A 144179-nucleotide genomic window follows, 5' to 3' on the forward strand; every position below is an offset into this window, starting at 1 on the left:
ACACAAAAAAACCTAAACAATTTATAATTCTGCAAAGAGATGAATTTCAGTAAGGCCCCTTGATAGGTTTATACTTCCAAGTCTGCAAAATAAATGATGAAATTAATACACATAGCCAAATCCCAAAAAGGTGACATTCAAAAATATCTAAAGTTTGGCAGTCTCTCAAGAAGTTAAACATAGAATTACCATTACCCAACAATTCCATTTTTAGCTATGTACACAAAAGATTGAAAACAGGTATTTAAACAAAAACTTACATATGAGTGTCATAGCAGCACTCCTCACAAAAACCAAAAACCAAACAGTAGAAACACTCCAAATGTCCATCAACTGATGAATGGATAAGATAAAAGTGGTATATCCATACAATAGAATATTACTCAGCCACAAAGAGGAATGAAGTTTGACACATACTACAACATGGATGAACCTTGAAAACATTATCCTAAGTGAAAGGAGCAAGACACGAAAGGGCACATATTGTTTAATTTAATTAATATGAAATATCCAGTGTAGGTAAATCCATAGAGACAGAATGCAGATTAGTGGTTTCAGGGCTTGGGGGAAGAAGGAAACGGGGAGTGACTGCTTAATGGGTTCATAGTTTCTCTTTGGGATGATGAAAATGTTCCTGTACTAGATAATGGTGATGGTTGCTCAATATAGTGAATGTACCAAATTTTACACATTAGAATCATTAAAATGGTGAATTTTATGTTTTGTGAATTTTATAATTAAAAATATTAATCCAAAATTCACAGCTATAGTATAAATAATTATGCTTGTTTACTAATGACATTATTCAACTCTTTACAGAATACCAGAATTTGCATATCAATTTGCCTGTACTTAAAATAAATGATCCTTTACATACCCACAGATATTCTTTGTGATTTAACTTATAATGAAGCACAAGAACATAGTTTTCCACTAAAGAAGAATGGTCAATTATTTGATAGAATTTTATTTAATTGAGGAATAGTTGATACACATAAGAACTTTTTTTTAATTGAAGCATAGTTGATACACATTATTATGTTGGTTTTGAGTATATCACACCATGCTTCAACAGTTACACACATTTATTAAATCCTCACCACAACTAGTGTAGTTACTACCTGTCAACACAGAATGATGCTACAGACCTGCTGGCTGTATTCTCCATGCTGCACTTCCATCCCCATGAAAAAAATATACTATGATTAAGATTTCTGTGCCCTTTCCTACCTTTCCCACCCAATCCAAACCCTGCCCCAGGGTAACCACCAGTCACTTCTTAGTGTCTCTGAGTGTACTGCCATTCTGTTCATTTTGTTTTGTTTTTATATTTCACAAACAAGTGAAATCATACAGTATTTGTCTTTCTCTCCCTGGCTTACTTCACTGAGCATAATACCCCCTAGGTCCATCCATGTTGTTGCAAATAGCAGGGTTTCTTTCTTATGGCTGAATAATATTCGATTGTGTATAGTAACCACACCTCCTTTATCCATTTGTCTATAGATGGACACTTTGGTTGCTTCCATATCTTGGCTATTATAAATAATACAGCAATAAACATAGGGGTGCATATATCTTTTAAATTCAGGGATTTTGTTTTCTTCCAGTAAATTCCCAGAAGCAGAATATTGGATTGTATGGTTCTTTTTTAGTTTTTTGAGGAGCCTCCATATTGCTTTCTGTAGTAGCTGTGCCAATTTACATTCACATAAACAGTGTGGGAGAGTTCTCTTTTCTCTGCATCCTCGTCATCACTTGTTATTTCTGTGTTTTGGGTAGTGGAGAGAGGTGGTTTTGATTTGCATTTCCCTGATGATTAGCGATGTGGAGCATCTTTTCATTTGACTTTTGGCCATCTGTACTTCTTTGGAAAAAATATCTGTTGATGTCCTCTGCCCATTTTTTAATCAGGTTATTTGGGTTTTTTGGTGTTCAGTCATATGAGTTCTTTATGTATCTCAGAGTTAACCCCTTATTGGATAAATCATTTATGAAAATATTCTCCCATAGTCTAAGTTGCTTTTTTGTTCTATTGATGGTGTCCTTTGCTGTACAGAAGCTTTTTAGTTTGATATAGTCCCACTTGTTTACTTTTGTTTTTGTTTCCCTTGCCCGGGGAGACATATCCAGAAAAAAAAATGCTCAACACTTATGTTCAAGATATTTTTGCCTATGTTTCCTTCTAAAAGTTGTATGGTTTCATGTCTTATATTTAGGTCTTTCCAGTTTACTTTTGTATATGGGCTTAGACAGTAATCCAGTTTCATTCTCTTGCATATTGCTGTCCAGTTTCCCTAACACCAGTTATTGAAAAGACTCTTTTCCCATTGTATATTTATGGCTCCTTTATCATATATTAATTGATCATATAAGCATGGGTTTATTTCTGGGCTTTATGCTGTTCCATTGATCTAGGGGTCTGTTCTTGCACCAGAACCATACTATTTTGATTACTGTAGCTTTGTAGTTGAGCTTGAAGTAAAAAAGGAGCATAATACCCCAAGCTTGTTCTTCTTTCTCAAGATTGCTTTGGCCATTCAGGGCCTTCTGTGGTTCCATATGAATCTTAGGATTATTTGCTCTAGTTCACTGAAAAATGTCATCAATATTTTGATAGGGATTACACTGAATTTGTAAATTGCTTTGGGTAGGATATCCATTTTGATAATATTAGTTTTTCCTATCTATGTGCATAGGCTAGATTATCTCTTATTTGTGTCTTCTTTAATTTCTCTCATGAGTAGTTTATTGTTTTCAGAGTGTAGGCCTTCCATCTCCTTGGTTAGGTTTATTCTTAGGTATTTTATTCTTTTTGATGCAATTTTAACAGAACTGTTTTCCTGATTTCTCTTTCTGCTTGTTTGTTGTAGTTCATAGGAATGCAATAGACATCTGTGTATTAATTTTGTATCCTGCAAGTTTGCTGAATGATACAATATTGTAAGCATCTCAAAATGAAAAGTACAAAGACAATGGAACAATAGTTCAAATGTTGCTAATATAATGTTAATGCTGTTAGTGCCATAATATAATAACATCATAATATGGTAACTAAAAATGATGGGATATCACAGTTTAAATAACTATGACTGCTACTTTATCAAAATATGTATGTATGTAGACAGGGTAGAGGCATTAAGGCTAACAGTTTGTTCTGTTTTTCACATTTTTGGATTGTCACTGTTTTTAAACAAAGGTTTTCAGAGTCATTTCCCCATGTCTTTTCCTTATTCCTTATTATTGACTAAAAGGTGAAAAGAATAGACCCACAAGGGGAAAAAAATACCTTTACTTGTCATCTTCTTTTGATATATATGATTACTATTTACTAATAATAGGTAAACAATAATGTCATTTACCTCAAAACATTTCCATCAGACTGACTGCTATATTGGTCCCCAACATTTTTAGAATATTCAGCATATATACTATATAATTTAAGAACCTGTATTACAAAGACATACCTTTGTGTAAGGGTTGTGGCACCATTAAGATCTGGATGAGCAAGAGGGATGTAACGTCATGGTAAAGAATTGGAACCTCAGGCTGTTGTTCTTCATTTCCCTGCCTAAAAGAAAAATGCAGAACCACTTTAGATAGTATCGTACATATTTTCTAATTTCATTTTATATTTCACATACATGCCTATGGAACTGAAATGAAACTTCCATGAGCAACTGAGAACTCTCAAAAGAAAAAGTTAGGGGCTGCATTTTTTGCCTCAAAATATCATCTTTTGGACCCATTTATTTCTTTGATTCTCCCTAAAATAAAAAAACTACATAGAAAATGTATTAGGTCTTACTAAAGTAAACAACTGGAATATTTTAAATTGACTTGAGTCTTTCTGATCTCTTATATTACAGAAATCAAATGAAGCATTAAATGGAAGTTAAATTAGTTTCACCACAAATGGGGTGGCACATAAGATGCTTGCAATCATAAACTTCACACTAAGGAGTAAATTTCACATTTTAAGAAAAGAACAAGTACAATTCACCAAGAAGTTACACTGAAAAGTCTTGGTTAATATGTTGTTTAAAATTTGTTTCAACTTTATAATTAACATAAAGTTCAAATAAAATCTTTAACATTTATCTTCAAAGTTTCAAAAAAGATAATAATAACCAAAGCAGAACTTAAAATACATTATAAAAGACAAAGGATTAAACCTTAGGAATGTCATACTATGAAAAACATAGGATATAATGTAATGCAGCATATTTTGTTCTGAAATTTTTTAAACTTCTTTAGAAGGCTAAAGTTTTTGATCATAGGTTTAATTTTTAATGTCAGAGAACAAAAATAAATCTTAAGCTTCCAGAATTAGCTAAATTCTAAAGCTATCCTTCTGACTAGACTTGGGATGAACAAAAATTGCTCTTTTTATTAGGTCCATCATTCAACAAATACTTACAAATTACTTACTATATGTCAGGCACTGAATACACTGGTGAATAAACTAAAACCTGGTGTATGAAGTTTATAGCTGCCAGAGGAAGACAGCTCTCTGAATATCTCTATTTTCTACAAATATCCCGTTAATTTACTGTCTTCCTCTCTGAAGCCAACCTTCCATTAATGCTAATGGATCCTACTCTTTCTTGCCTTTCGAGTCTCTCTAGCATCTCTTCTTTGCAAGCACAAAAGTTTTTTTTTTAAAAAGAATCTGAATGGAGGGGCTCCACTTCTTCACCTATTATTCAGATCCCCACAGAAATGGTTTTCCACATGGTCAAAAATGACCCTATAATTGAAAATTTAGTGGAATTTTTCAATCCTTGTCTTACTGATCCTCAACTTTGGATATAGCTGAACACTCTTGTCTGGAAAATTCTCTTGGCTTTGTGAAACACTCTCTCAGCTTCCCTTCTACCTTTCTGTTTACTCCACTTTAATCTTCTTGATAGGTTCTTCTCCTCTGACCAGTAGAAATAGTGCTGTTCCCCAAGGCTCCAATTCTCACTCTAGTTTAGTATGAAGGACTCTTTTTGAAAGATCCCATAGCCCATGAATTCAATCACCAGCTGTATCCCAAGTCTGTATCTCTAGCCATGACTATCTTGAACACTCTATCTGAATATCCACTTGTACATTTGGCAGACAGCTTAACCTCAACATGCCTGAAACTGAACTCATCATCATTCCACTTTATCCACACATGCAATCCCATCCTAATCATAATCAATATGCTCTCCCTATTATAGTCTTAGTCTTGATGTGGCTTATTTATTATATATTTTAGTATTCAGCACATGCCTGAAATGTACTAAAAGTATAATGAATAAATAAGCTAGAAACTTGGGACATCCCAAACCCATCTCCTTTCACTCTGCCATATTTAATTGGCAGTAAGTCCTAATGACTCTGCCATCCCTATGGCTGTTTAAGTACTCAACCTCCCCTAATTTTATGTCCCTCCAATTCATCTTTAATGTTAGTACCTGGAAAAAAGCCTCCATAGGAACTGTATCTTGTTTGCTATTATGTCCTAGATGTCCAGATTAAAACAATTAATAAAAACTTGCTGAATAAACAAATCAATGAAAAATGGATGGATGGATGGATGGATGGATGGACAAAAGAACAAACAAGTGGCAAAAGAAACAAATACTAGACTAGCTTAGCTACACTAGAGCATAATGAGACTGACAAAATAAACCAAGGGAAGACACATCATAGTGAATTACAACCTTATTAGTATCAGGGCCCATAAGTCCTACACATTTTTGTATTTCAGTGGTTTTATCACAGTCCCTTTAACGAAATTAACTAAATGACTCGAAAGGAAATATGCAGAAAGGGTGAAACCAGACCCGAACAAAGGGGCAAAAAGAGTAAGAGGAAAGTAAAATTGAAAAACCCTTGCTGTAATATGGATAAAAAAGAAAATGGTAATAATAAACAGGTCCTTTAAAAACTACTTAGAATAAAAATGATTTTGGATTATCAAATCCTACATTACAAATTTAACAGCTGATTAAGACTCAGATTTATAAGGAACTGTATGGATCCATTTAAACCAGGCCAATCTCACCCTTATGCAAGGATCCACTTTACTGCACAAAAATCAAAGAGGCTTGAGAACTTCTTGCATCATAACCTAAAGACCAACAAATTACAGAGCTTTCAGATACAGAAAAGCATTCCCAAACAAGTAAATTAAATATAATTTCTTAAAATAGGGATATTACAAGCAACTGAAAAGCTTAAAGGACTAACAATTCTAGATTTTCATTTCTTATTATGTCAACAGTTTTTTATAATAGAATCAATCTTTCTCAAAATTGGAGGTGGATTATTTGCTTTTTATTATTATTGCAGTGTCTTTCCAATTTCATTTAAAATCATTCTAAATCTCCATATTCATGGAAACCTATACAAAAATTATATCTTGTTATGATTATTCTTACACTCCTTGTTAAAAATTTAGCAACTTTTATATTAAATACAATTAAGAATGTATAATTAACCAGTGTTTCAAACTACAATGACACCAAAAAATGAAAGAATGGGAAAGGTTTGAGTTGACTGTCTACTATAAAGGTAACTAATTTTTCCAGATTAATTTACGAGTTTAAAATACTTTCAATCAAAATCACAAGTGTTTAGAAAATGGTTCTAAAGTTCACCTGGAAAAATAAGTGAGAATAGCAAAGAAAAACTGGGAGATGAAGGAAAGAATGAGAGGAACCTAGCCCAACCAGAGGTATACACATATTTCCTCAGTAAGTAAACAGCATGGTTTTGTCACAGAAATAGGCTTGTAGGTTAACAGAACAAAGAGAAAAGTCTCTAATAAGAACTACAATAAACACACACTTAGTATATAAAAATGTAGGATATAAAATTGCTAAAAAATTAGCTATATATTTTTAAATAAATATTAAATCTTCACCCATTAGTACTGATGAAAATTAACTTTGAGTAGATTATGCATTAAAAAAAAATCATCCCAGAAGAAAATTCTACAAAGAATATATAGGTAGATATTGCAAGTCCTAAGATGGGAAACATTATACAACTGGTTACGAAGATAAACATCATTAACTTGGAAGGGATAGATAGGCATTTTAAGTATCAAAATAATTAGGAAAAACAAGAAATACAAGGTCTGATTGGTTTGCCTGCATGAAAATTTAGAACTTTAATGTCAAGAAAAATAACTATAAAATTAAAAAGCAAAACATATTTTTGGGAAAAAAATCTCAACACCTATGATAGTTTAATATTTTTAAGGTACAAAGAATCAATCTAATAAATTTTTAAAATAAAATGCCAAGAGTAAAATGGATAGATTTTCTGAATAGATCATTCGCGGAGCATATACAAATAGCTAATAAACATGAAATATTTGCATAAAATTAACTTCACCAGAAATTAAATAAATTTATTTTGCTATCCCATTTTACCTACCAAATTAGCCTCTAAAATTTTTTTTTAGGTGATAATATGCAGACTGACAAATGGAGACATTCCTACACTGCCTGTGAAAGTTTATGTATACCATATTTCTGGAAAGTATTGTAGCACTATGTAACACAGTACTTGACACTCAGTGAATATTTATCAAATTAATGACTGAAAATATAAAACATTTATATGCTTTCATGTTATTCTGTAAGTTCTGGGGTCACATCTGAATGTTAAGAACTGCTTAACACATCAACCGATATTATGCTGGAAAAGGAGAAGCAATTTAAGTCAATAAATAAGGACATCATTTAAAGGATTTTTAATGATGTAAGAATTTGGTTGATATGTGTGAATTTTAAAAAGCAGATTCTAAAACATATAGTATGATTCAAATAGTATTTTTAAATCCATAATATACACACAGAAAAGAAAAGGGACTGGACAGAAATTTATGAAAATATTAACAATATTAGGGGAATTCTGGAAAATATAGTTGATTCTTTTCTCTCATATTTGCTCTCACTTTTATGGTTCTTTAGTTTATTAAATTGTAATAAATTATATGTAACATGTAGGTTATAAGATCTTAGGGTATTTTACTTTGTTATTCAATATTTTTGTATATTCTAAACACTATACAATAAATATAATTTTTATTATCAGAGAAAAATTTACAAAAGCAGTAACCTAGAGCTTACTGGCTACTAAGATAAAAACAACCATTCTGAGGACACAGAAATGGATCTTTCTTGGCACATGATAGCCACATAATCGGAATAAATGAATGAATGGATATAACCCACTGTAGAGAAAAGAACCAAAGATTTTGACTGTGAGATTTAGTGCCATCATTGTGATACTATCCTTTAAAATGTTTAATATTTTAAAATATGAAATTGTTTATATCTCTTAAATCTTTTAGGTAATCTTAAAATCCAGACTCTAAAACCTGTAAACTAGTAAACTCTATGGATGATAAGAGGAAATGGACAGATTAGAGTTAATAGGCCTAATTTTACCATTACATTTTAAAAGAAAGTGATTATCAATACAGTTAAATTAAAAGGAAATAAGGAAATAATTTTCTTGAGGATTACTGGAAAAAGTACCCACTTTTTAATTCTGACATAAAAAGAGAGACAACTAGCCATTATGTGCCTCCATTTGAATGTTTTATCTGGATAAAAACCAATGGGATTCTTTAAAATTTTTTCTCACTTGATAGGAATTTTTAAGCAATTTTTACAAAAGGTATAATGGCCTTCAACTTTTATTAAATATTTCTGTGTTTACAAGGAAAATTCACACTTTTATAAAGAATTTCAATCTATTTTTACACTTATTTTTCAAAAACAGTTTTAATTTACTTAAATTTTTCAATAATACTGTGAATTCATGTCTTCTAGGAACTGTGTAAGCTTTCTCCAGGGATTATATTCAGAATCAATACTATAGAGCCGCATGTGCAAGGCTAATACATGGAACAGCTGATCTAAATAAATTGAAGAAAAGGTAAAATGCACACAATTCCTACAGAAAAAAAATCAGATACAATTTCCAGCTAATTCATGGGGAAATGTTTCCTATCTTTATAATTCATCAAGTTTAAGTACAAATTACTTCATGCTCTCTTTACAGTAAACTGATATATAGATCCAAATAATTCCTACTAGAATCTGAACTGTCCTTATGCTCAATCTTAACACAGGAATGTTTTTCTCATCTCCTGTCGAAGACCTACTTTTCCTTGGCTTTATGGTTCAGCTTTGACAACTTGCAAAAACTCTTACTATCATGGTCACCTCACAGCCAATATTACTATTATTTTCCATACCCTACCCTAAGTTATATGGACAATAACATCCATATAAATCACTGTTAGGTGAATTTCTCTTTTTACCTAATATTTTCTCTTAAATCCTCTTTAGACTGAATTGTGACTTCATCATCTTTTGATTCAACATAAAGAAAAAGTAATTGAAATAAAAGTATTTAGGGGGAGCCAACATGGCGGCGTGAGTAGGACAGTGGGAATCTCCTCCCAAAAACATATATACTTTTGAAAATACAACAAACACAACTAGCCCTAAAAGAGAGACCAGAAGACGCGGGACAGTGGCCAGACTGCAGCTACACCAGCGAGAACCCAGCGACTGGTGAAAGGGGTAAGATACAAGCCCTGGCCCTGCCGGACCCGAGCGCCCCTCCCCCCAGCTCCTGGCGGGAGAAGAATAGGCAGAGCAGGAGGGAGACAGAGCACAGGGCTACTGAACACCCAGCCCCAGCCATCCCCACCAGAGCACAGACACAGTGCGTGGGCGGAGGACAGTAAGACCTCTGAGCGGGTGCCGAAGCTGATGCCCCTGTGACAAAGAAAAGTGGAGGCTTTTTGAAAGTCTTAAAGGGACAGGGACTTAACAGCTTGACGGAAACAACCCAGGTCACAGTACAGCAGCTGGAAATTACAGGGAAAATCGGGTGCACTAACCCCCTGGGCAACAGCTCTGAGACACCTCACAGAGGTAAACAGTCAAGCAGCGCCCCCATCCATTACCCCACCGGGCGCTGCAAAAGCAGAGAAGCAGCCTGAGACAAATTCCGCCCACAGAAAGGGAAATTTCTCCCTTCCGGCCAGGCAAGACACAAAGACCCACTCTACACGCAATTACCCAACACAAGCCACTAGGGGTCGCAGTTGTCCCAGTAAAGAAAGGCCAGTAGCAAGTGAAAATTTTGGCCCTCCCAGCTGACAGTCAATAGCACCTGTCAACATGAAAAGGCAAAAAAATATGATCCAGACAAGACTAACCCAGACAGCTTCAGCATCTGCTACATCTTCCCCTGAGAAGGAATCTGCGGAGATAGATTTAGCCAGTCTTCCTGAAAAAGAATTCAAAACAAAAGTCATAACCATGCTGATGGACTTGCAGAGAAATATGCAAGAACTAAGGAAGGAGAATTCAGAAATAAAACAAGCTCTGGAAGGACTTCAAAACAGAATGGACGAGATGCAAGAGACCATTAATGGACTAGAAAACAGAGAACAGGAATGCAGAGAAGCTGATGCAGAGAGAGATAAAAGGATCTCCAGGAATGAAAGAATTTTAAGAGAGCTGAGTGACCAATCGAAAAGGAACAATATAAGAATTATAGGTATTCCAGAAGAAGTAGAGAGAGAAAAGGGGATAGAAAATGTCTTTGAAGAAATAACTGCTGAAAATTTCCCCAAACTAGGGGAAGAAATGGCCTCTCAGACCACAGAGGTACACAGAACTCCCATGACAAGGGATCCAAGGAGGGCAACACCAAGACACATAATAATTAAAACGGCAAAGATCAAAGACAAGGACAAAGTATTACAGGCAGCCAGAGAGAATAAAAAGGTTACCTAAAAAGGAAAACCCATCAGGCTATCATCAGACTTCTCAAAAGAAACCCTACAGGCCAGAAGAGAATGGCATGATATACTTAATGCAATGAAACAGAAGGGCCTCGAACCAAGACTACTGTATCCAGCACGAATATCATTTAAATATGAAGGAGAGATTAAACAATTCCCAGACAAGCAAAAGTTGAGGGAATTTGCCTCCCACAAACCACCTCTACAGGGCATCCTACAGGGACAGCTCTAGATGGGAGCACTCCTAAAAAGAGCACACAACAAAACACCCAACATATGAAGAATGGAGGAGGAGGAATAAGAAGGGAGAGAAATAAAGAATCATCAGACTGTGTTTATAATAGCTAAACAAACGAGTTAAGTCAGAGAGTAAGATAGTAAAGAAGCTAACCCTAAACCTTTGGTAACCACAAACTTAAAGCCTGCAATGGCAATAAATTCATATCTTTCAATAATCACCCTAAATGTAAATGGACTGAATGCACCAATCAAAAGACACAGAGTAATAGAATGGATAAAAAAGCAAGATCCATCCATATGTTGCTTACAAGAGACTCACCTCAAACCCAAAGATGAGCACAGACTTAAAGTCAAGGGATGGAAAAAGATATTTTAAGCAAACAACAGAGAGAAGAAAGCAGGTGTTGCAATTCTGGTATCAGACAAAACAGACTACAAAATAAAGAAAGTAACAAAAGACAAAGAAGGACATTAAATAATGATAAAGGGCTCAGTCCATCAAGAGGATATAACCATTATAAATATATATGCACCCAATACAGGAGCACCAACATACCTGAAACAAATATTAATAGAACAAAAGGAGGAAATAGAATGCAATGCATTCATTCTAGGAGACTTCAACACACCACTCACACCAAAGGACAGATCCACCAGACAGAAAATAAGTAAGGACACAGAGGCACTGAACAATACACTAGAACAGATGGACCTAATAGACATCTACAGAACTCTACATCCAAAAGCAACAGGATACACATTCTTCTCAAGTGCACATGGAACATTCTCCAGAATAGACCACATACTAGGACACAAAAAGAGCCTAAGTAAATTCCAAAAGATTGAAAACCTACCAACCAACTTTTCAGACCACAAAGGCATTAAACTAGAAATAAACTGGTCAAAGAAAGCAAAAAGGCTCACAAACACATGGAGGCTAAACAACACGCTCCTAAATAATCAATGGATCAATGACCAAATCAAAATGGAGATCCAGCAATATATGGAAACAAATAACAACAACAACACTAAGCCCCAACTTCTGTGGGACACAGCAAAAGCAGTCTTAAGAGGAAAGTATATAGCAATCCAAGCATGTTTAAAAAAGGAAGAGCAATCCCAAATGAATGGTCTAATGTCACAATTATCGAAATTGGAAAAAGAAGAACAAATGAGGCCTAAGGTCAGCAGAAGGAGGGACATAATAAAGATCAGAGAAGAAATAAATAAAATTGAGAAGAAAAAAACAATAGCAAAAATCAATGAAACCAAGAGCTGGTTCTTCGAGAAAATAAACAAAATAGATAAGCCTCTACCCAGACTTATTAAAAGGAAAAGAGAGTCAAGACAAATCAACAGTATCAGAAACGAGAAAGGAAAAATCACGATGGACCCCGCAGAAATACAAAGAATTATTAGAGTATACTATGAAAACCTATATGCTAACAAGCTGGGAAACCTAGGAGAAATGGACAACTTCCTAGAAAAATACAACCTTCCAAGACTGACCCAAAAAGAAACAGAAAATCTAAACAGACCAATTACCAGCAACGAAATTGAAGCGGTAATCAAAAAACTACCAAAGAACAAAACCCCCGGGCCAGATGGATTTACCTCAGAATTTTATCAGACATACAGGGAAAACATAATACCCATTCTCCTTAAAGTTTTCCAAGAAATAGAAGAGGAGGGGATACTCCCAAACCCATTCTATGGAGCTAACATGACACTAATACCAAAACCAGGCAAAGACAACACCAAAAAAGAAAACTACAGACCAATATCCCTGATGAACGTAGACGCAAAAATACTCAACAAAATATTAGCAAACCGAATTCAAAAATACATCAAAACCATCGTACACCATGACCAAGTGGGATTCATCCCAGGGATGCAAGGATGGTACAACATTCGAAAGTCCATCAACATCATCCACCACATCAACAAAAAGAAAGACAAAAACCACATGATCATCTCCATAGATGCTGAAAAAGCATTTGACAAAGTTCAACATCCATTCATGATAAAAACTCTCAGCAAAATGGGAATAGAGGGCAAGTAACTCAACATTATAAAGGCCATCTATGAAAAACCCACAGCCAACATTATATTGAACAGCGAGAAGCTGAAAGCATTTCCGCTGAGATCGGGAACTAGACAGGGATGCCCACTCTCCCCACTGTTATTTAACATAGTACTGGAGGCCCTAGCCACGGCAATCAGAAAAAACAAAAAAATACAAAGAATCAAGATTGGCAAAGAAGAAGTCAAACTGTAACTATTTGCAGATGAGGTGATACTGTACATAAAAAACCCTAAAGACTCCACCCCAGAACTACTAGAACTGATAACGGAATACAGAAAAGTTGCAGGATACAAAATCAGCACACAGAAATCTGTGGCTTTCCTATATACCAACAATGAACCAACAGAAAGAGAAATCAGGAAAACAACTCCATTCACAATTGCATCAAAAAAAATAAAATACCTAGGAATAAACCTAACCAAAGAAGTGAAAAACTTATATTCTGAAAACTACAAGTCACTCTTAAAAGAAATTACAGGGGACACTAACAGATGGAAAGGCATCCCATGCTCATGGCTAGGAAGAATTAATATCGTCAAAATGGCCATCCTGCCCAAAGCAATATACAGATTTGATGCAATCCCTATGAAACTACCAGCAACATTCTTCAATGAACTGGAACAAATAATTCCAAAATTCATATGGAAACACCAAAGACCCCGAATAGCCAAAGCAATCCTGAGAAAGAAGAATAAAGTAGGGGGGATCTCACTCCCCAACTTCAAGCTCTATTATAAAGCCATAGTAATCAAGACAATTTGGTACTGGCACAAGAGCAGAGCCACAGACCAATGGAACAGACTAGACAATCCACACATTAACCCAGACATATATGGTCAATTAATATTTGATAAAGGAGCCATGGACATACAATGGCAAAATGATAGTCTCTTCAACAGATGGTGCTGGCAAAACTGGACAGCTACATGTAGAAGAATGAAACTGGACCATTGTCTAACCCCATATACAAAAGTAAATTCAAAATGGATTAAAGACCTGAATGTAAGTCACGAAACCATTAAACTCTTGGAAGAAAACACAGGCACAAACCTCTTAGACATAAACATGAGTGACCTCTTCTTGAACATATCTCCACGGGCAAGGAAAACAACAGCAAAAATGAACAAGTGGGACTATATTAAGCTGAAAAGCTTCTGTACAGCAAAAGAAACCATCAATAAAACAAGAAGGAACCCTACAGTATGGGAGAATATATTTGAAAATGACACATCGGATAAAGGCTTGACGTCCAGAATATATAAAGAGCTCACACGCCTCAACAAACAAAAAACAAATAACCCAATTAAAAAATGGGCAAAGGAACTGAACAGAAGGTTCTGCAAAAAAGAAATACAGATGGCCAACAGACACATGAAAAGATGCTCCACATCGCTAATTATCAGAGAAATGCAAATTAAAACTACAATGAGGTATCACCTCACACCAGTAAGGATGGCTGCCATCCAAAAGACAAACAACAACAAATGTTGGCGAGGCTGTGGAGAAAGGGGAACCCTCCTACACTGCTGGTGGGAATGTAAACTTGTTCAACCATTGTGGAAAGCAGTATGGAGGTACATCAAAATGCTCAAAACAGACATACCATTTGACCCAGGAATTCCACTCCTAGGAATTTACCCTAAGAATGCAGCAATCAAGTATGATAAAGATCAGTGCACCCCTATGTTTATCGCAGCACTATTTACAATAGCCAAGAATTGGAAGCAACCTAAATGTCCATCAATAGATGAATGGATAAAGAAGATGTGGTACATATACACAATGGAATACTATTCAGCCATAAGAAAAGGGCAAATCCAACCATTTGCAGCAACATGGATGGAGCTGGAGGGTATTATGCTCAGTGAAACAAGCCAAGCGGAGAAAGAGAAATACCAAATGATTTCACTTATCTGTGGAATATAAGAACAAAGGAAAAACTGAAGGAACAAAACAGCAGCAGAATCACAGAACTCAAGAATAGACTAACAGGTACCAAAGGGAAAGGGACTGGGGAGGATGGGTTGGTAGGGAGGGATAAGGGGGGGCAGAAAAAGAGGGGTATTAAGATTAGCATCCATAGCGGGGTGGGAGAAAGGGGAGGGCTGTACAACACAGAGAAGACAAGTACTGATTCTACAACAGTTTGCTACGCTGATGGACAGAGACTGTAAAGGAGTATATAGGGGGGGACCTGGTATAGGGGAGAGCCTAGTAAACAAAGTATTCGTCATGTAAGTGTAGATTAATGATTAAAAAAAAAATGCAGTTCTAATGTGGTGACCTCTAATGAGTTCTACACAATGATATAAAGGGCATATAAAAGTGTAGGCAAAGGGTCTGTTTGTGTTTATACAGAGGATCAAAGCCTAATTTGTCTACCCCAAAAATGAACTAAGATACGATATGGAAAAGAAATTCCAACATCAGCACTCTCTGGAAGACTCATGACAGATGAACAGCAAAAAAAAAAACTCCAACAAAGATCCACGCACTGTCACAGGTGTAGATGCACTCATCCCACCGGTTCCTGGACTTGCCATGGGAATGATGAAGGAGATATCTAAGCTGGCCTGTGCATACAGTAAAACAAAAAATTGGACTGGATCTATACTGTTTTAACTCAACCAAGAATTAGGAGAAGTGCAAATTGTAGCACTCCAAAATCTTACAACCACAGACTATTTATCGTTAAAAGAACATATGGGATATGAACAGTCCCCAGGAATGGGTTGTTCTAGTTTATCTGAATTCTCTCAGACTGTTTAAGTTCAGTCGGACAATATCCACCATATCATAGATAAGTTTTCACAAATGCCTAAGGTGCCTAACTGGTTTTCTTGGTTTCACTGGAGATGGCTGGTAATTACAGGTATGCTTTGGTTAGGTAACTATATTCCTATTATGTTAATGTGTGTGCACAATTTAATTAGTAGTTTAAAACCTATCCATGCTGAAGTTACTCTACAAGAAGATATGTCAAAGAAATAATCAATCTTCCCAGGTTTTCTTCTGCCTGCTACTTCTATAGCTTTTCTTCTTCCGACCTAATCACAACCTTTAAATAGAACTCGTGCCACATGTCGAATTTACCGAGTATCATAATTCTTCCAAGTGGTAAAGACACCTCAAGACAAATGCTGGGCCTAGAAGCCACAGGGCATAAATATGCAAAGAAGTAAAAAGCTAACCTTTTCAAACAATAAAGCTTCTCTCTCACTTACGAACTTTACATTTCCCTGTATGGCCCCGGAAGATGACTGGTTAGCCAGAGACAGGTAAGATTCCTCAAGGGAGGAACAACCTAAGACAGGCACAGTCGCAGGGGGCCATCTGGTGAGAAAACGGGGAGCAGCAGAGGTGAGGCTTAGAACCTCACCCCTCATGTTCTGAGAGAAATCTTCTGCATACATGGATGTTTATTGCCCTCGTCTATCTCGGATTAACACATAGTCTACAGGCACACACCTGATCATCGACATTTGCTCTCTTACAACACTAAACTCTGTTTTCTACCTTTATCTCGTATCTACCTACCACTTCAGCATTTTACTAAAAATAATAATAATAGAGAAATGTGGTATCCACATATAAAGCAAGTTTAAAAATCAAATGAATATTCATATTTGAACTGTGTATAGTTCATAATGCATGAACAAAACCGAAAGCTTCTGTGATGACTGCCCTTGCACTGTTCACCATGTAACTTATTCACTATGTAAGAATTTGTTCGTTATGCATCAGAAGATTGGAGACTGACGAAAATTAGGCTTGGGGTGGATTAATGATTGTGCATTGAGTATTGACCCCCCTATACAGAAATTTATTGTGGTTAACAACTATTTGATCAATAAATATGAGAGATGCCCTCACAAAAAATATATATATATATAAACACTTCCAATTGTAAAATAAATTAGTAACCGGGATGTAATGTATAGCATAAGGAATACAGTCAAAATATTGTAACAACTTGGTATGGTGATAGCTGGTACCTAGAATTATCATGTATATAAATGTTGAATCACTGTGTTGTACACCTGAAACTAATGTAACGTAATACTGTTGTCAATTACCCTTCAATAAAAAATAAAAAATAAAAAAGTATTTAGGAGGACTTACTCTGGCTATTTTCATTTCTTCTATCTAAACCATGATAATGGACCTGTCTTAACTTTCAACAAAATTCTGCTCACACCATTTAGAAGAAAAAATTTTATTAAAAATATTTTAATTATTCAGGAAAAAAAATCCTGAATTTTCCTTTCATATCACATCTTTATTTTTGGTACAAAGGACAGGATGAATTAAATTATTTTACCACATATACTCAAAAATATTTCTGAATCAAAAGACATTTTCTAGAAAGTCAGATAACAAACAGTTCTTTTTTTTTTTTGGATGATTATTTTTTTATTGAATGGTAGTTGACACACGATATTACATTACATTAGTTTCAGGTGTAAAACATAGTGATTAAACATTTATATACATGACAATTCTACGTACCAGCTATCACCATACCACGCTGTTACAATATCTTGACTATATTCATTACATCCCGGTTACTTATTATTTTACCATTGGAAGTGTATACTTTTTTTTTTTTTGTGAGGGCATCTCTCATATTTATTGATCAAATGGTTGTTAACAACAATAAAATTCTGTATAGGGGAGTCAATGCTCAATGCACAATCATTAATCCACCCCAAGCCTAATTTTCATCAGTCTCCAATCTTCTGAGGCATAACAAACAAGTTCTTACATAGAGAACAAATTCTTACATAGTGAATAAGTTCTTACATGGTGAACAGTACAAGGGCAGCCATCACAGAAACCTTCGGTTTTGTTCATGCATTATGAACTATAAACAGTCAGTTCAAATATGAATACTCATTTGATTTTTATACTTGATTTATATGTGGATACCACATTTCTCTCTTTATTATTATTATTTTTAATAAAATGCTGAAGTGGTAGGTAGATACAAGATAAAGGTAGAAAACATAGTTTAGTGTTGTAAGAGAGCAAATGTAGATGATCAAGTGTGTGCCTGTAGACTATGTGTTAATCCAAGCTAGACAAGGGCAATAAAACATCCACATATGCAGAAGATTTCTCTCAGAATGGGGGGGTGAGGTTCTAAGCCTCACCACTGTTGATCCCCAATTTCTCACCTGATGACCCCCCTGCGACTGTGCCTGTCTTAGGTTGTTCCTCCCTTGAGGAATCTTACCCGTCTCTGGCTAACCAGTCATCTTCCGGGGCCATACAGGGAAATGTAAAGTTGGTAAGTGAGAGAGAAGCCTTATTGTTTGAAATGGTTGGCTTTTTATTTCTTTGCATATTTATGCCCTGTAGCTTCTATGCCCAGCAATTGTCTTGAGGTATCTTTACCACTTGGAAGAATTATGATACTCGGTAAATTTGATATGAGGCACGAATTCTATTTAAGGGTTGTAATTAGGAAGGAAGAAGAAAAGCTATAAAAGTAGCAGGCGGCAGAAAACATGGGAAGATTGATTATTTCTTTGACATATCTTCTTGTAGAGTAACTTCAGTATGTATAGGTTTTAAGCTACTACTTAAATTGCACACACACATTAACATAATAGGAGTATAGTTACATAACCAAAGCATACCTGTAATTACCAGCCATCTCCAGTGAAACCAAGAAAACCAGTTAGGCACCTTAGGCATTTGTGAAAACTTATCTATGATATGGTGGATATTGTCCAACTGAACTTGAACAGTCTGAGAGATCAGACAAATTAAAACAACCCATTCCTGGGGAATGTTCACATCCCTTATGTTTTTTTAACAGTAAATAGTCTGTAGTTGTAAGGTTTTGGAGCGCTACAATTTGCACTTCTCCTAATTCTTGATTGAGTTCCAACAGTATAGATCCAGTCAAATTTGTTGTTTTACTGTATGCACAGGCCATCTTAGATATCTCCTTCCTCATTCCCATGGCAAGTCCAGGAACTGGTGGGATGAGTGCATCTACAGCTGTACCAGTGCGTGGATCTTTGTTGGGGTTTATGATGATCATCTTCTGGCATGAGTCTTCCAGAGAGTGCTGATGTTGGAAGTTCTTTTTCATATCGTATCTTAGTTCATTTTCGGGGTAGCCCAATTAGGCTTTGATCCTCTGTATAAACACAAACAGACCCTTTGCCTACACTTTTATATGCCCTTTATACTCTTGTGTAGAACTCATTGGAGATTACCACACAGGAACTGCCCTTTTTTTTTTTTTGTATCACTAATCTACACTTAGGTGATGAATATTATGTTTACTACACTCTCCCCTATACCAGGTCCTCCCTATAAATCCCTTTACAGTCACTGTCCATCAGCACAGCAAAATGTTGTAGAATCCCTACTTGCCTTCTCTATGTTGTACAGCCCTCCCTTTTCTCCTACCCCCCCATGCATGCTAATCTTAATACCCCCCTACTTCTCCCCCCCTTATCCCTCCCTACCCACCCATCCTCCCCAGTCCCTTTCCCTTTGGTACCTGTTAGTCCATTCTTGAGTTCTGTGATTCTGCTGCTGTTTTGTTCCTTCAGTTTTTCCTTTGTTCTTATATTCCACAGATAAGTGAAATCATTTGGTATTTCTCTTTCTCCGCTTGGCTTGTTTCACTGAGCATAATACCCTCCAGCTCCATCCATGTTGCTGCAAATGGTTGGATTTGCCCTTTTCTTATGGCTGAATAGTATTCCATTGTGTATATGTACCACATCTTCTTTATCCATTCATCTATTGATGGACATTTAGGTTGCTTCCAATTCTTGGCTATTGTAAATAGTGCTGGAATAAACATAGGGGTGCATCTGTCTTTCTCAAACTTGATTGCTGCGTTCTTAGGGTAAATTCCTAGGAGTGGAATTCCTGGGTCAAATGGTAAGTCTGTTTTGAGCATTTTGATGTACCTCCATACTGCTTCCACAATGGTTGAACAAGTTTACATTCCCACCAGCAGTGTAGGAGGGTTCCCCTTTCTCCACAGCCTCGCCAACATTTGTTGTTGTTTGTCTTTTGGATGGCAGCCATCCTTACTGGTGTGAGGTGATACCTCATTGTAGTTTTAATTTGTATTTCTCTGATAATTAGCGATGTGGAGCATCTTTTCATGTGTCTGTTGGCCATCTGTATTTCTTTTTTGCAGAACCTTCTGTTCAGTTCCTTTGCCCATTTTTTAATTGGGTTATTTGTTTTATGTTTGTTGAGGCGTGTGAGCTCTTTATATATTCTGGACGTCAAGCCTTTATCGGATGTGTCATTTTCAAATATATTCTCCCATACTGTAGGGTTCCTTCTTGTTCTATTAATGGTGTCTTTTGCTGTACAGAAGCTTTTCAGCTTAATATAGTCCCACTTGTTCATTTTTGCTGTTGTTTTACTTGCCTTGGGAGATATGTTCAAGAAGAGGTCACTCATGTTTATGTCTAAGAGGGTTGTGCCTATGTTTTCTTCCAAGAGTTTAATGGTTTCATGACTTACATTCAGGTCTTTGATCCATTTTGAGTTTACTTTTGTATTTGGGGTTAGACAATGGTCCAGTTTCATTCTCCTACATGTAGCTGTCCAGTTTTGCCAGCACCATCTGTTGAAGAGACTATCATTTCACCATTGTATGTCCATGGCTCCTTTATCAAATATTAATTGACCACATATGTCTGGGTTAATGTCTGGATTATCTAGTCTGTTCCATTGGTCTGTGGCTCTGCTCTTGTGCCAGTACCAAATTGTCTTGATTACTATGGCTTTATAATAGAGCTTGAAGTTGGGGAGTGAGATCCCCCCTACTTTATTCTTCTTTCTCAGGATTGCTTTGGCTATTCGGGGTCTTTGGTGTTTCCATATGAATTTTGGAATTATTTGTTCCAGTTCATTGAAGAATGTTGCTGGTAGTTTCATAGGGATTGCATCAAATCTGTATATTGCTTTGGGCAGGATGGCCATTTTGACGATATTAATTCTTCCTAGCCATGAGCATGGGATGCCTTTCCATCTGTTAGTGTCCCCTTTAATTTCTCTTAAGAGTGATTTGTAGTTTTCAGAGTATAAGTCTTTCACTTCCTTGGTTAGGTTTATTCCTAGGTATTTTTTTTTGATGCAATTGTGAATGGAGTTGTTTTCCTGATTTCTCTTTCTGTTGGTTCATTGTTAGTGTATAGGAAAACCACAGATTTCTGTGTGTTGATTTTGTATCCTGCAAGTTTGCTGTATTCCGATATCAGCTCTAGTAGTTTTGGGGTGGAGTCTTTAGGGTTTTTTATGTACAGTATCATGTCATCTGCAAATAGTGACAGTTTAACTTCTTCTTTACCAATCTGGATTCCTTGTATTTCTTTGTTTTGTCTGATTGCCATGGTCAGGACCTCCAGTACTATGTTAAATTACAGTGGAGAGAGTGGGCATCCCTGTCTAGTTCCCGATCTCAGCGGAAATGCTTTCAGCTTCTCGCTGTTCAATATAATGTTGGCTGTGGGTTTTTCATATATGGCCTTTATTATGTTGAGGTACTTGCCCTCTATTCCCATTTTGCTGAGAGATTTTATCATGAATGGATGTTGAACTTTGTCAAATGCTTTTTCAGCATCTATGGAGATGATCATGTGGTTTTTGTCTTTCTTTTTGTTGATGTGGTGGATGATATTGATGGACTTTCGAATGTTGTGCCATCCTTGCATCCCTGGGATGAATCCCACTTGTTCATGCTGTATGATCCTTTTGATGTATTTTTGAATTCGGTTTGCTAATATTTTGTTGAGTATTTTTGCATCTACGTTCATCAGGGATATTGGTCTGTAGTTTTCTTTTTTGGTGGGGTCTTTGCCTGGTTTAGTATTAGGGTGATGTTAGCTTCATAGAATGAGTTTGGGAGTATCCCCTCCTCCTCTATTTTTTGGAAAACTCTAAGGAGAATGGGTATTATGTCTTCCCTGTATGTCTGATAAAATTCGGAGGTAAATCCATCTGGCCCGGGGGTTTTGTTCTTTGGTAGCTGTTTGAATACCGCTTCAATTTCGTTGCTGGTAATTGGTCTGTTTAGATTTTCTGTTTCTTTCTGGGTCAATCGAGGAAGGTTGTATTTTTCTAGGAAGTTGTCCATTTCTCCTAGGTTTCCCAGCTTGTTAGCATATAGGTTTTCATAGTATTCTCTAATAATTCTTTGTATTTCTGCGGGGTCCATCGTGATTTTTCCTTTCTCGTTTCTGATACTGTTGATTTGTCTTGACTCTCTTTTCCTTTTAATAAGTCTGGGTAGAGGCTTATCTATTTTGTTTATTTTCTCGAAGAACCAGCTCTTGGTTTCATTGATTTTTGCTATTGTTTTCTTCTCAATTTTATTTATTTCTTCTCTGATCTTTATTATGTCCCTCCTTCTGCTGACCTTAGGCCTCATTTGTTCTTCTTTTTCCAATTTCGATAGTTGTGACATTAGACCGTTCATTTGGGATTGCTCTTCCTTTTTGAAATATGCTTTGATTGCTATATACTTTCCTCTTAAGACTGCTTTTGCTTTGTCCCACAGAAGTTGGGGCTTAGTGTTGTTGTCATTTGTTTCCATATATTGCTGGATCTCCATTTTGATTTGGTCATTGATCCATTGATTATTTAGGAGCATGTTGTTAAGCCTCCATGTGTTTGTGAGCCTCTTTGCTTTCTTTGTACAGTTTATTTCTAGTTTTATGCCTTTGTGGTCTGAAAAGTTGGTTGGTAGGATTTCAATCTTTTGGAATTTTCTGAGGCTCTTTTTGTGGCCTAGTATGTGGTCTATTCTGGAGAATGTTCCATGTGCACTTGAGAAGAATGTATATCCTGTTGCTTTTGGATGTAGAGTTCTATAGATGTCTATTAGGTCCATCTGCTCTACTGTGTTGTTCAGTGCTTCCGTGTCCTTACTTATTTTCTGCCCAGTGGATCTATCCTTTATGGTGAGTGGTATGTTGAAGTCTCCTAGAATGAATGCATTGCAGTCTATTTCCCCCTTTAGTTCTGTTAGTATTTGTTTCACATATGCTCGTGCTCCTGTGTTGGGTGCATATATATTTAGAATGGTTATATCCTCTTCTTGGACTGAGCCCTTTATCATTATGTAGTGTCCTTCTTTATCTCTTGTTACTTTCTTTGTTTTGAAGTCTATTTTGTCTGATATTAGTACTGCAACCCCTGCTATCTTGTCGCTGTTGTTTGCCTGAAATATGTTTTTCCATCCCTTGACTTTTAGTCTGTACATGTCTTTGGGTTTGAGGTGAGTTTCTTGTAAGCAGCATATAGATGGATCTTGCTTTTTTATCCATTCTATTACTCTATGTCTTTTGATTGGTGCATTCAGCCCATTAACATTTAGGGTGACTATTGAAAGATATGTACTTATTGCCATCGCAGGCTTTAGATTCGTGGTTACCAAAGGTGCAAGGTTAGCCTCTTTAGTATCTTACTGCCTAACTTAGCTTGCTTATTGAGCTGTTATATATACTGTCTGGAGATTCTTTTCTTCTCTCCCTTCTTATTCCTCCTCCTCGATTCTTCATATGTTGGGTGTTTTGTGCTGTGCTCTTTCTAGCAGTGCTCCCATCTAGAGCAGTCCCTGTAAGATGTTCTGTAGAGGTGGCTTGTGGGAAGCAAATTCCCTCAGCTTTTGTTTGTCTGGGAATTGTTTAATCCCACCGTCATATTTGAATGATAGTTGTGCTGGATACAGTATCCTTGGTTCAAGGCCCTTCTATTTCATTGTATTAAATATATCATGCCATTCTCTTCTGGCCTGTAGGGTTTCTGTTGAGAAGTCTGATGTTAGCCTGATGGGTTTTCCTTTATAGGTGACCTTTTTCTCTCTAGCTGCGTTTAAAACTCTTTCTTTGTCCTTGATCTTTGCCATTTTAATTATTATGTGTCTTGGTGTTGTCCTCATTGGATCCTTTCTGTTGGGGGTTCTGTGTATTTCCGTGGTCTGTTCGATTATTTCCTCCCCCAGTTTGGGGAAGTTTTCAGCAGTTATTTCTTCTAAGATACTTTCCATCTCTTTTCCTCTCTCTTCTTCTTCTGGAACCCCTATAATACGGATATTGTTCCTTTTGGATTGGTCGCACAGTTCTCTTAACATTGTTTCATTCCTGGAGATCCTTTTATCTCTCTCTATGTCAGCTTCTATGTGTTCCTGTTCTCTGGTTTCAATTCCATCAATGGCCTCTTACATCCTATCCATTCTGCTTATAAACCCTTCCAGAGTTTGTTTCATTTCTGCAATCTCCTTTCTGTCATCTGTGATCTCCCTCCAGACTTCATCCCATTTCTATTGCGTATTTCTCTGCATCTCTGTCAGCATGTTTATGATTCTTATTTTGAATTCTTTGTCAGGAAGACTGGTTAGGTCTGTCTCCTTCTCTGGTGTTGTCTCTGTGATCTTTGTGTGCCTGTAGCTTTGCCTTTTCATGGTGATAGGAATAGTTTGCAGAGCTGGGAAGAGTGACAGCTGGAAGAGCTTCCCTTCTTGTTGGTTTGTGGCCCTCCTCTCCTGGGAGAACAGCGACCTCTAGTGGCTTGTGCTGGGCAGCTACGCGCAGACAGGGTTTCTGCTTCCTGCCCGGCTGCTATGGAGTTTATCTCCGCTGTTGCTGTGGGCGTGGCCTGGCTCGGGCAGCTGCTCCAAAGTGGTGGAGTCGCGTTGGAGCAGGAGCTGCTGGGAGGCTATTTATCTCCGTAAGGGGCCTCCCTGCTCCCTGCAGCCCAGGGGTTAGGGTGCCCAGAGATCCCCGGATTCCCTACCTCTGGATTAAGTGTCCCACCCTGCCCCTTTAAGACTTCCAAATAGCACCCGCCAAAACAAAACAATGACCACAAAAAAAAAAATTTTTTAATTAAAAAAACAATTAAATAATTTTTTTTCTTAAATTAAAAAAAAAATTAAAAAGTGGCCGCTCGTTTTCTTTATTCTCCGGCGCCAGCCCCAGGCATCTGCTCACCGGTCTTGCTGCCCTGTTTCCCTAGTATTGGGGGCCCTATCCCTTTAAGACTTCCAAAAAGCGCTCACCAGAACAAAATCGCAAAAAAAAAAAAAAAAAATGGTCACGCGCTTTTCTTATGTCCTCCGGCACCCGGCCTCTGGTGCCCGCTCACTGTTCTTGCTGCCCTGTTCCCTAGCATCCAGGGCCCCCTGGGCACGTACTGTGTCTGCACTCTGGCCCGGATGGCTGGGGCTGGGTGTTCGGCAGTCCTGGGCTCCGTCTCCCTCCCGCTCTGCCTGCTCTTCTCCCGCCGGGAGGTGGGGGGATGGGCGCTCGTCTCCCGCCGGGCCGGGGCTTGTATCTTACCCCCTTCGCGAGGCGCTGGGTTCTCTCAGGTGCGGATGTGGTCTGGATATTGTCCTGTGTCCTCTGGTCTTTATTCTAGGAAGGGTTGTCTTTGTTATATTTTCATAGATATATGTGGTTTTGGGAGGAGATTTCCGCTGCTCTACTCACGCTGTCATCTTCCACCCCCAACAAACAGTTCTTGACATACGACTGAAATTAATAAAACCAGAAGGAAAATAGCCATATAACACAAGCATACTGTCCTTTATTCTCTAAATTAAAATAATCAAAACTAAACAAGATTTTGTTTCTCTGAGCACTTAACTTAGAAATCAACGATATTTAAGATTAACTTAAGATCCATCAGTATTCTTCTTCTATGTTGGTGGTATATGGTAGTGGTGGTGGTAGCCGTAGTTGTTAGTTTGGGAAGCTATTGAAAGGCATATGAGAGCTCTAAGATGAACAAAATAAATGTTCTTCTACTCTGTGGGGCACGGTAGAGGACACAGGAGGTGGGCGGGAGAGCTGAATCTTAACACTCTACACACAAATTTGCGTTTCAATCTGATCTGTCTATAACAAACAGAAAAATCCAAATACTTCACCCTGCCTCACCTCTGTCTCTAAGTCAGTGTATAGTCTATAATCATCTTTTAAAATTTCTTTATCCCATTAACTGCTAACAGTAGCTCAGCATCTATCATGTGCCAAGCACTATTTAATAATCACTTTACACAGGTTATCTCAATTAATTTTCACACAAATTCTACCAGGTTAAGTAATAGTGTTATCTCCTGCTGTGAGACAAGTCTCCCAAATTTCTAGTTTTTCCAGTAACCTGGTTCCATTGGTTCCACTGATTACACTGAGAACAAGAGTCATTTTTACTAGAGAAATAATACAATGAAAGATATATTTATCATTTTTATTTTATTTCAGTTCAATTACACATAAGAGACTGCTTGGATCAAGAATATACTATTTAAATTGTCTTAAAACCTAAAAGTATTTTTAAAATCCCTAAATTCATTTTGCAGAAAAATATTAAATCAAGTTGCAAGATGGGGAGCTTTGCAATTTGTTTATATAAGTGTTAACAAAATCAAAGAGCTTTAAAAAATATCTCCTTTCAAGATCAATTACCTTAAAGTACCTAATTAAATCAAAAGCATAGAAGTTGCAGTTTTATTAACCTGTTTCACACTGAAAATCACAGCCGCCATACAAATAATATTGCAATCTGCCTATTTTCCTAGCCTCCACCATAATTAAAGAAACATAAATGTTAGAAGGAAACTTTTTACCTTTTTATATTCCATCATCCTGCAGGTGAGGAAATAGGCCAAGAGAAAGGAAGTACCTTGCCAAGTTATCATAGTATTTGTAGAAAAAGAAAAAATAGAATTCAGGATTGGCTTCTTCCTAGTTCTTTCTACCACTCCCAGTCCAGTTCTCCTTGGAGTTTTTATAATTAAAAGAATAGTACAAAATTACTTTTTTAATATGCACACACACACACACAAACACACACACACACACCTTTCTATTCCTATGAAAACCCTGAGGCATCTTCTAAAGCTATTCAAACAATATATGAAAAAAGTCTTTGGTATTGGCTTTAACTAGAACTGAAGAATAACAACATATCTAACAAGTTATATGTACTTTCCAAAAACACTCCTAGAAATTGCAGATAACTTCAGTAGGAAACAGAATTGGACAAGTAACAATCAATACCTTTTACTGTGTTTATACAATGCACTGTTTTCAAAATTTAGTCTTAGACCTATTAGCAATTCTAAACTCTAATATTCAGTTAGCTGCAAAAATATCTCTAATACTAAACAAATATTGACAGTAGTACACACAGGATAAGGAAAACCCTAAGATCATAATCAAAAAGTTAAAAACTAAAAAATAATGAGAAGATGTATTAAACATCAACTATGTGCATGGTATTAAAAAGTTGAAAATAATCATATCAAGAAAGTATATTATTAAAATTTGAACAATAGTAAAGTAAAAGGATAACTCCTTCTCTGGAAGGACACATTTTAAAGCTCTGAAGTTAGATCAATATTTATAAAAGAGTTTGGAAATAAGAAACATTATTAAATTAACTTATGGGTGTGTTGTGCTTTCAACACATGTATAGGAGGCACCACTGTCTAGCAGGAGCCAGCAAGTCCTGGATTTGAATCCAAGCTCTGTACTGGCCCTATGTATCCTAGGGAAAATCACCTTAGTCTTACTATCTGTCACATGAGGTTAATATCACCTTTCTGGCCTGTTACATAGTGAGAGCGATTACCATAATAGCATACATTTGCAGTGTATAGACAGGTATGCTTACATACATGTATATACATATGGTTTCTGAGATTAAATTCCAAGTAGCAAATTTAATACTTATAAACTTGAGATATTAGAACTAAAATTAGAGATTATAACTACAGTAGAAACATCAGGTGTCCACATAAAACTACCACTTAAAAGAAAATATTAACATGCATTTTTAACTCTTTCTCACTCCTCCCCGGAACTATTGGTACCACTCTTCCCTGGTTCTCCCCCATTTCCTTCTCAGTTACTTTTACACACTCTTCTTCCTCTACTGAACCCTAAAAGGTGGCATTCTCTGTAAGAAAGGATAAGGAATTTCTTCTTAGTCCCCTTTCCTTCTTGCTCTACACACACTACTTCACTTAACTTCAACTTCTACTTCTACCTATAAGTTTACAGTTCACAAATTTCTCCAGCACTTCAGATGTTCAATAGGTACCATAAAATCATTATACCCAAAACTAGGCTGATTAAATAGCCCAGCCTAGCTCCAATGTTCATTTCCTTTTATAGTCCCTACTCAAGTTAATGACATCACTGCCATGCAACATCCAAGGAAAAACTTGGGAGCCATCTTCCGTGTCCTTATCCTCCATAGCCAACTGGTTACCAGTCCTACTGGTCCTGCATCCCTTGACCCATCCTCTGCTCCACTCCACTGTGACCATCATTTCTCAGATGGATTACTCAACTGAGTGCTCACGTAGCTTTACATCTTAAGTTGTACCACTGTTAAAATTTACTTAAGGTAAAATTAAATGGGTTGCATTTCCAGACCACTGAGGATTTTAGTCCTATCAATACAGTTATCACTGGTTAAATAATTTTCAGTGAAAAAAATCTCAAGTAGCCAAATGACTTTCTGAATTACCATGAGGAAAAAAAATCTCAGTTTCTCTGTAACTGAATAATGAAAGTGAGGAAATGGTTCTGATCCATTTACCCAAGAGGTGAATGTAACAGGTGTGGGTATCCTCTCTCAGCAGAGTCAGCTTCCCCTGGTTCCTCTACACACCCATGAGAAATCAGCCATGGAAAGATGGGAGGGAGCTCCTCAACTGAGGTCTGGGAACAACTCTAAGGAGCAAAGATCTGCAGCTCTCCTCTTGGTTCCCAAGAAATAGGAGGCTCATGCCACTGGGTGGCAGGAACTTTCCCCATGCCACTCCTCCCCACTCCAGGCAGGGCAGGGCAGGGTGGGGAATAAAGTGGCAGTCATGGTAGGAATTTTAAAGGGTTAAAATTTTTGTAATAATAGTAATAAAAATAAAGTAATATATATAAAATACTTTAATTCATAAGATATATAGCATTAGATAATACCATTTGAACCTTTCATTAATCATGGTATGTTAGATAATCAACACAGGTATCATCATCCCCATTCCCACAATAAGGTAAAATGTGAGGGGTGGGGAGGGGCACAATTCTGCTTCCAAGTATAGGTAGCCCAGGAAGTGTAAAGAAACAGACCAGTTCTTAGGATTCCTAATTTACTTCTTACCAAAGAGGGCACACTTCATGAATCTAGGTCTGATTGGAGCACCTCATTTAAAACTGAGGGACAGAGAATAGAGTTCTACTCACACTGAAGAAAAAAGGAGCTGGATGCCTTGTGCCTATGCCCTGACAGCAGAAATTATTATATGGTACTTAGGTCCTGGAATATGCAAGTCATGAATGATGAATGCAGGGAGTCCTGGGTTCCTGGGCCACAAAGCAAAGGACCTTCAGAAAGACTAAAGAATTGTCAAAGCCACAACTCTGATCCCAAATATTAAAGCTAAAAATTCCCTGAAATTAACCAAACAGATGAGCTATATCAGTCTTTGGAAATAAATCCCATTCTGTCTTTTCTATCATCTCTTAACAGATTGAAAGACTGTTGAAATCTTATTTTAAAAAAAGAGTTAAAAATTAACTTTCATCTTGCTTCTGGTCTCATCACCACCACCACCACCACCACCACCATCACTAATTTGATAATGGTAGTGATGAAATAGCAGAAATAATAATGGTCGAGATTACAATCTATGAAGACTTAAATATGCACTGTAAAATTGAGGTCTTATATAACGATCTTCTGGGTTGAGGACCATGAGGAACACAATCGATGAGGTGAAAAACCTCGCACCTAAACCATGTCTACCATAAATAATAGTGTCAGGAGGCAAACTCCACATTTTTCTATTAATTTATGCACACTGACTTATAAAATTTGGGGGACAAACTCTCCACTAGTTATGGGGAAACAAAAAGAACAGAAGTTGTGATTAAACATATTTGCAGAATTCATAATTTTTAAATCTGAAAACAAAAACTTAGTAAACCATATATACCAGAATTTTACCAGTGTTCAAGAATAAGGTCAGACTACATAAGAGCAATTTTGGGATTTTACTCAACAAGACCTTTATACAGCCTTACTGCAGGGTGAAATTAACATCAAAATAATCTTCCATACTCTGAACTCACAAAAAATTCACTCTTTGAGCAACTAAAGCTACTTTAATTTGCCTGCACACATTTAAGATGGATTGCATTCCATGAAAAACAAATACAGGGGTCAGTTTTTCATATTTGCATCATTTCTTGATAAGATTGTAAATTATATCACAAATAAGTTAGAGCTCCTCAAATGAAAATGTCAGAGAGAGGGTTTGCTTACTCTCTCTTAACTAAAGTTTCATTTTTAAATCTCTGCATAAAATCATGAAATCCATTTGTGATACAAATTGAGACTTCTTAAAACTACAGTAATAAGCAGAAAGTCTCACCCAACCATGTGCAAAGATGCTTTTTTATCTAAAGATAACGTTTTAAAACTTATCCTTTAATGTTAATAATTTACCAAATGACATATCTTTCCTCCAGCCACTGGTTTCAACAATTACTACATGAGAAATACACTAAGAATGTTATAGCAAAAAAGTGTTGAAAGCCAAATTACTTGAACAAAGAAATTCACTGAATAATTTTAATAATACATTCCTTTTTTTAAGGTATCATTGATATACAATCTTACAAAGATTTAACATGACCAACATTGTGGTTATTAAATTTACCCATATTATTAAGTCCCCCTCCACACAAACCCAATTGCAGTCACTGTCCATCAGCATAGTAAGATGCGAGATTCACTACTTGTTCTCTCTGTGGTGCACTGCCTTCCCCATGACCCAACGACACTATGTATGCTAATTATAATATCGCTTAATCCACTTCTCTATCCCTCTCCACTCACCCATCCCACCCCCTTCCCCTTGGTAACCACTAGACCCTTCGTGGAGTCTGCGAGTCTGCTGCTGCTTCATTTCTTCAGTTTGGCTTCATTGTTACGGTCCACAAATAAGTGAAATCATTTGGTGCTTGTCTTTCTCTGCTTGGCTTATTTCACTGAGCATAATACCATCTAGATATATCCAAATTATTGCAAATCGTAGGATTTCTTGCCTTTTTATGTCTCAATAATATCCATCGTGTATTATGTACCACATATTCTTTATCCATTCATCTACTAATGGAAACTTAGGTTGCTTCCAAATCTTGGCTACAGTAAATGGTGCTGTGATAAACAGGGGTGCATATGTTTTTATGAATCTGGGATCTTTTTTCTTCACATAAATTCCTAGGAGTGGAATTCCTGGGTCAAATGGTATTTCTATTTTTAGTTTTCTGATGCACCTCCATATTGCTTTCCACAACCATTGAACTAATTTACATTCCCACCAACAGTGTAGGATGCTTCTCCGTTCTCCACCTGCTCACCAGCATTTGTTGTTCCTTGTCTTTTGGATGGTGGCCATCCGGTGTGATTTTAATTTGCATTTCCCTGATAATTAGCAATGTGGAGCATCTTTTCATGTGCCTGTTGGCAATCTGAATTTCTTCTTTGGAGAATTGTCTATTTAGATCCTCTGCCCATTTTTAATCAGTTTATTTGCTTTTTGGGTGTTGAGGCATGTGAGTTCTTTATATATTTTGGAAGTTAACCCCTTACAGATGCATCGTTTGCAAATATATCCTCTATACTATAGGATGCCTTTTTGTTCTACTGATGGTGTCCTTTGCTGAAGAGAAGCTTTTTAGCTTGATGTAGTCCCATTTGCTCATTTTTGCTTTTGTTTCCCTTGCCAAAGAAGATATGATCATGAAAAAGTTGATCACGTTTATATTCAAGAGATTTTTGCCTATGCTTTCTTCCAAGAGTTTTATGGTTTCATGATTTACATTCAGGTCTTTGATCCATTTTGAGTTTACTTTTGTGTATGAGGTGAGACAATAATCCAGTTTCATTCTCTTACATGTAGCTGTCCCGTTTTGCCAACACGAGTTCTTTGAGAGACTGTCATGTCCCCATTGTATATACATGGCTCGTTTATCGTATATTAATTGATCATATATGATTGGATATATATCTTCACTGTATACCCTGTTCCATCGATCTATGGGTCTGTTCTTGTGCCAGTACCAAATTGTCTTGATTACTGTGGCTTTGTAGTAGAGCTTGAACTCAGGGAGCATAACTTCCCCATCTTTATTCTTCCTTCTCAGGATTGCTTGGCGATTCAGGGTCTTTTGCTGTTCCATATTAATTTCTTTTCATTAAGGTATTATTGATATACACTCTTATGAATATTTCACATGAGAAAACAATGTGGTTACTACATTCATCCATTCATCAAGTCCTCACCCATACCCCAATGCAGTCACTGTCCATCAGTGTAGTAAGATGCCAGAGATTCGCTGTTTGCCTTCTCTGTGCTACACTGCCTTCCCTGTGAACTCACACACAATGTGTACTAAACATAATCCCCCTCAATCCCCTTCTGTGTCCCTCCTAACCTGCCCTCCCACATCCCTCCCCTTTGGTAACTGCTAGTCCTTTCTTGGAGGTCTGAGTCTGCTGCTGTTTTGTTCTTTCAGTTTTGTTTCTTTGTTATACTCCACAAATGAGGGAAATCATTTGGCACTTGTCTTTCTCCACCTGGCTTATTTCACTGAGCATAATATCCTCCAGTTCCATTCATGTTCTGGCAAATGGTAGAATTTGTCTTTTTTCTTATGGCCAAATAGTATTCCATTGTGTATATGTACCACCTCTTCTTTATCCATTCATCTACTGATGGACACTTAGGTTGCTTCCATTTCTTGGCTATTGTAAATAGTGCTGCAATAAACATAGGGGTGCATGTGTCTTTTTGAATCTGAGAACTTGTATTCTTTGGGTTAATACCTAGGAGTGGGATTCCCGGATCAAATGGTATTTTTATTTTCAGTTTTTTTTAGGAACCTCCATATTGATTTCCACAATGACTGAACTAGCTTACATTCCCACCAGCAGTGTAGGAGGGTTCCCCTTTCTCCACATCCTCGGAAACATTTGTTGTTGTTTCTCTTTTGGATGGTGGCGATCCTTACTGGTGTGAGGTGATATCTCATTGTGGTTTTAATTTGCATTTCACTGATGATTAGTGATGTGGAGAATCTTTTCAAGTGCCTGTTGGCCCTCTGAACTTCTTCTTTGGAGAATTGCATGTTCATATCCTCTGCCCATTTTTTCATAGGGTTATTTGCTTTTGGGTGTTGAGACATGTGAGTTTCTTATATATTTTGGATGTTAACCCCTTGTTGGATATGCTGTTCAAAAATATATTCTCCCATACTGCACGATGCCTTTTGTTCTGTTGATGATGACTTTTCCCTTACAGAAACTTTTTAGTTTGATGTAGTCCCATGAGTTCATTTTTGCTTTTGTTTCCCTTTCTCTAGGAGATGGTTTCAAGAAGAAGTTGCTCATATTTATATTCAGGAGATGTTTGCCTATGTTGTCTTCTAAGAGTTTTATGGTTTCATGGCTTACATTCAAGTCGTTGATCCATTTCAAATTTACTCTTGTGTATGGGGTTAAACAATAATCCAGTTTCATTCTCTTGCATGTAGCTGTCCAGTTTTGCCAACACCATTTGTTGAAGAGGCTGTTATTTCCCCATTGTATGTCCATTGCTCCTTTATCATATATTAAATGACTATATATTGTTGGGTTTATATCTAGGCTGTATAGTCTGTTCCATTGGTCTGTGTGTCTGTTCTTGTGCCAGTACCAAGTTGTGTTGATTACTGTGGTTTTGGGTAGAGCTTAAAGTCAGGGAGTGTAATCCCCCCAGCTTTAGTCTTCCTTCTCAGGATTGCTTTGGCTATTTGGGGTCTTTTGTGGTTGCATATGAACTTTAAAACTATTTGCTCTAGTTTGTTGAAGAATGCTGTTGGTATTTTGATAGGGATTGCATTGAATCTGTAGATTGTTTTAGGCAGGATGGCCATTTTGACAATATTAATTCTTCCTAGCCATGAGCACAGGATGTATTTCCATTTATTGGTATCTTCTTTAATTTCTTTCATGAGTGTCTTGCAGTTTTTGGAGTACAGGTTTTTCACTTCCTTGGTTAGGTTTATTTCTAGGTATTTTATTCTTTCTGATGTAATTGTGAAAGGAATTGTTTTCCTGATATCTTTTACTGCTAGTTCATGGTTAGTGTACAGGAATGCAACAGATTTCTCTGTATTAATTTTCTATCCTGCAACTTTGCTGAATTCAGATATTAGATTTAGTAGTTTTGGTGTAGATTCCTTAGGGTTTTATAGGTACAGTATCAGGTCATCTGCAAACAGTGATAGTTTAAGTTCTTCCTTACCAATCTGGATGCCCTTTATTTTTGTGTTGTTTAATTGCTGTAGAGAGAACCTCCAGAACTAGGTTGAATAAAAGTGTAGAGAGGGGACATCCTTGTCCTGTTCCTGAACTTAAAAGAAAGGCTTTTCAGCTTCTTGCTGTTAAGTATGATGTTGACTGTGGGTTGTCATATATGGCCTTTATTATCTTGAGGTACTTGCCCTCTATACCCATTTTGTTGAGAGTTTTTATCACGAATGGATGTTGAATTTTGTCAAATGCTTTTTAGGCATCTATGGAGATGATCATGTGGTTTTTGTCCTTCTTTTTGTTGATATGGTGGCTGATGATGGAATTTCAAATATTCTACCATCCTTGTATCCCTGGAATAAATCCTACTTGGTCATGGTGGATGATGTTTTTTATGTATTTTTTAAATCGGCTTGCTAATATTTTGTTGAGTAGTTTTGCATCTAGGTTCATCAGGGATATTGATCTGTAATTTTCCTTTTTTGGGGTGTCTTAGCCTGGTTTTGGTATTAGAGTGATGCTGGCCTCATAGAATTAGTTTGGAAGTATTCCCTCCTCTTCTACTTTTTGGAAAACTTTAAGGAGGATGGGTATTATGTCTTCAGTAAATGTTTGATTAAAATTCAGCGGTGAAGCCCTCTGGTCCAGGGATTTTCTTCTTAGGTAGTTTTTGATTACCAATTCAATCTCGTTGCTGGTTATTGGTTTGTTCAGATTTTGTTTCTTTCTGGGTCAGCCTTGCAAGGTGGTATTTTTCTAAAAAGTTGTCCATTTCTTCTAGATTATGCAGTTTTTTAGCATGTTATTTTGCATTGCAATCTCTGATAATTCTTTGTATTTCTGTGGTGTCCTTCATGATTTTCCTTTCTCATTTTTGATTCTGTTTAGGTGTGTAGACTCTCTTTTTTTATGGATAAGTCTGACTTGGGGCTTATCTATTTGATTTATTTTCTTGAAGAACAAGCTTTTGCTTTCATTGATTCTTTGTATTGTTTTATTCTTCTCAATTTTAATTATTTATGCTCTAATCTTTATTATGCCCCTCCTTCTACTGAATTTGTGTCTCCTTTGTTCTTCTTTTTCTAGTTTTGTTAACTGCAAGTTTGGACTGTTCATATGGGATTGTTCTTCTCTCCTGAGGTAGGCCTATATTGCAATATACTTCCCTCTTAGCATGGCTTTCACTGCATTCCACAGATTTTTGGGTTCTGAATTATTGTTTTCATTGCCTCCATATATTGCTTGATCTCTGTTTTTATTTGGTTATTGATCCATTGGTTATTTAGGGGCATGTTGTGAAGCCTCCATGTGTTTGTGTGATTTTTTGTTTTCTTTGCAGGATTTATTTTTAATTTCATACCTTTGGGGTCTGAAAAGCTGTTTGGTACAATTTCAGTCTTTTCTAATTTACCAAGGATTTTTTGTGGCCTAGTATATGATCTATTCTTGAAAATGTTCCATGTGCACTTGAGAAGACTGTGTGTCCTGTTGCTTTTTGGTGACATTTTCTATAGACGTCTCTTAGGTCCATCTGTTCTAATGTGTTGTTCATTGACTCTGTCTCCTTACTTATTTTCTGTCTGGTTGATCTGTCCTTCTATTGAGTGTTGAGTTCAAGTCTCCTAAAATGAATGCATTGCATTCTATTTTCCCTTTCAATTCTGTTAGCACTTTTTCACATTTTTGGGTGCTCTATGTTTGGTGCATGGACATTTCTAATGGTTATATCCTCTTGTTGGACTGACCCCTTTATCATTAGGTAATGTCCTTCTTTTGTTTTCTCCTGTGACTTCCTTTGTTTTGAATTCTTTTTTTATCTGATACAAGTACTTCAACTCCTGCTTTTTTCTCCCTATTTAGCTTCATGAAATACCTTTTTCCACCCCTTGATTTTTAATCTGTGTAGGTCTTTGTGTTTGAAGTGAGGACTCTTGTAGGCAACATATGTATGGGTCTTGTTTTTTTTATCCCTTCTGTAACTCTGTGTCTTTTGTTTGGTGCATTCAGTCCTTACATTTAGGGTTATTATCGATAGATATGTACTTTGCCATTGCAGGCTTTAGATTTGTGGTAACCAAAGGTTCAAGGGCATCTTCTTTAGTATCTAAAACTCTAACTTAACTTGCTTATCATGCAATTTCAAACACAATTTAAAGAAGTTTTTCTCCATTTTATTCCTCCTCCACTCTTTATATACTAGGTGTCATATTCTGTACTCTTTGTGTATCCCTTCAGTTTTTTTGAGGGTAGTTGATTTAATTTCACATTTGCTTAGCAATTAATTGGTCTACTTTCTTTGCTGTGGTTTTATTTTCTGTGGTGACAGCTATTTAGCCTTTGGAGCACTCCCATCTAGAGCAGTCCCTTCGAAATGCACCAGAGAGATGGTTTGGTTTCTGGGAGGTAAATTCCCTCAACTTTTGCATTTCTGGAAATGGTTTGATACTTCCATTAAATTTAAATGAAAATCTTTTCACGTAGAGTATTCTTCATTCGAGGCCCTTTTGTTTCATTGCATTAAATGTATCATGCCACTCCCTTCTGGCCTGTAAGGTTTCGGCTGACAAGTCTGATGACAGCCTGATGGGTTTTTCTTTGTATCTAGTCTTTTTTCTCTCTCTGGATGCTCTGAATACTCTGTCCTTGTCCTTGATCTTTGCCATTTTTATTATTATGTGTCTTGGTGTTATCTTCCTTGGGTCCCTTGTGTGTTGGCAGATCTGTGCACCTCCATGGCCTGAGGGAACATTTCCTTCCCCAGATTGGGGTGTTTTCAGCAAATATTTCCTCAAAGACACTTTCTGTCCTTTTTTACTTTTCTTTCTCTCCTTCTGGTACCTCTGTAATATGAATATTGCTCCTTTTGGATTGGTTACACAGTTCTCTTAATACACTTTCATTCCTAGAGATCCTTTTTGGTCTCTCCACCTCTGGTTCTTTGTGTTTCTGTTCCCTAATTTCTATTTCATTAATCATATCCTTTACCTCATCTTATCTGCTTTTTATATCCCTCCATTGTATGTTTCATTTAGATGCTATATTTTTCAAAGTTTCTGTCTTTTCTTGAAAACCTCCCTGAGGTCTTGAAAATTTTTCTGTAGCTCTGTGAGCATGTTTATGATTTTTATTTTGAAATCTTTATCAGGAATATTGGTGATTCAGTTTCACTTAGCCTTCTTTCAGGTGTTTGAGGGATTTTGGTTTGTACCAGGTTTTTTGCCACTTCATATTTCTAATGAATCCTACTGAATAATAACTTTATGTAGGCAGTGGCCTCTAGTGCCCAGAAGCTCTACTCTCTAGAGCAGTCCAGCCCCTGGTCAAAGTTGGGGGTCACAGGTCCACAGGGCCAGTGCCTTCTGGGAAGAAAGAGCACTTTCCCATCTTCCTGGCCACAGTGCCTGCCTCCCATGCCAGGGCCAGTGGGCCAAGATTGCAAGATGGATTCTAAAAGCTACACCCTTGTTGGTGCCATAGGTGGGGCTGCCCTCTGGCTGGCCTGGGATGATGGTGGGGTCAGCAGGTTTGTGAACTAGTGCTGGCTGGGAAGAAGGAGCCACAGGCTGCATATTGCACTGGGTAGACCTTGGCACTGTGTTGCCAGCCAGGGGGATGAAGTGCATGGAGCTTCTGAAAGTTCCCAATCTGCTCTGCTGTGTGTGCCAGGATGATTTTGTGCACCTGTCTTTTCTCCTGACAGCAAGCTCTGTATAATCCTTGTCTCTTTAGCAGCCGTCTCGCTGTTAGGAAGTCTTTCAAAGTGCCTGCCTTTCTTTTGTCCCAGCATAGCCAGTTGTGGGTACCTGTTTTCCACAAGTAGCTAGAATCTAGTCTTTCTGAGTATTCTGCCTGTCTTTGCTTTCCAACTGCTCTAATCTCCAGAGAATCATGTAATGTGGGTTCATGCTCCCAGAGCAGATCTCCAGGGGTGGGTATTTAGCAGTCCTGGGCTTCTACTCTCTCTCCCCTCCATTTCTCTTCCTCCCACTCATGAGCTTAGGTGGGAGAGGGCTTGTGTCACACAGGATCACAGGTTTCTTTACTCTTTCCATGAGGTCTTCTCTTTTCCCCATATCTAAGCTGTCTGTTGCATTCTTCTTTCCGATCACTCTTTCAGTATTAGTTGTTTTTGCTGTATTGTCTTGTTATACATGGTTTTGGGAGGAGGTTTCTGCTTACTTCTCATGCAGCCGTCTTGTTTAATCCCCATAAGACATTATTCTTAATAAAAATTTTGCCTTTCCATCACTTTGTCCTATATCATTTGTTAACCAAGTTGGTAGTACTTACCAGCATATACGCCAATATTTAACAAAAACTCTAATTCACTTATATTTCAAAGTCTTGGTCATATACCATGTCTACCATAATCTTCACTCATTTTACCAGCTAGATATGATCCCAAACCTCCAAATTTCCTAGAATTTTATGCATATCCCTCTTTAGAACTTAACACTTTCTACCTTATAATAAACGATCTGGAACCAGCATTATCTGCTGAACCCAAGGTCCTTAAATCTGATCTTCTAGTGGATAAGCAGGAGGTCTAGGCCTCTGAAGCAGGACTCAGTAGCAGAGCTATATGTCGGAACTGACACAGGCGGTGCACAGCAGAAGCGAGGAAGAAACAGTCACCAAACTGGTGCAAAATAAGGAAGAACAAACTGGTATTCAGGGAAGAAGGAATCAGGACTTGAGAAAATATCTGAAGGAGTGACCCAACACAAAAATAGGATCCACAGAGAAAGGCTGGTAAGAGAAAACAGAGAAGGTCATAGGAGGGTTAGCATGGCAGAGCCTGGAAATATCCCATGGCAACAGTGTAGCTCAGTCCTTGACCAAGCCCATTGGTTAAGGCCCTAAAGGTTCTGCATCCTTTGGAACACTTAAGGGGAAGGAATATGTCTTACAAAACTGAATTTAGAGTCAGAAGAGCTGGGGTGAAATATGAGCTTGACATTTTCTAGCTGTATGACTTGGCAAGGCAATCACTCTGAACTTTAGTTTCCTTTTCTACAAAAGAGAGATTAACACCTGTTCACATGGTCATTCTAAAGAATAAATAATTTATGTGAAAGTACTTTACAACTTTAAGAATACAAATGTAAGATATTATTAAAATACCATAGTATTCTGCTATGTAAATTAATTTTGCTCACTTTTTTTAATGTGTAAAAATTTGCAGACCCATATTTAGGAATGAACTTTTATTATGATTGGATAGTGATCATTTTACCATAAAACTTAAAAAATCTATTTGAATATAAATGTGTTGAAGGGTATTGTTCCACTATAATATTATTTGATTTCTCAGTATGAATTTAGCCATTATATTTTCTGCTTTTATTGTGTAGAAAGAACAATCCTCGATCTCCTGTACACCTCTGACCCCTCTCCACCCCATCCCTGTGGATGTGTGTGTGCATCTATTAATTCCCTGTCAGGCCTCTGAAGCCATTCCAGACAAAATTTATTAAATCTTACCTTGACTAAACTAATCTTCAATTTCGTCAAGAAGTTGTGGAGTATTCAAAATATCTAAGTTCCCTTTCATTTGTTTAATTAGTGGATCATTTTTGGTCTTTTCTCAAAATATTATGAAATTTTAAAAAGACACTTTTAAAATGACATATTTAATAAAAGGTAATGGAGAGCAATGAATGGGAAGAGGAAAATAGTGACATATGAGGAATCTCTAGAGAAAAGACAGAAATTTTTGTTTAATAATACCATTAAAGTTCTACTGGAAGATGAAAAAATGAGATATTTGACCTAGCATCCTATGAAACGCCATCCATTTAAGTTCTGGTATTCAACGTAAATGATGTTTGAGTTAAGCCTGAGTGAAAAACAAGTGCTTAAGTTTATACACTTGCAAAAAAATAGTGGGATTTTTACAATATATTCTACATACATGATTGCTTTTATAAGTATTAGGATAAATAACACATGAGCTATTGAACAATAAATCAGATGAAAATGAAAGAAACATTATGTTGTGAAACCTAAACACATAAACTTTTCTTTGTCCATCATACCTCAACAAAGTTGGGGAAAAAAAAGAACTAGTATTAGTTAATAAGAAAAGAAAAGAAAACTAAAAACAGTATTAACTTATATTTAAAATGAGCTTCATCACTACTTTTTCTATATTGGTACACTGTAATCTCTTATTACCTAAGGGGAAAATAAAAAGAAGATATCTGAAAATAACTATCAATTTAATAATTTAAATTAAAAATTGAGGATGATGACTGAAGTGGCTGCTGCTAGAATTTTACTACTACTTTATGATTCTGAATAAATTAATAATTTACATGCCTCTGAGTAAATTTGATTACTTCAGAGAAAATAAATATGAAAGAGTGTTTGAACATAAAACTGAAATTCCCTTACTAAATGCTTCCTAATGTAACATTTTCTAGAATATTATCATCCAATGCAAAGCATCAAGTATGAATAAATCAACAAGAAAGAATAATTTATGTAAGTGCAATGACAGTTTCAGCTAATTCAAACAGACTTTGAAGCTAAAGCCCTTAGCAGTCAGCACCTTCCCCTTTATTTAAAAAATAATACTAAATCACTGATTAAGCAGAGTTTAAGTGTGTACATCAAAGGATCAATAAATACTGAATACTCAGTAAAAAATAACTTCCAAAACCTTAAATTTGTAGGAATCAAGTGATAACCCCAAATAAAATATCAAAATCTAATACAACTGATTAAATATTTTAAAGTAACTCAGTTGAAATTGCACAGAAGTCTGTCTTTATGTTAGAAAATGCAGGATGTTTTTGATCAGTCTTTTGCTTTGAAATCATTCCAAAATTTAAAAGATATATATCTTCTAAAAATATACTAATTTTAAAAAGTATTAGTAATATTTTATAACTAATAATTTAATACTTAAGAAAACATATTCAATTTTTAGAAAGAATACATTATTTGTTTTAAATAATTTTTATTTCCTATACCAATCACATTAGGTAATATTTTAATGTCAGTGATTTGGGACCAGTAATTAGCTGTGTAGGACATTGAATAATATTACCCTAGTATTCACACTAATTCTCTAAACAATGACTAAATAGTGATATTATCAAAACCATACTCTTGAAAAATCTACTTCAAGTTCTAAATGACATTTCTCTCAAATTTACCCTTACCAAAAGTAGTGAATCTTCATGCTCATTTTCTAATATATACTCATAAATGAAAGCAAACATCCACAATTTTAATATATTTTAATGTGCACATCAAAATACAGTACACTTTCATTAATTAACAGCAGCTATATCTACAGGAATTTTTAGGGAACAGAAATTGTCTTTATAAAAAGATATTTTTAAATCCACACAATTTAAAAATTCTTCAAAACAACTTATATTTGAGGACAATTACAGCTGAGAATACTACATTATTTTTTATTTTGAACCAATGTAAATCTGATTAGTTAGTATGACATCAATTTACTGAGTAATCACAGTATAGAAAGAGCTAAATATTCATATGACTCTTAAGTACAAGATTAACCATTTAAAGCATAGAATCACTAGTAAAACTGATTATAACATAAAGGTAAGTTGAAAATATACCAAAAAAAACTTTGCCTGTATATACTTCAAAAATGATGTAATTAGACATTTTAAGAAGGTAGCTCTCTTCAATACTTACTTAAACAAGACCTTTTGCCAGCTGTGCTTGCACCACCTGAGCACAAATTGCCTCCTCGATGAATTTATTCAAGTTCCAAACTGGTTCTGTAAGTAAAACATTAAAATATATATTAGTCATTAGGCTGAAACAATATTTTAAAATTTATTTTATTGATATGTCTGAATCAACCCAAATAACAAAGTTCTTCAACTTAATTATTTGCTGAAGTATAGTATATGCACATCAGTAATAATGATATTTTATGTATTTGGAACTAAAAAGGGAAACAGTTCATCTATCCTTACTTACATGTTCATATTTATACCTGCATAACTGCACACGTTATGTTGTAATTGTTGCAAAACCACAACTGTTGGCAAATACTAGAATGTAGGCCTTAAGAAAAAAACTGTAACATATTTCATAAACCTGCATATGAATCAGATGAAAGCATTTGCACTCCAACTGTTATCCACTAATTAGGTAGTTTCTGTCATATAAGACACAAAGGCTACCAATTTTCCTAGCAGAGAAATGGTTGTCACTCGGAGCTTAGATGGTATCTAGAAATCAGTATTAAGAAACAAAATCACTAATACTAAAGTAGCTATGAACAACACATTTAATTAAAGACAGTGTCTTTTACAGACTTCTAATATTACAGTTTAATTAAAATATATTGTGTAACTGTTAACACTGCTAAACAACAGTACCATTCATACAGATCTCAATTTATAATACTTAGTGATTATTAGCTTACAGGATAGAAATAATTGTTAAATTGACATTTCAAAAATCAAATTGATGCAGAATTCACAGATTTATACAAAAACAGTAAGAGTAAAATAGCCAATTTTACCAAAATAAATGAAAATTCAGAAACATAAGTTATATTTTTACTTCAACTAATAAAAGCACACATTTAATTGCCACAATTAAAGATGAATAAGTTAGTTTATATCGAAGATATGCATTTAACGCTAGTGGTTAGACTTCCCCCATCTTAACAACAAAAAAAGGGCAAATTTCAAGCTTGCACTTCGCAAGTGAATTCAAGAAAGATACCTTATTTGATTTAAAACAAAACATTTTGAACTGTTTTCATTTTATTTTGAGCACAGAATGTCTGAAATATTATTTTCATGTATTTACTTACAAATAAAAGCTGTTAAAATTAATATTCCTAAGTCTGTATGTTTGCCACCCATTTCTGAAGGAATGCTTTAATGCTCTCTACTGAGTGGGGGGACAATTTAATATTGATAATCTTCCTGCTCAGAGCTCCATCTGGTTGCTGCTGATAAGGGCATCTGTGTGACGAGGGAATTTTCCACCCTTCAGGCGATTCGCATTACTCACTGAACTTCTAAAAACCTACCAGCAAGGAAGCAGGGACAAGGATTTCATATCAGTGGACAGAAAGCAAGCGGAGACCAGCATGTGTTCCTTCATCAAGGGGAATATAAATGAGAACAATACATTTTGTTTTCACAAATCTTCTGTTACCTAATCTGTAGAAAAAAAATTAATGGCTATATTGTCTTATAAAAACTAAGATTTCCTAGATAGTACTTCTAAAAGAGCTACAGAAACATGACCAATTACTATAAATGAATGTCAGAACCAGAATGCCAACCTTTATTTCAACCTACTTTGCAAAAATATTCATTAAAATATAAATACAAGAACAATTCTGCTTATTCAATCATCAAGTAAGATACTTTAAAGGATGACAAACATGTTACCAAGAATTTTATTTTAAATAATAACTGAAAGAAAACTACTAAATATAATTATTTATGATCATGGTTGGAAGATTTCCAACACAACTTTTCATGTGAGTTAAAAACACAAAAACTTGTGGTATCCACATATAAATCAAGTATAAAAACCAAATGAGTATTCATATTTGAACTGACTGTTTATAGTTCATAATGCATGAGCAAAACCGAAAGTTTCTGTGATGACTGCCCTTGTACTGTTCACTATGTAACTTATTCATTATGTAAGAATTTGTTCTACATGTAAGAACTTGTTTGTTATGCCTCAGAAGATTGGAGACTGACGAAAATTAGGCTTGGGGTGGATTAATGATTGTGCATTGAGCATTGACTCCCCTATACAGAATTTTATTGTCGTTAACAACCATTTGATCAATAAATACGAGAGATGCCCTCACAAAAAAAAAAAAAAAAGGACAGACTTCCAATGGTAAAATAAATAAGTAACCGGGATGTAATGTATAGCATAAGGAATATAGTCAAGATATTGTAACAGCTTGGTAGGGTGATAGCTGGAACCTAGAATTATGTATATAAATGTTCTACCATTGTGTTGTACACTTGAAACTAATGTAATGTAATACTGTGCGTCAACTACCCTTCAATAAAAAATAATTATTAAAAGAAAAAAAAAACACAAAAACTACCTATCCAAAGGATAAAACTGTATGTCAGAGGCCCTACCCATCAGCCTGCCCATATTTCATTTCAAAATTGTTCCTTTGACACTTCCTGGAGGAAAGAAACACAGCTGCCTCACATGCCCCACATCTGATTTTCCCTCACTGCTGAAAATCCCAGCACATTCTTCGGCTCCTGTCCCCCTGGATGGATGCTGTAAAAATAAGATGCCCTGGGAGCAGGAGTTTTCTGGGCCTTTTTGTTCTCAGAGAAAAACAGACTCTACTTTCTGTATTTTCTAACACAAATACCTTCAAATCAGTTTGGAAGGGAAAAAAAGAAAATCTCTACATTGGAAAGAATGATGAGAAAGACTGCTTCCAGATTCCCATAGTGGCCACCTAGAAACCCCAGACAAAAACTCCTCCATGTCCCAGCTTCTATTTACATGCCCAGGGTCTGCTTTTCCCTTCTAACCCCATGTCGGCACTAACTTCTATTTTTAAAGCTATAATTTGAAAAAGAAATGGGTATATATACGTACACACACACAGAGACACTTAAACACATACTGGTATAGTATCCATTCAAGGCCTGAGCTTACCACCTACTGTCTGAACCAGTTACTGGTTTTCAGAGAAAAAAATATCTTCATCCATACAAGACTCAGCTCAAGCTAACTCCTTTAGGAGTTAGCAAGAACTAACCCCTTCTTCTTAGGACAGGAAAGAAGCACTTCCACATATTTTATATTTCAGTTTGCTCATTTTTGCTTATGAAGCTCTTCAGTACTTTTTCAATATGATATAGTTTTTTAACAAACTATATTCCATTTTACACAGATTGGTGTTTATTAGTTTTGTCTGTCCAACCAAATATAAATTCCCAGAAAGCAGAGACCATTTCAGGTAACAGCTTCTAAATCCCTGATGGTAACTAGCAAATTGTTCAAAAAGTTCTTAGGAACTGGCAACAACCTCTTTGTTTTGATATGTAACCAATGATAAGATTCTCCTTAGTCCCCACTTCATTTTTTCTTTTGATGATCCTTCCTTCCATTCCCTTAAACCCAGCGGTGAACCAACAAGAAAGAGGGGTGGGGAGCAGGGGGAGATAATTTGTTTTTACAAAATAATTTTTTAGTTTTAAAAAGGATTCATAATTTGGTATTCTAGCTAGCATTCCTTTTATTTCACATATAGTTTAGTTTAAACTTACAGTTTAACTAATGTATAAAGCAAGGTCCATTCATTCTACTGAGTCGGTCACCCACTGTGATTTAAAGATGTTTCCCCATCTACATCTCAGCTACTTATGTTTTATTTTCTTTCCATTTCCATGTTTCTGACTATATGAAGGCCAAGTGCTAGTCACCAATACCTCTAGGCTGTATGTAACTTTCATACAAAACCCTTGGAAAAATCAGTGTCATTCTTTGTTTCAATAATGAAAAACTGAATTCGCATTGAAGTAAGGAAAGCTTTCTACTCTAAAATTAACTTTCCATAATCCATTTGAATGATATATATTTGCAACAGAAGGTTTTATAGAAATATGTTAAAATTTGAATATAGTGATTTTAATTAATTTTTATACCACCAAAAGATATCATTCCAACGAATTCTTCTCTGCTACCCTCTGAAAATCTTCCAAGGCTTCAGCATGCAAATAAAGTGAGATAGAGATACATATGGTCCTACAAAAAAAAAAAAAAAAAAAACAGCTCTGAAACAATCACTGAAGAAAACAGCTTTACAGGCTGGTTTAAAACAATCACTGAAGAAAACAGTTTTACAGGCTAATTACCCAAAAGAAATAGTTGGTTTCTAAACATCAAAGAATTTAGCTCTGAAAGAGCACACAAAATTATTTATTCAGTTTGGAGTATTCAGTTCTGGGAAACTAGAGATGTATTCCATTCAAATTACTAATTTCAAATACAAACACACAGAAATCAAATGAAGTACATTTTAAAGAGTCATATTTAGTTCAAAATTTAAATAGTTAAAATTAAGTTCATTTCAGAATATTTTATATAATTATGATCTGTAATCATAATATTTTATGAAATAAGGTTATATGCTAGGCATAAAATAAAGACCTGGTTACCTAGCTTGAAAAAACTACATCCTATTCAAATAGGATACACATACTTTTTTCTTTCAATTCATGTTTTTGTTGACTCTTCAGTCAATTTGCTTTTTGTTTTCTTTTTAATGATTAAGGAAAACTTAAGAGAAGGCACACAATCTCACTGTGAGAACCTTGCAATGAATGGTCTGGGTAATTTTAATTTTAAGCAAAGGATAATGAGGTTTTTAAGGGTTTTAAACTTTCTCTTTTAGACTCATTGTATTGCTGCTTTAGACTTTATCATTAGGGATCAGAGAAGAATTGGAGAGGGGAGAACACATTTTGTTTCTCTACATACACCCATAGTAAATGATATTTGATAACTGTCCCTGCTTTTCTATAAAAGAAAAACTGAAACATGCTGAATCAAAGTCTCCCATTATCACAACATGCTTTCTTCTATAAAATAAATATTTAAACCAAGAAACAGGAACTTCCACTAAATGAAATTTAAATCAAATTATTTGATATATCATGCTATAGAAAAATTCCATGCACAGATCATTTCCATTCAACCAGGATTTTCTTATAAGGTCAATCTTAATAAAAGTTCCGTCTTAATAAAATTAAAGGCATAAATACATAAGCAACATAAATGTGTGTTCATGTAACGTGTATAGCATAACCGAGGTAGTCTTCCCTCATCTGAAAATCTTCTATAACATTGCCATAATACTGTACATAAATTTTGTACAACTTGAAACCTTGGCAAAATTAAATTATATTCAATTTAGTTTTCACATGAGGTATATTTTGTTCCAAGTATGCAACTGGTAACTCTCCAGAAACAAAATGTTAAATTAACCAGTACATCTTCCCCCAAATATTGTTTTTATGTATTCACAATAAAAACAATAGTCCAGGAATGGCAGACTGGAAAGTTATTTTCTCATCCATTAGATCCTTTTACATCAATCTGTATCCAGCATTCACATTCTTAGACCAAAAGTTAATGTTTCCTTATGCTGAGCTGTATCTTGCGTGCTGCAATTTCCCTAAGTCTGATTCCATTTTTCCTGGGTTCTAAAGACTACATATACATAGTTCATCTACTCTTTTGTTACCCTCTATTCCGGAAATAAGGCAGAGAATGGCCATGATGAATTGCATGCACGTGATCTATAAAAAGCTGAACACGAGAGGAAAAAGGATAGTAATTGAAGGAAAACTAGACCTTTATTCAAGATTTGAATTCCAGTCCTATTCTGCCAGTAATTTGCTGCATGACTTCAAATCACATTATCTCTCTACATTTTACCTATTATGTAATAAATAGTACTTGGACAAAACACAAAGTATGTATCTAGAGATATCCAGGGGTCTGCAGTGCTGATGCTGGCAGAATGTGTTTTTAAGTTCTTAATTGTGCCTACTTCTCCCCAATTTCATTTTTGTTATGGTTCTCATTCAATTAAGTTTTCTAAAATTCCTATTTGGAACTGTTTCCTAGGTACTGAACACATATTCAGTCAATCAGACGAATCCTACTGGATCTGAAAAATGAAAAGTACTTACCTCTGTTTTCTTGAGCCTCTACTGGCTACTAATAGAGGCTTAGAACATGCCAGTTCTCTTGCTTTTCTCCCTTACCTGATTTTCTAAACTACCTGTAGTATTTTTGGATATTACTAGATCTTTCACTAGCTTAAATGAAACAAAGTAAGATCTTCTTATTTTTTTACTTTAAAAATAAATTAAAGTGGTTTACATATTACAATCTTTTAATTCTCAGTATTACCACTTTTGGGCAGTACTTCATTAGGGATTTCTTAACAACACACTGTATATATAATATTCACATGCGTTGAGGTAGGTATCTGTCCCCAAATGCTACTAATATATTTTTACCACATGTATTATAATGTTTAATAAAGCTTAACTTAATAGTTCATTAAAATAAAAACTTCAGAAAATGAAGGAAGACTACACTTTCATACTTTTAGGAGGTTTTAAAACTAGCCATAATGTCAACCAACATTAAAAAAAGGCATCCTTTCTTCAAATAAATATGAATGACAATAATAAAACCAATTACTTCTAATAACATAATACAGAAGTGTATACTATTATTACCTACCTAGCTACAGAGTACATAAAGAGAAAATCATTGTCTGGTGAGCCTGGGGTCTTTCTATAGTCTCTGTATTTCTTCTGAGTGGTATTTTTAATGTCTTTCATTACAGATTCCATTTCTTTACTTAAGTGGGTTTCTGACTGCAAAAAATGCAAACATACATGTAAAGTTTATTTATATCAATTTTCTCTAATAGTTTAACAGTACAATGTTTATCATATGAACACACTAGGAAATTAAAAAGTCAAATGTACATTAGCTATCTACTATATTTAGTGCACAAAGGTAAAACCGATCAAGAAACATTTTCTCTTATTTTAGAGATCTTTCATTATAATTCTACATTGTGATTGGTAACACTATAATCCAACCATGAACTAACCACATAAATTTATATCCTAAACAAATAAGTGGATGTCTTTAAAAATATATTTTAGAACAGTTTCCATATTTATAAAAAACAAGACTTTCATTTGAATTCATTTTTCAAAGACTAATATCAATATCCCTTACTTTAAGCCTATTATTAACACAAAATTTTCAGTTTATGAAGAAAAAAATCACACACACTCTAAGAACAGTCTTCAACTGAGAAAAGGAACTGCCAGGAGAGAAAGCTTTCTGAGCAGATTTCAATGATGAATTTCTGTTTCAAAAGTCAAATATTCATAGCTTTCATAAATTTACTCCATAGAACAGACACAGCTGTCACTTCTCTCAGGGACCATATCATAGATCTATAATGAAGGTGAAATATTTAAGAATTTAAATCAAATAAACAAATCTTTCTGGATGAGATTAAAGAGGAGTTCACTTACACCAAATCCCACAATAAAATTGACTGACTTATGGTGAATAGTTCAATCAAGTATACAATTATTTCTCCAATACAAAGATATGCACTCCCATGTGTGTAAATCTATAATTGCCCACACATAAAGTATGCATGTGTGTGAAAATATATCATCTTAATCTAATGTGCCTAATTCGTATATTTTTATGTATTTAGATTGTGCTTTACATTGCAAGGTACATATATGTAATTTGTTTGTTTGGCTTTGTTGTTAAATATTTCAACATCTTAAAAGAGTGTAACAATATCTAAGCTGATAGAATTTTATGATCTGGAAGATATATATTAAAACTATAACAATTCAGACTATGGAAAAGTATATCCCTTAGTTCTAATGCCTTCGGTTCTATAATTTGTTCTCTGTTACTCTTATTTTTGTTTTTAATAACCACAAACAGAGGAGAAAAGCCTCTAACAGCAATTTCTACTAAATGTACAAAGTTCTGCAGTAATTTAGAAACAGAACGAAAATGAAAGCTGAAAAGCAGAGCTGAGTCAACCAGGATATTTTGGCCTCACACTGATGCTTACTGGGAAGGCTCCCGGCCGTCCCTGCAGCTCCTCCACTTCCTGTATGAGATCTTGGATGCTTTTGTTACTAGGATGTTGCCAAAGGTTATTTTCCACATTGCTTCCAGGATAACAAGGAAGGACACTGTTAGCAAACTGCCTGCAGAGAGGACACGTGAATTCTCCTTCCTCCACTGAGAAGCCCTGGAGAACCTGGTCATTCTAAAAAATGAAATAAACATACAGATGTAAGATGAACACCTTTCCAGAAACAAAATTGACACCACTACCTTTTATAGTAAATAAAATGAATTGCACAAAAAAGATACATCTAATATATGTCATAAAAACACAAAGTCTCTTATTTAGTTGCTCTTCATTCAGGATAAGACATTCAAATCATCATGCAATCAATCTGAAATGTGGATTTTAGATAAAGAATAACTCAAAAAGTAGGCCACATTAAAGTGGAACTCTTTCCTCTTACTACATGCCCCTGTTTTCACAGTCTATAATCACTACTAGGAAGATTCTCCTAGTACCAATATTCTTTGATATAGGATAGACAGTTTTTGAGAGTAAATTAAGGCTAAACAATGTGCTGTGTCATTTAAGGTGTCTAATTGTTGAACAAAACTGACTGGATTTTATGCAGTGGGTTTAGGTTTAATTGATAGGGGGAAGATTTAGTTAAATTAGTCAGAACATACGTGTGATAGGAGGTGAATTAATTTAATACATCTACTTCACATGCTTCTGATAGCAAGAGGAAGAAAAATAATTTTTGAAACAGATATATAATGTGCACACACTTAGGAGGAAACTCTTGCTCATAAGAGATGGCAATATATGCTGACTAAACAGACAACTTAAGGCAGGAATTCTGCCTGGTATATCTGTTCCTTTCTTTTGCCTGACACCACCCCTCATCTACTTTGCAATTTAAGAATATTGCTATTGTGTAGTCCTAACTACTATATTAACCTTTTCCAGGTAGTCTGTCTCTTATTTTGCCACTGGCCAAATGCTTTATCTCAAAATTTGTATTTAATGCACTGATGTATATGTACGAATCCTACAATATGAGCATTACTACTAACAAGACAAAAATAATGAGAGAAACTGATACAAAGAAAAGAAAATGAATTTACTGCCTATGGTTACAAAGGTAGTTAATGACATCAGAATGAACTTAGGTTTCCCAACTCTTAACTAGGTGCTCATTTGACTGTATTTTGGATCTCAAAAACTTTGACTAAAAAGAACTGAATTCTATTTTTTTTTTTACCTTTTGACATTTTTTCAAATCTTTAAAAATGTGACACCATGTCTTTTTAAATCCACTTCTACAAACATTTACTAAGCTCCTATCATGTGTCAAATGCGGTGATGACATAAAAAGGAAGACACATCTTCACTTAAAGATTCAAACAATTAAAAGCAAAGAGAAACAAAAATATTTTAATAAGAGTGTAATAAATACAACAGAGAAAGCTTCCCAGAGAAGGAGACTTGTGAGCTAAGTTTTAAAAATACACAAGAAGAGTGTTTTTAGAAGGTTGGGGCAAGGATCCTGGTCACTGAAGGACATTCTGTGTTAAGCTTCTGTAGGGCCTTAATTTTAAAGAAGGCTAGATCCTCCTCTCTTTGCCTTGATTGACACGAGGCTGTTTCCTGAAGCCTCCCCACAAGCCCTCTCAACTAGGCATTACTCATTCCCCTACATCTGTCACACCTCAGTGTCCTTCTCATCTCCAGTGCAGGCTGGAGATTATTACTCTTGCATTGTTCTGTCTTTGCGGCTCATTTGATTTAACGATACCACACTTTTCCTTCATTTTCACTGAAATCCACTGCCCTCAATTCCTGAACACTTTGGTGCCTAGATCAGTTTTACTCTTCACTCCAAACCTGCCATCCTCCTGTGCATGTATATATGTCTGTATGTGGTCAATCTTGTATCTTAGTCTGTCAGCTCTTTGACCTCACCAAATTCTATAGCTGTGGCCTCCTACTCCAGAACCTATTGCTATGACCATCCGCTTGTCCTGCAATGACCTCAAATTGTCCATATCTGGAAATACAAAATTCAAACATCTTACATTCTGATTGCCAACTCCCCCTTTCACCTATAGTCCCTCCTTTTTCTCCCAGTTTATCAGGACTTTCCTATCCTGCCTACACAACATGATCTACCATTTCAAAAACTCTCGTCAATGCTTCTCGTTCCCCATCCATATGTCCTTTTATCACATGTACCTAACAAAACTTTCACACAACATTAATCCAATGTATGACTTCAATTCTGCATGCAAACTGAGTGCTGTTAGAGAAAATTGAAATAACTTCTTGTTATAACTTGTTTCCATCCTCAACTAAGCCATGAATAGTGCCTGACAATCTTCCCTTACATCTTCTGAAGCACTCTCTAATCCCCATTTCCAACCACTTCACTTGTCAAGTCCCTTCACCTACCCAAGCCTTGCCCCTTTTTACTTGAATAAAGCTACATTTCCTACCTCAGAAAGAACAAAGTCATGCAACTCCTTCAGATTCCTCAAATATCAAATTAATCACTCCCATCATCCCTTCCATCCACTTTCTTCTTTCTATCCCCTTTGCTGGTAATCTCCTAACTAGTCTCCCAACCACACAGCTGCAAATATGATCTATGTAAAGTGAGACTCTTTTTCCTAATCACAGTTTTTCAAGGATCACCATTGTCTCTCACAGTAATTACTTTTTCTTCGTATGCTCCACATGCATTCTCTCACCAAGTCCAGAAGACTCTTCTGTTAAATATATTTCAAATCTCTAACCCCTTCACTATTTCCACTGCCTTGACTAAGCCCAAGCCACCATCACCTCTTATCTTCTAAATGATATCACCACATTCTTTTTACTCTCCTACAATCCCACAGCAACCCCTGCAATCTATACAACTGCCGCAATGGCCTTTCTGAACACGTCTTATTTCTGCTTAAGAGTCTTTAAAAGCTCTCTGTAAATAATCTTTCTGAAGTCCAAATTCTTTACAGGGTACTCAAGGCCTTTACAATATGACCCCTACTTACTTCCCCCGTCTTCTCTCTCATCACTCATCAAATGTTCCAACACTTGGCAGATGTTCGAATAAGACCCTGTGCACACTTCATAATATCAGCAAATACACTGCAACAGTTTATTTCTGTCTCATGTAGTACATACTAAACTACTTTAAGGAAGAAACTGTCTTTTCACTGCTGTATTCCCAGTGTCTATCATGGTATCTGGAACACTGCAGGCACTGAATAAATATTTGTTAAATGAACAAATTGGATACAAAGGTATGAAAAATGCATAATGTGCTTAGTGAGCTATTAATTAGCTTATTAATGCTGAGCTGAAGATAAAGGAAAGCAATAGGTAAGCCTAGATCATGGAGTGCTGCGAATGTCATTCAGAGAAGAGTGAAATTTTATCATGTCAGGAAGAAGTCAGCAAAGGATTTTTAAGCCAATGACATGTCATCAGATTTACATCTTAGAAAGATCTAATGTAGTGAATAAATTATACTTGGAATAAAGAAACTAGTAAGAAAGCAATTGCAAAAGTCAAAATGAGAGATGAAGGCATATACAAAAAGCCTAAGTGGGAATAACGAAGATATGATATACTCAAGTAAAATATAGGAGATAGAATCAATAGAATTTGGTAAGTGACTGAATGTGAGATGTAAGAAATAGGGAGGGGAAAGCAGAAATTCACTGTTTCTGAGTTAGCGACCTAAGATCAGAGTAGAAAATGCTGTTAGGAAGATGATCCAAGAGAAGGAGAAAGACTGCAGCTACAAGGGAATGAAAGGTCAAGCAAAGGAATTTTGAATAGCAGGGACTTGAGTGTCTTTATGAGCTGAAAAGAAGGGACAGAGTAGGCAGAAACTGGAGATACACAAGAAAAATAAGTTACCTACTGATAGATCAAGGCCTCTGAGGTGATGGGGAAAAAGTAGTAGTAAAGCATTAACAGAAAAATTATTCCTGAACATAAGAAGGACTACTGCCTCAAGGAGTAAAAAGGAAAGGTTTGGTTGGGATGCAGGGACATTTATCAAGAACAGAATAATAAGGCAAGAAGCTGAGGTAGTATGTGAGAGACAACAATCTCTCCTGGGGCTTAGGCAAAGAGTCTGGGATGAGGGAGGGAAAGGTTTGCAATAGCTGCTGAGGAAATAGGAGAGAGAATTGGTCAAAGACAGGCAAATGAATTGATAAGTAGTATCTACAGGCCAGGATCCTAGTCTAAGCTACTGCTATAGGAAACTACAAACTTGTAGAGGTACCAGTTCACCTAGCTTTATAATTTTACTAGCAGGACTAGCTGCCTGGGTCTAAAATCAAAGAAGGTAGTTCGAATGACTAGTATTAAGAACAGGATAGGGATAATACAAGAAAGTAAGTTTAGGGAAGAGCTAATGCTAGGAAAAATGCAAAGGGGTTTAAAGGACTAGAGAGCTTCATGTCAGAAGCAAAACAAACATTTGAGAGTGAAAATGAGAATGTGAAGAATAATCACATAATAAGTGGATATGGTTGGGTATTAAAACAGTATGTCAAAGCTAGAGTAGCAAAGTCTAAAATTATAGTTACAGAAGTCAGTAAAAAAATGAAATCCCTGAAGTTGTAGAGGCAAGGAACTCTCAGGCTGGATAGTTCAAACACTGAAAAAGCACTCAAGAGGAAATGGGATGTATATGCTGTAAAAATATCTAATACCTAGAAAGATACATGCCACTAGAAATGTTTCACACTACTTACCTGTAAAGATTCCATGTAAGATTTATGACAATCTGTATGCAATGTGTAGCCACGGGTCTGTACATAAACACCTCCTTCCCAGCCAACTGATACTGCCAAGAGACAAGAACTCTTAAAAAAAATAAAAACAAAAAAGAAAAATACAATTAATTTTAAATGAGTTTAAACAAACCTAAATATACCCACATAACCCTCTGAATTATTTTTTATTATACTACTGTGAACTTTGTATTTTTGTGACAGAACACTTGACTTGACAGCCCTAAGCCAGTATCTTTAAACTTGAAACTTCATGAAGTTTTAGCTTCCAAATATCTCTGTACATAATGAAAGAAAAAATTTGAATTAGTCTTTCTCCACCCCATAAAATACAAGCTCCCAATGTTATACCACAGTTCAGTGTGAACTATACTGCTGCTGATCACTTGACATGGTCTACGTAGTATTTACCCACTCTACAGCAGCTGACACTAACAGCTTTCTTTGCCTGCCTATTTCCCTCTGGCTTCTACAGTGCTGCTCTCTTGACTTTCCTCCAATTTCTTTAACCATTTAGTTTACACCTCCTTTTAAGACTCTTTCTTTGCCTGCCCCTTCAATGTTTATATTCCTCAAAGTTCTATTCTTAGTGCTACTCCCTTCTCCTTCAAACTATTTTCCCTGAGTGATTTAATCAGTAAATTTAACTATCTTCCAAGCCTACATCTCTCCAGAACTCAAAAAAAAAAAAACTCAGCTGCCAACCAGAAATCTCCACTCTGATGTCCCTCAGATAATATAAAACCAGTGTGTCAAAAACTTGTCATTTTCTCCATGCATCTTTCTATTCCTTTTGGTTTAAAAACTCTACAATCTATTAAGTCACCAAATCAGAAAACTAAGGGTTATTTTCTATAATCACATCCTTTCCTTACACTAATACAACTATATGTATTAGTTCTCAAGCCACAGATTTTGACCTCTCTTCATTCCCACTATAACATTCAAGTCTGTATCATTTGTTGTGGGGGAGAGAGTTCTTTAAAACAAAGTTCCTTAACTGGTCTCCTTGACTCCAATTTCTGCTCTCCATGATGTGTCCTCCACACATCTTTCTAAAGTAAAAATGTGCTCATAAGAATAACCCTACAAAGTATCTTAACATTAACAAGGGTTTCATATAATATGCACAAAAAGAGACCAAGATTATGTAAGCAAAATATATATCCTTTTGAAAGTTAATTGCCTTCTTCTCCTCCTTCCCTGCTAATTCCTTCCCTTTAAACCTATAAACAGGCTTAAACTCTTCTTCCTAAAATAATTTTCTTTGAATTTTCCTTTAGCCTCTGTCAAACAGCATTTGGGCCTGAACTTGACTTCACCTCCCTGAGTCTGTAGTACGTACATGGCCAAGCCAGAGCAACATTAGGCCCAAGGTCTGACATGAGACCACATATGAAGAAAGATTTGAGAGCCATCAAAACTGAGTAAAACTTTATTTTATTTTTATGTTGAAAAGAAACATATGGTAATGTAAGATGACCAAATCATTTTTAAACAATAGTAAACAAGTTCCAACATTAAATCAAGACTCTTCATAAGCATCTGAGAGTTGAAATTATTACACAGTGCAAAATGCCTTCCCAGCTGATTTAAAGATGTGCAGCCACAGAAATCAAATCCTCATAGCAGGAGGGCTAGCTTTTAATGTTAAAAATCAGAAAAACAACAGGAGACCTGTTCATCTCTGCTTTATGATTCAGAGCTGCTTCAGGTAGAAGCAGATACTGGTATTAGTTCATTTTAGAATAGTTGGTAGTCAGTTAATAAACAAGCTGTTCTCTTCGGCAATGTCTTATGAAAATGTAATTAATCTTTTTAATTAAAGCAGTTAGCTTCTAAAACTGAAAATAGTATGTCATTTGTCTATACAGCTTTAGATTTCTTATTTGAAATCTGCTAGGGTCAAAAAAAAAGCATGAAAACACTTACTAACATGAGACAAATATTTTAGGAAGATTTCATTGATATGCCCAACTACCGCTGTGCTAACTGCTTAACACTACATCTTCACAACCTCAATGTTTATTAAAACCTGGTGGTATTATACTTGTTTACAAAAAAGGAATGAAAAGTTTACCACGATCACTCAGTTACAAGTGATAGAGACCAACTTCAAACCGAAGTCTATCTGACTCTAAAGTTCAGGTTCCCTTGCTACTACGTCACCTCTTTCATATAAAATGCTTCTAGTGTCGACCATAAATTCACAGTCTTCCATGACTAAAATTCTACATGTCAACTTTGTAAAATTTGATCTGAGGAAAGCAGAATCTACACAGTGTAATTCCATAATCAGGACCAGTGCCCTTTGGTACTGCTCTGAGCAGTATCTCTGGCTACAAAACTCTGGTAATCTATGCTAGAGTAATTCAAGAAGAAATCCAGTAAGTATTTATAACACACGTAGCATGTGCTAGTCTCTGAATGGAATATAAATCCAATATAAGAAATGGCCCTAAACGTCCAGAGGTATATAGTCCAGGGAGCACACCATATATACATACAATAACCATTATGAATGTACATAAAAGTATTAATACAAGAATAGACTCTCACAATCACTAGGAGAAATATAACAGAGAATCAGACAAGTTCAGAGCCTTTTTACAAAAAAGATTTTTTTCTATAAATGAGTAACTATCCTTGAAGCAAAAAAGGAGCCTACTTTTTCTCTCTGTTATTAGATCACTCCTTCCCTCAAAATTATTTTATTCCTAGGTCTGGATCATATTTTGATTGAATCAAGTTATTTTTCTTTCTATTTGGCTTTAGGATTCACTTTTAATCATTTACTCTAAAGTGATTCAAAATGATAAAATTAAAACCAGGGTTGTGGCAGGAAACTAAAATCTAAATGAAGGTTGTAGTAAATTTCTGCAAAAGCAGAACTTAGCACAACTGTACAATTATCTTTAAAATGAAGATATGTTAGTGTATGAATAATAAAATAATATATATAAGCTTTCAAAAATTCAAAGGAATAATCAAGAAAAAAGTGTTAGGAATGTTAGGTGGAAAGACAGACACGAGCAGCCAGAAAAGGGGAAGATAAGGTTCAAAGAAGAAGTCGCCCAAACTCTGCCCAGGGAGGGGGTCCCATGTGGAGACAGCAAAGGCTTTGCAGGGAGATAACTTCCTCCCCTCCCCAACCAGATCACAACAGACTAAAAATGCTCTCTGAGACGGGTGACTGTATACAAGGACCTATAAATCAAATAATCTCACCTTGCCAGTCAAACAGGTGCCTCCTAACCAGAATTCAATAGACAAGCCTCCCACCTAACAAATCGAGGCCTTTATCTACCTTGACACTGGCCCACTCCTCCTTTGGAGTATATTCAAATAAAACTTGCCCTCTGCTTTGCTACTGTGTCTCCGCCTTTCAATTCTTCCTGCAAGTGGGGACAAGGACTCAGAAGAATGAACTCAACCTGCAACAAATGTATGAAAGATATCCTTTTTCAAAATAATGAAAATTTCATTTAAAAGCTTCTGAAAACATGTAGAAGCATAATCCTCATTACCTAACCCAAACTGCATTATAAAGCCTAACCTGAGCCCTTCTAAATGGGCTACCTTGAATATTAAAAACAACACTTTACATTTACACAGACCTTTATGATGTGTAAAGTGATCTAAAGAAATTTCTAACCTGGTGGATTACTGCATCAAAGACCACAGTATGCCCTATTTTACAGATAAGGAAATTGAGCCTTTGAGTGTTTATATAGCCTAGCTCATATTGCTAAGAAATGGCAGAATCAGAATGACAACCCACTTTTTCTGATCTGAGACCCTTTATAATCTATTCAACACCTCTGTAACTAGAAACATCATCTCCTCAAGAATCCACCAAATTTTTTCTCCTCTGTCCACCCAACTGAACCGTACCACTCTGACTGTTAACATTGTAGGCCAATTCCTAGTTATCTGATTAAGTAATCTTTCTTCCACCTATACTACTAGTTTCTTATAATTAATCTAGTGTACTATGAGCAAGAATCTCATTAGCTAACCAAAAATAATGTTGCACTTTGTATTTTAAGCATTTTAAGTTACTATTGTATGTTTACTTAATTCAAAACACAGTAGATCCAAAAAAAAACAGGTGAAAGAACACTTCATTTGATAATCTACTCAGGAAACACTAGAAGTGGTATGGAAATTTTACAAGGAAGTTAACAATGCTTTTGCTACTAAATAAATAAAGTTGATCTTCCGAGGTTTAGGACGCCTGAGTGCTAGAGCCCCTAGGTGCAAAGAGCTGGAAAAAAAACAAGCTCACAACAAGAAACCAGAAAAGCATGAATTAAATCTGACCCTACTTTACATTTTAGAAGTATCATAATGAGAGTATACTGTGTTTCTTTAAATGAAAGTAAAAGAAGGCAAAAATCTTTATAAAATATTTGTATCATATCAAAAGTTTTTATAAATATTTACATTCCACTGAACTGAATTTGTATGCCTCATAATAAATAACATTTAAAACAAAGGTATAACATCTATAACCTTAAATTTTTATTTATTGTTTACAAACCATTTCTTTTACTTTTTAAAAATTTCTATTTCCTTACAATCCACATATTAAGTTTTTTTCTAACAAATGTCTAGATTCCAAATTACAATGACATTTCATTGAAGAAAAAATATAGAATAACACTCTGGAGAGAAATAACCATCAATTTTGCAGAAAAAATACATGTGAAAAAAAGAGTACTTACCTTAAAATAACACTGTAATAATGAAAGCCTCACATCATGAACAGCTGCACATGTGTCCCAAGGGTAAATCTGCTCCTCTTCAGTGACAGGCAGCTTTTTTGGCTCAGTGTTGTCACGGCACTGCCCCAAAACTACATTAATAACAGAAATAAGAGCTCACTAAATAACAGACTTATATACCTGATTCACCAAGAAAAGCTGTTATTTACCACCAGCTACTTTAATTTTTTCCACTATTAGAATATTTTTAAAGACTTAAAGTGGTATTCTAGTTTTCTTCTATACAGTAAATAAAGCTTCAAATATACCAATTTTTAAAAAATAACACTAAAATATCAGTATGAACTCTGTGGATGGATGGATGGATGGATGGATGGATGAATGGAGGGACTGACAATGGTTTCCAAGATCAGTCCACTGAAAAATCTAGAAGTTATGACTCTCCAGTATCAATAAACTTACTTCCTATATTATTTCTCACTAACAGTAAACAGTGATCCTTGGAGAAAAAGCTGAGTACAGGGCTGGGGAAAAGCACAAGATGACCTGTAATTGTGTGTAATAAAAAGCAAGGAAGTATTCAAACATGGAGTGGTCAGGGCACTAAAGCAATTTCAATTGGCAAAATTTGAGAAAATTTGAGCATTAAAAATAATGATAATGACAGATAACATATTCACTAATTCAGGCAAGGATTCCAAGTAAAAGGGGGCAAGGATAAATTATTAGAGTCAAACTATAGAATATCATCATATAGATTACCTATCATTTTAACTAAGTAATCAGACTTGTTTGGCATCACCAATAACAGGACAAACGGGCACTCTGAGACTCCTGATATGACAAAATGGGAAGGAACATCTTCTATACAATGCCATTACCAAAATTGGTAATGGCTTTTAACTCAAATCCAATGATAAGGAAATAATCACACAAATCCAGAAAATGAGACACTCTACAGAACTGGACTCCTGAATTTTTTTAAGAAGTGGTAGTAAAAACTGTTTTAGATTAAAGGGGGCTAAGGAAATGACAAGCAAATGCAATGCATGATTATTTTCTTGGCTTTTAGACCAAGAAAAAAAAATCTGCAGCAAAAAATATTATTAGAACAACTGGGAGAATTTAAATATAGAAATAGATGATATTACTAAATTTCTTGGATATGATAATGGTATTCAGTGGTTATAAAAAGAATACCCTTGAGGAGAGCAGGAAAGATGATAGCATGAGAAGTGAAGTAGAAATAAACTCCAAAACCACATATAACATGAAAACCCAGCAAATACAACTAATCTTCAAAGAGTGACCAGAAGGAAACAGAAATAGACATTACATCTGGGGAAAATAGAAGACCTCAAGGAAAAAGGTAAAATACCAAAGCCATAGTCCGGCAGAACCCAAGCCCTCTCCCCAAACCCAGCACACAGGCAGGAGGAACAGAAACGGAGGAGGGAGGGAGTAGAAGCCCAGGACTGCTAAATACCCAGCCCTGAAGATCTGCTCTAGGACCACGAACCCACATTGCATGGTGCTCTGCAAATTAAAGGGGTTGGAAAGCAGGGACAGGTGGAACACTTGGGCAGACTGAGATTCCAGCCACTTATATAGAACAAGTACCCAAAAGCAGCCACTACAGGACAAGACAAAGGCAGACGCATTGAAAGACTTCCCAATAGCAAGAGGGCTGCTAAAGGGGCAAGGATTACACAGAGTTTGCTGCTAAGGAAGAAGGATAGGTAAACAAAATAATCCCAGCACACTCAACCCATCAGGATGGGAACTTTCAGGAGTTTCCGGAGCTCCATCCCCGTCTGACAAGGCAGCCTCGAGGCCCCCCACCACCATAAGCAGCCTGCCACTCCTTCCTCCTGGCCAGCACCTGCTCACAAACCTGCTACCCCCGCCATGGCGCTGGGTCAGCAGGAGAGCAGCACCCAATAGAGCAGCTAAAGGGGTGTAACGCAGAGGCTGCTCCCTGCATGCTTGACCAACTGGCCCTGGCAGTTCAGGCAGACACTGTGGTCGTGAATCAGGAAAGCGCTCCATCATCCCAGCAGGCACCAGTGCCACATGCCTGCAACCAACATTAACACCCCAGAGAGTAAAGATCCTGGTCACTAGAGGGAGTGAATTACACAAAGTTATCTTTCCATAGGATTCAAGTAGGAATGAAATGTCTAAAGAACCTTGCTCAATCCAAAATCCCTAAAACACCAGAGAGGAGAGTGAAACCAAGATAACCAATCTTCTCAATAAAGATTTCAAAGTAAAAATCATAAACATGCTCACAGAGCTACAGAAACATATTCAAGATCTCAGGGACTATTCAAGACAGACATAGAGACTTTGAAAAATACAATAGCTGAACTGAACCATACAATGGAAGGATTTGAAAGCAGATTACAAAGTGACAGGAGACTCAATGGAATACAAATTACAGAACAGGAACACAAAGAAGCTGAGGCAGAGAGAGAAAAAACGATCTCTAGGAATGAAAGAATATTAAGAGAGCCATGTGACCAATCCAAAAGGAACAATATTCACATTATAAAGATACCAGAAGAAGAGAGAGGAAAAGGGATAAAGGGGGTCTCTAAAGAAATAATCATTGAAAACGTCCCCAATCTGGGGAAGGAAAGTCACACAGGCCATGGAAGAGCACAGATCTCCCAACAAAAAGGACCCAAAGAGGATAACAGCAGGCCACGATATTTGAAATGGCAAAGATGAAGGATGAGGACAGAATATTAAAAGCAGCCAGAGAGACAAAAAAGATCACATACAAAGGTAAACCCATCAGGCTATCATCAGACTTCTCAACAAAAATGTTACAGGACAGAAGGGAGTGGCAGCATATAGTTAATGTATGAAACAGAAGGGTCTTGAACCAACAATACTCTACTCAGAAATATTATCATTTAAATTTGAAGAAGGGATTAAACAATTTCCAGATAAGCAAAAATTGAGAGAATTTACCTTCTTCCACAAACCATCTCCACACTGTTCCTAAGGCTAAATAGCTGTTACCAGGACAAACAAAACCATAGCAAAGAAAGTGGAACAATTAATTACTAAACAAATGCAAAATTAAATCAACTACCCCAAAGTCAGACAAGGGATAGACAAAGAGTACAGATTATGACACGTAATATACTAAATCTGGAGGAGTAAGAAAAGGAGGGGAAAAAAATAACGTTTAGATTGTGTTTGTAATAGCATTACATGAGTTAAGTTAGACTATGAGATAGAAAGTTACCCTTGAACCTTTGGTAACCACAAATCTAAAGCCTGCAATGGCAATAAGTACAAACGTATTGATAATCACCCTAAATGTTAATGGTCTGAAGGCATCAATCAAAAACATAGAGTCACTGAAGGGACAAAAAATAAGACCCGTCTATATAATGCCTACAAGAGACTCAGTTCAAACCCAAAGACATACACAGACTAAACTGAAATTATGGAAAAAAATATTTCATGCAACTAACAGAGAAAATAGCAGGCATTGCAGTACATGTATTCAACAAAATAGACTTCAGAAAACAAAGTAATGAGACAAAGAACACATTAGATAATGATAAAGGGGTCAGTCTAACAAGAGGATATAACCATTATAAATATCTGTGTACTTAACAAAGAAGCACTCAAAAATGTGAAACAAGTACTAACACAATAAAAGAGGGAAATAGATTGTGATGCATTCAATTTAGGAGACTTCAACACATCACTCACTCCAAAGGACAGATCAACCAGACAGAAAGTAAGGAGAGAGAGGCACTGAACAACACATTACAACGGATGGACCTAACAGATATCTACAGAACACTCCACCCAAAAGCAACAGGGCACACATTCTTCTCAACTGAACATGAAACATTTTCAAGAATAGATCACATACCACAAAAAACCCTGAAGAATCCACCCCAAAACTACTAAATCAAACATCTGAATTCAGCAATGTACCAGGATACAAAATTAACACACAGAAATATGTTCCACTCCTATATACTAATGATGAACTATCAGAAAGAGATATCAGGAAAACAATTCCATTCACGATTGCATCAAAAAGAATGAAATACCGAGGAATAAACTTAACAAAGGAAGTGAAAGACCTATACCCTGAAAACTGTAAGACACTCATGAGAGAAATTAAAGAAGATACCAATAAATGGAAACACATCCTGTGCTCATGGATAGGAAGAATTAATACTGTCAAAATGGCCAATCTGCCCAAAGCAATCTACAGATTCAGTGCAATCCCAATCAAAATACAAACAGCATTCAATGAACTAAAGCAAATAGTTCTAAAATTCATATGCAACCACACATGACCCCGAATAGACAAAGCAATCATGAGAAGGAAGAATAAAGTAGGGGGAATTATGCGCCCTGACTTCAAGCACTACTACAAAGCCACAGAAATCAAGACAATTTGGTATTGACACAAGAACAGACCCATAAACCAGTGGAACAGAATAGAGTCCAGATTTAACTCAAGCATATGTGCTCAATTAATACATGATAAAGGAACCATGGATATACAATGGGGAAATGACAGCCTCTTCAACAGCTGGTGTTGGCAAAACTGGACAGCTACACGCAAGAGAATGAAACTGGATCATTGCTTAACCCCATACACAAAGTAAACTCAAAATGGATCAAAGACATGACTGTAAGTCATGAAACCATAGAACTCTTAGAAGAAAACAGGCAAAAATCTCCTGAATATAATCATGAGCAACTTCTTCCTGAACGCATCTCCTTGAGCAAGGGAAACAAAAGCAAAAATGAACTTATGGGAATACATCAAACTAAAAAGTTTCTGTACGGCAAAGGACACCATCAACAGACAAAAAGCCATTCTACAGTAAGGGAGAATATACTTGTAAATGACATATCTCACAAGGGGTTAACATCCAAAATATATAAAGAACTTACACACCTCAACACCCAAAAAGCAAAGCAAATAACCCAATTAAAGAATGGGCAGAGATATGAAGAGACAGTTCTCCAAAGAAGAAATTCAGATGGCCAAAAGCACATGAAAAGATGCTCCACATCACTAATCATCAGGAAAATGCAAATTAAAGCCCCAATGAGATATCACCTCACACCAGTAAGGATGGCCAGCATCGAAAAGACTAAGAACTACAAATGTTGGCAAGGATTTGAAGAAAGGGGAACCCTCTTATACTGCTGTTGGGAATGTCAACTAATTCAACCATTGTGGAAAGCAATATGGAAGTTCCTAAAAAAAATAAAAATAGAAGTACCATTTGACCCGGAAATCTCACTCCTTGGAATTAACCCAAAGAATACAACTTCTCATATTCAAAAAGACATATGCACCCCTATGTTTATTGCAGCACTTTTTACAGTAGCCAAGATATGGAAGCAACCTGTGTTCATCAGTAGATGAATAAATAAAGAAGATGTGGTACATACACACAATGGAATACTATTCAGCCATAAAAAAGAAACAAATCCTACCATTTGCAACAACATGGATGAAGCTTGAGGATATTATGCTCAGTGGAATAAGCCAGGCAGAGAAAGACAAGTGCAAAATGATTTCCCTCATTTGTGGAGTATAACAGTGAAACAAAACTGAAGGAACAAAATAGCAGCAGACTCAGAGACTCCAAGAAGGAACTAGTGGTTACCAAAGGGGAGGGATGTGGTAGGATGGGTGGGGAGGGAGGGAGAAGGGGATTGAGGGTTATTATGTTTAGTACACATGGTGTGGGGGATCACAGGGAGAACAGTGCAGCACAGAGAAGGCAAATAGTGACTCTGTAGCATCTTACTACACTGATGGATAGTGACTGTGAAGGGGTATGTGGGGGGGACTTGGTGAAGGGGGGAGCCAAGTAAACATAATGTCCTTCATGTAATTGTAGATTAATGATACCAAAAAAAATGAATGTATAAAGATGTAGAGAACTGAAATTGTGCAGCTCTACAGCGCCTTGACATTTGAGAAGGTGGGTGTTTTTGTTCAGTCATTTTCATTTAGCCACTAAACAGCTGCTGATTGAATTATATCCAAACACTTTCTGGTCAGTACTGTAATTTTCTTTCCTAAATATCATGACTTTAATATCACAAAAATACATTGTCTTTTCCTCAAAAGCATGATACAGACCCGGGGTGGTTTGAGAATATAAAAGATAAAATCATCCAAGTAACATCAGTGATTCTTGCATGAATATACATCACATGGAGAAGAGGGACGGGAGGATGGCCTAAGTGAGAGAAGGGGTCAAAGAGGTGCAGGCTTCCCATTATCAAATAAAGTAGCCACAGGGATGAAAGCACAGCACTGGGAATATAGTCAATAATATTGTGGAATATTTGTATGATATTATCTACAGATATCTACATTTATCATGGTGAGCATTTAGCAAAGTGTATAATTCTAAAATCACTATGTTGTATACTGAGACCAGTATAATATGTACTTTAACTACATTTCAATTAACTTTATTTCAATTAAACTTAAGGGTAGTAGCCCTCAGGAAGATATTCAAGAGTCTATTAGTTTAATGAAACATAAGAGAAATAATAAAATAGAAAAATTTGTCAACTGAATGTTTTCTGCAGTTTTCAAAAGACAGACAAATGGGTGGAAGGAAATACAAAAAGAAACAAAGTAAGAAATGAGAAAATGGATAAGAAGGAAATAATGAAATATTGCATTAAAGAAAGGTGGTAGAAAATTTCATTCCATTTGTAAAAATAAATCATTATATATAAATTTGTATTATTTGTACATTTATCTGAGCCAATATATCATCAGTAATTTCCAGTAGACAAAATAAATGTGGAGGCAGAAGCACTGAAATGATGGTTATATTTTATTAGCTAATCATCTCCCTCTCTGTCATACACATTTAATATTTAAAAAAGTAGTTTTCAATGTGACAGAACCATCCATAGAAGTACTGATTTTTAGACCTTCAGCTAGGTTGCTTTTATAAATAGTTTTGAACATGATTATGAGGACTTAAAATACATACAAATGTAATTTAAAAATTAAAGGAGTTACAATGGCCAAGAGCTTCCATCACACCTAATTTTTGTGATCTCATATTTCTTTGAACAATTAGACACATGTTGAAATTTTTATTTTAAGGAGAATGGGAACTGAGTATCATGTGAATATATTTGTTTCTAAGTTTCTTCATACTTAGGCACTATCAAACATTTTATTTGTCCTTTATTCTTTAAAATTTTTTTATTGAAATAGATGATATACAATATTATGTTGGTTTCAGATAAACAACAAAGTTATCCAATAATTGTATACATTACCAAATGCTCATCATGATGTGTATTGATTATATGTCACCAAAAAAATATTACAATATTATTAGTTCTATTACCTATGCTGTACTTCCATCCCTGTGACTAAATTATTTAATACATTGAAATTTGTAATTCTTTATCTAATGCACCTATTTCATTTGCCCCTGTCCATGGTAACCAGCAGGCTGTTCTCTGTGTTTATGAGTCTGTTTCTGTTTTCTAGCTTGTTTAGTTTATACTTTGTATGCTACATAAATTTATCAAACCATACTAATTCTGGAGAACACCTGTTAAAATTCATTCTTAAATTATTGTGATTCTATTATAAAAAATATTTCCATATTTATTCTTAACAACAGATACAATTTGTCTAACCAGGAGATGCACCATTTATTCTTCTGCACCTATACAAAAAAGTAAATTATTCTTTTATTGTATGTTCATTGGTAAAATTTATTAAAATTATTTACCATGTATTTGTATTTTGTTGTTTTTTTTGTACATAAAGTAAAATGGGGGTGTGAAGATGGTTGAAAAGGTGACAGGTAAAGAGGTACAGACTTCAAATTATAAAATGAATTCGGCATAGGAATGGAAGTGAAAAAAAAGGGTTATAAAAAATAACACAGTAATACGATGGTTGGTAGCGGGGTGTACATGGACCATGGCAAGACTCGCTGGGAATGTGGGTAAGTAGTGAGTCACTATGTTTGTTGTACATCTGAAACCAATATAATGTTGTACATGAACAATATACCCCCAAAATTACATACATTGTAAAATATATAGCTACTGCCTTTGAGATACTTAGAATTGAGATAGTGCATAAAATTGTAAACATTGAAATAATAGAAGCAAAATGAGGTAAATTGCCATCAGTTTCAAGAATCCAAAACAGCTATATCACTGAGTTGTGAAACTTCAAATGCTAGTGAGAGGTCCACAGTGGTTTTAATGAGGTGAATTTTTTAACATCTCTAAAGTCTCAGAGGGCTTCCCCATGGTAAGGAACTGAGGATGAGTATGAAGTCAGGAGATGTTTTTAACAACAGGTCTAATAAATGGAATCTTTAATTAAAATATAAGTAACATATTCATCACCAACCACACGCAATGATTTGACAAATTTCTAATCAATAGTCCCCTTGGCTTTTTTCTCTAACCCATTTTTTGCCTTCCTTCCCTCCAGAGAGACCCCCGTGGAGCTAGGGGGTGGATAGCTACAATCTCACCCCCATGACTCACTTTATCCTCACGGGACTCTCTGACCTCCCCGAGGTGCACCATCCTTTCTTTGTGGTCTTTGCCATCACCCACCAGGTCACCTTGGTGGGAAACGGGGCCATTCTCTTGGCCGTCTGGATGGAGAAGAAGCTGCACACACCATGTATTACTTTCTGGCCAGTCTGTCCCTCTTAGACATATCCTGCCCATCAGCTACTGTCCCCAAGATGTTGGACAAACTCCTGACTGGGAATCACACCATTTCCTTCCTGGGCTGTGCTTCGCAGCTTTATTTCCTGGTGTCCCTGGCGGGGACTGAGGTCTTCCTTCTTGCTGTCATGGCTTATGACCGGTACGTGGCCATCTGCTTCCCCCTCCATTACACCTTCATCATGACAAAGGCTCGCTGTGCCCAGCTGGCAGCAGGGTTTCTCCATTCTCTCCTCCACACAGTGTCCACCTTCTGCCTGTCTTTCTGCAAGTCCAATCGGGTTAACCAGTACTACTGTGGCGACCCCCCAGTGGTGGCCCTCTCCTGCTCATCCACCTACATGGCAGAAATGCTTGTTTTAGTGGCAGGAGGTGTCTCGGGAATTGGTGCCTTCCTAACCACCTTCATCTCTTACATTTACATCATATCCATCATTCTAAAGATCCAGTCGGTGGAAGGAAAGCACAAAGCCTTCTCCACCTGTGCCTCCCGCCTCCTGGTGGTCTGTTTATTCTATGGCACAACCATCTTCACCTATATTCGTCCGTCTTCAAGTCCCCACTCCCCAGACAGGGACAGACTCATCGCCATGCTCTACGGGGTTATCACCCCAATGCTAAACCCCACGGCCTACAGCTTGAGGAACACAGAGGTGAAAGGGGGACTCAGCAAGGTCTTATGTCACTGAGCATGTTTACACTGAGTGTAACAGTAAAACAGAAAAAGTCAGTAATCCTTTTAGAACACATTTATAAGGATAATTCATAGACAATCATTTTATTTGACACAGAATACACTTATGCACACTGAAATTTATAAACATGCAAACATACACATGATTTTAGTTTATCTGAAAGCCTACATATCTATATATGCATATGTTGTATCTCAATCCAACAGGAACTTAAAAGTATATAACCCCAAAATAAACCTTTTCATGAGTAGCAGAGAATACTAGTTACAGTAATATAAGGATAAACTGAGCCTATCTTTTAAGGTAATTAGAATTTATGTTCATAGCCATATCCATATCCATAGCTAAACCTATACTATATATTTTTATATCTACATTTACATCTATATCTAAATGTCTATTCATAGATCTTTGTTTTTCTTCTTTTCCTCATATGATTGAATGCCTGTGCTCTCTCCATAAAATTATCCTTTTGCTCATCCTGTCTTTTTTTTCTCCTACTTACTATGTATTTATCTGCTTTTCTCCCTCTTTCTGTGACCCTGTACATTCTTAGACCTACCTGTCTCTCCAAAGAGAGGACTTATTTTATCTCTGATTTAGTTATCTAATTTAGTTCAGTAAAGTACTCTCATCTTACTCTCAACATGATCAAAATTGAAAGCACCATTTTCTAACACAGACACACACACACATGCACAAACCACAAACACTCCTTATGAGTTGCTGTGTATTTTTAGTATCAGTATTCTCCAGCTACAGGGACTAAAATCCCTGAAACTAGCCTCTCATTTAGATATAGTAACTATTATGGAGAAATGGACACACATAATTTATAATTGTATCATTTTCCCCACCATTACTGAGATAGAGTTGACATAAAATGTTGTATAAGTTTTGGTGTGCAAAATGATAGTTTGATATATTTGTTGCAAAATATTTGACACCATAAGGTTGGTTAACACATCTACCACCCCCAATTTATGACACTATCCTTTCTCCATTGTGTTTCTTGGCTGCCTTATCAGATATTAGCTGCCCATATATGTATGTTTACTTCTGGCTTCTAATTCTATTCCATGGGTCTATGTGTCTATTATAAGGTTTTGTTGGCTGGTTCCACACTCTTTTGCATAATATAGCTTCATAATATAGTTTGAGGTAAAGAAGAGTGATACCTACTCTGTACTTTTTTCAGTAGTGTTTGTAAATTAAGGTTCTTTTTTATTCCATATGATAAGAGTTTTAATTTCTATTTATGTGGAAACTGACATTGGAAGTTTGATGGGAATTGTATTGAATCTATAGATAACTTTGGGTGGTGTGTACATTTTAACAATATGAATTCTTCTTATATATGATGGGATATTTACATGTATATGTATCTTTTTAAAATTTCTTTCATCAATGTCTAATAATTTTCAGTTTATTGACTTTACACTTCCTTGGCTAAATTTAGTCTTAGTATACTTTTAATGCAATTGTAAGATACGTCTCATATCTTTTACACATAAATTATTAATGTATCAAAATGCATTAGGTATTTTTATGTAGATTTGTATCCTGTGAGTTTAGTTTTTTTGTTTAATACTTTCTGGTGGAATCTTAGTGATTTTCTGTCTTTTGTTTATGTCAGTTTTTATCAATACACATACACTAAAATGCACATTTCTTACTGCACAGATGGAAGAATTTTGATGTTTATATGCTCATGTAATGATCACCCAGATTAGGATTAATAATCTCATTAATTTTCCCCTTTGAACTATGTCATCCAATCCCCTACCTTCCTCCACTATGTCAATCACCAGTCTCTTTCCTGTGCCTATGAGTCTATTTATAATGTGTTTGCGTTGTTTTTAGATTCCACAGGTAAGTGAAATCCTTCTGGTGTGAAAATGATATTTTTTATTCTTTCTCTCTGAGACTTATTTCACTAAGCAAAATACCCTCTAGGTCAGTCCATGTTGTTGAAATGCAAAAATTAATTTCTGGGTTTTCTTTTTGTCTTAAGTATTTTTCTATAAAATACATCATCTACAGAAACAACATTAATACTTCTTTTATTATTTGGATATTTGTAAATTTTTGTCTTGCATAATTTCTAGGACTCCAATGTTTTGTTGAATAGAAGTTTCAAAAGTCAGAACCTTTTTGAGATTTTTGCATCTGTGTTCATCAGGGATATTGATGGCAGTTTTGTTCCTTGTAGTTTCCTTATCTTGCTCTGAATCAGAGTAATTATGTCCTTGTGAAATAGATTTGGTGATGTTCTCTCCTCTTAAAATTTTTGCAAGCTCTTGAGAAGTATTGGTATTAATTCATTAATGATTATTAGAATACACTAATAAATACATTAGTCCTAGGAGTTTCCTATTTTTAAGATTTTATTATTAATGATTCAATCTTACTATTGGTCTGTTAACATTTTCTATATTTTCATGATTCACTCTTGGTAGAAAGTGTTTCTAGGAAATGTATCCGTTTGTTCTTGTTTAGACCATTTTTAGGCATGTAATTGTTCATGTTAGTCTCTTATGATCCTTTGTAATTCTGTAGGATTAGTTGTAATGTTTCTTTTTACATCTACTATTGCATTTTTATATTTTGATAGCCTAGTTAAAATTTTATTTATCTTTTCAAAGACTCATCTCTTAGTTCTCTTTTTTCCTATTTAAAACACTATTGGTTGATGACTTTCCTTTTTGCTATATTGTATTCCTTTTTCTGTGTTTGTATATCTATTATAAGTGTGTGTTTTGTAGTTACCATGTGTTTTATATATGACATGTTACATAAATAGCAGCCTATGTTATTTTGTTAGCTGCTTAATTTTGAATACCTTCTAACAGCCTACATTTCTGTTTCCCCCTCCTCCACTGAATATATAGATATAGATATAGATATAGATATAGGTATAGATATAGATATAGTCAACTTTATCAGCTTTAACTTCAGGATTCCTTCAAATAATCTGCAAAAGTAGTTGATTTTGCTACTTTTGTATTTTAACTTTCAAACCACATTCAACAATACATTGAAAAGATCATTCACCACGATCACCTAGGATTTATCACAGGGAAGCAAGGATGGTATAGTATCTGCAAATCAATCAATGGGAAACACCACATGATCAAAAGGAAGGACAAAAATCATCTCAACAGATGTTGAAAAATCATTTGACAAAATTTAACACCCATTCATGATAAAAACTTTCAACGAAGCCAGAGACGGGTAAGATTCCTCAAGGGAGGAACAACCTAAGACAGGCACAGTCGCAGGGGGCCATCTGGTGAGAAAACGGGGAGCAGCAGAGGTGAGGCTTAGAACCTCCCCCCTCATGTTCTGAGAGAAATCTTCTGCATACATGGATGTTTATTGCCCTCGTCTAGCTCGGATTAACACATAGTCTACAGGCACACACCTGATCATCTACATTTGCTCTCTTACAACACTAAACTCTGTTTTCTACCTTTATCTCGTATCTACCTACCACTTCAGCATTTTACTAAAAATAATAATAATAGAGAAATGTGGTATCCACATATAAATCAAGTTTAAAAATCAAATGAATATTCATATTTGAACTATGTATAGTTCATAATGCATGAACAAAACCGAAAGCTTCTGTGATCACTGCCCTTGTACTGCTCACCATGTAACTTATTCACTATGTAAGAATTTGTACTCCATGTAAGAATTTGTTCGTTATGCATCAGAAGATTGGAGACTGAAGAAAATTAGGCTTGGGGTGGATTAATGATTGTGCATTGAGTATTGACCCCCCTATACAGAAATTTATTGTGGTTAACAACTATTTGATCAATAAATATGAGAGATGCCCTCACAATATATATATATATATATATATATATATATATATATATATAAACACACTTCCAATTGTAAAATAAATAAGTAACCGGGATGTAATGTATAGCATAAGGAATATAGTCAAAATATTGTAACAACTTGGTATGGTGATACCTGGTACCTAGAATTATCATGTATATAAATGTTGAATCACTGTGTTGTACACCTGAAACTAATGTAATGCAATACTGTTGTCAACTACCCTTCAATAAAAATAAAAAAAAAAAACTTTCAACAAATATTAAAAAGGACATGTATTTCAGTATTATCAAAGCCATAGATGGCAAACCCACAGCCAACATCATACCATACAAATAACCAACAGGCACATAAAAAGATACTTCATATCACTAAACATCAGGAAAATGCAAGTCAAAACCACCATTCAACAGTCAAAATGGCCACATTGCAAAAAACAAGTGTTGACGATGATGTGGAGAAAAGGGAACCCTCTTTTTGGTGCAGTCACCATGGAAAATTGGTGAAGACATGGAAATCAGTATGGAAGTTCCTCAAAATACTACAAATAAAAATCACCTATGACCATCAATTCCATTTCTAGGAATTTACCCAAAGAAAACAAAATCACTGATTTGGGAAGATGAATGCGCTCCTGTGTTGCCAGCAACATCACCTACAATAGCCGAGATGTGGGAGAAACTAGCATGTCCATCAGTAGACAAATGTATGTAATGACATTCGGCTGTAAAAAGAAAGAAATTTGGTCATTTGCAACAACATGGATGGAACTAGAAGTCATCATGCTGAATGAAACAAGCTAGGTGGAGAGAGACAAATACCATATGTTTTCACTTATATGTGGAATCTAAAAACAAAACAAAGTGAAATTAAATTGAATTGGTAATGAAAAACCCCCAAGAAACCAAAGTCCAAACAAAATGAACCAAATAACAATAGGCATAGACACTGAGAACACACTGATCGTCCCCATGTGGGAGGGGCTGGGGTGGGTGGGTGAAACGGGTGAAGATGATAAAGAGGCACAAAATCTCAATCATCGTATAAATTAGTCACAGGGATTAAAGTACAGCATAGGGAAGCTAGTCAATAGTTCTATAACATCTTTCTGTGTAGACAGACTCTACACCAGTTGGAATGAACATTTAGTAATGTAGAAAATGATCAAATCAACTAAGGAATATACTTTAAATCAATATAATACTATACATCAACTATACTTAAATTAAAAATATTTTAAGTTTTGTATAGTACACCCATAATCTCACAGAAAACAGAGTAACCCATTATTTTCATAAGAGTTCAATGGTTTCTTTTACACTTAATAAGAAGAAACTTGATTTGCCATGATTTCATGTTTATAAAAAAACACACAGAAAATTGTAGTCCTTTATTTTTCTTCTTCTAACCATTATCCAAAAATCTTTCTATTGTGGGCCAACACCTTAATTGGGCAAAAAATGTGAGATAGCTACTGTTTTTTAAGAGATAATTATATTTCAGGGTAGTTTGTGTAACACAGATGTGACACCATCACCGCAAATAATATTACATTCAAATAAAAAGTAAAATATTAAGCAAACATATCAATATTTGTTAAAATAGACAACTAGTTGTGTTTTTAAGATTTTATTCAATTTTATATAGTATTACATTTTAACAAAATCTATGGGTTTTTATACAATGCAGAACTGAATTTTTAATACCACATGTAAATTCTGTTAAAATAAAATGAGGAAAAAAACAAAATAAACCTCAAGTTTCTAATAGTACAGTTGTATTATTACTTTGCTTCTTACTTCAAGTCTTTATGGATTTTTCCACTGTGTCTAAAATCAAGTAACAGTGACCTGCCACTGCTATGGGCAACTCTGAAGTGTCATAGAGGATGTGTGTCTGGGCAATTTAATTGTTTCCATAAGACTGCATGCAAAAGTTCACATACACTGTCTGATGTGGCACAAGTTCATATGATGAGGCCATCATTGTGTAAAGCTTTAAATTGAATAAAAATATCAATAACATACAGAAAAGGAAGTAACAGGATTATTCTAAATAATGTAGGACCAATCACTAGTGCTGTGATCACATCACATAATGACAATGGAGGACAAAGTGCAGGTAGAGGAGAAGAGAGGATAGGGGATGCCATAGACTGAGGAGAATCAGAAGTGCAGAGGGGATAGATATTCACGGTGACCACCTGACTGTGGACTAAATTCCGAAGTTGTTGGGATTCCCAGATTATTAGGAAAACTATAGAGAGAATGATACATGATTGCAGATTAAGCAGTGTATTACATAAACATAGAGAAAACGTTCCTTTTTCTGAGGTGACAGGAAAAGGGAATGGAGTGAGAAAGCTTCACCATCCCCTCAACAACAACAGCTGTCTAGTGACCCTGAATGGAAGTGCTGGATTTCAAGGCAGAGTCTAGTTTCAGGGATTTTATTCTATGTACCTGGGGAAAACTGGTAACAAGAATACATGGCAGCTGATTAGAAGGTGTGTGTGTTTGTGTGTATGTTAGAAGGTGCTTTCAGTCTTGAACATGTTGAAGGAAGCTAAGATGGCAGTAATATTTTAAACTGAATTAGATATCTAAATCAGACAGGAAAAGACAGTTCTCTCCTTGGAGACACAAGTTTTACTGAAAACGGATAGGGTCACCAGAAAAGGGGGAGCAGCGGAGGAATACAGAGTGAGTGGGAGCAAAAGCTGAAAGACAGGGTGAGAGAGATCATAACGTTAGAGAGACGTATCAGCCTAGGCAGCTGGTATCACAGTGGAAAGAAGGGAAAGACCTGTGGATAAATGTTCAGATACAGGTTTAAAAACAGACATAAAATATACAGATGATACAGGTATAGGTACGAATATGGATATGGATGTGGATGTGAACACACACTCCAGTTAAATGAAGACATGCTCAGTTACACCTCTTACTTGTGTGATCATTAACAGTTCTCTGTATACACCTGAAAATACCTACTTTTGAATGATACACTTTATGTTTCAATTGGAATGAGATAAATATGCATACAGATATAGGTATAAAGTTATATGTATGTGTATCTATAAATTTATGTGTATTGTATGTATGTTCTGTATCAATTGAAAATTACTTTCTATGAGTTTGCCCTATTTAAAAGTAAGCATTAAGAGATTCTCTTTTACTATTGCGTTTCCTGTAAACATGCTCCATGACAGAAGACCCTGCTGACTGCACCTTTCACCTCTCTGGTCCTCAAGCTGTAGATCACGGGGTTTAACATTGGGGTAATAACCCCATGGAGCATGGGGATGAGGCCGTGGCCAGCGGGAGAGTGTCCACTGGAAGAGGGTTGCATGTAGGTGAATGTGGCAGTGCCATAGAACAAGCAGACCACCAGGAGGTGGGAAGCACATATGGTGAAGGCTTTGCACTTCCCTTCCACAGACTGGATCTTCAGGATGGCAGATACGATGTAGATGTAAGAGATAAATGTGGTCAGGAAGGCACCAATCCCCAAAATCTCTCTTCCCACAAACACAACCATGTCTATCAGGGACTTGGATGAGCAGGAGAGGGACACCAGTAGGGGGATGTCAAGGTAGTACTGATTAATCCGATTGGACTTGCAGAAAGACAGGCAGAAGGTGGACACAGTATGAAGGAGGGAATTGAGAAACCCTGCTGCCCAGGTCCCAGCTGTGAGCAGGGCACAGTGAGCCTCAGTCATAATGAGATTGTATCGAAGGGGTAAGCACATGGCCACGTACTGGTCACAAGCCATGACACTGAGAAGGAAGAATTCAGTCCCTACCAGGGCCACCAGGAAGTAAACCTGCAAAGCACAGCCCAGGAAGGAAATGCTGTGATTCACAGTAAAGAGGTTGTCCAGTATCTTGGGGACAGTAGCTGATGGGCAGAATATGTCTAAGAGGGACAGACTGGACAGAAAGTAATACGTGGGTGTGCACAGCTTCCTCTCCATCCCAATGGCCAAAAGAATGGCCCTGTTTCCCACCAAAGTGACCTAGTAGATGGTGGCAAAGACAACAAAGAGAGGATAGCACACCTCAGGGAGGTCAGAGAGCCCCATGAGGATAAAGTGAGTCACGGTGGTGAGATTGTAGCCGTCCATCCCCTCTCTCCACGCGGGTCTCTCTGGAGGGAAGTAAGCCAACAAATGGGTTAGATTTGTTGATACACATAAAGTGTATCATTCAAAAGTAGGTATTTTCAGGTGTATACAGAGAACTGTTAATGATCACACAAGTAAGAGGTGTAACTGAGCATGTCTTTTCATTTAACTGGGGTGTGTGTTCACATCCACATCCATATCCATATCCGTACCTATACCTGTATCATCTGTATATTTTATGCTCCTTTTTAAGCCAAGGAGTCCAATGATCTCCTACAGCAGTTTGTTTCTTGAAATTTTCATCTTCCAATCCATTTCAGGACATAGCTCTCTGGGACCCTAAGGAGATGTGTAAAAATTCATCTCCTCAGTAAAAGCCATCATGGACCCTTCACCAGTGTTTGGGTTTCACAATTCAGGGGTAGCTTCCTGTGTGTTGTCACACCTCCTTGGGCATTTCCTTGCTTTGCTTTGTATTATCTCAATGTGCACAATGTTATGCACTATCTCTATCTCAATTGTACATCCCTTAAGGGTAGAAGTCATGTATTTTGCATGACGGGTAATTTTAATAATTATTAAAAACTAGCAAACACATAATAAAATAAAAATTATCTAAAGTTTTGTGTGAAAGAATGGATGTGGTTCTTTCTTAGACAAAGTGTAAGTATTGATAACAATACATACGGAAATGTTCTTATAAATTCTGAATCATAACCAGTTAAGTATGAAATTTAATAGTTATTTTCCATAATTATTATACTTTAATAAATAAAATGTGTCTATAAAATATAAACAAAACCAAAGAACAAACAAGCAAAGCAGAAAAATACTCAAAAACACATGGAACAGATTGCTGGTTACCATGCAGTGGGGAGGTCAGGAGAATTAGGTGAAAGGGATAAAGAGGTACAAACTTCAAATCATACATTGAATTTGTCACCGGGATTACAGTATAGCATGGTGAATATAGATAATATTGTTATGTCTTTGGTGGCAGATGGTAAGTACACTTACAGGGGTGAGTATCCGTAATACATAGAGTGGTCAAATCACTATGTTGTTCATCTGAGAGCAATACGATATTGCACATCAACTGTACTTCAAAATCATATTTCAAAAAGGAAGGATACAACTTTGTTGATAGTGTCTAAAGGTATTCCAAACTAGAAACAAATATGTTCATATTATATTTAATTCATATTTTACTTAAAACAAACATTTGATCATGTGTCTAATTATTTAAGGAAATAAAGGATTTTCAATGTTATATATGATCGAAGCTATTGGCCATAACTTTTAATTTTTGAATTGCAATTGATGTATTTTAATGATCCTCATAATCATAAAGTTCAAGAGAACTTCTTAAAATCACTTTAACTGAAAGTCTAAAAGTCAATATTTTTGAGGATTATGTCTTCACTTTGAAAACTATTTGTTTTTGAATATCAAATGTGTATAATAGAAAGGGGATATGTGATAAGAAAATAAAATTTTAAGGTAATTTTCAATGGCTCCCCCTCTATATTTAGTTTTGCCTCATGGAAATTGCTAATGATTTCTTTCCTCAGATAAAATGCATAATATGAATAATAAAATTATATGTGATGATTTGTTTAAACATATGGAATGAAACTATTTTCTATCACAAGTTTTTCCACGTAGTAGTTCTTTATATTAATTTTTTATTGTTTTTAATAAAAACAGCAGAAATTATTCATTAGCAAACTGCTTTCAAGTTTAATATTTTATTTATACTTCACAAAACCAATAAGCTCTAGAACATCTATTTGTGAACTATTGCTCCTTACCATTTTTTAAAACTGAAATGTATAAGGGGCATTATTATATTGGTTTCAGGTCCACAACATAGTGGTTCTATATTTACATATGTCACTAAATGTTCATCACAGTAAGTATAGTTACCATTTGTCACCAAAGTTACTAAATATTATTGACTATATTCCTTTTGCCATCCTTTCATCCCTGTGATGAATTTATTTTATAGTTGGAAGTCAGCAATTATCTCCTTCCCCAACTTTGCCCACATTCTCACGGTCCTCTCCCATGTACTATTAAATAAGAATCTTTGATATTACCTTGGGGATGAGTTTATTCTTTCTACAAGCAGGACCAGGTCTGTTTCATGCTTGGGAGGAAAATAAAATTTTTTTCTTGATATTTAATCATGAAATTTAAGAAAGAAAATCACTATATTAACCACAAATTGCTTGGATATCATTATGTAAGCTGGTGTCTAGTGAATGAATTAAAATGTTTGAAACAACATCTAACTGGTCAGTTTACAAATTCTCAAATTTCTAGGTTCTACAGAGCTGTACAATTTCACTTTTCTGCATCTTTACATATTAATTTTTTGAAAATGTTGCAGTAAATTTATGAAAGTTTAAAAGGTACTTTCTAATACAAGAAGAATTATACCTTGTGACATTAAATATTAAGTTCTATATGAAATGTTCATTTTCTTTTGAACTCACACTTATTAATTTCACTCTTGGTTTTAATATGGATTATGGCAAATAAGTCAAAATATCCTGATAAATATGTAACCTAGTTCTACATCAGTTTCCTTAATCAATATACATTCCTCAAAACACAATAAAATTTCCAAATATTTATTACTTCGTTGTTCACATTTTAAATCAAACTTCTAGCATATAGAGTTTGTTCATTTGGGAAAAAACTTGCATTCATATTAACAATACCCTTCTTTAAAATCAAACATAATAAGATCTTAAGAATTTGCATCTCATTCGAAAGATGAATGATACTTTTCTTGATAACATATTGAAGAGGAAGAACTTTTATAACATTGTTATTAACCCAAGAGACGGATAGCACATATACTAAAGATTCCAACAAATTCTTAGGAAGTGCAATAGCTCACCTCCTCTGTGAGATTACTTGGTGTAAACATAAGAATATGAGTATATGAAAAACACAAGTTGAAATCAAGTTTTTTTGTTTTTCATTTTGTTTGGAAACAGCCAATCATATAATGAGAATTGGAGGAAGGGATGTGGAGCTAAGATTATCTTTCTCTTGGAAATTATCCAGAATTCAAGCTTTCTTATTATGTATATAACTTACTCTTGTGCCTATGTTTAAAATGAAACAAGCCACATATGAAGCTCTCTCTTCTATATCAAATAGTTTGTCAAGGATCTACTATGTGTCAAAAATGAAAATTAGTTATTCAAGCAAAAATAATCACTGAGAAATCTCAGATCTTAAAATAATTAAAATGTTATAATTACTTCAGTATGTCAATATCAAGGAAAATTACAAGTAAAATTTCTTTATGAATAGGGGGATATGTCTTATTGAGACTATATAGATAAGGAAGAAGTGAGTAGCCTTCCTTTTTAACTAAGTGGATTGACAGCTAAGATTTTAAAGCAATCAAAAATGTCCTTCTACATTTGCTTTGGCACATCCTTATTGCCTATTAGGAGTCATGGACCATTCTTGTAAGGGACATACATTCAGGTCATTCAGTCAGAAAATTTCATTTGACACAGCAGAATTCTGCATACAAAGAATCTGGATAAACACTTACAGGGGGATACAAAATTTCTAGCAATGAAATTAAACAATTGAAAGCATTATTTACACATACACTGTATAATATTTAAAATTCCACACCCTTCATCATACTGGTTTAGCATTCAATTTTAACTAATTTATCAAATGTATACATCTTTACACCATATTAATATCTTTACAAATATCAAATTGTTTACACTAAGAAGTCCAGAATTCACTTTTCATTTTCAATACCTTTTCAGTGTGAGAGTACCCAGTACCAATAAAAACTCTAAACAGTGAGAATGCAAAATGATATTGCCAAAGAAAAGGAAGCATCAAAATGAAAAGAAAATTTCTTACTCATGCACAGTATGAATATAGTAATTTATTCTATAGTTGAAATGATGTCCTGTTTTCTCTAAGGAAAAATATTATAGTAAATACTCTATAGGGAATATTCTTGTCTTCACAAATATAAATTGCTACCAACCTAATAATGGGCACTTAATAATAATAGGCACTTACTAATTTTATGTTCACTAAATTTAATATAACATGAAAAAAAGCTAAATTATAGAAATAAATGAAATTTTGCTGTAACTGTTTAGGATAAGAATAAACAAGATGGGTCAAGAATTTAATTGCAAGACAAAAGTAAAGAGTAAAGTAATATTATGAATTTTGTTCTATAATCAGTAAAGTAACTCTCAGTTATATGACTGTACTATCCACTTGCATAAATTTGCATTTTTCATGCTAAATAACTAAGCTGTAGCACAATCTATTCATTATATGCATCTATTCAAGAATGCATTATTCACTTGTTAGTATTGTTAAGACTATCCAAATGAAAAGGGTTTTTTTGTTGTTGTTTTAAGATTTCATGATCAAATTGAGTGAAATTTCAAATTCTTTTCAACCTACAATTCCTAAATTGTTTTATCTCAGAGTAATGGTTTAATGTAAAACAAATTTTGATCTAAGAATGTTAAAAATACACATCTATAAATTAAAAATATACGTGCATTCAGTGAGTTCAGGGGAAAGATATACAGATGTTCATTATGCCATTCTCCTTTTTCTCTAACTGTATCACTCTCCAAGGTAAAATCAAACGAACATAAAAAACGACATTGAGAAAAATAAGTCTCATGATAGAGGTCCTTGTTCCTATTCAATCTCATTATGATCGTAAAATTCTTAACTTTACCCTGTGTTTCATTTGGTAACGCAGTTTCCATTTACCCAGGGTAATTCAGCCATATGGGCATCTATGACACTTTTTATGTTTTTAAGTTGCTGATTCATTAGAAGATTTCTAGTCCCCTATTTAAGGATTCACATGTCTTTTATCTATGAAATAGATTGTAACTTAATCTGCTTTTTAGGCTCCCTTCACCTTCCAGGTCTTTGGTCTGTTGAGGTGGATATCCTGTGATAAAATGATCAGTAAAAAGACACCCCTCAAAAAGTGTTGATTAAGCAAATTCAGTTATTCTTCCTCTTCCACATGAAAGCAATGGTTGAAAAGCCACCTTCACACATTCCCAAGCACCTGGGCCCCCTGCCTTCCCTTCATCACTCTAGGCAGGCGGCTCTCACTCGCAGGCATCAGGCGTGGGGCAGCTCCACCCGCCCCACGCCCACTCTCCGCAGCGCCAACCACACGCACTCAGCGGATGGCGGCCCGGTCCCGGCGCCAGTGTCCAGGCGCCTGGGAAGAGGGAAGGGAATCGTCTTGCCAATGGGTTTCAGCCCCGGGCAAGTTCGCTGTGGATTCAATGGGACCAAAGAAAATCAGAGCAAACGTTGTTCGGGGTGAAAGGGTTTGTTTCCCAGCGTGTTCTCCCGGCGGGAGGCCGAGCACTGGCCCCCGCCTCCGCCCCGAGCACTGCGCAGAGCTCTCTCTCTCTATAGCGCAGTAATAGCTCATTGCCTGCAGGCGTGGAAGCGGTAGCCTAGCAACAGGCCAGTTACCTCATCACGTGGTTTTAAGTTTCGTGAGGATCCTGGCCATAGGAACCCCAACTGCCCCACAGAATGTGAGCTGTTGAGCCACTTGGAAGAATGTTTTGTGAAAGCAGCTTCAAAATTTCCATTTACTCTATACTTGAAAGGGTTGAATGATCTGGGCCCACTCAGGTGGCAGGGGGCCTGGATATGTGGTTCTTATTTGAGAGAGATCCTTGAACTGCAAACAGTGTCAAGAGTTGCATATATTATGAGTTCTTACTAGTTTACGTATATGCAGAAAAGTAACCAAAGATTATATATATCTTTATAAATGGCAGGAAGGCTGAAGTATTCAACTAATATTGGGCTTATATAACAATAAAAACCACCTTTAGTCTGAGTTTTCATTTATTATTTGGCAAATTATGAGTTGCCTCCTAATATTTACTCTGTTCTTAATGATTTATACAGGGTGGAGAGATGGAGCCCCCCATCTAGATATCTTCAGCAAACAATACTTACTGACTAATGGGTACATTTTCCAGTTTCCCTCTTATCTGGCTGGATCAATCTGATAACGTTTAAGTGAATGAGATGTAGACTAATATGATGTGTGCATATTCTATGTCATAATTATAAACAAGGTAGGAAACTGACTTTTACATTCCTATTTTGAGTTTGTTAAATATATTGTCAAATTAATAAGCTTCATGTGTCTACAATTTAATATTTTAATATTCAGGAATAGTTCCTAAATTTTGATTATCCATTCACCCTTTGGTAGTTGGAGCAGCTCTCCAGATGACTCCCTTGAAGAATGGAGCATTATGGTTACAATTTTTGTATTAAAAATAATTATTATTTACATGACTGAAATTATTCTTGAAATAAAAATACATTAAAAAGGCCATAGAATTATTGCTCATTGAATTCCCCTCACTGGTTTATTTTTTTTCTAATTAACGTTACCATAAAATTAGCTACTGTTCTATTCTTCAGGTCTCTGAATTTTTTTTAACTTCTTTAGACTCTTACGACTGCCACTGCTTTAAGAATGCCCAACCATCACCCAGCCCCCTCTGCTAGGCCGTCACCCCCACACCCTCCTTCCCACCCAGGCGCCGGGCAGCTCCCGTCGTCTCTTCATCCAGTAGGTTTCCATCTGGAGAACGTCTTGTGCACCGAGTCAACAGTACGCAGCCTTCTGATGCCGCTTGTTTCCCGCAGGGTCATTCTTTGGGAGGCCCCAGGTGGCTGCGCGTATCCACAGCTCAGTTTCATCCTTAAGTAGTATTCCAGTTTATGGATCTCACAGGCGTTCACCGAGTCTTCCCTGAGGACGTTTGGATTTTCTCCTGATTTTGGTGATTCTCAATAAATCGACTATAACCACCATGTACTGATTTGGATTTAAACACTAGGCTTCATTTCTCTCAGATACAGAGTGGTGTGATTTCTGGGTCATATGGTGAGTCTATGTTTACAGTATTAGAAACTGACCAAATTTTTCAGTCTCTGTGCCATTTCACATTGCCACCAGCAACGGTGGGACTTCCAGGTGCTGCAGGATCCCCCCATCATTTGGCATTTTCAGTGTATTCATATTAGACATGGTATGCTGTTACCTTAAACTTGCAATTTCATAATATCTTTTGATATTGAATATTTTCATGTGCTTATTTACCATTCATTTATCCTCTAATTAAGTGTCCACTTTTTAATAGTGTCTTTATATTTTTTGAGTACTGAGTGATATTTATGTATTCTCAAGTTCATTGTCAGAATGTGATCTGCAAATCATTTCTTCCACTGTACATGTGCTGTCATTGTCTTACCATCTATCACAGATATTTGTTTATTATTTATATTCTTACTGAATTAAAATTTTAGTGCCATTTCAGCTTCTCAGAAAACTTGAAGGGAATTGCAGAGAATCCCAATACTCTTTACCCCCATCCAGGTACAGACCACCCCTTTACCAGCATCTCCCCACCAGAGTGGCACATTTGTTCCTCTTGATAAATCTAAACAAAATCTAAACATAATCCTGCAAAAAACTGCTTTTACACTGTGGATCACTGTTGCTGCATATGCATCATCGTAGCATCATAAGAAGTAATTCAGTGCCTGTAAACTGTGCCTATTCAGCCCTATGCCCTCACAGCCTACAGCAACCCCGCATGTGTTTCACTGTCTCTACTATCCCGCTTTCCCTAGAATCTCTTGGTGTTGAAATTATAGAAGTTGTATGTTTTACACATTGGCTGCTTTCACTTACTAATATGTCCCTAAGGTTCTTCATTGTATTTCAAGACCTACTATCTCATTTTTTTCAACCATGAGTAGTATTCTGATGTCTGGATGTACATCAATATATTAACTATTCACTTACGAAGGCACCTTGGCTGATTCCCTTTGACAACGATGAATAAAGCTCCTATAATTACCAGAGGGCAGATTTTTTGTTGATGTTTTCAGCTTCAAAGCACAATTGTCATATCATATGGTAACAGGTGTGTTCAATTTTGTGAGAAACTGTTGAACTGCCTTCCAAGGCGGCTGTGCCATCCTGCGTTTCTGCCCCAGTGAGTGAGCCCCACACCCTTGCTGGCACTGGGCACTGCCAGTGTTGTAGGTTCATCTCTCCCACCAGGTGCGTGGTGTTATCTCAGTGCTTCCACTTGCATTTTCCCAATGACATACGATGTGCAGCATCTTTTCATTTGCTTATTTACAAACTGTTCCCTATGCTATAGTGTGCTATAGTCTTTGGACTTTTTTATACTAGGTTATTTTTTCTTCAAATTTAAGTGGTTCTTGTATTTTTGGAGGACAGGCCTTTGTGAGCTAAGTCTTTCAACATATTTTCTCCCAGTTCATGGACTGCCTTCTCATTACCATGACACTGTATTTTGGGGCACTAGAAATTTCAAATTTTAATGAAGTTCTGCTTACATACTTTGTGCCTTTCAGTGTCATTAGATCATTTATTTCTCAATGTTGATGAAGCACTTTTTCCCCTTTTATGGATTTTGTATTTGTATCCTGTTAAGCACTTTGTGTAATCATGTTTTTATATTTTCTTGTGCTTTATTCTAAAGGTTTTATAATTTTATGGTTTCTTTTTAATTGATTTATTAAATCTGAGTGCTAGGTAACAATTCCATTTTTGCATGTGGATGTCCATACGTTCTAATGACAATTTTCAGAAGACTAACCAGCATCCATTGAATTGATTTATATATATGTTTCTCAAAAAACAAATGGCCACACATGCATGAGTCCATTTCTGGACTCTGTACATTTGTGCATCGATGTGTTTGTCTATACCTCCCTGAACACCAGAGAGTCTTAATTACTTTACCCTCAGCAGAAGTCTTGAAAATGGATAGAATGATGCAACCAAGTACATTATTTTTCAAAGTTACTTTTTCTATTACATTTTAGTTGCCCAACACACATAAGACTTACATTCAGTTTGCCAAGATGTACATAGGTCAACAGGGATTTGACTGGAATTTTAATAAAGGAATTGATCAACAGGGTAAGAAATTATATCTTTATTGTTTCTGGTGGTCCAGGAACATGGCATGCCTTTCCATTTAATAAGTTTTATGATATCTTCCAACAACATTTGTATATGTAACCAACTTATGATTGAGGTTTTGTGTCCCTTCATCCTCCTATTACCCCACCCAACCACTCCAACCCTTCACCCATTGTAATCAGTAGTCACTTCTCTGTCTTTGAGTGTACTGCTGTTTTGTTCATTTTGTTTCGTTTTGTTTTTGGATTCCAGCAGCAACTGAAATCATATGGTATTTGTCTTTTTCTGCCTGACTTATTTCACTTACCAATACCCTCTAGGTCCATCCATGTTGTTGCAAATGGCTGACCACCTGAAGAGAAATATTTCAAGAAGAAATACAGATGGCCATCAGGCACATGAAAAGATCCTCTATGTAGCTAATCATTAGAGATGATCAAAAGTACAGTGAGCTATCACCTCACAGCAGTTAGAAAGGCCACTAACCCAAAGACAAGAAATAATGTGTTGTTAAGGATGTGGATAAGAGGTAACCCTCCTACACTTCTGGAAGGAATGTAAATTGGTGTAACCGCTTTGGAACACAGAATGGAGTTTCCTTAAGAAGCTTAAATATAAATACCATACAAACCAGCAACTGCTCTTTTAGGAATATAAACAAAGGAAACAAAACCCTGATTCAAAAATATATATGAAATCCTGTATTTATTTTAGCATTATTAAAATAGCCAAAGTTCCTATATATAAATGAATAGATACAAAAATATGTAGTACACACACACAATGGAATATTACTCATCCATAAGCAGTAATGAAATCTTGTCAATGCAACACTATGAATTCATCTAGTGGACATTACACAAAGTGAAAGAAGTCAAATGGATACTACTGATGTGACTTTGAGCCACATTCTAAATTAACATTTTTTATGCTTCCTCCTCCACACTTTATTTATAAGATGATGTAATCTACATCTCTGGAGTATCCCTTGACTAATTTTGTCTACAGTTTATTTTACTACTGTTTCCTTAACTTTAAACTTGTCTTGGAAACAATTGGTCTACTGTCTTTACTGTAGGTTTTGGTTTCCTGATGAAAAATATTTGGACTTAAAAACATTTCCATCTAAAGGAGTCCCTCTATCATATTTTGTAAGGTAGGTTTAGTGGTGCTGAATTTTTTCAATCTTCCTTTATCTGGGAAACTTATAATCCATCCTTAAGTTTTGAATGATAACCTTGCTGGGCAGAGAATTACTGGTTGTAGTTTCTTTCCATTCAGTACCTTCAATTTCATGCCACTCACTTCTGGCCTGTACAGTTTCTGCTGAAAACTCAGCTAATACATTTAGGGAGTTTCTGTATAGGTAACTGTGTGCCTCTCTCTTGTTGCTTTTAAGATTCTCTCTTTATCTTTAATCTTTGCCATCTTAATTATTATATGTCTTAGTGTTGTCTTCCTGTGATTCATTTTTTTAGGAGTTCTCTGTACTTTGGGAACCTAGATGTCTTTTTCTTTCCCTAGATTGTGAAATTTTCCACCTATATTTCTTCCAAGAGACTTTCTGAACTTTTGTCTCTCTCATCTTCTGGGATCCCTATTATGGAAATATTGCTGTGTTTTTAGCTGTCACACACCTCTATTAGCATCTTCTGGCCTTAAGAAATTCCTTTTCCCAAACAAAGTGGACTCATGTTCATGGAGCAGATATCCAAGGCCAGGTGAGCTGGGTTCCTGCATGTTTATCTCGTCCCCACTCCATTCCTCTCCCTCAAGCACGTGGGCAGGAAAGGGGGCAGGGTGTGGGTCTCAATCAATCATTTTTTTAAAACTTTGTATATGCTTTATTATGCCACAAATTCCCAGGAAGCATAAGAAATGTTCTCTAAACAGGACTAAAAACTTCACAAATACTAGCACTTTATTGACAACACCCAAGTTTTCTAAGGTAGTGTACATATTAATGTTATCTTTTAAAAAAAAATCTCAATGCTTCTGATAAATATTAAAGGGAACTTGTAGCAGATCCTACTTTACTTTTCAGTGTCAGTGTAAAAACCTATATGTAACATGAAAATATGTGTTAAGGACGGAAGGGCTGCTTGTGAACCGCTCTGCCTGTTGTCAGGCTCTTGTGTTTGAACTGGGCACTGTTATGTAAAAGATCACCGTTGGAAATTTTCCCAATAAACTGAACAAAAGGAAAATTTTTTTTTAACAAATCAGTCTTAAAAAGTATTAATAACTGGTGTAATTTTTAAAGGGAAAATGAAATATTCCTTTAATTATATTTGCATTAAATAGAAAATCCAAATCTTTTACTGAAAAATAAATACGTTAATATATTTTAAGGGTGAATACTAACAGCATTTTCGCAAGGTCCAAAGTGTGGAAGGGCAACTTGGCAATACTAGCATTTCCTAGATAAGGGTAGCCAAAGGGGGATGAGTATCTTGCAAGTAAAGCTGGGGCCTGAACCTGGCGCAACATGTGGCACGTGGGCAGCAGATCACTGCTCCCATGCCAGGGAATATTCTCCAAAACGGAGGCTTGAAGGCAGCAGTTCTGCAGCTCTCTCATTTGGTAATCTAATAGGGAATTTTCTGATACATATACATGGATATATGAAACCAGAGACCAGGTTAATTATTAAATAAACTGAGGGGAAAAAATGCCAGTGGTTAAAATGATGTTAATTGCAGAGTCTCCAATGGAAGCCACAGGAGGAAAGAGGTTGTAAGGGCAGCTGGTTCCAAACCCCGATTACGGTCAGAGTCACCAGGTGGCAGGCTTTAGGAATTCTGTCCAGGGTCTCAGCCTAAGCCTATCTATGAACTACAGCCAGGGAATTCTTCTCAAGCAGCACAAGTGATTCGGATGATCAGCCACAGCTGAAACTTTGAAGTGGAAGGTGGGGGAGCCAAGCTAGGTCACTACAGAGATTTAGAATCCAACATCTGATATTTTTCAATTATTCCACATTTTTTCTAATTGTCTCGCCTTCCCTATTTTTCTAATAGTGAATAATGAAGGGGCTTGCCAAGTAAAGAGTCAATAGAGCACCCCAAATGGATTTTACCACGTAAGACCACTCACGTACATTAATTAAGCTAAACTATCTTATACTATTTGAGATTCAATCATAAGGCAGATATTTCTTACTGTTACTGTATTTTAAAGACACGGGTCCCCTTATTCAACATGACGATGTCATGGAGACAACTCTAAACATTAATGATATTTAATAGGAAAGAAAATCTGTGTAATTCTTCAAAATAAATGTTTTTATATATCCAATGTTAAGAAGAAAATCCGCTAAATGTGAGGTAGGGGACTAATTCTCTCACATGAGAACAACAGTGGCACAGTGTTCCTCTCCAAGTTAGAAATTAAGCAAAGTGTTTCAGTACTATTTCTGTTTATGTACTGTTTGGTTAATATAAGTATAAATGTTTTAAGTGTGGATAAATATTTTGGTTTTTATTTTAATGCATATGATAATTTAAAAAATGGGTTTTTTCCTTATACATTGAAATTGTACACATTCTCCAGCTTGTGAATATAGAACTTTTTAAATACCCATGCTCACTTATAAACTTTGGTATAATAGAAAAGGTAGTACCTTTATAAGAAATGTTATATTCAAATTATAACTGTATGCTTTTCAGAAGTTACAGTGATTTAAATTTTTTTTAATTTTCAAATACAAAATAGCACATTTTAATTTACTACAGCATAATTCAAGTATTATCTTAAATTTTATATTCAGCCAACTACTAGTAAATATTAACTAACTTTTTATAATAGCTTTCCTTTTTAAAGATGACTGTTACGCAAAATAGTGTGATTCTCTATTACCCTAAATTGCTTATAATTTGAAAGAACAAATGACAGAAAACAGAGACCTTTATGATTAAATCATCAACACATAAAAGGTTGCTCAGAGCAGCAATAAGGCATTTGCAGATAACTCCCCACAGGTATTTGAATTTATGTAAACAAAGACTATGTATATTCCTTATGGGAGAAAATACATTACCTTAGATAAAATATATTCATATGGTTGTGAAAACCATATATTATCTGAATACCACACAAAACCAAAAGACAATCTATTATTTTAATAACTGAAAGATGTTATTTATTTGTGAAATAGGGTGATGAGTTTTCTAAACTAAAAATGAAACAGAAATATTTTGAAAATAAACATCCACTATTTTCTAGAAATATACTTACTTAATGTAAGGCAGCATAGGAATTTTGTCCTACCATTAACCATAACATTCAATCAGTAGTTTAAAATTTTTTTTCCACATTGAGCCTTGAATCTTCTACCTTGTTAGCTGCCCAACAAGTTTCACAAGAATTTTATTCTCCTGCTTCAGTTGTTCATTTTCATCTTCGATGTCATCTAGGTCTCTGTTTAACAAATCAATTTCTTCTTTGAGTTTTCCGATCATTTCCTCTTCATCTTGCATTAGTCCCACAAGTCTTCAATTTTCTTGCCTTTCTCTTACTACTTCCTTTTCAAGATCTTCAATGTTCTTGCCCAATGTGCTACTTGAGACCAAACCACCTGAGGCGCTGGCATCCCGGCTGTATCTGCTGCACCCACTTCTCTCTGTTAGGGGAGACCTACGTGAGTGTCTTCCTCAGAGGCCGTGGCTGCGCTTTTGCACCTGCCTGAAGCCGCTGCAGACGCTCCTGTAACGGACCGGAGCTGCCCGGGTCTGACACGTTCCCAGCTTCCTTCCGCAGCGCGACCTGTTGTGGAATCTCCGCCCCCATCTCCGTTCTCTCCGCCCTGCTTCGACCCCGTCATGTTCACCCGGGCATCGGCCGCGGTGCCGCCGACCGCGCCGGGGGTGCACCGCCTCTCCCGCCGCTCCCGCGCCCCGCCCCTCCGGCGCCGCGCCCCGCCCCTCCCGCTCCTCCCGCGCCCCACGCCTCGCCCCGCTCTTCCTGGCGCCCCTCCCGCAGCGCCGCGGGGCCCGTCCGCGCGCCCGCGGCGGCCGGGGGCCGGCAGCGCGGTTCTCGCCCCCCGAGCCGGGGAGGCAGGCGCGGCGGCGCCGCCCGGGACGTCGTCGTGGAGCCCGCTGTCCGCGCGGCGGCGATGCCCACGACCCCGCGGGGGCTTCCCGGCCCGTCGCTCTTCGTCCGTCCCTTTTTGGCCCTTTGCGCTTTGCAGTGCGGTCCTCTCCTCCTCACTGGGGATAGACGACGGCTTCGGCGGTCTTCAGGTCATTTCTCAGTTTAGGTGTTATTTTCCGCAGTTGCCTCCTTGGAGTGTGCATGCAGGGGTGTTTCTGCCTTACTTTTCAACTCCACCATCTTTCCGCACACCCTCTACAGTCATAAGCTTTAGCCAGTAAGTCCCGGGATGCCAACAAGATTTATGAATAAATCCCCATGGGAGAATCTCAGATGAATTTAATGTTGCCAAGATAATTCATGTTGGAAAATTACAGACATCTATCATATGTGGTTTTATAGGATAATTGGTAAAACTACCAACAGGTTCATTGGTTTGTTGTTAAAAAAAATTTATTTTAGACCCTGTTCCTAAATTTCCAGTTTTTTAACTCTAGTTACATATTTCCCCTCCACCTTTCTTTTCTTTGATTTTGTTTCTTATTCTCCTTTCTTAATCTCCATTTCTCCATCATCTTTCCTTCTTTCTATTCCTTACTACCTCACCTCATCTGTTAATCTTTTCATAAAGAGTAAACTTTAAAAGATAAAATACTTTCAACAGAAGAAATCTATGGATGGCTTTGGGTAGTCTGGGCATTCTAACAATACGAATTCTTCCAGTCTATGAACATTGGATATTTTTACATTTATTGGTGTCTTTTTGCATGTCATTCATTGCAATCTTATAATTTTCAGTGTACTGGTTTTACACCTCCTTGGTTAAATGTATTCTAAATATATTTTTGAGGCTACAATAAATGGAACCATTTCTCTTATACATAGTTCATTATCAGTGTATAAAGATGCAATTAATTTTTGTATGAAGGCTTATTTCATGTGAGTTTACTTATTTCATTTACTGATAAAAATTTTGTCAAAAAGATTTTCTGGTTCTTATTTATGTCATTTTTGTTTCTGTGGTAAATACAAAAAGATGCATGAATCTCAGTGCATTGCTCAGTGAATGTTGCTATGTGAGGACATTCATGTGACCATCACCAAGATCAAGGTATGAAATAATCTCACTGAATTGTTTCCTCCTTCACCTTTAACACGCATTCCCTCACTCAGCTACCCAATGGCGAACACCTATGTGCTCTCTATGCCTCTGAGCCTCTTTCTGTTGTGTTTGTTCATTTCTTTCTTTTTGAGATTCCACATATAGGTGAAATCTTGTGGTGTTTGTCTTTCTTTGTGTGACTTACTTCACTTAGCATAATATAATCTGGGTCCGTCCATGTGGTCCCAGAAGGCCAACTGCACAGTGAGATATGACCACACCAGTCAGAGCGGCTAACACCACCAACACACAATATAACATGCTGGAGAGGATGTTGAGGAAACGGAATCCTTGTACCCTGCAGGTGAGAATGCACATGGGTGAAAACAGTGGAAAGTTTCTCAAAAAACTCAAACTACGTATATGATATGATCCAACAATTCCACCTCTGAGAATAGACCTGAGGAGGTAATCACTAATTTCAAAAGTGATATGCACTCCTATGTTCATTGCAATGTTACTTACAATAGCAAAAATACAAAGCAACCTAAATCTAAATGTTCATCAATAGATGAATGGAGAAAGATGTGGAACATATATACAATAGAAAATTGCTCAGCCATAAAAAAGAATGAAACCTTGCCATTTGCAACAACATGGAGTGACCTAGAAGGTATTAATCTAACTTAAAAAAGACAAACATACTTAAATAGAATTCGTGCCTCATAACAAGTTTACCGAATATCATAATTCTTCCAAGTGGTAAAGATACCTCAAGACAAATGCTGGGCATAGAAGCTACAGGGCATAAATATGCAAAGAAATAAAAAGCCAACCATTTCAAACAATAAGTCTTCTCTCTCACTTACCAACTTTACATTTCCCTGTATGGCCCCGGAAGATGACTGGTTAGCCAGAGACAGGTAAGATTCCTCAAGGGAGGAACAACCTAAGACAGGCACAGTCGCAGGGGGGCCATCAGGTGAGAAATTGGGGATCAACAGTGGTGAGGCTTAGAACCTCACCCCCCCCGTTCTGAGAGAAATCTTCTGCATACGTGGATGTTTTATTGCCCTTGTCTAGCTTGGATTAACACATAGTCTACAGGCACACACTTGATCATCTACATTTGCTCTCTTACAACACTAAACTATGTTTTCTACCTTTATCTTGTATCTACCTACCACTTCAGCATTTTATTTAAAATAATAATAATAAAGAGAGAAATGTGGTATCCACATATAAATCAAGTATAAAAATCAAATGAGTATTCATATTTGAACTGACTGTTTATAGTTCATAATGCATGAGCAAAACCGAAGGTTTCTGTGATGGCTGCCCTTGTACTGTTCACCATGTAAGAACTTATTCACTATGTAAGAATTTGTTCTCCATGTAAGAACTTGTTTGTTATGCCTCAGAAGATTGGAGACTGACGAAAATTAGGCTTGGGGTGGATTAATGATTGTGAATTGAGCATTGACTCCCCTATACAGAATTTTATTGTTGTTAACAACCATTTGATCAATAAATATGAGAGATGCCCTCACAAAAAAAAAAAAAGTATACACTTCCAATGGTAAAATAATAAGTAACCGGGATGTAATGAATATAGTCAAGATATTGTAACAGCTTGGTATGGTGAGAGCTGGTACCTAGAATTATCATGTTTATAAATGTTGAATCACTATGTTGTACACCTGAAACTAATGTAATGTAATACCGTGTGTCAACTACCCTTCAATAAAAAAATAATTATCTACAAAAAAAAAAAGGACAAACATAAATTACTATTTGATTTTACTTATATGTGGACTGTTAAAACAAATCAATAAATAAGACAGGAACAGTCTCATATAAAGGACAGAATGTGGTTGCCATGAGGGGGGATGGATTAAATCTTGAAAGGGGGAAAATGAATGAGAATGGTTGAAATCTTGATTTGGGTGAAGGTTACATAAGTGTATACACGGGTCAAAACATGAGTCAATATAAAAATAATTCTAAAACAAAAATTTTTGTTTTTATAATATAATGGAAATAATAGAATTCAGTAAGTTAAAAAATAAAAATAAAACTGCCAATTGAAACAAAACAATATTATAATCACATCTTTCTAGGATATAAATATATCTATTCTGCATTCTGTCTCATTTATTAGCCTGCATATCACACAGCGCAGCCTAGGATGTCCTCGGCCACCTTGCTCAAGGATGACCCTACAGAAAAGCACAATAAAATTAAGTGGTTGTAACACCTGCAAGATGGTAGAATAGGGGCCTCCCGCCTCCTTCCTCGTAGAGATGCACTAAATATACAGTGACCCAAAGATCTGTTATTTCTGAGATAAACCCAGACTCTAGTTGAGGGACCCTCACACTTTTAGCAAATGAGAAAATACCAGTATAAAAATGGGTGGGGAAGTCTGAGGTATAATCATGTCAAACAGCAAACATATTATAGTCAGAGGGAACTGTCATCTTCCGACTCTCCCTGAGGACAGCACAGTCAGTGTCCCTACTTCTGTAGTTACATATGAAAGGAATGTCTTCCAAATCCCATAGCTTTAAGAGCCGAGTATTTTTGCACTCATGAGCCCCAAAGACCACACTAAAAAGGGATGTCTTTAAATACGCATGGAAACACATCCTGCGGCTACCGTCCTGGCCTCAGTGCAGAGGGAACAGGCAAAAATGCTCAGCTCCCAGTTTCTCCCTGGGACAAGTTAGATGGCTTATTATCCCAGTTACTTCCTGAGGGTCGGTTTCTAATTATCTTGCATTCTGAAGCTGACTGCAATCCTCCGTGGAGCCATAAAGGGTTGTAATATCTTCTCAGGCCTCCTCACCCAGGACTATTCCAACAGCAAAACCAAGTCCAAGCTTCTCTCTTAAAGGAGTGTGTCCGAATATCAAGAAGCCCGACCTTTATAGCTGCCACCTTACCATCCAGCTCAGAGAGCCAATGGGCTTGGCATTCTTGAGTGTCCCAGGACTACCTTCTACAAAGAGGCCCTTGTTAGCAGAAGTGCAGGCACTTCCCTTAGATGTCCTCACAGGCACGGTTCAGAAGGATAGGAGGTAAAAAGCCCAGCCCCCAGCTTCTCCCTCAAAGGGTTTTGACTGCTGCTTTCCCAAGTGTCCCCAAGGGAGACAGTTCTACAGCCCATATGTAGAGGTTACTGGGCTCTCTAGGAACCTGGGAGACCTGTGGAAATTTCTCCAAACTTCCTCCTGCTGGCATGCTCTGCTGATAAAAAAAAAGTTTCCAAGGAAAGGAGCTTGTCCACACAGCTAGTGCTCTAATGTTACGGCTGTCACCTGAGGAAATGGGTTCCAAATCACCAATTCCTGAGGCTGAATGTGGGTCCTGAAATTGCAAGTGCCCTGGGACCACATCAAAATAAGAGGCAGTTTAAAAGAGAAGTGTGACATATGATGTGGGGGGGGGGGTCGGACAAGGGGAAGGAAGTATAACACAGAAAAGACAAGTACTGATTCTATAGCATCTTACTACACTGATGGGCAGTGACTGTAATGGGGTATATGGTAGGGACATGATGGTAGGGGGAGTCTGGTAACCATAATATTGTTCATGTAATTGTACATTAATGATAGCAATAAAAGAGAAGTATGAACAACTTGTACAGTTATTCTCCATCTCAGCAGAGAAATAGCTGCAAAAACATAAGGCCAACAATTTCTCCCTGGATGAGGATTAGCTGTACACTTTCCAAGCTGATGCATGATTGTAAGTTTCTAACTAAACTGCACCTGGGAGTAATGGGGCAGATAATTATTTCTCCAGGAACTTGGTCCACTGTGTGGGAGCTTCCTTCCAGCTCACCCAGCAATTAGGTCTCCATATTCTCCTTGAAATGAACTTGTCCAACACCTACCAACCAGCGTTAATGGCCACAAGCCAAAGACTGGATCCTGGATCCTGGATCCCCTATCTTAGCCAGCTGATGGTGCTCAGCATTCATGAGACTCCATGACCACAGAGAACAAGGAGGTGGTTTTATACAGATGCACAAGTGCTCCTACGGGCTATTCCCATAGATAGTTACAGAATGAGTAGCAAAAATCACCTAGCTTATAGTATCTCACATTGGGAGCAAGAGTGGTCCCCTAACATCTTGAATTTCCCAGTGGCTGTCCACCATCAGGCTTCTAATTAGCCTGCATCAGGGAGCCCATGGAGCTGGCCACTATCACACCTTCTGGAACCTGAATGGATGTATAGGTATTTATGCTGCTTCTGAGCACTGACAGACTTTGGCACACCCTCATCTCCTGGGAACTGCTTAAAAAAAGAGACAATGGTTTGGACATATGCAAAATTTCATAGGTACCTATAATCTTGGGCCAAGCTGAATGGTGAAGTTTATCCTAAACAATGCTAGCATTCAAGGTAGGGAGAGTTGGCTCTTTTTAATGCACAAAAAGCAAAACAATGAGGAAGGGAAAATGAACACATTAGGGAATATATGTCAAAACAAAAACAAGGTAATTCACCATAAACCAAACCTAATGAAATAAATATAAGTGATTGACATAACAGATAACAAGGTAATATGTATGACCTCAACATCACAGCACCCAAACGTATAAAGAAAATATTAACAGATCAGAAGGGGAAAGGCAAGCGATAATAAAAGTAGGAGACTTCAATACTTCCGCTTACAACATCTTTCTGTTGACAGTAACCGCATGAGTTGGGGTGAGGATATAACAATGTGGTAACTGGGGAACCACTGTGCTGTATGTTTGAAACAAATACAAGATTGTACATCAATTGTACTTCAGGACAAAAAAGACAGAACCACTGAATAGACATTTTTTTCCACAGTTATAGTAGCCCACAGATCCATGAACAGGTGCTCGGCATCATTAGCCATGATGGACATGCAAACAGGACCACCTGCTGCCGTCACCTCACAGTTATAGTAGCCCACAGATCCATGAACAGGTGCTCGGCATCATTAGCCATGATGGACATGCAAACAGGACCACCTGCTGCCGTCACCTCACGCTTGTCAGAAGGGCCATCTCACAGCTATAAGAGGTGACCAGTGTCGGCCCAGGTGTGGGGAAAAGGGGCCGTTGTGTGCTGTTGGTGGGAATTCAAATTAGTAGACACTACAGATAACAGTGTGGAATTTCTACAAAAATTTAAAATAGATCTAAATGATCATGCAGTCCCACTCTTGAGGAACCCAAAGAATATCCACACCCCCATATTCAGTGCAGTATATTCACAATAGAAACTACAAGAAAACAGCCTAAATGTCCATCAGCAGATGAATGGATAAACAATACATGTATAATGTATTATTACTCAGCTATGAGATGAAGGAAATTCTGCCATTTGCAATAACTTTGATGTAACATGAGGGCACTATGCTAAGTCAGAGAAAGACAAACATTTTCTATATCAGCTATATGTGGAATTGAAAAATGCTGAACTGATAGAAAGAGAGTGGTGGTTACCAGAGCTCAGGGGAAGGGAAATGGGCAGATATTGTTTAAACGGTACACACTTTCCATCTATAACAAGTTCTGCACATGTAATGTACATCATGGTGATTGCAGCTAATAATAATCAAAGCTAATAAACATCAAAGAAATAAGGATAATTATGAAATGGATTGGAGGTGTTTGTGAATGTTATGGTGGCAATGATTTAAAAATATATAAATGCATCAATCAGCCTTAAACAATATCCTATGAATTGTATCCCCAGAAAACTGAAAAAATTATGTGAACAATGTAAGTTAATGGTGCTGATTGAAAAATCAATGCATAACTTTTGACTCCCTGAAAACTTAACTATTATCTTACTGTTGACCCAAAGACTTACCAATTTAGACAGTAACAGTGAAGTCAATTAGCACAGACTTTGTATTGTATGTGTTATATATGTATTCTTACAGTAAAGTATGCTAGAGAAAAGAAAAAAATCCAATTGATATGAATGTCAAAAGTGTTTTCCATTTTATTTAATAAAAGAAATCTTCACATAAGTTGTGGGTAAAACTGCAATATTTCCAGAATATCTCACCTGGTCATAGTAGTGCATCTCCATACCAAAAGGTGTTTCCAAGGGGTGGAAAGAAGTAGTCCATCTCCCTATCAGTAGGTAATTACAAGGTGGAGTGAGGAATATCTGGATCAGAGAGGTTGGGTGGGACACCCTTCCTCAGCAGCCAGGCCACAAGAGACACTGGCAAGCAGAGTAGATGACTGCTTATTAGTAATAAATGGGTTTCTCCCACTTTATTTCTCGCTTTGACTGATTTCAGTTTCAAAGATATTTTGCCTCAAGACTTTCCCCTCGTAGTAACACCATTGGAGTTTAAACCCATGTTCATTAAGGATCAACTGTAACCCTCATGATTTGAGGTACCACATAGGCAAAACACACAAGAAATTCCCGTTCCAATACAATAATTACATTTATTCATATTGAATGTGGCTGTTTGCATGTGTTTTTGTCTTCTGTTTTTAATAAATGTTACTATAAAACAAATTTGATTATTTCTTTGTTTAATTCAGATAAATTGGTGATAGTTTATGAAAATATAACTGTGGGAAATTTTGTGGGATGCTGCCTCAATGGTTCTAAAAGGAAAGTACTTAGTAGTAGAGGCCTGCCTCAAAAATAAAGAACAATCCCAAATAAACAGTCTAAACTCACAACAACATAAACTAAAAAAAAAAAAAACAGGAAGAAATGATGCCCAAAGTTAGAAGGAGGGGCATATCAGAGAAGAAACAAATTGAGTATAGAATAATAAAACAACAGAAAAAAAGCAGTGAAACAAAGAACTGATTCTTTGAAAACATAAACAAAATATAGAAAACCCTAGCCAGACACAACAATAAAAAAGAGAAAACACAAATAAACAAAATCAGAAACAAAAAATAGCAAACTGAATGCAGAAATACAAAGAACTACAGAATTCTATGAAAAAATATATGCCAATAAAATGGAGAACCCAGAAGAAATGAACAAATTCCTATAAAACAATAACCTTCTGAAGACTGTCCCAGGAAGAAAGAGAAACTCTGATCAAAATAACTACCAATAAACAAAATTGAATGAATAATCAAATAAATCCCAACAAACAAAATTCCAGGAACTTATGGCTACCAAACTGAATTCCATCAAACATTTAAAGAAAAAAATGCCCACTATTCTTAAAGTATTCCAAAAAGTAGGAGAGGAGAGAATACTTCCAAACTCATTCTGTCAGGCCAGCATCACTCTATTACCAAAACCAGAAAAATACACTAAAAAAAGGAGAAGTATAGATCAATATCCCAAATGAACATTGGATAAAAAAAAAATCAACAAAATATGAGCAAAGCAAATTCAAAAACACATCAAAAGGATCATCCACCATGACCAAATGGAATTCATTCCAGGGATGCAAGAATTGTATGATATTTGTAAATCAATTACTATGATACAGAACATTAACAAAAAGAAAGATAAAGGCATATGAGAAAATTCAACATCCATTCATGAAAAAACTCAACAAAATGGGTATTAAGGGAATGTATGTTAAAATAATAAAGGTTGCCTTATATACAAACCCACAGATAGCATCATACTCAAAGTTAAAATGCTGAAGTCTTTTCCTCTAAGATCAGGAGCAAGACAGGGATCCCATTCTCACCACTTTTACCCAACATAGTACTGGAGGTCCTAGCCATGGCAATCATACAACACAAAGAACTAAAAGGCATCCAGATTGCTAAGGAAGAAGTAAAACTGTCACTATTTGCAGAAGACATGATACTACATATAGAAAACTCTAAATGAGGTATCACCTCACACCAGTAAGGATGGCTGCCATCCAAAAGACAAACAACAACAAATGTTGGCGAGGCTGTGGAGAAAGGGGAACCCTCCTACACTGCTGGTGGGAATGTAAACTTGTTCAACCATTGTGGAAAGCAGTATGGAGGTACATCAAAATGCTCAAAACAGACTTACCATTTGACCCAGGAATTGCACTCCTAGGAATTTACCCTAAGAATGCAGCAATCAAGTATGAGAAAGATCAGTGCACCCCTATGTTTATCGCAGCACTATTTACAATAGCCAAGAATTGGAAGCAACCTAAATGTCCATCGATAGATGAATGGATAAAGAAGATGTGGTACATATACACAATGGAATACTACTCAGCCATAAGAAAAGGGCAAATCCAACCATTTGCAGCAACATGGATGGAACTGGAGGGTATTTTGCTCAGTGAAACAAGCCAAGCAGAGAAAGAGAAATACCAAATGATTTCACTCATCTGTGGAATATAAGAACAAAGGAAAAACTGAAGGAACAAAACAGCAGCAGAATCACAGAACTCAAGAATGGACTAACAGGTACCAAAGGGAAAGGGACTGGGGAGGATGGGTGGGTAGGGAGGGATAAGGGGGGGAGAAGTAGGGGGGTATTAAGATTAGCATCCATAGCGGGGTGGGAGAAAGGGGAGGGCTGTACAACACAGAGAAGACAAGTAGTGATTCTACAACAGGTTGCTACGCTGATGGACAGTGACTGTAAAGGAGTATATAGGGGGGACCTGGTATAGGGGAGAGCCTAGTAAACAAAGTATTCGTAAGTATTCGTCATGTAAGTGTAGATTAATGATTAAAAAAAAAAAATGCAGTTCCTATGTGGTGACCTCTAATGAGTTCTACACAATAATATAAAGGACATATAAAAGTGTAGGCAAAGGGTCTGTTTGTGTTTATACAGAGGATCAAAGCCTAATTTGGCTACCCCGAAAATGAACTAAGAAACGATATGAAAGAGAACTTCCAACATCAGCACTCTCGGGAAGACTCATGCCAGAAGATGATCATCAAAAAACCCCAACAAAGATCCACGCACTGCTACAGCTGTAGATGCACTCATCCCACCAGCTCCTGGACTTGCCATGGGAATGAAGGAGATATCTAAGCTGGCCTGTGCATACAGTAAAACAACAAATTTGACTGGATCTATACTGTTGGAACTCAACCAAGAATTAGGAGAAGTGCAAATTGTAGCGCTCCAAAATCTTACAACTACAGACTATTTACTGTTAAAAGAACATATGGGATGTGAACAGTGCCCAGGAATGGGTTGTTTTAATTTGTCTGATTTTTCTCAAACTATTCAAATTCAGTTAGATAATAACCATCATATCATTGATAAGTTTTCACAAATGCCTAGGGTGCCTAACTGGTTTTCTTGGTTTCACTGGAGATGGCTGGTAATTACAGGTATGCTTTGGTTATGTAACTATACTCCTATTATGTTAATGTGTGTGCGCAATTTAAGTAGTAGCTTAAAATATATACATGCTGAAGTTACTCTACAAGAAGATATGTCAAAGAAATAATCAATCTTCCCATGTTTTCTCCCGCCTGCTACTTCTATAGCTTTTCTTCTTCCTTCCTAATTACAACGAATTCTTAAATAGAATTCGTGCCTCATATCAAATTTACCGAGTATCATAACTCCTCCAAGTGGTAAAGATACCTCAAGACAAATGCTGGGCATAGAAGCCACAGGGCATAAATATGCAAAGAAATAAAAAGCTAACCATTTCAAACAATAAGGCTTCTCTCTCACTTACCAACTTAACATTTCCCTGTGTGGCCCCGGAAGATGACTGGTTAGCCAGAGACGGGTAAGATTCCTCAAGGGAGGAACAACCTAAGACAGGCACAGTCGCTGGGGGGTCATCAGGTGAGAAATTGGGGATCAACAGAGGTGAGGCTTAGAACCTCACCCCCCCTGTTCTGAGAGAAATCTTCTGCATATGTGGATGTTTTATTGCCCTTGTCTAGCTTGGATTAACACATAGTCTACAGGCACACACCTGATCATATACATTTGCTCTCTTACAACACTAAACTATGTTTTCTACCTTTATGTTGTATCTACCTACCACTTCAGCATCTTATTAAAAATAATAAAGAGAGAAATGTGGTATCCACATATAAATCAAGTATAAAAATCAAATGTGTATTCATATTTGAACTGACTGTTTATAGTTCATAATGCATGAGCAAAACCAAAAGTTTCTGTGATGACTGCCCTTGTACTGTTCACCATGTAACTTATTCACTATGTAAGAATTTGTTCTCCATGTAAGAACTTGTTCGTTATGCTTCAGAAGATTGGAGACTGACGAAAATTAGGCTTGGGGTGGATTAATGATTGTGCATTGAGCATTGACTCCCCTATACAGAATTTTATTGTTGTTAACAACCATTTGATCAATAAAAATGAGAGATGCCCTAACAACAACAACCAAGAAAAAGTACACACTTCCAATTGTAAAATAAATAAGCAACCGGGATGTAATGTATAGCATAAGGAATATAGTCAAAATATTGTAACAACTTGGTATGGTGATAGCTGGTACTTAGAATTATCATGTATATAAATGTTGAATCACTGTGTTGTACACCTGAAACTAATGTAATGTAATACTGTGTGTTAACTACCCTTCAATAAAAAATAATCTAAAAAAAAAAAAAAAAAAAAAAAAAGAAAACTCTAAAGACTCCTCCAAAATAATATTAGAACTAATACCTGCATTCATCAAAGTTACAGGATACAAAATTAATATGCAGAAATCTGTTCTAGTCCTATATACTAAGAATGAAGTAGCAGAAAAAGAAATCAAGAAAACAATTCCATTTACAATTACATAAAAAAGAATAAAATACTTTGGAATAAACCTAACCAAGGAGGTAAAAGACCTATAATATGGCAAATATAAAACACTCATGAGATAAATTAGAGAAGACACAAGCTAATGGAAATCTATTGAATGCTTATGCATAGAAAGAAGTAAATATTGTCAGAATGGCCATTCTATCCAATGCATTTACAGATTCAATGCAATCCCTATCAAAATACTAATGGAATTTTTCAGTGAACTATAGCAAATAAACCTAAAATTCATATGGAACCAGAATAGACCCCAAGAGCCAAAGCAATCCTGAGAAAGAAGAACAAAGCTAGGAGGATTATGCTCCCCAACTTCAAGCTCTACTACAAAGTCACAGTAATCAAAACAATTTTGTACTAGCACAGACCCATAGATGAATGGAACAGAATAGAGAGCCCATATATAAACCCATGAATATGTGTTCAATCAGTATATGATAAACCACCCATGAATGTATTAGAAAAGACAGTCTCTGAAATAACTTGGCTTTGGAAAATTGGAGGGCTACATTGTATGAAAATGAAACTGGGTTTACTGTCTAACACCACACACAAAGGTAAACTTAAATTTTATTAAAAACCTAAATGTGAGAGATGAAACCAACAAACTCTTAAAAGACAACATAAGCATGCACATTCTCTTTCTGGACATATCTCCCTGGGCAAAGGAAGTAAAATCAGAAAGGAACAAGTGGACTGCAGCACACTGAAAATCTTCTGTACAGCAAAGGACACCATCAACAGAACAATAAAATAACCTGCATTATGGCAGAATATATTCATAAATGATTTACCCAATAGGGGTTATCTTCCAAAATATATAAAGAATGCATATAATTCAACACCTAAAAAAAATAAAGCAATTACAAAATGGGCAGAGGATCTGAATACATTTCTCCAAAGAAGAAATACAAATTGACAACAGACACATAAAAGATGCTCAACATTGCTAATTATCAGAAAAATGCAAATGAAAACCACAATGAGATATCTCCTCACACCAGGTAGAGTGACTGCTATCTAAAATACAAGAAATAACAGACATTTGTGAGCATGTGGAGAAAAGCACACCCTCTTATGACACTGGTGAGAATGTAAATTGGTGCAGCCACTGTGGAAAGCAGTATGTAAGTTCCTCATAAAATTAAAAATAGAAATACCATATAACCCAGTAACTCCACTTCTAGGAATTTACAGGAAGAAAACAATCTTTATTTCAAAAAGATATATGCACCCCTATGTTTATCACTGCATTATTTACAATAGCCAAAATATGGAAGCAACCAAAGTGTCAATAGCAGATGAATGGATAAAGAAGAGCAGTACATATACACCATGGAATATTATTTAGCCAAGAAAGAGAGAATTTCTGCCATTTGAGACAACATTAATGAATCTAGAGGTAATTATGCTATGTGAAATATACTAAGTAGAGAAAGGCAAATACCTTCTGATTTCACTTATTTGTGGAATCTAAAAACACAACAAAAAAGGAACAAAATAGCAGTAGATTCACAGACATTGATAAATGACTGGTGGTTACTGTGTGTGGAAGGATTTGGATGGGTGGGTGGGGGAGGTGAGGGGGCTGAAGGGCACAAACATTCTTGATCAAAAGCTGATCACAGGGTTGGTAGTACAGCATGAAGAATATAGCCATTGATTCTGTCACATCTTCCTATGTTGAAAAACAGTAAATTCACTAGTTGGTGTGAGGATTTAATAATATGGGTAACTACTAAATGAGTGTGTTTTACACTTGAAAGCAATATAAGATTGTATATCAACTATATTTCAATAAAAATACAAAATAAAATCAGAAATATTATTTAAAAATTTGCCTTGGGTATATTAAATGTCTTGTATTATTTTAAAGAACTTGCTTTCTAGTTCTAGCTTATTGACTATTTTTATCATAATAGTGTATAATTTTTATATAATTCATTTTTTTAATCTGTTGCAATTTTTTTCCCTTCATTCTATTTTTGTGTTTTACATTGACTGATTTTATTGCCTGGAAAAACCTTTGCAATCCTAAACTAAATCCCTAAACATTGTCTTATGGTGTATACTCTTGGTTTCAAACACTTGTATTTTTTGAGCATTTTCATATTAACATTCATAAAACATATTACTTTGCTGTGTTCTTTTCTCTTGATACCATTTTCTATCTTTATTGTCAGTGTAATTCAGGCATTATACAAAGAACTAGGAAGTGTTCTTGTCAATTTTTTGTTTTTTCTTTTCTTTTTGATGATGAAGAGCACCATTGATCTTAATTCTTAAATATTGGTTAGACTATGCCAGCAAAAATATCATCTGATTTGTACTGGTTTGGTAGAGAGGTTTTTAAGTACTAACTCAATCTCTTGTGTTATATGTCCACTAATATTTTATAAGTCTTCTTGTGCCTATAGTAGTAATATACGTTTTTTGGAGAATTTGTCCATTTCATCTAAATTATCAAATGTGTTGGCAGTTGTATGTTCATAGCATTCTCTTGTAATCATTGAATTTTTCACCCGCCCAATTGTAATACTGCCCCCATTTTCTTTTTTGCTGTTATTTGCATCTTCTCTCTCCTTTTTTAGTCAGTCCAATTAGAGTTTGTCAACTTTGTTGATCTGTTCATTTTTTAATGTAGTAAAATTCACATAACTAAATTTAATATCTTAACCATTTTTAACTGCATAGGTCAGAGTTCCTACAACATTCCTACTGCAGGGAAACCATCATTATCCATCCCATTACGTTTATCATTTGGGAAAACTGAAAACCCATTCAGCCCTGACTCCCATGCTTTTGCCCTGACCACTGAGGATCATCAGCCTACTTTCTGTCTGTGGCTTTACTACTGTCAGTATCTCATATAAGTGGATTCATGTAGTGTGTGTTTTTGTTACCGACTTATTTCCCTTGGAATCACATTCTCGAGGTTTATCCATGTCGTACTCTATGACATAATTTCTTCCATTTTTACTGTTACAGAGTATTCAATTTTAGGTATGTGCCACATTTTTTTATCCACTCATCTGTGGGACACATGACATTTCCATGTTTCAGCTGTTGTGGATAATGCTGGTGAAAACATGCACACAGATCTCTCTTCATGACCTGGCTTTCCATTGTTTAGATACATGCCCAGAAGGGGAATTGTTCCATCATATGTTAATTCTATTTTTATATTTTTGTTAAAAAAATAACAAATAACCTTTGTTAAAGTCTTGCACTGTTTTCCATGGTGTTTGTGCCATTTTATGTTCCTGCTAACAGGAAGTATTTCCTTATTTCTCCACATCCTCATCAACAGTCAGTATTATGTAATTTTTGCTTTGATGGCTCATTATAATTTTGACTTGTAATTCCTTAATGGCAAGTGATGTTGGGTATCTTTTCTGTTACTTATATTTGTTTATGTTCTTGAAGAAAATGCTCTTCAAGTCCCTTGCCCATTTTTGACTGAATTCTTTCTGTTGTGGACTTTTGGGAGTATCTACATGTTCTAAGCATTAATCCCTTGTCAGACATTGATTTGAAAATATTTTCTCCCATTTTGTCACTTGCCTTTTTACTCTGCTGTCATTCTCTTCCATGTGCAAAATTTAAAAATTTTTCATTAAGTCCTACTTGTGGATTTTTTTCTTTGTTGTCCTTGCCTTGATGTCATATTCCACAAATCATTGCCAATGTCAAAGACATTGCCATTAAGGTTTTGGCATTTTTTAAGAGAATTTAAAAAATATTTTTAGATTCTATATTTATGTTTTCCATAATTTTTAGAAAAGTTTTTCTATATCATCAACTTTTAGTCTTACTGATTTTCTCTATTGTTCAATGCACTGTTTTATCTTTTCTTTAATCTTTGTTATTTTCTTCTGGCTTTAAGCTCTATTTGTTTCTTTCTTTTCCCTAGTTTCCAAGGTATAACTTCAGTTTATTGATAAAAGATCTCTTGTCTTTTTAATATAGTTCTTGAAAGCTATAATTTTCTCTCTGAGCTCTGCTTTAAGTGAATCCCATGAGTATGACAGGCTGTTTAGTTTCATTTTTATAAAATTATTCTCTAGGAGCCAAGATGGTGGTATGAGTAGAGCAGTGGAAATCTCCTCCCAAAACCACATATATCTATGAAAATATAACAAAGACAACTCTTCCTAGAATAAAGACCAGAGGACACAGGACAATATCCAGACCACAACCACACCTGCGAGAAACCAGTGCCTCGCAAAGGGGGTAAGATACAAGCCCCGGCCCGGCTGGACCATGCACCCCTCCCCCCAGCTCCCAGCGGGAGGAGAGGGGTAAGAGCTGGGAGGGAGAGGGAGCCCAGGACTGCTGAACACCCAGCCCCAGCCATCCGGACCAGAGCGCAGACACAGTGCATGCACGGGGCCCTGGATACTAGGGAAACAGGGCAGCAAGAACGGTGAGCGGGTACCGGAGGCCGGCGCCGGAGGATAAAAGGAAAGTGAGAGGCCACTTTATTTTTTTTCTTTTGTTGTTGTTGTTTTGTTTTGGCAAGTGCTTTTTGGAAGTCTTAAAGGGACTGGGACCCCAATACTAGGGAAACAGGGCAGTAAGACTGGTGAGCGGGTGCCTGAGGCTGGGGCCAGAGAATAAAGAAAAACGAGAGGCCATTTATTTTTCTTTTTTTGTGGTCGTTGTTTTGTTTTGGCAGGTGCTTTTTGGAAGTCTTAAAGGGGCAGGGTGGGATGCTTAGTCCAGAGGTAGGGAATCCGGGGATCTCTGGGCATCCGAATCCCCTGGGCTGTAGAGAGCACGGAGGCCCCTTACAGAGATAAACAGCTTGACGGCCACTCCCCCACCAGCGCAACTCCACCATTTTGGAGCAGCAGCCCGAGCCAGGCCACGCCTACATCAACAGCGGAGATAAACTCCATGGAAGCCGGGCAGGAAGCAGAAGCCCTGTCTGCACGCAGCTGCGCAGCACAAGCCACTAGAGGCCGCTGTTCTCCCAGGAGAGGAGGGCCAAAAACCAAAAAGAAGGGAAGTTCTTCCAGCCGTCACTCATCCCAGCTCTGCAAACTATTCCTATCACCATGAAAAGACAAAACTACAGGCAAATCAAGATCACAGAGACACCAGAGAAGGAGATAGACCTAACCAGTCTTCCTGACAAGGAATTCAAAATAAAAATCATAAACATGCTGACAGAGATGCAGAGAAATATGCAAGAGAAATGGGATGAAGTCCGGAGGGAGATCACAGATGCCAGAAAGGAGATTACAGAAATAAAACAAACTCTGGAAGGATTTATAAGCAGAATGGATAAGATGCAAGAGGCCACTGATGGAATTGAAACCAGAGAACAGGAAAGCATAGAAGCTGACATAGAGAGAGACAAAAGGATCTCCAGGAATGAAACAATATTAAGAGAACTGTGTGACCAATCCAAAAGGAACAATATCCATATTATAGAGGTACCAGAAGAAGTAGAGAGAGGAAAAGTGATGGAAAGTACCTTGGAAGAAATAATTGCTGAAAACTTCCCCAAACTGGGGGAGGAAACAATCGAACAGACCACGGAAATACACAGAACCCCCAACAGAAAGGATGCAAGGAGGACAACACCAAGACACATAATAAATAAAATGGCAAAGATCAAGGACAAGGAAAGAGTTCTAAAGGCAGCTAGAGAGAAAAAGTTCACCTATAAAGGAAAACCCATCAGGCTAACATCAGACTTCTCGACAGAAACCCTACAGGCCAGAAGAGAATGGCATGATATATTTAATACAATGAAACAGAAGGGCCTTGAACCAAGGATACTGTATCCAGAACGACTATAATTTAAATATGATGGCAGGATTAAACAATTCCCAGACAAGCAAAAGCTGAGGGAATTTGCTTCCCACAAACCACCTATACAGGGCATCTTACAGGGACTGCTCTAGATTAGGAGCACTCCTAAAAAGAGCACACAACAAAACACCCAACATATGAAGAATGGAGGAGGAGGAATAAAAAGGGAGAGAAGAAAAGAATCTCCAGACAGTGTATATAACAGCTCAATAAGCGAGCTAAGTTAGGCAGTAAGATATTAAAGAGGCTAACATTGAACCTTTGGTAACCACGAATTTAAAGCCTGCAATGGCAATAAGTACATATCTTTCAATAGTCACCCTAAATGTAAATGGAGTTAATGCACCAATCAAAAGACACAGAGTAATAGAATGGATAAAAAAGCAAGACCCATCTATATGCTGCTTAAAAGAAACTCACCTCAAACCCAAAGACATGTACAGACTAAAAGTCAAGGGATGGAAAAACATATTTCAGGCAAACAATAGCGAGAAGAAAGCAGGGGTTGCAGTACTAATATCAGATGAAATAGACTTCAAAACAAAGAAAGTAACAAGAGATAAAGAAGGACACTACATAATGATAAAGGGCTTAGTCCAACAAGAGGATATAACCATTCTAAATATATATGCACCCAACACAGGAGCACGAGCATATGTGAAACAAATACTAACAGAACTAAAGGGGGAAACAGACTGTAATGCATTCATTTTAGGAGACTTCAACACACCACTCACCCCAAAGGATAGATCCACCGGGCAGAAAATAAGTAAGGACATGGAAGCACTGAACAACACAGTAGAGCAGATGGACCTAATAGACATCTGTAGAACTGTACATCCAAAAGCAACAGGATATACATTCTGGTCAAGGGCACCTGGAACTTTCTCCAGAATAGACCACATACTAGCTCACAATAAGAGCCTCAGCAAAATGCAAAATATTGAAGTTCTACCAACCAACATTTCAGACCACAAAGGTATAAAACTAGAAATAAATTCTACAAAGAAAACAAAAAGGCTCACAAATACATGGAGGCTTAACAACATGCTCCTAAATAATCAATGGATCAATGAACAAATTAAAACAGAGATCAAGGAATATATAGAAACAAATGACAACAACACAAAGCCCCAACTTCTGTGGGACACAGCGAAAGCAGTCTTAAGAGGAAAACATATAGCGATCCAGGCACACTTGAAGAAGGAAGAACAATCCCAAATGAATAGTCTAACATCACAATTATCGAAATTGGAAAAAGAAGAACAAATGAGGCCTAAAGTCACCAGAAGGAGGGACATAATAAAGATCAGAGAAGAAATAAACAAAATTGAGAAGAATAAAACAATAGCAAAAATCAATGAAACCAAGAGCTGGTTCTTTGAGAAAATAAACAAAATAGAAAAGCCTCTAGCCAAACTTATTAAGAGAAAAATAGAATCAACACAAATCAACAGAATCAGAAATGACAACGGAAAAATCACGACAGACTCCACAGAAACACAAAGAACTACTAAAGACTACTATGAAAACCTATATGCCAACAAGTTGGAAAACCTAGAAGAAATGGACAACTTCCTAGAAAAATACAACCTTCCAAGACTGACCAAGGAAGAAACACAAAATCTAAACAAACCAATTACGATCAAAGAAATAGAAACGGTAATCAAAAAACTACCCAAGAACAAAACCCCGGGCTGGACGGATTTACCTCGGAATTTTATCAGACACAAAGAGAAGACATAATACCCATTCTCCTTAAAGTTTTCCAAAAAATAGAAGAGGAGGGAATACTCCCAAACTCATTCTATGAAGCCAACATCACCCTAATACCAAAACCAGGCAAAGACCCCACCAAAAAAGAAAATTACAGACCAATATCCCTGATGAATGTAGATGCAAAAATACTTAATAAAATATTAGCAAACAGAATTCAAAAGTATATCAAAAGGATCATACACCATGACCAAGTGGGATTCATCCCAGGGATGCAAGGATGGTACAATATTCGACAATCCATCAACATCATCTACCACATCAAAAAAAAGAAAGACAAAAACCACATGATCATCTCCATAGATGCTGAAAAAGCATTTGACAAAGTTCAACATCCATTCATGATAAAATCTCTCAGCAAAATGGGAATAGAGGGCAAGTACCTCAACATAATAAAGGCCATATATGATAAACCCACAGCCAACATCATACTGAACAGCGAGAAGCTGAAAGCATTTCCTCTGAGATCGGGAACTGGACAGGGATGCCCACTCTCCCCACTGTTATTTAACATAGTACTGGAGGTCCTAGCCACGGCAATCAGACAAAACAAAGATATACAAGGAATCCAGATTAGTAAAGAAGAAGTAAAACTGTCACTATTTGCAGATGACATGATATTGTACATAAAAAACCCTAAAGACTCCACCCCAAAACTATTAGAACTGATATCAGAATACAGCAAGGTTGCAGGTTACAAAATTAACACACAGAAATCTGTAGCTTGCCTATACACTAACAGTGAACCAATAGAAAGAGAAATCAGGAAAACAATTCCATTCACAATTGCATCAAAATGAATAAAATACCTAGAAATAAATCTAACCAAAGAAGTGAATGACCTATACTCTGAAAACTACAAGTCACTCTTAAGAGAAATTAAAGGGGACACTAACAAATGGAAACTCATCCCATGCTCCTGGCTAGGAAGAATTAATATCATCAAAATGGCCATCCCGCCCAAAGCAATATACAGATTTGATGCAATCCCTATGAAACTACCAGCAACATTCTTCAATGAACTGGAACAAATAATTCAAAAATTCATATGGAACCACCAAAGACCCCGAATAGCCAAAGCAATCCTGGGAAAGAAGAATAAAGTAGGGGGGATCTCACTCCCCAACTTCAAGCTCTACTATAAAGCCATAGTAATCAAGACAATTTGGTACTGGCACAAGAACAGAGCCACAAACAAGTGGAACAGACTAGAGACTCCAGACATTAACCCAAACATATATGGTCAATTAATATTTGATAAAGGAGCCATGGACATACAATGGCGAAATGACAGTCTCTTCAACAGATGGTGCTGGCAAAACTGGACAGCTATGCATAGAAGAATGAAACTGGACCATTGTCTAACCCCGTATACAAAAGTAAATTCAAAATGGATCAAAGATCTGAATGTAAGTCATGAAACCATTAAACTCATGGAAAAAAACATAGGCAAAAACCTCTTAGACATAAACATGAGTGACCCCTTCTTTAACAAATCTCCCCGGGCAAGGAAAACAACAGCAAAAATGAACAAGTGGGACTGTATTAAGCTGAAAAGCTTCTGTACAGCAAAAGACACCATCAATAGAACAGAAAGGAACCCTACAGTATGGGAGAATATATTTGTAAATGACAGATCTGATAAAGGCTTGATGTCCAAAATATGTAAAGAGCTCACACGACTCAACAAACAAAAAACATATAATCCAATTAAAAAACGGGCAGAGGATCTGAACATACAGTTCTCCAAAAAAGAAATACAGATGGCCAACAGACACATGAACAGATGCTCCACATCTCTAATTATCAGAGAAATGCAAATTAAAACCACAATGAGGTAACACCTCACACCAGTAAGGATTCCTGCCATCCAAAAGACAAACAAAAACAAATGTTGGTGAGGCTGTGGAGAAAGGGGAACCCTCCAACACTGCTGCTGGGAATGTAAATTACTTCAACCATTGTGGAAAGCAGTATGGAGGTTCATCAAAATGCTCAAAACAGACTTAGGAATTGACCCAGGAATTCCACTCCTAGGACTTTACCCTAAGAACGCAGCAATCAAGTTTGAGAAAGACAGATGCACCCCTATGTTTATTGCAGCACTATTTACAATAGCCAAGAATTGGAAGGAACCTAAATGTCCATCGGTAGATGAATGGATAAAGAAGATGTGGTACATATACACAATGGAATACTACTCAGCCATAAGAAGAGGGAAAATCCTACCATTTGCAGCAACATGGATGGAGCTGGAGGGTATAATGCTCAGTGAAATAAGCCAAGCGGAGAAAGAGAAATACCAAATGATTTCACTCATCTGTGGAGTATAAGAACAAAGGAAAAACTGAAGGAACAAAACAGCAGCGGAATCACAGAACCCAAGAATGGACTAACAGGTACCAAAAGGAAAGGGACTGGGGAGGATGGGTGGGTAGTGAGGGATAAGTGGGGGGGAGAAGAAGGGGGGTATTAAGATTAGCATGCATGGGTGAGTAGGAGAAAGGGGAGGGCTGTACAACACAGAGAAAACAAGTAGTGATTCTACAGCATTTTGCTATGCTGATTGACAGTGACTGTAATGGGGTTTATAAGGGGGACCTGGTATAGGGGAGAGTCTAGTAAACATAATATTCTTCATGTAAGTGTAGATTAAAGATTTTAAAAAAAGAAAGAAAACAGGGATTACTCCCTGATAGGATAAAACTAACTGGAAATCAGTGATTAATGCATGCTTTAAATATCCTTAATTTTGATCACTTAAAGGGTGTCAGTTGATCAGCTATGGAGGTACACTTTTCTGATAATATTCCTTTCTCTTAAAAAAAAAAAGCAGTTCCTGTGTTGTGACCTCCAATGAGTTCTACACTATGGTATAAAGGGCATATCAAAGTGTGGGCAAAGGGTCTGTTTGTGTTTATACAGAGGAAAAAAGCCTAATTTGGCTACCCAGAAAATGAACTAAGATACGATATGAAGAAGAACTTCCAACATCAGCACTCTCTGGAAGAGTCATACCAGAAGATGATCATCAAAAAACCTCAACAAAGATCCAGGCAGTGCTGCAGTTGTAGCTGCATTCATCCCACCAGTTCCTCGACTTGCCATTGAATGAAGAAGGAGATATCTAAGCTGGCCTGTGCATACAGTAAAACAACAAATTTGACTGGATCTATACTGTTGGAACTCAACCAAGAATTAGGAGAAGTGCAAGTTGTAGTGCTCCAAAATCTTACGTCTAGAGACTATCTACTGTTAAAAGAACATATGGGATGTGAACAGTCCCCAAGAATGGGTTGTTTTAAGTTGTCTGGTTTCTCTCAGACTGTTTAAGCTCAGTTGGATGATATCCACCATATCATTGATAAGTTTTCACAAATTCCTAGGGTGCCTAGCTGGTTTTCTTGGTTTCACTGGAGAAGGCTGATAATTATAGGTCTGCTTTGGTTATGTAACTGTATTCCTATTATTTTAATGTGTGTACGCAATTTAATTAGTAGTTTAAAACCTATACATGCTTAAATTACTCTACAAGTAGATATGTCAAAGAAATAATCAATCTTCCCATGTTTTCTTCCATCTGCTACTTCTATAGCTTTTCTTCTTCCTTCCTAATTACAATCCTTAAATAGAATTCATGCCTCAAATTGAATTTACCGAGTATCATAATTCTTCCAAGTGATAAAGATACCTCAAGACAAATACTGGGCATAAAAGCCATAGGGCATAAATCTGCAAAGAAGTAAAAAGCTAACCTTTTCAAACAATAAGGCTTCTCTCTCACTTACCAACTTTACATTTCCCTGTACGGCCCCGGAAGGTGACTGGTTAGCCAGAGACGGGTAAGATTCCTCAAGGGAGGAACAACCTAAGACAGGCACAGTCGTAGGGGGGCCATCAGGTGAGAAATTGGGGATCAACAGAGGTGAGGCTTAGAACCTTACCCCCCTGTTTTGAGAGAAATCTTCTGCATCCGTGGATGTTTTATTGCCCTTGTCTTGCTTGGATTAACACATAATCTACAGGCACACACCTGATCATCTACTTTTGCTCTCTTACAGCACTAAACTATGTTTTCTACCTTTATCTTGAATCTACCTACCACTTCAGCATTTTATTTAAAAAAATAATAATAATAACAATAATAATAAGGGAGAAATGTGGGATTCACATATAAATCAAGTATAAAAATCAAATGCATATTCATATTTGACCTGATTGTTTATAGTTCATAATGCGTGATCAAAACCAAAAGTTTCTGTGATGACTGCCCTTGTACTGTTCACCATGTAAGAACTTATTCACTATGTAAGAATTTGTTCACCATGTAAGAACTTGTTCGTTATGCTTCAGAAAATTGGATACTGACGAGAATTAGGCTTGGGGTGGATTAATGATTGTGCATTGAGCATTGAGTCCCCTATACAGAATTTTATTTTTGTTAACAACCATTTGATCAATAAATATGAGAGATGCCCTCTCAAAAAAAAAAATTATTCTCTAATTCTCCAGTAATTTCTTCTCTGACACTTTCGTTTTTCTGAGAGTGTAGTTAATTGTCATATGTTTATAAATATTTGAGATTTACTTCTTTCTTCTTCCTAATTTAATCCTATTGTCATCTGAGAAGATACTTTAAAAAATAATATTTAAATATTAAAGTTGTTTTAATGTATAAAATATGATAAATCATGTAAAATGTCTCATGTTCATGAGAAAAAGAAGTATTCTATTTGGAGATGGAATGTTATGTCTATATTACTCATGTCTAGTTCATTTATAATATTGTTCAAGCCTTCTATTTCTTTGTTGATTTCCTATTTAGGCGTTCTATCCGCTTTTGAGAATAGTATATTGAAATATCCAACTTCCATGTACAGCCATCTATTTTTCCTTTTAGCTCTGTGAATACTTGTTTCATTCTTTTGTAGGCTCTGTTATGTGGTGCATAAAAGTTTATAATCTTCATATCTTGATGAATTAAAATGTTTATCAACATGTCATTTACTGTTTTCTCTCATAACAATTTTGCTTTAATTATATTAGATATTAGTATTGACTTTCAAGTTCTATTTTGGTTACTATTTTCAAAGTATATCTTAATCTATCCATTGGTTTTCAACCTATTTGTATCTTTAGGTCTAAAGTGAATCTCTTATAAACTGTGAATGGTTGGTTCCTGTTATTTTTAACTTTTTATTATTCCAATTTCTGTCTTGATTGTGTAGCTTAATTCTTTTATACTTAAAATAATTTTCAATAGAGTTGAATTTACTTCTATTATTTTGCTACTTGTTCTCTGTACTTCTTCTGCCTTCTCCCCCTTGACTCCTCCAATACTGCCTTTTTTGTATTTCACAAATTTTTTAGTATACTACTTTTATTCTTTCCTTTTCTTTTTCCATTCTGCATATTTTCAAATTGTTCACTAATGTTTACAAAGGGGAATACAAATAATGTCTTAAATTTATACCAAGGAAGTTTGAATTTATATCAACAGGTTCAATAGCATGAATTAATTATCTTCTTATCCAGCTCCTTCCTCCCATAATTGTGTTATTACTGTCTTAAATAAACTTTATACACTGTATAGTCATTAACATAAATTTATTGCCATTGCTTTATGCTTTTGTCATTTAAATAATATAGGACACAAATAATGTATTATAAGTCAACAAAATAATTCTAGCTTTTGTACTAAAAAAAGAATCCAAAGATGTAGCTCCACCAGGAAGGACCGTGTTTTGTACTTCTTGTGACTAAGGTGTACATTTCTGACTGTGGTTGATAATGTTTATAATGTTTTGTTGAAATCTGGATATTTTGAACATTGTACTGTATTGACTCCAGAATAATGTTCCTTCTTTCTCACTGGATTGGTGAAGTTAAGCACATTTTTCATCACATGCTGGCCAAGAAGCTATTTAAGAGTAGTTATTAAAACAGTGGTTACACCAAGCTTGTCCACTAGTGAACCATAAATGTCAAACAAAGCATACATTCGTGTTTCTTGAATGGAACAGTCCTTATTACCTAATTTGGCATCTACAGCCTACAGTACAAACATACATCATATTTCCATGTATACCTGATATGGGATGGGGAATTGGGGTTGATCGCCCCCATGTAAAAAATGAAACTCACCAAAATTTACCAGCCTTGTTCTTCATCAAGCATGTTCCAGAATGCCGCAAGTGGTCGACTAGGGTCTGGTGCTTGGAAATAGTTATTTCTAACAAACGCCTTTAGCTGAATATTTATTCTTTGGTGGAGGGACTGACTCCTGGGGCTCTGCACTCTAATGTCTTCCATGATATAGTTTTTGCTTTGTATATTTCACGATATATTTCCAGGGATAATTTTTACTTATCTATCTACTGCGAAGATATGTAAAAATACAAAATTCTTATGGAAGAATTGTCTTCTAGCTTGTATTATTTTAATGAGAAATCTATTTTGCCTTCTATATTTATTCTATATGTATAGCAGTTTCTTTTTTCTTCTATTTGTGTCTTTTCTCTTTTAGATTTTCCCTTTATCACTTGTTTTGAATCATTTCATTATTTTTTGACTTGGTGAAATTTTCTTCATGTTTCTAGTGTTTGCAATGCATTGTTCTTAGAAATGTGAATTTAACATAATCACATTTGTAGAAATCTGTCCATTATTTTTCAAATATATCTCTGCCATTATTCTTTACTCTTCTTTTTTTGAACTACAAATTTACATATCTATATACAATGATATGTCTATATATCTATACACACACACACACACATATATATATATACATACATATATAACTATATATCTTCATTCAGTTGACATTTTTCCAGTTTCCTAAATGATTTATGTCTTATTTTGTGTAGTTTCTATTCATATGCCTTCAGGTTCCAGTACTATGTTCTTCAGTGTATAACCTACCATCATCCCTATCTTGTGTATACTAAATTTATTGTCTATAATAAATAATTTATAATTTATTTATATATAAATTATTACATATAATAAATAAATTATATGTAATATATGAGAGTGACAGACCTACTAGGTTAATTTCCAAATATTTTATGATTTTTCTTACTATTGACAGTGGGGGTAGTTTTATCAGATAATTCATTGTTGATATATAGAAATGTGATTTAATTGAATGGTTTATATCTTTCAATTTTATTCTATTATTTGATTAGATAAACACTTTTGTGGAAGAGTCATTAGGCTTTTCTGTATATAAAATCATGTCAACTGCAAACAAAGACCATTTTACCTGTCTTTTTTTCTGATTTAAAGTCCTTTCTTCCTTCTTTCCAGCTTGCTCTGACTAGGACATCCATTACTATCATGAACAGTGGTGGTGAAAGCGGACATTCTTTTATTGTTCTTGATCTTAGAGGAAAAGCTTCAACTTTCCCTGCTGAGTATGATTTTAGTTGGGGCTTGTCATAGATGGTATTTATTATGTTGAGGTACATTTCTTCTCTATTTCATTATTTGTAGTTTTTATTATGGATGAATCTTGTCTTTTATAAAGTGATCTTTTCTGCATCTGTTGAGATGATCATAAGATTTTATGTTTTACTCCATTAATACAATGTATCACATTTACTGATTTCTGTATTTTAGTAATTCTTACACCCTAGGGTTCAAACCTAATTGATCCTGGTGTATGATCATTTTAATATGTTATTGAATTAGTCCGCTAATAAATTTTGGAGAATTTTTGCATGCATATTTATCTGAGAAATTGACTTTTATTTTTTTTATAGTAGTGTTCTTAACACAGTAACCCTGGCTTCATAAAATGATATTGGAAGCTTTCCCTCCTCTTAATTTTTTGAAAGATTTTAAGAAGAATTGATATTATTTCTTTTTTAAGTGTTTGGTTGAATTCACCAGTGAAACTATTTATTCCTGGGTTTTCATTATTGGCAAGTTTTTATTACTCTTACTCATGGATCTGTTCAGATTCCCTATTACTTCATGGTTAATTGTTGGTAGATTATATATTTCTAGGATTTTTCCATTTTTGTAGATTGTTTAATTTCTTGTCATAAATAGTTATTCATAGAAGTGTCACGATCTATTTCTATAGTATCACTTATAATTTCTCATTTATTTGAAATTTTACATATTTTTTCTTGTCTATTTTTCTAGGTTAATGTACTTTAAACTTATTTTGGTATACCTTCTCAAGATCCAACTGTTTTGTTAAACTTTCCTGTTCTTTTCCTGTGGTGAATTTATGTCTGCTCTAATATTTATTGCCTTCCTTCTGCTAATTTTTAAAATCTTTTTTGTTATTTGTTATATAAAGTTTGTTTATTTAAGATTTTTTTCTTTATCTATGAAATTATTTCTGTTAAGTTCCTTGTTAGATCTGTGTTGCAGCATCCTATGAGTTTTAGTATATTGTATTTCCATTTTCATTTGTCTCAAAATATGTTTATTCTATTTTTATTCCTTCCTTGGTCTATTTTGTGTTCAGGAATATTGCATTTGGTTTTCATTGACTTTTGAATTTTCCAGTTTTCTTCCTGTTATTTACTGCAGTTTCATTCCAGTGTTTGAAAAAGATACTTGGTATTATTTTAGTCTTCTTTGTTTTGCTAAGAATTGTTTTGTAATTAATATATTATTTATCCTAGAAGGTACTTAACCTATGATTTATTCTATGTGTGCTTGAGAAGATTTTATACTATGTTTCTGCCTGATGTAATGGTCTACATATGTCTCATATGCTTCCCAACAGGCAGTATCAAACAGCTATGCTGCTATGACCAGTATCCTTAACTTGGGAACATGGGATGCATATACAATACAATTTTTGTGCCTGGGCTTCTAATAGAAACAGCTGTGTTAACTCTTTATTCGTTTAGCTTGATTATTTCCTTTATGCGTGGTGTTTTGTTGCTTTACTGCATTCCTGTTATTTTGGATTCCAGAAATTATTCTTTTATATTTTCATGTCCTGGATATATTTGTATTCATATGAACAGACTTCAGAATTTTTCTGGGATACAGGCAATTATTTTGAACCTGCTTTGTACTTCTTGCTGTGACTTGTTAGGCTGCTCTGAAGCAATGTTCAGTGTGGGTCTAGTTATTTTAAACTATTGATCCAAGCCCTTACTGCATATAAAACTATCTGAAATGAATTCTTCAGTTTTGTTGTTTGTAAAAACCAGGACTCACAACCTGTATGGGTCTGGGAACTCATCCTCACATTAATTCAAATAGGGGGATCTTCTCCTGAACCCCGCACATCTTTCAATGAAGCTTTCTTCCCTTCACTGCTCTTCTTGGGGACATCAGTAACTTTCCTCCATCTCCCCTGCTCAGGGAGTCACTGGAGACCCTCTTCTATGTCCTTTTCCACACAGTGACCTTATTTTCTCTAAATTTATCCCATAGATTTCTATCACTTTGTGACATTTTTGTCGGTTTATCATTTTTTATTAGAACTCTTCCAGCCATTAGACACTGTCCTAAGCATTAGATTAGAAGCTTAAATCGTGCTGTAATAGCAAGTTTCCTTTCTCATTCTATGGCTTTCAATTTTCAAAGTTATTGCATTAGTCATTAACTGTGATGATTTTGAGACTTTCAGAAAGTTTCTCTTTATTTTGTTATTACAGCGAGAGTTGAACTCATTGATGCAGTTTACTTCACATTTTTAACACATATTTTATATTGTACATATATATTATGTAGTGATTTAGCCACCAGTGATTCATAAGCCATTTTGGGGAGCTTATGCTTTCTTAAATTTTACAAATCCCTATTCTAAATTTATCTCCTAAAAATCATACTCTTGCCAATCTAATTAATCTCAATGGATTGGCCAAAATGCCTATGGAAAAAAAGGCATGGAGGACCTGCACCTTTTCAGGAGGCTGCAATCACTTCCCCTGAGGATGGTCAGAGATACAAGTACAGCTGTGTAATTCAGAAAGCATTCACCAAACACTTCAGACAGGCCTGAGACACATGTATTCTTGTGGCTTAGAGCACAAACACATCTCCAAGAAAGAACTCTATGATGCTCACTGAATTGAACTGAAGAGTAATGAAATTGGGCATTTCATCAGTCTGTCTGCACAAGTGCTCATTGCAGGAAGAGAGACCTCACATCTCATTCTTCAGGGATATCTGTTTTTGCTCTTCATGATTATTTCCTTATGGGATTGCAGTTTGATTGTTTTATCAGGTTGAGGAAAACCAAATTGCCAAGGTACAGTGATACCATTCAGTGTTATTAGCATTTTCATGTTTTCCTATAAAAAAAGCCTTTCATTTTATCAATTTATTACTATTTCCTAATTGTATAACCATTAGACATGTGATATGCACAGTTAAAGTCTATAAATCAAGTCATTTCAGGGCTTGTAGATCATTTGAAGAGTTTTGTCCTCTCAAATTTCTGCTTGTAGAAACATCTTATCACTATATCCATAGACTACAAGTTGCAAGAGCATGTTAGTGAACATGGAGAACTTCACCCTCTTCAGGGAATTCCTCCTCATGGACATCTCAAGCTCCTAGAACCTCCAAGTCTTGCAAGGTCTACTGTTTTTACCGATTTACCTGGGAGTCCTAGCTGGAAATTTTCTCACTTTTACCATCATTGTTATGGACACACAACTTCACTCCCCAGTGTACTTCTTTATAGGCAATTTATCCTTAAATAGCTTTTGGTTACATCTCAGTTACTGTCCCCAGTTCCATTGTAAATTCTCTAAAAGGCAGTAAACTGATTTCTCTCATAGCTTGTGCTGCTCAGAACTACCTATTTATTTTCTTTGGGTCCACAGACAACTCTTCCTTGTGGTCATGTCCTATGACCACCATGTGGCCATTTGCCACCCTCCGCACTATGGACTCACCATGACCCCACGTCTGTGCACACAGGTGGCAGGTGTCTCATGGGCCAGTGGGCTGGTCTATTCTGCCGTCCACACAGGGATCGTGCTCAGGATGCCCTTCACAGAATCCAATGTGATCCATCAATATATCTGTGATGTGCCTCAAATCATGCACTTATCATCTTCAGATGTTCAATTTTCTGAGTCTGTCGCCCTTGCTGAGTGCTGTCATTTTTTTACTCTTCTCTGTCATTTTTTTCACCTCATATGTTCACATTATTTTAGCTGTGCTCCAGAGGAATTCTGTAGAAGCCCAGAACAAAGCCCTATTGACATGTTCCCCACAGATAGCTACTTTTATTCTGTTTGTAATTTCTGGATTATTTGCTGTATAGGGCCCTGTCTCAAATGTGTCAACCATTCAAACCCAGCTCATGGCCATGTTCTACACCACGGAGCCCCCTTCACAAATCGTATCATATTCAGCCTGAGAAACAGGGAGATTAAAAGTGCTTGGGGAACAGTGTTTAATAAATAGCTGCAGGTCCCAGGAAGAGCTTTTCTTACTGGAAATTAATATTTGGGTATTTTCCCAAATTAATCAATTTGGGAAAATAATTATACCACACAAACTGTAATATGTTAAAGTATTATTCATTTATTTTTATTAAAAAATGGAGAATGATGTATACATAAATTACTAGTAATCATATGAACAAAAGTTTTGCTTGAATAAAATGATTATTTCTTACACCCACTCTTGAATGTAATTTATGTGGTATGTAGTGAATTATTGTTTATATTCCCACTGTTTTGTAAGTCATAAAGGCCTGGAACAATATGAGTTACTTCCCCATTTATACATTGATTTGGTCACAAATATTTGATAAAAACTCATCTAATTGTAAAAGATGCCTTGTATTACATTTTTCCAAAGAATAATAATTTTTCTCTTTGATACTTTATGTCAGTATAGGATTTTTTGCATAAACACAGTCTATAATTTTATGAGAGAAGAGAGAAATATCTCTAAACAAGTCTGTTCATGTGCGTAAACATAAAATAAAATCAATTTCAGAATTCCCTTTCATCAGGGTTAACATCAAAGAGAAAGAAGATATTTGGTACAAATGCTTCACAAGCAGATAATTCCTTTATTGTAGCCATAAAAAAATCAAAATGGACAATGCACACAAATAGTGTGTGGAGAACACACAATGTTAGCATAAGAAACACAAACTTCTGATAATGTTCTAATGAATAACATAAATAATATTTATAGGATGAAGACTGAGAGCCTGGCCATAAGGGAGTTGAATGAAGTCACTTATGTTTCTGTACATTGAATGTGGATAACACATGATTGCTGGGGTTTGGAGAATCCAAATTCAGGACAGTAAAATGAGTGACAATTCATATCACAGAGAAAAGTACAGAGTGGAACACACATGAACAATCCTGATCAGATAGAAAATAGATTTTCCCCTCAAAATCTTAGAAAGCCTTAACTCTGGATGAATTTTACTTGTATAATGCTTATTTCAGTGTTGAGTTAAATATTTTTGTTCAGGAGTAGAGGGGAATTTATAATTAGGAAAAAGGATGTTTGCTATTTCCATGATGTTTTGATATATAGATAACCACATGCTAATCTCAGAGTTAAATCTTAAAATTAACAAAGTTTTATGGTCATTGTTACAGACCCTAATTGAGGAAAACCCACCAGCTGTTCTCTTTCAAATACAATTGCTGCTAGGTCTGAATTTATATTAATATGTTTATCCATGTATCTGTGTTTTGTTAATTCACATAATAGTTACTAAAAAGTGTCACTTTCTGTTTTGATTTAACCCCAATGGGTCACTGAAAGCTGCCTAAGCATATCTGTTTCTTCTATACTTATAGCATTACACCTCATAGCACGGGTCACACATTATTTATTCATGCCCTTATCCATAAGCACCTTAGCTATTCTAACTCCCATCTTACTGAAGAATTTTGTTTCTAAAAATATCTTCACCCAAGATTGGTATATACACACAATGGAATATTAACCCATAAGAAGTAAACAAATCCTACCATTTGCAACAACATGGATGGAGCTGGAGGGTATTGTGCTCAGTGAAATAAGCCAGGAGGAGAAAGTAAAGTACCAAAGGATTTCAGTCAATTGTGGAGTATAGCAACAAAGCAAAACTGAAGGAACAAAACAGCAGCAGTCTCACAGACTCCAAGGAAGGACTAGCGGTTACCAAAAGGAAGGGGAGGGAGAAGTTGGGTGGAGAGGGAGGGAGAAGGGAATTAAGGGTTATTATGATTGGCACACATGGTGTGTGTGGGGTTCACAGGGAGGACAGTGTAACACAGAGAAGACAAGTAGTGACTCTGGGGCATCTTACTACACTGATGGACAGTGACTTCAGTGGGGTATGGTGGGGGGCTTGATAATATGGGTGAATATAGTAACCACAATGTTTTTCATGTGAAACCTTCAAAAGAGCGTATATCAGTGATACCTAAGTAAAAATAAAAATATCTTCAGCCGTTTATACTCCCCTCAGCACGACACTGTGAGTTCTTGCTAAAGTGGAGCACAACAACAAAGCAAAACTGAAGGAACAAAACAGCAGCCGACTCACAGACTCCAAGAAAGGCCTAGCAGTTACCAAAGGGGAGGGGAGGGGGAAGTCAGACATAACTTTCCAATAGTTGCCACTCTTGCAATTATAAAGTTTCATCTCATTTTCATTTGTTTCATTTCAGATTGCTAGTGTATTAGAAGTCCTCATAACTTACAAGAACGTAGAAATTATGGGCATTTTAATGTACTTTTCTGCCTATTTTTACTGTATTTCTGGACATATCACTTTGATTTGAAAGTGTTATTATTGTATATTTAATATATCAATAGAAGATATTTTTCAATTAGAAAAAATCTGTTTTCCTCTGTTTATTTAAATTTTGACCCTTTATCTTTGAAGAATTAAATTTTCTTTTAATATCACAATATACTGTTTCCTGCATCATTTCTATTTCAGCAATGTTTGTGGAGCTTATGCTGACCTAAGATTCCAAAGGAATCTCTGTTTGTAGTATTTTTTTGTATCTTTTAAACTGTCTTTTAGTAGCATCTAAGCTTTCTATATTATATGATGATGAAGGTATACCATTAGTAAATTTTACCTAAAAATTTAAAAAGTAAAAATATGTCAAAATCAATAATGCTTTAAATTTACCAATACAATTGTTACTATCAACGTTACTACTATTATACTTAGTCTGATAGAGTCCAAATCAGGAGACAATTTGTAATTATACCTCCACCTCATCTCAGAACGGCAGAAACTCTAGTTTTGTTTATACTTTAAAAAGGTGATGTTTTTCTTCTAGCAGAATCATCCCAGAAATACTTGGAATTCTGACCTTGCAATTATATTATTTAACCATCTGTTCAAATATATATTTAGTCATGGAAGTAATCCACATTAATTGTAAAATTAGAGTATACAAGGCAATACAGATCATGCTATCTATCAAAAAGTTGTTTCAAATCTCCTTGAAAACAATTCTATATCTCATATGTATAGCTTAAGTTCCAGTTTTAAATGAACACTGGGCAGTTCCATTGAATAAGCTGGATCAGTACAGGGCTCATAGAAAACACTCCTGGTTCCTAGAAAAATATATTTAATAAGAGACCTCACTAACCCTGAATATGTGCTGGTTACATCCTTGTCCATTTAGATTGGGAGAAATGAGCATATTTAGCTTCTTTAGGTTTTTTACTCTAAAATACCTCAATCTACTAGCTCATCTGTAGGACTATAAGGAATTTTGGCTTTAGAAATAAAAGGACACAGAAAGTCCAGAATGATTACTATGCTGGTAACTGCCTGAGACTCCTGAGGGTGTGAACCAACGGACATTTGAAAACCTATTTCCCAATGGTGTACATTTGTTTTTCATAAGCCAATGTAATTTTATTTATATAGACTTATTTATACTTTTAAGAACCTACAGTACTGATGTATAATTCATATGTCATTCATTAATATAAAGTATATATTCCTGTTTAAATTCAGAGTTGTACAACCAACATCACAATCAATTTTGGAACATTTTCTAATCACAGAAAGAAACCCAACATGCTTTAGGAGTTACTCCCAATTTCCTCTAACTTCTTTTAATTCTAGGGAATCATTAGTCTACTTTCAGACTCTATGGATTTTCCTATTTGTATCTAATATATAAATGAAATCATACAATATGTGCTGTATAAATTGCCTTTTTAAACTGAGTGTAATGTTTTTCAGGTTTCATTCAAGTTATAGGATGTATCAATAAGTTACTTTTCCTTCTTGTCCAATAGTATTCTAGTACATGAAAATACTCTAATTTCTTATTAATTTATCAGTCAATGAACATTTTAGTTACTTCTACTTTTTTGGTCATTATGAATAATGCTATTTTAAACATTCACATACAAATTTCTTGCAGACATATGTCTTCTTTTATCTATATACCTAGGACTGGAAATACTATGTCATATGATAACTATATTTAATCAATTGGAAACTGCAAGCCTGTCTTTCAAAGTGGCAAAACCATTTCATATTCCCACCGAAAAGATAGGTTGCTCAAATTTCTCTACATCCTTATTAACATGTTATGCCTATTTGCAGATGGCATGATTTTCTGTATAGAAAACCCTAAAGAGACTATACCAAAAAGCTGTCAGAGAAATTTGCATTCAGTAAAGTTATATATTAAATAAATGCACAGAAAACAGTTACATTTCTATAACTTAAAACAAAGTATCTGAAAGAAATTTAAAAAGCAATCTCATTTACAATGGTATAGTATTGAAAAGCAATAAATTACTTAGAGATAGATTTAACCAAGGAGATGAAAGACCCTATACAATAGAAACTATAAGGCCTTGATCAAAGAGATTGAAGAAAATAGTGTCTATCAATAGATGCATGGATAAAGAATATGTGGTACATATACACAATATTCAGTTATAAAAAGAAAACAAATCCTCCCATTTACAACAACATGGATAGATCTAGAGGGTATTATGCTCAGTGAAATAAGCCAGGTGGAGAAAGACAAATACCATATGACTTCACTTAGACATGGAATCTAAAAATGAAATAAAACAAAATGATCAAAACAGTAATTGACTTATATAAATGGAGGAAAGACTGGTTGTTACCATGGTGGAGGGCTTGGGGTGGGTGGGTGAAACAGGTGAAGGGGATAAAGAGGCACAGAATCACAATATAATATAGTCACAGGGATGAAAGTATAGGATAGGTAACATAGTCAGTGGTTCTATAACATCTTTCTATGTTGACAGACACTAACTACACCAGATGGGGTGAGGATTTAATAATATATATGACTGCTGAAACACTGTGTTGTATACCTGAAACCAACATAATGTTGTGTGCCAAAGGAACTTCAATAAACACAGAAAAACAAGACACATGTTCCTCAGCATACATCACAGAGTTAGAATCATCTATCATGTCCCCCATACTCTCTGGTAGACAGAAAAAATTGTTAGACCAGATGTTCAAAAGACTTAAAAATTACCTTCCAGGAACCAGATACAAATGGTTGAAACTTTCTTTAGACATGTGTATTCTTTTCTACGCAGTATAATACTAATCATTCCTGAAAAGACATTACACTTTTTATCTTGTGAAGAGAACATTCCAGGTCCACTCTCCTAGCTACCCTCACACAGAGAGCATAGTATTGTTCACCACAGTTTTAGTTAGGCTCATGGAGCTCGGTTGCAGAGCGGGGAGAGCACAAAGGTAGTGCCACGCCTCCCAGGTGTTTGGACAGTGGTGTGTGTAATTAGCAGCCTGCCCCTCAGGTTGCAGCTGTGATGATGATGCCGGGGTTCTTGTTCGCAGAGTCCAAGAATGAACTTTGCACTCAAAGTAGAGCAAGTCAGAGGCTTTTATTTGGAGATAAAGTGAGAGGGTAGAGCTCCTGGCTCATGCTAAGAGGGGAAAAGAGAGCCCTGGGTGGCGCATTGTTTAGGGGATTTATATGCAGTTGAGAGACAAAGGGCTAGGGATGCAGACCTGCTAAGTGGTCACAAAATGTTTATATTTGAAGAGACATTTTTTTTGTTAGTTTTAAGGTTATTTACAAGAAACATACTGCTCTTATTTCCTCCCAGGATAGCAGCTTCCTCGTCTGGGGGCGTATCAATCAAGAGTGCCTGCTTTGCTTCCAAGGTGAGCTGACTTATTGTCTGCTGGTTAAAGAGTATGTTAACAAAGTTACTTTTTACAATTGGGTTTTAAAGTGCAACCTTCAGGATGGAGTCCTTCCTGTTTTTACTAGGTTGTTTACTAGGTGCTTGGAAAATCAATTGCCCGGGTTGCAAATTACTTGATAAGGGCTGGAGGAGGAAAATCAGCACCTGGGTAAAGTAAAAAAAACAAGCTGGCCCCCCCAGCAGTCTACAGCAAATCCCGCGTCATCTTGCTTTGTTCCCCCCCCCCCCCCCCGCCAGGCCCTCACCCCCCTCTGCCTCAGCCCATGGTGCCCGTCTCAGTGAAGGCTAATAGAGGACAGCGGTCTTGTGTGGTTAGCAGCCTGTCTTGCAGTTGCTGCTGCTAAGCAAATAGGTGCCTTTTAAGGAAGGCTGAGCTCCAAGTGCACTGCATCCTGGAGGCCGGAGCGAGTCACGACTCCAGTCACTGTCCAGCGGACCCGGGACCCACCCCTAGCCCACTGGCTCCTAGAGCCACGCCTTCTGAGGTGGACCCAGCAGCAGCCACAGAATCCCGGATGTGTCCCCAAAAGTCGGAGCAAGGCCGAGGGCGGGCAAAGACTGCTTCCGGGGGCTCGGCGGCCATTCCGAAACCCGCCCCTTGGCAAAGCTCCGGGACAGGCACACAGGCCTCCTTCTGGAGGGCTCCAGGTGGGTGTCAGCCTGGCACCCACGGTGACCTGGCGGCGGGAGCCAGCCGAGAACCGTCTCCTCGGAGTCTTCTGGACAGACAGCCTTCCAAAGGCTTCCAGGGCCGGGCGGCCCCTGCGTGGCAAATGAAACCCCGCCCACAGGCGAGTACGCGCTTCCCCCGGAGTTCCCGGCGAGCTGCAGCTCCGCGGAGTTAGCGGGTTTGCATGATGCTCTCTGAAAAAAGGAAAAAGATACTCGTCTTTACAACAACCGCGATGGCGGCCGCCCACATAGAGCGTTAAGACGGCGCCCGCCCGGTTTGAGCGTCAAGATGGCGGCCGCTCGCGTAAAGCGTCAAGACGGCGCCGGCCTGCGTAGAGCGTCAAGATGGCGGCAACCCAGGTGGAGAGTCAAGACGGAGCCCGCCGGGTTAGAGCGTCAAGACGGATCGCCCGCGGTCAAGATGGTGCTCACCCAGGAAGAGAGGCTGTGGCCAGCCTGCGGCTCCGGGTGTGTCCTGGCTCGGGTGCCGGCCCCTCGGACTGAGCCCGGCGGGTGAGCAGTGAGCCTCGTCCGCGGAGAGTCCCAGCGCTCCTGGATCAGCGGCCGGGTCGAGTGAGTCCCGCGCAGCCTTCCCAAGCTGTGAGCCTTCTCGAGGGCTGGTTCCCAGGGCGCCATGTTTGGGGCGGTGTGTCCTCAGCGGTGCTTCCCGCCGCAGCTCGCTTCCCAGCCCGCGTTTGGCTGCCTGGCCCTCGTAAGGCCAAAGCTCGGGGGACCGGGAACGGTGAAAGGGAAGGCTCCTCTGTTCAGGAGGCTGCAGCCGGGAAGGCGGCGGCCTGGGCCCGGGGCTTCCTCTGCGGGCCTTTCAGCGCGAGAGCCTTTCTGAGGGGCCGGGGGTGCCGGGGGCTCTGGAGGGCTCTGCCCAGGATCCGCAGCCACTCGGGCCCGCGGGCAGAAATGCTGGCGTCAGGGAGACTGTGTGCTCACAGCTGGGTCCGGAATGGCGTGTCTTTGCCTGTTTGCATGGCGGCTCCGGGTGAAACTGCTGAAACTCAAGGTCTGGCTGGAGGGCCTCATGGAGGGAGAGGTGTCACTCTGTAGCTTGTTTCGAAGCAGAGTGAGTTGGGCTTTGTGAGAGCCTCTGGCAGCGGCAGGTCTTAAACTTAGCAGCGCTCTATGGGGTTCAAACTTTCAAACTCTTCGTGTTCGGAGAGAAGCTCTTGACTGGGCTGCCCGCCCCAGAGTGGGTTCATGGCGAGACCATGTCCCAGCCTATCCTGCCCGCTTCCACGCGGCGGTCTCTTACTAGTCCCATATTTAGGAGTGCTTAGTGTGCAAGTGTGTATCAGAAATTGTTGCACCAGGAGCTGCAGATTCTGTGTGTCTATGGAAATAGGTGAGCGCGTGTCTTCCTATGTCCCCAGAAACCCTATCATAAATGGGTGAATTTTGTCAAAGTCTTTTTCTGCATCTGTTGAAATTATTATATGATTTTAATCCTTCATTTTATCAAGCCATCCCTGAAATAAATCTCCCTTTATTAGGGTGCATGATCTTTTCACTGTTTATTTAATTCATTTTGCTAATATTTTCTTGAGGATTTATTGCATCTGTGCTCATTAGGGTTATTAGCCTATGGTTGTCTTTTTCTATGGTGTACTTGTCTGGTTTTGATATGAGGGTGATGTTGATCTCATAAAATGAATTTGGAAGCACTCTCTCCTTTTATGTTTTTTGGAAGAATATGAGAAGGAAAGGTATTAACTCTTTCATTATTTGGTAGAATTTGCCCGTAAGGTCATCGGCCTTTGATTTTGTTGGGAGTTTTCTGATTACTGATTCAGAATTTCCTTCTAGTAATTTTTCTATTTCTTCATGAATTCAGTCTGAGAAGATTGTATGTTTCTAGGGATTTTTCCATTTCTTCAAGGTTGTCCAATTTGTTGGCTATAATTGTTTGTGGCTGTTTCTCACAATCCTTTTGAGTTTGTGTGGTATCAGTTATGATGTCTTCTCTTATTTTTTTTGAGTCCTCTTTCTTTTCTCAGTGAGTCTACCTAAAGGCTTATCGGTTTTGTTTATCTTTTCAAAGAACCTGCTCTTAGTTTCAATGACCTTTTCTATTGCTTTTTTGTCTTTATTTCATTTATTTCTGCACTTCATTATTTCCTTCCTTCTACTGACTCTGGGCTTTGTTTTCCTTTTACTAGTTCCTTTAGGGTACAGGGTTAGATTGCTTATTGGAGATCTTTCTTGGTTTTTTTTTTTTTTTGAGGTATTTCTATAAACTTCCTTCTTAGAACTGATTTTCTGTATCCCAAACATTGCGTTTCTGTTTTCATTAGTCTCCAGGTATTTTTTTTTTTTATTTTCTCTTTATTTGCTGAACCTTTAATTAGGCGCGTGTGGTTTAGTCTCCACGTTTGTGTTTTCTCTAGTTTTCTTCTGTAACTGATTTCCAGTTTTATTCTGTTGTGGTTGGAAAAGATGATATGATTTCAGTCTTCTTAAATATTCTTAAATTTATGAAGACCTATTTTGTGGCCAAACATGTGGTCTGTCATTAAGAAAGTTCCATGTGCATTTGAAAAGAATATGTGTTCTGCTGTTGGAAGGACTGCACTCTGTGTATCTGTTAAGTCCATCTGATTAATAAGTCATTTAAAGCCAATGTTTCCTTACTGATTTTCAATCTAGGTGATCTGTCCATTGACATGAGATATTAAAGTCCCCTACTATTATTGTATTGCTGTCAGTTTCTCCCTATATGCCTGTTAACTGTCCCTTTATATATTTGGGTGCTACTACATTAGGTGCATAAATATTTTTAAATGTTATACTTTCTTTTTGGATTGATCCCCTTATCATTATGTAATGCCCTTGTCTTTTTTACAGTCTTTGGTTTAAAGTCTATTTTGTCTGATATAATTACTGATACCCCATCTTCCTTTTCATTTCCATTTGCATGGAATAACTTTTTCCATAACTTCACATTGAATTTCTGTGTACCTCTAGATATGAAGTGAATCTTTTGTAGAGAGATGGGTGTGGTTTTTATCCATTCAGCCATCCTGTGTGTTTTGATTGGGGCATTTAGGCCATTTCCATTTACGTAATCAGTATGCACTTAACTGCGATTTTGTCGATTGTTTTCTGATTGGTTTGATAGTTCTTCTCTGTTCCTTTCTTCTTCTCTTGCTCTTTTGTGGTTTGGTGTTTTTCTTTAATGTTATGGCTGGATTCCTTTTGTGACTGGACAGTCTGCATTGTGGATCTCCTGGGTTCTTGTCTTGAAGGAAAGAATTCAGTTTAGAGACCCAATAGACAGTTAAAGCTGCAGGGTGTTTTTATTTAGCGAAGCAAAAGACAGTACACTCCTGAGACAGAGAAGCAGGCTGACCCCAAGGGTGGGTAGCCACTCATTGGGCTTTTCACTGTGTCTTTTTATGTTTATTTGGTTTCCTCCCTCCCATTTTTTCATTCTCACACTGTCTTTCGGATGTCTTGTTTCCTCCTCTTCAGCCTCTTTGTACAAGTTTGTGTTTGTCATTTTTTCCCATGAACATCCAAGAGAGATGCATGGTGGTGTCAAAACTTTAATGTAAATGATACAATAATGATATGGTGGCTTCAGGGTCATTAACAACAAGGTCTTTCGTAAGTGCATATGCTCTAAAATCAGAAAGGTCCAGTGACCATATCTTCTGTATCAGTTTGTGCTGAACCACTGAACCGGTTGGTCTGAAGGAGACAGGGCGGTCTCTGACCAGAGACTGGGTGGGCAGCTGCCTTCCTCTCTCCTCTCCTGCTTCTGTCTCTCTAACTGCCTACTCTAACATTGCCACTTTATTTTTTGTGTTATCTATTATGTGTTTTTGGTTTGTGGTTAGTATGAGGTTCATATATGCCAAGGTGTGTGTGTGTGTGTCTGTGTGTGTGTGTGTGTCCTCTTCTCAAAGGAGTTTTTAATTTGAGGTCACCAAATGAATCTCCGTCTCATACAGTCTGGACGTATTTCAAACTGCTGCTTTTGCACTGGTCCCAGGGTGAACGAGTTTATGTTGAAACTTGAAATCAGAATCTCAATTTCCTATAACCTTTTGAGTCTCCTTGAAATAAGTCCCATTGGTTTTCAAAGCAGATGTTTTGGGGGGTCATCTTTCTAGTACAGGTCCCAAAGATTGTGTACCTGACATGGGGCACACACCCCTTGCTCCGTGTAGAGCTCCGCATATGTGAGCTCCCTCCTCACTGTGGTTCACTGTCCTGGAAGGAGGGCTGTTGGCGAGACTGACTCTGCCACTCCTTCCATCTCAGGGTGGCCCTTTCATCGTCTGTTCAGATGAGCTTACCAGTCTTCTTTTCTATTACCTCACTAAGTTTCTACTCCTCTCATTTTTTCAGTTCCAGAACACTTCTTTTTTGTGTCCCTGGAATGGGCCAGCCATGCTCTTGGGAGACTTGGCTCCTCTCTCTCGGTACAATGTTTTCATCTCATGTCGGGATTCCATATTGTCTCAGTTCCTTCAGGTCTTTCCCTGCAAAGTCACAGTGAAACCTTCCCTGGCTACCCAATCTATAATTTCAGCCCTCTTCCAAAATGTCATATCACCTCTTTTTTCTTCTTAGCTTCTAACACTATCTTTACACTATTTCATTTCTTTACCTTGATCATGTCTTTCCCCAAAAAAAGAAAATTTATGTCTTTACTACTATATCTCTAGGAGTTCATTGAATAGTGTTAAACAAATGAATAAAGGGATTATAGATTTTTTCGACTTTATTTTCCAGCTATTGTATTTAAATATAATTGTTTCCCATTAGATTTTGAACTTTTCAAAAAGTTATTTTCCACAATCTGATTTCGTATAGCCTTCTATACCACTTCCACTTAATTTTATTGATGTGTTACTTTCCCTATTTTCTTGAAGCTAGTAAATCATTTAACACTTTTCATCTGATCATTGCTTTGACCTAATCACCATCTTCATTTAATCTAGTCTTTATACTTTTTCAGAAAGATTCGTGGAACGTTAAAATAGGCCATTGGAATTTTGGGCATGGTTGTAGCTTATGGATTTGCTGGTCTTCATTGTAGGTATTAGGTCTGGGCCTTTTTTTATTGTCAAATACCAACTCTCAATGTCTTAAGGTTTTTCTTTGGAGCTGGTGAGATTCCCTGGAGAGGAATTATCCACTCTAGTACTTAAAAGGCATAACTTTAACTGCTGGTATTCTCAGGTCAAGTAGGAGGAAGGACATTGTAACTTACCATTTAATAGGAAGAATTTTCTTTAATCTCTTTCAGTCTGGTTTCCACGTCCTCACTGGTGTCCATGTGTTTCCCAGTTCTGAATCTCTCTTATTAATCTCTCCAAGAGGAAAATTCTGATTTTCTTCTAAGGAGGGAGAAAATTGATTTTTTATCCACAGGATAGGACAGAGGATCTGTAGCCCAGTTTCAGGGGGCTGTTCCTCCAAAGTCCTTAATTTTTCTCTGATTCTTCAGTGTTTGCTTTCTATTTCTTTCCTGGCCAGTCTAGAGTTTGGTTAAGTCATCTAATACTAGTATATCCATCTTCCAAATTTTATATTTAATTTCTGTAATCACCTTTCCTATTCTCTGTCCTTTTTGGCTTATGCATTTTTTTTTCTTAAATCTCTTTACTGCAATTCAGGAGGGAGCAGAGAAAAACACATTTCAATTACTTCATTTAAAATAGTAAAATTATTTAAACAGTTCTGGTTTTGCATATGTCATGAACAATTTGTAGTATATTTTGTATGTAATAATTTCTAGTTAAATTCAGAGCAACAGAATTTGGGCCATTCAATTTCTTGTATTCCTTTATAAGAAAGGAGAGTTAACACAGTAGAGTAGAAAAAAGAAAGCAGCGTGACTTAGGATATGTAAAGGCCAGGATCTGAGCTGTGAAGGTGCCATTTACTCTGTCTCTAGGCAGTTCTTCACGGTTCTGGGTCTCCATGTCCTTCCTCCTGAACTGGTTTAGGTTAAGAGAAGTGGTTCCTAAGATCATTCTTACATAGATATTTTATTTTTTATTAATATAAATAGGATTCCATTGGTTTGTGTATTTTAGCATAGATTCCATGGGATGACTCCCCAAATATGTAAGTTGATTATATTGTGTAACCACTTTATTGAGATTGCTGACTCCATTTTTTTATTACACGTCTTATGACGGAGTTATGACAATTTGCCTCCCTACAGCAATACTGAAAGAATTTAATCAGACTCAGCTAAGTTTTGCTGTGCTCACAGGCCCTATTGAAGTTATTTGTCAGATAAATATGGAAATCATTAAAGCAGGATAATTACTTAGAGATCATTGACCCAACTTTCTCCTATTACAGATGAGGAAACTTAAGAGTGTATAGGGATAAGGACTGCTCAAGATCGGTGAGATTTAATTCCATCTCATGATTTAATTCCATCTACTGACAAGACCCTGAACTGAATTATTCCAAATCATGACCCGATCAGGATTCCGTCACTGTTATAGTCACTTTGTCATATTATGTTTTTGTTCTGTTTCATTGCACACAGTGATTTTAAATAGGTGTCACTGATGTCCACCTTTTAAATTGGTAAAGTAGCCTCATAGCTTATTAATTCTTGTAAACACTTTATGTTTTTCCATTATTGAGTTCTAATTCAGTACGTTAGTCTTGAGCATCTGTTATTTTACTCCCAAAATGTAGTAAAAGGGAGCTATCAAAAATGACAGAATGTCATCATCAGAAATTTCAGATGACAGATAGCTGAAGAAATGAGAATTCTTGTTGAAACATTAAACCTGTCCACTTTAGATTTATCCAATTAGTTCAATTAGAACTGCAATAAAGAAATAACATTTTAGCATTTTTATTCTCCAGACTTTATTAATTGCCAATTTGATGTAGTGTAAAGTGATGTCTTTAAGACTTTGTTTTATTAAGAACAAAAGGTGTCTTCTTCAGGAGTCAGTATTTTCAATAATATGATAACAGCTATAGAGGTTAGGGGTGGGCTGGGAGGTATTCAGTTTTATTTAAAATTAAATTTGTGATGTAATTTACCAGAGTGGAGCTCTTCTAATGCTCATCTGCGAGATTTCTTTCTTGCATGTTTTTAAGCAATTTGTGAATTCCATCAGGAATGGCACTAAAAATGTTAGATTAGGAATTAATATGCACCAGTAAACTTACTTAATTCCATTAAATATCTGAGGTACCTAATTAGATTCTGCATGTTGGTTAAGAAGCCTATACATTTAGAAAGCTTTTACATCAAAATTCTTAAATTCCTAAATATAAACTTCCATTATTGGCCACAGGAACAGTTCTGTTGATGTATTTTGCTCTTCAAAGTTAGAGGGGAAAGGCCTCCCCCACCTGGCCTCACAGGGGACAAGGGAATTTCTTTGCCTGTCGGGTCTGCCCGAGGCGTTGAGACCGTGCGCTCCGCCCCCCGCCCCCTGCCCCCGGAGTGGCCCGGCGCCGCCGCCGCCGCCGCTGCCGCTGTGCAGGGGCCGTCCCAGCGCGTGGCCTCCCGGGCGGAGGACCGGGATGGCGGCCGAGGGCCTGGAGGCCGAGGAGGATAGGTCGGCGGGCCCCCCGGCTGTCGCTGGCGGAGCCTGAGTGCGACCTCCGGGACCCGACAACCCGCCGGCCGCGGCCGGGCCCTGGGAGGAGGAGCGCGGGCATCCGCGGAGACGCCCGCCGGCCCCGAGCCCGCGCCGCGCCCCGCGCCTCCTACTGGGCCGGTCCCCCAGCGACAGCCGCCTCTGGCCCAGCGTCGGGGAGCCCGGCCCCGGGCGCGTGCGGGGCAGCGGCCGCGCCGGAGGAGCCGAGCCGCCAGGCCGCCAGGCCGCCGTGCACGCCCCCGCCGACAGACAGACCCCGCCCCCCTGGGGAGCGCTGGCTCCCTGCCGCAGCCCGTCCGGTTCCAGCCGTGCTCCCCAGGCGCGCGGCTTCTGTGGCGCCCTTGCAGGGCTCTGCTGCCAGAGCCCATTTTTAAGAAGCATCAGGGCAGCATCCGCTGTGATTGAACGCTTTGTTTTTTTACTAAAATATTGGCTGACTTAATCTCTCGCTTCTCTATCCGAAGTGGTGGCCAGATGACAAATCTGTTTGAAAAACTCTGGTCCTTTCTCTCTAGGCAAGTGTTTGCCGCCAGTGAGTAATGCGCTCCACTCTGAGGGTCCCGCAGGAGGTCCTGACACATTTTTTAAGCCCTGAACCTGAGCTCAAGGGTTCCCCAAATTATCCCAACTGTCAGTCGACCGCTCTGAAGGGAACAGCAATCAGATATGGCAGCTCTTGAGTGTTTACGGAAACTGTAAGTGTCACCTTCTGAGAACCGGCTGCTCTCCACAGGCGGGGCCCGGCCTGTGCTCTGTAGCGCCGCCTTCTGGCCCGTAGCATCCTCACTGCCTTCCACCTGCGTAGTCCCCCTTCATTCGCCTTTTGAGTGCTGGCGCCCCAGTGCTGGGGACAGCAGTGACCGTTCACCTTACAAAGCCTATCCTGTATAGACCATATGTATGGGCTCTTTAGGCACAGTTCTTTCAAGCCCTACTTTTTAAAGTTCTGATACTGGTAAATCTAGGAATTGCATACCTGTAAGTTTAAAACTCCAGCATTGCAGAAGGGGGCGTGTCTTCCTCCCTGAGTTCCTGGCTTCTGGGCTTCCCCTTCACAGACACAACCAAGATTCCACGCTCTTGTATATCATCCTGGTTACTGGCTGTGCGTGTGCAAGCACATGTGTATATACTCTCCACTGGGTTTACACAAGCTGTGGGAACACTGAGCTAAAGCACAGAGATGACAAACATGGTGCACAGGGAACTTTAGATTTTAGATAGTGCTGTGCACAGGGAAAGACAGAAAATGATGACAAAGTCTAAAGCAGGGGACCTAGATTGGCCCTTGAGGTCCCAAGATCCAAACTTTCTTCATAGGAATTAGTGCAGCGCAGTTGGTTCAATCAATTCCCACTCCCATCTCCACCCTCAGGTGCTTATTGTCAATATTGTAGTGTATTTTGGCATGAAGCATTGCATTTGTGTTTTGTTTCTGTTTCTTTTCCATGGCATTTCCATTGATGTTTTGAGTTGGCTCTATGGCAGAGTTAAGTGACTTTTTCAGGTATGACTCTTGTAATAATTATTTTTATGCACATCTGACAATTTCTGCCAGTTACTTTTACACTTGAAAACAACTTGTCTGCAGATCATACTGCAGTATTACACCTTCTTTTTCTCAACATCTGCAGATACTCTACTATTTCTCTACTATTTTCAAGCAATGTATGTTGCTTTATGGAAGAGTAAAGCCAGCTTGATGTTTGGCACTTGCCATGACTTGCTTTTCCTCTTAGGATACCTGAAGAATTTTGTTGTATCCTTTAAGGAAAAAAAACCCTGCAATTTTGGAATTTGTGCTTTCAGGTCTTCATTGAAAGGGGTGTTTTACTGTGGCATATCTTGCATAATTGTCTGGTTTATTGGCTAACCTTTTTATTGTTACGTTACACCATTTCACCTTTCTTTTTTTATCTGTCTTCTCATTGTGTATTTGTCCTTCCCTTTATAACTGCTCTCAAGTGGATATGTCAGTTTTTCAGTTGGAAGATTTATTCTGTTATTCTGTTTTTTTCTGGTCTTAAGTTGTTTATTCATCCTGTTTTGACCTTGTTTAGCTTTTTATCCCTCCCCCCCCCCAACTTTCCATTTTTATTTCTTTGCTTTGGCTTGTCATCTTGTCTTGACGCCCTTATTGTACTGAAGCCAGTTGCCAGTTCTATGGCATGAAGAATGCTAATGTACTTCTTTGTCTATTCCTTGGGTTACATTTTTCAAACAGGGGTTTTTTTTCTTTATTTTATTCAACTTTGTTTTCCTTGATATGTTTACCAAGTTGCTATGCTCTCTTTTTTTCCTATTGCTCTTATTTAATTAGAGATTTCCGTTCTCACTCAGCCTGCTGTATTTTACTGCTGGTGAATTTACTCTGACACTCTCTGTGCTTATCTTGGTGTGGGAGTTGAGAAAAAAAATCTTTCTCCACTCACCCCCTTGGAAAAGAAGTCAACCTCCTCATCCCTGGAACCTGTGAATATGTTACTGCAAGTGTCAAAAGAGCCTTTTTAGGTGGGATTTATTTCAAGGTTTTAAAAAGGGCAGATTATCCTGGATTGCCTGTGTGGGGATGATGTAATCACAAGAGTCCTTATGGGAGGAGGTAGGAGAGAGAGAGAGAGAGAGAGAGAGAGAGAGAGTGGCCATGTGACAGTGGAAGTGGATGTTGTAGTGATATATTCTAAAAATGAAGGAAATGAAGGTGTGCCAGCAATGTAGGCAGCCTCTAGAACCTCGAAAAGGGAACAGATTCACCCCTACAGCCTCCAGGTGGGACCAGTTCTGCTAACATCTTGATTTTAGGCAGTAAGACCCATAATGGAGTTATGATCTCCAGAACTGCAAGATAAGAAATTTGTATTTTAAGCCCCTTACACAGTGGTAATCTGCTGTAACAGCAATAGGAAGCTCATACTATAGGCTGTCTTTAGAATAATCCTTTCTCTTAGTTCTAGACCTAATCTGAACCATTTTATTTTTGAGAAAGATTTTTTTTCTGTCTTTAGTTAATTACTACTAACTTAAGAATTCTCCTTAGTCACTAGCTTATGGTTATTTCATTGATTTATATTTTCTTTTTGTTGCTGATCTCCAATTCCTTCTTGATGCCCTGCCCTATAGGCATATAGTATAATGGGCTTGGCTTTTATTCTTGGAAATGTATTCTGTTGTATTTATCAACCATCTGTTGCTTATCCATTCTTTTTGAGTTACAAACTAAAATGCCACTTCCCTTCCCTTATAAATAATGCTGTGAATATCACCCTTGTAAAGATCATGTTAAAGAATGAGATTATAGGCTCATAGGTTATATGTATATTTAATTTCATTAAATGTTGGCTAATTGTTCTCCAACACAGCTACATAGGTCTATACTTCATTTTATATCATGAAAGTTCCTTTTTTAATCCATATCCTTACAATTATCTGTATAGGTTGATCTAATTTTTACCAATTTGGTATGTGTAAAATAGTATCTAATTTTTGGTTTGGGTTTTTCCAATAGCTGACAAGGCTGAGACTGTCTTGGGAAATGTGCCTACTGTTTAGTGGCTGCAAGAGTCCGAGCCCATGTGCGTGGAACAGCGTGAGGCAGGACCTGCTTGAGGTAAAGAAGGCTGAAGCTGGCTGGATCACTGCCTGGCTCTAGAGCAACTGCTTACTTTGAGGGAAATACATATTGCCCGTCAGGGAGCAGACAGTCAGTGGGAAGTTGGAAGTAGAATGGAGCTAACTAGAGTTCAAGCCCTGTGCAGAGCCCATTGGTTTCCAGGAGACTGGGGCCTAGAAGAGAAGCTGGAGAATGAAGCCTTCATGCTTGACAAGCACAGGATTCACGATGAGGGTCATGGGATGTAAAGCCAGGGGCTTCCTATTTCCCTGAAGGCTCTGGGGAAGTGATGGGAAAGAGAGTTTCAAAAGAGACAATGGGTTGTTGAAATACATGAGCCTGTTCCCTATAGTGGGGAAAATTCAATAAATGTTGGAGCTGTGTGGAATCACAAGGTGTTCGCAAACCCACTATACACATACACCTCACATACAACTTTTATGTGTACATATTATATGGTACTGCTAAGATATGACAGTTACCATGTTATATGGGGCAGGAAGGTTCTATGCCTGGTTCAGGTAATGCCTTATTCTCACCCTTGAGGAGATTTAGTAATGTGGTTACTCTAGATACATAATGATCTTTTGTTTAATCCACATCATTGGTTCTCAAGTTTTGATATGAAGTGCAAGATAAAAATTCAAGTTGATAAGAGTTTGTGTTGGTAAAAAGCCTCCCCCCCCCCATCAGTGGTTTGCTCTGATGCCCGTGTCAGAATGCTCTGGATCCCTGTCTCACATCATAATGGCCCTCCTGGTGTACTTAAGCACCAGCCAGGCCACTGAGTGAGTGACTGAGTGCAGAGAGAGCCTGTCTAGTTGCTTGTTCTTGGATAGTGAGTGCAGAGAGAGCCTTTCCAGTTGCTTGTTGTTGGATATACTTGAACCTCTGGCAGCAGAGTTCCAGGGAGGAAGGCACACTTCTCTGAAGTGCTGAGCCATGAAGCATAAATGCAAAAGGAAACATCTTGAAACCACACGTTCCCCTAAAGCTGCCAGGATATCAGGAGGTGTGTCAGTGATATTCTCTGAGCATTGGGGATCTAAAAACTGTCTTCTAAATAAAAAGAGCAAGGATTCCTACTTATGGGAGAGAAAGGGCAGGAAGGCTGGAGGGAGGAGAAGTGTGGGTGCGCCGGTCTTTCTAAGGGATCAGATCATCTGAGGGTCAAGAGCAGGTTCCTGTGATTAGGTCCTTGTCTCTGTGGCATAGGACCTGTGTTCCCTACATTGTGCCGCTCTTGGTTACTGTATCACAGATGTAATGATTTATTACTATAACTTTTCTTATATAATGTATTTCCCTTTATTTCTTTTTTTACAAAACTGAGGGCATTTGTTAAGTGGATATTGTTATACGTTTTCCAATAATACTTTTTCCAGTTTATGAAGAACATGTGGCTCATAGAGGTAAGTAAATAATTAGGAAAAAAGTTTGAGAACCTAAAATTGGAGGTGCAGGGATGAGAGTGTGAAGTCAGGTAGAAAATGACTTGATTTCTTAGATTGTCTCCAACATGAAGACCTTTCTTTCATTGTCTCAGAGCATAGAGATGTAAATGTGAGGCTCCTTTATGAAATGTAAGGAAGAAACCAGCAGGACACACACACGCACTTGCACACATATGTACATACAATACCATTTAACCACGATGGTTGAATTGAGAAAGTTTGGTTCTTTCTAGAAAAAATGGGAAACTGAAATAGTTGTGACTATGAGGTTTAAAAAGCAAACAAGTCCTATGAGGAAGAGCCAGTGCTCAGCAGTGGGAGGGGACAGATCAGGACCAGAACCGAGGTTCCCAGTGGGGGCTCATGAAGGGAATGTGACATTTGGGTTTCAGCAAACCCCAGTGGGGCCTTGGGGGGAGGCTTGGGAAGTGAGTCTGTCTGCAATCCAGCTTCAATACAAATAGTGCGTGTTCAGAGATGTATTTTGTGTAAACTATGAAGCATGTAAAACACATTCACACCAATTCGCACGTACACACATATACAGCATAAATAAGCCAAGGGGAAGACAGTAATTTCTAACGTAATGCCTTTCTTAATATGTACCAGGTCCGAAAGCAACGGAAGCTGCTGCTGCTGCTTCAGAGTGCGTCTCCTGTGTTCCTTGTGAGAAGAAGCCTGCTGGTGCTGGTAAGAAGGGACTATTGAGTGGGATACAAAGGACAGTGGGGATCTAGGCAGAGCCCAGAGATGAGCTGAGTGATTCTGCTCATGAGTCAGCACAAGGCTGCACAGTACAGAAGGAAACTCAAGATGCTTCTCCATTTTCGTTAATATAATCCCCAGCAGAAGTAGTAAATTCCAAGGGAAAATACTTAGAAGGATTGGAGCGAGCCCAAGGAGACAAGGGGAGAGCAGTGAGGTATTTGAGGAAATGGTGGAAGAGGGCCTAAGGGGATGAGGTGTATCAGAGAAACATGGAAGGACATGTCGGTATGAACTGGGCAAGGACAGGTTATTTTACCAAGAAGGTGTAACAGCATTAATAGCCTAAAGCAGGCCCAACGTCGTAGGATCCTCAGGTCCTGACCTGAGTATAGACACACCTGGTCCAAGACCCCAGCACAGAGGTACCTTCTCATAGCTGATGTTCTCAAGTTCAACCCTATACAGACCCATCAGCACCCCCTGTCTTAATCATTCACTTCCTTGTCATCTTTCACACGCATCTAAGTTCTCTAATCTGTTTTTGTCCCAACCAAAGAGTGATAATTCCTCTGATTACCAAAGTGCTGCATTAGTTGTCCCTATGTTTTAATGTTATGTAAATAGGAGTGCACAACACATGCTCTACGTCTACTTCTTTTCACTCTCTGTACCTGTGCTTGTAATCATCATCCATGTTATATGTGACTGTAGTTCATTCATTCTTGGCATATAGATAGTGTCTTTATTGATTATACTTTTATGAGCATTTGGGTTACATTTCAGTCTAGGGTTACTCTAAAAGGAGATACTCTGAAAATTCTATTACATGTTTTTGCTATATGGACATATGTGTTTCATGAATGCCTCTGAGTTAAAGTGCTAGGCTTTAGTGTCCCTATTCTATCTCAACTCTTTAGACCTCAATCTTTCAAGATTTTACTTTGTAATGCAATCACATGTTGCTCTACATTTATTCTTGCACACTCTTTCCTGCGCCCTCATTTACTTTGGAATCAAACAGTTCTCTATTCTGAAAACTCATATTCTTTCTCTTATAGCCATTGATTCTCATATCCTTCTGTTCTTTCACTGTTACTTTAGATTTCACAGATACATTAATTCCACTAGTCTCAAAGAGAGTACTCCCAATAATTCTGTTGCACATCTAAGCCACCTAACAACATGTGAAACACGCACACACAAATCCATAATCGTAAGACATGCAGTCTGCACACAGATACGTGCTGACCTAAAACACAGACAGAAAGCACACATAACATTCTCATGCACACAGGACTCACTCCACATTCAACTGTGCAAACACCAGATCAGTCACACATTAAACCCTAACCTAGTTTAAATCATCAGGTTAAGAATTTATGCACATAACACACATGACATTCATCACACCATTCTGCCACAATGTGCGCACGATGAACATACCTGACACATTCATTGGAGATGAAGGTCATTTTAATTCACTGAGGAAAAGTGAGCTTGGTCAGCAAAACAAAGACAGTGACTAATAATATAAAATAAATTCTGCAAAGATAAAAATTCACCAATTGTTTCATGTGAGGTTGTAAATATAGGAGGGGGAGTGCAAAGGGCACACCCACACACAAAAAAATGGTAGAGGAAAGCAACTGGTACCAAAAGTCTTAAGCAAGGTGAATGAGTGTGAGGAGCCTGGACTACAGGGTCCAGAGAGTAACCCGGAAAGCTGTAATAGGCCCATTCTCTGTCCAAGCCAAAGGTAAATGTTTAGGGCAAAATGAGTATTTCCATGAGGGAGGGAAAGTGGGGATAGTACATTAGGAGGAAGAGTAGGAGGGAACAGAATGGAACCAGCTGCTCTGTTACTTCGCTCCATTTTCCAGGAGTCTCAAAGCTCCAGGCATCGGGTGCACCGCCTTGGTATTTGGAAGATGAAACTGTGGGTCCCGAGAAAAATAATGGACCCTGTGAATCCGAATACTACACATCTGACTCCTCTCTTGACTCAGCCTCTTGTGCGGGTGAGTAAAAGGGAAGAGCTGCTAAAGTCTAGGCCAATCAGACCTGTAGAAATCTAGGTCAGTATCTCTGCTCAGCCAGACAGAGAGAAAGGTATACTTTGGGCCCAGTTACAATCTTCTCCTCTGCAACTTGGGAGCCTAGGGCTCTGTTTCCCTGCCATCGAAAGGAATTCATTTCAAATACTTCCTTAATTTAATCACATCTGCAGAGTCCCATTGGCCTCATAAAGTTAACATTCATAGGT

General features: G+C 36.9%; 2 protein-coding genes and 3 pseudogenes across 10 annotated transcripts in view; 2 read left to right on the forward strand and 3 right to left on the reverse strand.

Annotated features, from left to right (window-relative positions):
- Positions 1-3438: 3438 nt before the first annotated feature.
- Positions 3439-55047, reverse strand: LOC130678901 (E3 ubiquitin-protein ligase UBR3-like; annotated as a pseudogene).
- A 12491-nt stretch (positions 55048-67538) lies between these two features.
- LOC130680220 (olfactory receptor 5V1-like) lies at positions 67539-69135 on the forward strand (annotated as a pseudogene).
- A 7035-nt stretch (positions 69136-76170) lies between these two features.
- Positions 76171-76971, reverse strand: LOC130680221 (olfactory receptor 5V1-like). Its single transcript, XM_057490490.1, has one exon. The coding sequence runs from the start codon at positions 76969-76971 to the stop codon at positions 76171-76173; it is 801 nt and encodes a 266-aa protein (XP_057346473.1).
- Positions 76972-90423: 13452 nt separating this feature from the next.
- On the reverse strand, positions 90424-91501 carry LOC118920008 (PRKC apoptosis WT1 regulator protein-like; annotated as a pseudogene).
- A 36618-nt stretch (positions 91502-128119) lies between these two features.
- The window catches only part of LOC130680298 (protein FAM170A-like), a 20222-nt gene continuing 4162 nt past the window's right edge, over positions 128120-144179 (forward strand). For 2 of the 9 annotated variants that reach the window (XM_057490560.1, XM_057490566.1), the window contains exons 1-4: positions 128120-129140; positions 139650-139751; positions 141818-141898; positions 143797-143934. Coding sequence is in view for 4 of the 9 variants with exons in the window: in XM_057490566.1 (XP_057346549.1) it covers positions 139677-139751; positions 141818-141898; positions 143797-143934 (294 nt within the window). In the remaining 5 variants the exon portion in view is untranslated. Of the gene's footprint in view, positions 129141-129175; positions 129556-138573; positions 138656-139649; positions 139752-141817; positions 141899-141930; positions 143935-144179 lie in introns of those variants that run through there. The other 7 variants (XM_057490561.1, XM_057490567.1, XM_057490559.1 and 4 more) reach the window with 6 other exon arrangements.

This window comes from Manis pentadactyla, chromosome 13 (assembly GCF_030020395.1).
Source record: "Manis pentadactyla isolate mManPen7 chromosome 13, mManPen7.hap1, whole genome shotgun sequence".
Taxonomy (NCBI): Eukaryota; Metazoa; Chordata; class Mammalia; order Pholidota; family Manidae; genus Manis; species Manis pentadactyla.

Bases quoted from the DNA above. Each gene is read 5' to 3' on its own strand.
- LOC130680221 (XM_057490490.1), bottom strand. From the start codon at position 76,971: ATGGAGAGGAAGCTGTGCACACCCACGTATTACTTTCTGTCCAGTCTG.